The sequence below is a fragment of the Perissodus microlepis genome, chromosome 23 (genome assembly GCF_051167445.1).
Source record: "Perissodus microlepis isolate ML-2025 ecotype Zambia chromosome 23, ASM5116744v1, whole genome shotgun sequence".
Classification (NCBI taxonomy): domain Eukaryota; kingdom Metazoa; phylum Chordata; class Actinopteri; order Cichliformes; family Cichlidae; genus Perissodus; species Perissodus microlepis.
Window position 1 is genome coordinate 36,182,725 of NC_140482.1, and position 118,374 is coordinate 36,301,098.

The following is a 118,374-nucleotide window of genomic DNA, read 5'->3' on the forward strand; positions in this document are numbered from 1 at the left end:
TTTGAGTTGTTAAAGTCCAACGTCCAATGTCAGACGTGACTGTTTCAAAATGACCCGGTTCAGCTTTCCACCATGAAACGCATGACCCTAAATTTCAGAAACAGCCAGACAAAGTGAAGCAGCATCAATTCCCTCTTCAAATTATGTGCCACAAGCTGAATTCTACAGTGGCAACTGAAAGTTTTTCCAAGCAGTCATTTATGTCGATACCAGTTTCAACTGAAAATTCAGCAACAAACGTCAAGCAGCATCAAGCTTTGTTATATGTTGGACCAGCTGAGAGGTAAGTAAAGGATTTTAAGGAAGCAGGGACATTTCGTGCTGATGAAACAGGATATTCAAATACCGCAGTGACACTGCTTAAATATTTATTTTTTCTTACTTACTTTGCTACTTCTAATGAAACACTGTCAAACAGCACTGATATGCTTGTGTATGTTTTCATGCATTATTAAATCAACCTTTAACTGTTAAAAAAATGTCAGGGTACCGCAAGTCCTCAGCGTTCAACCTGCCAATTGTTGTGTTTTAGTCTGTGTCTCCATTCTCTCATTTTCCCTGTTTGTGTGCATTTATGTGCACGCGCGCGTGTGTGCGTGCGTGTACTGGCCTTTTTGCATTGTGGGGACCAAGTTTCAGACACACACCTGGTGGCAGTAACACACCTGCTCTGATGATCTCGTTTGGGCAGCTTCGTAAGGAAGGAGCAGTGGATCAGTCTTTGCTGGATTGTTGCCTTGAAAGCGGTAAATGAAGCGTTGCTCCTGCTCCTATTTTTTGGGTTAATTGTGAAGATACGTTAACTGGTCTGTCCCTGTGCACAGCATTTAAAAATTGTGAGATATCGAGTGGTGAGCTGACTCTGGTGTGACAAAGTTACTTAGTCTGCATCTAAAAGGAAGCCTTGTGGAGACTGGACCTTCCAACTGCTAAGATATTTTTTGAACGGTGTTTTTTCTGTTGACTGTGAATAAATGCACTGTATTCAGCCGTGGGCGTGAGTCCTGCCTCTAAACATGACACAAATCTTTGAGCCCTAAAAATAATAAATACTTTAAAAGAAGAAAGAAAATCATGGACTCTTAAGCTTGACACTCTAAGCAAAAGCCACAAGTAGCCATAAAGTAACTGTAGAAAACATGTAGACTTATGGAAATGATTTATTAGAAATTTTATTGGAAAATTTCATTACTGGCTACTGGAACGACCACAGATTGTTGGCTGAGTTATTTGCCAGAAAATAAAATTAAAAAACAAAATTTTAAGAAAGCTGCAGAAACACTTCTGTTCAGATTCTAGTGCAGAGTTAAACAAATCCAGAATGTATATTTTAAAAACTCATGTCTTTCATTGTTAAAAACAGTCTAATGCAGCCTCTTCGTTAACATTAGTACTATTATACTATTAGAAGGTCTACTGTGGTCCTCGTGCCACTGTGGTCATTAGAAGTCGAACCATTCATTCTCACTATGTGAGGATGGCCTGGCTGACTTCAGCCAAGTAAACTGATTAAACTTTCATTGCCTGTGCACAAAGTTAAAACTGATCAGTTCTGGATTTTCAATTTCATCATATTTTAAGCCTGTATAGCAAAGCAGTGGGATCCTGAAGGAAAGCTGGAAGGTTGTTCCTTTTAACATAGACAGTGAAGGACAAAGCAGAAGCCGACAGAAGCAGAGGCCACTTATATGATCTCCTGGGTTTGGGGTCATCGCATTGCCTGGTCTGCATAGGTTGAGTCACTCTCTCCCACTGAGTGAGGATGGCCTGGCGGGCTCCAGCCCACTTTCCTGGCCCCCTGAGACGATACTGGTACGGCGTGCAGGGACCAAAGAGCACATTCATTCCCAGCCTGGGGTCAGTCAGCAGCATCCTTGGGATGTTGGGTTGAACTCCCACTAGCTCTGCCATTTCATCCATGTAGCTGACATAGTCCACCTGGATGGTGTGTCTCTGACTGGTGACATACCTAAAAAAGTTTGAGTTGAACATATGAAGATGCAGATCTTAAACATAGGTTTCTATAAAGCTGAGTAAATCCACTTCATTACCTTTGAGCCATGGCCTCCTGCTTACACTGAATATCTTTTAGCATGGCAGCTGATGGAGGAAGCTTTATGCAGCCTGTTTGAAAGGGGACAAAGCTGTTTACTGTAGTAAAAAATAACAACTCTATAAAAATTCTAAAATCCTGAGTGATGAGAAAAAGCTGTGTTAAAGAAAAAGTCATTTTTACCTTTGAAGACACGTGTAGCCCATCTGGCCTGCATCTCAGAGATGGGCATAATGGCTCCCAGGGGCTGCACTAGACCAATGATAGCCAGAGTCGGGCGTTCGAGCTCAGGAGGAAACACATATTTGTACAGAGATGCTTTGTTGTTAGACACAGAGACCACCTGTGAAGCCAGGAATGGAAAGGAAAACTGGTATCCTGTAGCAAACACCTGAAAGACAGCGGTCCATGTTAGTCAAAAGTCAATTTCACTGATCTCTATGAAGGTGAAGAAAAGTATGTAATTCCAGACCTACCACCAGGTCAACATCTTCCACTACACTGCCATCATCAAACTCCACACTGGAACCTTGAAATCTGCGGATGTTGGGTTTCACCTGAACTGTTCCAGAGAGGATGCGGTTGGGAAGGTCATCATTCACTGTGGGATGTTGGCTGAACACCCTGAAAAAAAGTCAAACAAAACAAATTCAGACATGAAACAATCCAGACACAAATTACATTGTAAAATGTAATGTATTAGTAGAATACTGTACCTGTGCCTTGGCTTTAGGTTGTACAGAGCGTGATCAAATTTTTTGTTGAGCCGGCTCTCTCTCAGACTACAGAGAACACCAAAGGGAAGATTTTTTCTTAGGAAACCTGTCACCCTGTTAGAAAACAAGTCAACGGGAATCCCATTGTCCCAGACTCTGTTCAGAATCCATGCTCCCCTTCGAGTGCTCAGGTAAAGCTTGAAAGAAGGAAAAAAAAAAAAAAAAAAAAAAAATTAGCAAGTTTTGCTGTTACGTCTTCTTTAATGTCCACATCCATGCGTCACAGGTCACTGCTTGTGTAGTATTTAAACTGTATTCAGCCTAAAACTGTGAGAATGGTGAAACTTCACGTGAAATTATTTTCATCACTAAGAATGTTAAATACTCAAACAGTTCAGACACATTCTTACTCTAATGATGCGACCAACTCATTCCAACCTGCTTGGTGACTCTACTCAGTTCCACTGCTATGTCTCCTCCAGAGTTTCCAATTCCAATCACCACGACCTTTTTATTCCTCCACTCCTCGGGAGTCTTGTAGTCTCTGCTGTGGAAATACTTCCCCGTGAAAGTGTCAATGCCTGAAGAAAATAAGACAGACTTACGGTGGGTAGACACAATGTTTCAATACTTCTGCTATAAAAAGACTGATCTATATTTGAAGGCACACAAAAGTTTCACTCATGCTTTGTTGAAGGTTGATTAGTTCTGCCCCTTGAGTGAACTATAAGATAAGAATAACGTTCCTTTTGATGGAGTATATAGTTGGATCAGGTGACCCAAAATCCTCCCTTAGTTATACTGCAATAGGTCTAGGATTCTCAGGGATTCCACCGATGCATTGTGTGTTTCTTCGTCAGTCATCTTTTTTGCTTACTATGTGTTAATACACCTCTCTGGATTTAATTATTAGTTATTATTAATCTCTGGCTCACTTCCACAGCATTTCTTTGTCCTGTTTTCATCCACTCACTCCCAAACTGGCATTGAATTGAATGTTGATAGCTTGTAGGGCAAGGGTTACCTGGAAAGTCATGAAGAGGCATATTGGGGTTGCAGTGATGTCCAATACAGATCATCACAGCTTCAAAACTGTGTTTCTCCTTCTTGCCATCCTTGTTCTCTGTTTCAACAACCCACTCGCCTGAATGAGAAAAATTTGATTTCTGCTTCACCTGCAAGACGTTGGTCTGGAAAACAGAAAGACAGACACAGGGGACAGAACAAAGTATTTTTTTTCTATGAAATTAATGTTGGAGTAATTAGGATTTAATTTAAATTATTTATTTTTTAATTATGTGATACAATTTACCATTTCAGACATAAAGCATTCTTACATTAAAGCGTATGTGCTTGGTGAGCTGGAAGTGGTCAGCATACAGCCGAAAGTAGTCCATGATGAGGGAGTTGTGCATGAAGTTTGGGAAGTGTGCAGGGATGGGAAAGTCACTGAAACACATCATCTCCTTTGAGGTGTTGATGATGACAGAGTGGTAGATGCTGGCCCTGTCTGGCTCTGGATTCTCCTAAAGGGGGGAAAATTTTAAAAAAGATAATTGAGCTGAAGCACCATTACTCTTTCAATGCTCGTCATAGGCTTGAGCACAGTTTTATTACATTTGTAGTTCATTTATATCTATGTTATTACACATCTACTGCAAATATTGTACTTTGTTTTTCACGCCATTTATTTTAGAGTATAAATCTATCTATCTATATAGTCTGCTGTATTATTGATAAAACTACTTTATAGTGCATAAGGTGACATATACTTCATATAACACTTGCTGTTGGAGACTTAATTACTTCAATAATATCTACAGTATTGTGCAAAAATCTTGAGCCATCCATTTATATTTTGCTTGAAAGGAACCAGACATAATTTTATAAAGTGGTCTTTGCTGCTTCTCCAGGCTTTCTGGAGGTTTTTGAGATTTTCTTTAGACATCGGCTGTTTTTTTTCCCAGTCAGTTTTAGTTTGGCTCTTGTACCTGATGATTTTCAAAATTAAAATTGAGATGCTGAGATGTTCTGCTGTGTTTAGTGTAATTTTAAAAATTTATGGCAGCAACACTACTCAAAAAAAAAAGTTGTAGCGCTTTTATACCTTTCCACATTGATTAGGTTTGCCAGATGGTCCCTCACATTTTTAGTCCAGAGGATAGGCACCCATTTTTTCTAAAAAGGGTTTCAATTTTAGATTTCTTTTGTACTTAGAAATCTCCAATTTAAATAAACCTGTGGCCAATTAACCCAATTAGTTTTAAAGTGCTCATCCAGATGTTTCTTTTTATTACCGCTTACATAATTAATCTAGTAAAAGGAAAGCACCAACCTTAAACCTCCACAGACCACCAATATCATCACTACTTTCGAAGCACACAGGCTCCAGCCCCTCATCCAAACAGCTCTTGATACAGGCCAGACCTGAAGCCCCTCCACCAATCACTGCCACACGACGACTCATGCTGCAGCTCTGCGAAGGAGACATCAGATTGGTTCAAAAATGTTTACTGTTAAGAAACTGCAGCCAATAAGCTGTACACAACAAGTAATTACCTTCAGAAGAAACAGAGAAAGCTGAAACAGACTTTTAACCTGATGTAGATGTTTCTTCTTGACCAGGGGTAGACAAATCCAGGCCTCGAGTGCCTGTGTCCTGCAGGTTTTTAGATTTTGTAGATATTACCCTGGCTCAGCACACCTGAATTAAATAATTAGTTCATTACCAGGCCTCTGGAGAATTTCAAGACATGCTGAGTTAGTAATTTGGCAATTTGAAACAGCTGTGTTGGATCAAGGACACATCTAAAACCTGCAGGACACCAGCACTTGAGGCCTGGAGTTGCCTAGTCCTGCCCTAGATGATATGACGACAGCGTTGATCTTTATTCTGTTATCTTGTACAAAAGCATAAGGTTCAGAAAAATTATAATGATTACAAAATGGTACATTTCAGGCTAGAATAGCAAAGGGGAACCTGTCAGTAGAGGAATGAAAAAGAAGGAACAGGGAGTATCAAAAAAAAAGGAGAGAAAAAATTAACAGCCAGTCCGAGTTGAAGAAAGAGTTTCTCATAAAGGAAAGGGAAAGATGGAGAAATAGAGTGAAAAAGAGAAAAATAAAGAACATCAGTGATCTGAAAGAAAGCGAAAAAAGGCAGAAGAGAAGGTTTTAGAAGAAAGCACAGAGAGACAAAAGGAGAGAAAGTACAGCAGGGTCTAAACACACAATCACAGAGTACTTTAGGAATCAAGTAGTAGGTAGCTACTTGCTGGTGAACTATTAAGATGTAGAACTTGACATGTGCAAAAACAGAATTGTTATGTGTCTTGTGATATTACAAAGGTTGCTAAGGTTTAATAGTTATTTTGAAAGAAATAATATCTTGTTTTCTACTAGTGTGTCAACACCGTCAGATTTGTGTCACCACCGTCAGCACCTTGTCAACTCCATAATATGGAGTTTTGGTTTATTTTTCTCTTTTGGAGAACCATATATTTTCCTCCCTCATGATCTTCCAATAAAAATACATAATTTTTTCAATAAATGTGTAATTTGCATTCTGCTTAATATGATTGTTTCTTATAGAGATTAAATACAAGCTTCTGAAAATATGTATGACTGTAACTCTAATAATAAAAAGCCAAAACAATCTTACTTTTAAATGTGGTATAATTACTTTGAAAACATATGTGCATAAACAATAGAATAGAGAAGCTGCTAATAGTCAAAATAGCTGAAACAACTTAATTTAAAATGTATATTTTTGCATTTCTTTGTGTCTGACGGTGTTGACAAAAACCTTGCACTTCTCCAGCAAAAACATAAATTATTAAAAAATGTTACACCTGGGAGATTGTACCAAAACATGGCGAGACAGCCAAAACTTTGTGTAACAATTATATGTAAATATGTTTTTGAAAAATCAAAAAATATATTTTAGAAAATTAAAACCTGTTTTGTCCCTAATCTCAGGAATCACTGATAGCCAATAGGCTACTGCCTGCAGGAGTGGTAGCCTACATATATTACAAAGTGCTGTAAACATTACTCTTGATTCTGCTACACTTATGAACTCAAATGTTATAAAAAGTTCTTACCTCTAGTACGTTGAAGAAAAAAATAATTTTTGTGTTGCCTGCAGCCTAGTAGTAGCTAGAGTGAGAGCTGTGCAAGTAGGGTGCTAATCATTGATTCCAAAGCAAGTAAACCCTTGGATGGACTGCTGACCTGTCCAAGGAGAGTTACTATGAGCAAACAGAATGAGACTGAAATGAACTCTGAACTCACCATCTCTGGTCCAACTACAATGACTGAGGCTAACTCTGTGGCTAAGTGCAAGGGGTACTTTGTCCACGCTAGTTTAGCATTTCTTTTACTTATTTACTGTTACTTATGCTTTTGTTGGTTGTTGCTTTATTTTTGCTTTTTTTTCAGCAGGTGATCAAGCAGATTTCCAGTGTCTTTTCTCTCTATCCCTCTTCTCCTCCATTTTTCTTTCCTCTCCTTCTGTTAACTCTCTTCCCAACTTTTCTTTCCTTCTTCTTTTTCTTTCCTGTCAACTAGTCCCATTATAATAACTTAAAATAGAAAAAAAGTGAACAAACCGTTAACAAAAGCCATAATGGCATTTTTCTTGGCCTTCAGACAATAATTCCGATTGCTACAGTACAGGATGGGGAAAAAAGGAATTCTTTTAATTTGCATTTGTAATGTACTGTGTTTTAAGTGGGATTTCATCTGTTTGGGTGTGCGTATTCACAACCATGCTTAAGTTCTGGCTGGTTTTTGTTTTTTTAAACACGTGACTTTTGCTACACTTGCACAGCAACAGATCTGTGCAGTGATTTGTATTGGTGTGGATTGGTTTGTCTGTAAGTGGATGATTCCTTGACCTTGCGGATCAGGCTCACAGGATCAGGCTTTTGTATGTACCACCAGGGGGCGTATTACTCAGTCTTAATTTTTCAGATTGGACACTTTTATCTGTACTAACAATATTTAATGATTATTCATTCCTATGGATAAAAGATTTTCTTATGGTTCCACAAGTAAGATGCACTAATGTTCAGTTTCTGGTGAACTTTAGTGCACCTTACTTTACTGTGAGGAAAATGTCGTGGCATGCTGTGTATAGCAGCTAATCACTGACATCTATTGAATAGCTCATGCTGTTGCACTTTGATTGTTCAGCGATATTAATATCAATCTTGAGAATTTTTTTTGAGCTTGTATGAATTGTTTTCTGGTTGTTGCATCCACAATGGTATGCTGCTGTAGCCCCTTTGCTTCAATGTGTTTTTGTATATTCAGTGATGATCTTCTGAATACCTTAGTTATAATGTGTGGTTAACATTTTTCTCTTTTTTGGACCATTCTCTAAAAACTCTGGAGGTGACTTGCGGGGAAATCCCACAGATCAGCAGTTTCTGAAATATCGGAAATGCCACAAACAACCACACGCAAGCCACATTCAGTCAGTTCAATCAACTTTTATCTCCATTCTGATGCTCAGGTTGAACTTCAACATGTTGTCTTAGCAATGTCTGAAGGCTTAAATGCATTGAGTTTTCTGTACCTAACAAACTGGCCAGTGAGTGCATAAGTTTAACTTTAGCAACTTTGTTTGAACCATACCATATAAAATTAATCATTGAAAATAATTTTCTGCTGCCAGTATTAAACAAAGACTCAAATACAAGTTTCTGTAGATAGGCATGATGCAAAAAAGCAACAGTTACCAAAAACCACACCACAAAAAACAAATAAATAAATTGTGCAGATTTAACAAATCCAGTTTTTTCATTTTTAATATTTTAATTTTAATATATATTTTTTATTTCTTATTCAGCTTGAGAAGTTATGCACTGTATTGTAAAAACAATCTCTGCCTACATCTCCTTCATTCACCCTGCAATTAACTGAAGAGATCTCTGGAATGAAGAAGCAGAGAAGTAAGAGACAAAGTGGAGCTTATTGTAGAAGATACAACACAACAGAGCAGCACCTGAGAGAAACATTATTATGCTCAGTTTAGAAGAATGTTTGATGTCTGGCTTTGGTTCTGTTACCACTCTGGTCTTAAAAGGCTGAAACACCCGGTCCCACTGAGTGAGGATAGCCTGACGGGCTCCAGCCCACTTTCCTGGTCCAGTCAGACGGTACTGGTATGGTGTGCAGGGTCCTAAAAAAACCTGCAGTGCCAGTGTTGGGTCCTTAAAAAAGAGCCATGGTATGTTTGGCCTTACCCCCACCTCTTCAGACAGAGAGTCCATGTAAGGGATGTAGTCCACTTGCAGTGGGTTGCGTTCTGAGCATGCAAACCTAACAGAGAAGCAAATAAAGAAATAACAGATGACACTGAAAAAGCATATATTAACCAGTCTAAGCTAAGAGACTTTGTAAAACATTAATCAGAATACAAAAAATAAGGATTCTGGTGGAGATGAGCAGCTTTTTAATATATCTTAAAAATAATTTCCTACTTCTGATACATGGTTGCCGTGTCCTTCTCAATTTCCTTCATCATGTTCTCCTCTGTGAGGAGGGCTGTTAAACCTGTCATGGAAAAATTCAGAACAATTTCAAACACAGAGTTATTGCATGATGATCTTACTTTTGCACTGGAGCATATGCTTTAGGTTTGCATTAATAGCTCTAGTGTTTTCTCAATTCAAAATATAAAGCATACATCGCAGAATTCCTACTGAAACCCCTTCCATGACTTTGCACAATCAAAATATTCTCCTATACCTTTTTATGTTTTACCTTTAAACACTCTTGTAGCCCAACGAGCCTGCATCTCAGCCAGAGGGTTAATAGCACCAAAGCCATGTATGAAGCCCACCACTGCCAGTGTTGGTGAGGTCAGTGCAGGAGGGAACACATGTTTGTAGAGCTGCAGCCTGTAACCACATTTAGCCTGTAGAGCTGAGGGCAGGAAAGGAAAGCTGTAGTTGTACCCTGTGGCAAACACAACCACATCCACCTGTATGACAGACAAACAACCCTGGGATTAGATGAACATGTGCATTTAAATCCCCTTTACATCATTTCAAAAATAAAACCAAATGAAAAGAGACAGTCCAAGAATTACTACTAGGATATCCTATATTTTTCACCTGAACAGAATAGTTGTTGAAGTGATAAACACCTTGTCTATGGTGCTTCCATCAACAAAGACCACACTAGACCCACAGAACTCCCTCACGTTTGGTTTCACTGCAACACGACCTGAGATGATACGAGCCGGCAAGTCATCATTCACTACAGGAATCTGTGCAAAAAAGCTGAATACAGTTTTACAGGAGCTATGTTAGTGACCAAGGCAGTTAGACACAAATACCTGGTGCAAACATACAGTAGTCATGGCAAGATATCAAGTCACATACATAAAAAACTTTGTTTAGACCATAAACATGCTGCACATTACACCATGTGTGTTTCAGATTCACGCTCTTTTAACAAATATATACTTTAGTTTTGCATTTACCTTTTGTTACAATTCCTTTGGAACATTTAACACATAATTTTTGAAGTTCTCGGTTATGATGATGTATTTTTAAATCAAACGTTTGACCATGCTTTTACCCATGTTTCGGTTTCAGGCCATATAGTTTGTGGTCCAGCGCTTGATTCAGCTTCTTCTCCAACATTGTGTTGGTCCATGAGGGGAAGAGCTTTCGTATCAGTGCGTCCATTCGAGAACTCCCGACAACATCTAGTGGAAGTCCCCCTGGCCCTACACGGCCAAGAACCCATGCTCCACTTCTGGTACTGAGATACACCTGCAGGTCATGTCAGCACAAGGAGGTTTCAGATTCACGAGTTATATTCCTTTAAGAATACAGTGCTTTCATATTCATAAACATCACTGTTCTTTTTGAATACAACATAGAAGTAAAGAAATATAGCACAGCAGCTTACCTTCTCCGCAACCCTGCTGACATCCACAGCAATATCACCACCAGAGTTCCCAATCCCAATGACCACCACCCTTTTCCCCTCCAGACCCTCAGCACTGCCGTATTCCCAACTGTGGAAATATTTGCCTCGGAAACTCTCAATACCTGGAATGATTAAAAAAAAATATACTGAATTTGTCGCTAAATATATATATTTGTCAGTCATTTCAACCACCATTGAAACATTAACACACAACACAGTGTGTGACATCTGTTGTGTTGGAGCAAGAGCAGCTGCTGCATTTCTTAAATTTACCGGGGAAGTCTCTGAGTGGCAGGTGAGGCTGGGTGAAATGTCCAGTGCAAACCATCACGGCATCAAAAACACGGGTCTCCCTCTGACCCTCTCTGCTCTCCGTCTCCACCTCCCACTGACCCGTCACTTCAAAATTTGTCGTCTGCCTCACGCTGATTACAGTAGTCTGACACAAACACAGACACTGATAAATATTCTTCACTGACATTCATCTGCAACATTTACCGGCAAGACATTATTAAGACATCATTACGCCTGTGCTATAAAGCAGACACTATAATTATTGTTTTTTCTTCTTTATGAAGATCACCGACCTGGAAGCGTATGTGTGGCAGCAGGTTGAACGTCTGAGCATACAGACGCAGATACAGCAGGACCTCAGAGTGATGCATGTTGTTAGGGAGGTCAGCAGGAGGCGGGAAGTCGCTGAAAGACATCATCTCTTTGGAGCTGTTGATGATCACTGACTTATAGATGTTGGCCCGCCCCGGCTCTGGCTTCTCCTGAAGGAGGAGAACATAAAGACAAAAAACAATGCAACTTTGCTTCTATTTAAACTCTGACTTTAAGTATATTTCAAAACTCTGTCAGGGTCTTACGGGTCTCTTAATCCCTGGATGTGTCTTCTCTATTTTCACACGTTTCTGTGGGATAGTTGCCCACTCTCTCCAACTTTGATACCATCTCTCTCCTTCACTCCAGTGAAATTTAAATTGTTTATTTTAAACTTTGAATTGATGTATGAGCAGTGAATTAGGGAATTTACATTTTACAAAGCTACTTTAGTAATGTAGCTTTTGTTAAAACCACAAAACAGCTGGGAACAGATTCTGCACTTCTCTTCAGTATCAAAATGACTGAACTGCTCTTCATTTTAACACTTGATCCATGTTACACCAGCCAGTACATTTTCTGGGATCTCTGCTTTAACGTTGCAGCCCTCCGCCTCACTCAGTCACACAAGTCATTCTCAGCAAAACTGCATCTCTGTGTGTGTCACTACAGAAAAAATAGCACTGCAGATCTTTTTTGTCACATATTCCCAACAAAGGTTGTTTGAAATACATGATTCAAGAATTTAAAGCAACTAATTTTTCAACTCTTTTCAAAAGCTCGTTTTTTACATTTTTTGTTTTTTACAATTTCTTTTCTAAATTTTGAACTTCCATTTACGTGTCTGTATTCAAAAACAGTAAACCTTGCAAGAAATGATTCAACAATTTGAATGTTAAGCTTCACTTCAATATGCTCTCACTTATATCCCCCCAAAAAACCCCATTGTTTCCCACCTTAAATCTCCAAAGACCTCCAATGTCATCACTGCTTTCAAAGCATGTGGGCTCCAGACCTTCATCCAGACAGCCTTTGATGCTCGTCAGTCCCGAGGGTCCTGCACCAATCACTGCCACTCTCTGAACCATGCTTGCACAGCTAGCTGATCTGTTACAGACGTTTGCAGTTTGAAAAATGGTTGAGTTTTATGTTTATAGCATGACTGTTTCACACCCATTGTTTCGGAGTTGCTAACTTGCATGTGAGTGTGCCTTTTTTTCATTACTTGAGTCAATCAAGGATAATTACATTAAATTCAGCAGCACGCAGAGAAGTGCTGAATGAGACTGAAATGACATCTTACTTTGAAAAGCTGCACATTTACATTTTCTTCAGTTTTCCTCCAAAAATGAATCCAATTAGTTTTACTTGTCCTTAGCAATGGTGCTGTGATTTGGTCTAATACCTAAGTGTTTGGAGTAAACAGACCTAATTTCACTTGTAAAACACAGATTAATAACATTAGTGGCAAAAAAGGGGTTCCTCCAGTGATTTTCATGCTGTAACAAGTCTGTCAACGATTTTATGTTTTGAGACTGATGGTGTTAGCTCTCAATTCAGAGGATTTTCTTTTCCCTGGAACTTTAACAAACACAATTTTAAAAAGTACATTAATGAAATACCAGCTCATTATGGTAAATGGCCTGTATTTGTATAGCACTTTACTAGTCCCTAAGGACCCCAAAGCGCTTTACACATTCAATCATCCACCCATTCACACACACATCCACACACCGGTGATGGCAAGCTACATTGTAGCCACAGCCGCCCTGTGGCGCACTGACAGAGGCGCCCCATTAAAAAGTTTCTTACAAAGTTAAGGACATTAGCAAATAAAAATAAAATCACCACAAACTAAAGATATGTCAGCCTTACCTCTTCTTCACAGGGAGAGAGGAAGAATGGATTCCTGTCCTCCTGTTTAAGTAATCAGTTATATTTTAACAGACAAAGCAGGCTGATCATTGAGCAGAACAAGAGTCAATAAACCAAGTTAATAAATAAAGACCGAAATTATACAAAAACTTATACTTTTTTCTTTTTTGTAATTAAACAAACACCCCAGATCTGCTTCTTTGTACTAATATAAACCGTATTTAAGCCCCAAATTTTCTGTATTGAAGTTTTCTGGACTTTGCAATGAGAAATGCAGCCTTTTCAATACACAGTCTACAATTAGTTTCTCAAAAAGTTCCCCAAACGAAGTAATAGTAGTACTAGTAGGAGGTACAGGAGGAATCACATGGTTATGTGACATATGTGACAAGTATGAAAATATAACATCTGACTTCAATCCAGGCCCATAGGAAATATATTATTATTAATTTATATGTCTTATTAATGCTCAAGTGGCCAAATAAAGCATTGTTATGAGCTCAAGTCAGTGTCTTTGAGTAACAGCAATAATTTAAATTCCAGTGGGAGGGCCTTTGTGCACGGGGGCATCAGATTTTAAGTAAGTGGTTTTCTTTAGCATTAACTCTGCAAACCATAATCTACTCCTCACTGGAGCTTCAACAGACACACTGGAGTTACAATATGCCAACTCAACCTTAAGCAAGATAGATGATTGTATCTCCTTACTTGCCCTTTTGGACTTAGTTCTTTTGGATTAGCTCTAATTTAGCAGTTTTTGGGAGGTCCCAGGTTAACCATGGATGTTTTTGGGAGGTCAGCAGTTTTAACTTCTTGAGACTGTAGATGAATGACAACACACACATAACACACTACAGGGCCTGGTTGCATTGTTCTCCATAAACAGAAAACGCTGGGTTTTCTGTTTAGGGCCTGTGATGGCAAGCCACACATGGTAAGCTCCACACCTCACCACTAGTTGCTTCACTTTAGTTTACTTTGCAGTCACTACACTTATTTTCAAATATACTGTTTCCTTATTAAATTAGTTTTTTTTTTCCATCACACCTTCCAATGTTAATATGGGGTGCACACATATCAACACTGTAAGGTCAAAGTTCTGTTTTGTGTTACATCTTTCTTTGTTTGAGCTACCTGGGGGTTTGGCTTCTCCTTCCTGGCTGGCAAAAGGTATGATAAAGGGCTGGGGGATCTGAAGTACTGATGACAGCCTCAGTGGACTAAACCACATGCTTCATTGCCTGGGGGGTGTTTGGAGTTTGTTTAACAGTTTTGTGTTTGCTGGTTATATGGCAGTCATCCCCCCCGTGTGTGTCATATGATTTAGCTAAGCTAGTATTTAAAATCCCTCCTGTCATTTCAGGAAGTCAGTTTGTCTTGTGTTTGTTTGATGTTTTGTTAGTTGTTATTTTGAGTTTAGTTTATTGAGTTGACCTCTTTTATTGGTCTGCCTATTTAAGTTTTTGGTTTTGTTAATTATCTTTCATATTTATATCATATTCATATTTTTCATATCCTAAAAAAAAAAAAAAGCCTGAAACAAAAGCTGCATTTTATGACATATTTTTTCAGTTTTAGGCTCAAGTCTGTCAAAAGAACCAATGCAAATGAAAATATTTTTTTCCAGGAGTGAGTGTTCATATCCTGAACCACGAAAGAACACAGTTTTATATAAATGAAAACATTTTTTTCAGTATTTTAGGCAATGTCTTTATTTGCTTTTTTCATGAGTGTTAGACAAGAAGAACTGCAGGTAGAAAATGGTGCATTTGTACATTTTCACATATTTTAAATGGCACACACTGCTATCATCATCAGTACCCAATGAGGTCAAACTAAAGGTTCATTTTTTTTAGTTAACAGAAACCTAAAGGTATAATCTAAAGTAAAACTGTCAAAGCAAACAAAGATATCTGATGGTGCATCTAAATTTAGATATGCATTTGGTGACAAATCTACACCCCGTGGACCTTGTTATGAACTGCAGGCTATTTGACATATTAAGGAGTCAATCAAAATACACATAATGCACTGTTATGTATCACTGAACATTTCATTAACAAAATCTTCTGCAGTTGGTTATCATTTTCTCTGACATGAGCCTTGCACATATAAACTTAATTTCCTCTTTTATTTCAGACTTCCGTCCATTTGTTTGAACCACATAGTTTTTAAGAATCACTTTGCATTTGCAGGCCTCAGTGTGAAGATTATGCAGACCTTTGGAACTCGAAGGTACCTTTACAACTGTATAATATTACATAATTGCAGCACATGATTTTTACACTACGACAAGAAAAGGAGACTCCCAATTTATCTCCTCTTTCCCTGCAGGCCAGCAGGAAATGAATACACAAACAGATTTTCTGTTATTCACAGACCTGTTTTCTTTCCTCTTTAATCCATGTTAAATAATTTTGTTGTTAAAATTGTTGTTATGTTAATTAAGTCTACATTACATATCAGGATTCTGTGGTAAACTGAACCACAACTCCCTCAGAAAAACTGTGCTTTTGTTCAGCATCTCAGTAGCAGCTTCCAGGGTCGTAACGATCTTGCCTTTAGAAAAAAGCACGACTATTATTACAGTTCCTGTGAATGTGAGCATCAGCGGAGAACACAAGCCAAATTTACTGGTGTTGTCTGGTATTTCTCTGGTTCTGAACGGTTGAGAAACCCGCTCCCACTGAGTGAAGATAGCTTGTCTGGCACCAGACCAATTTCCAGGCCCACTAAGACGATATTGATAAGGTGTGCAGGGACCAAAGAAGACCTTTGCCCAGAGCACAGGGTCTCTCAGAAAAAGCCTCAGGAGTTTTGGTCGAACACCTACCTGTGAATAAAAATCTGTTATGAAGGATTTGTCTATGATTAATGTTGAAAATTTTATTTATAGCTAAAGTGAACTCACTTCCCCAGCCATAAAATCCAGATATGGGATGTAATCAACCTGTAGAACAGCCTGCCGTGGACAGGGATAGCTGAGAAAGAAATATTTTCTTGTGTCATTAACAGGACTTAATGGGAATAAGTAATCGACCAGGGCCATTTAATAACTTTCAGAAATGATGTCTACCTTTGCATGTTTCTCCTCCTCTCAGACTCAATGACATCCAGCATTTTCTGTTTGGTTGGAAGACGACTCTGACCTTAAAGATATGATGTTTCAGCTACTATTTCCCCAAACCCCGTGTAAGCTTGTGTGTTTGTTTGAAGAGTTTACCTAAAAAGACCTTAACAGCCCAGCGAGCCTGCATTTCCACTGTAGGCATGATTGGACCTTTTACTTGGAAAAGTCCCATGATGGCCAGCGTGGGAGGTTGCAGCGATGGAGGAAACGCTCTCCTAAAACATGAAAGATAAAACTATGTGGCGGTACTTTAAGAATTTTAATATGATAGCACTGTAAAAGTTGCCTGCAGCACCAACCCCCCCCCCCCGAAAAAAAAAAGTATCATGTATGATTCAAACTTTAATCTCTAGACTTTACATTTGAGAGGATACCCATGCAAGTCAGTGATCCACTCTGTCCACCATGAACTTACTTGTACAGTGTCACCTCTTCATATGGTCCCTCTGACAGAGTTGATGGTAGGAATGGGAACTTTCCAATGTAACCTGTGCAAAATACCACGGCGTCAATGTTCTCCTCCACCGTGCCATCTTCAAATACAACTCTAGAGTCCTTGAACCCTTCCAGATTGTGCTTCATGACTATTGCCCCCTGAAGGATTCGGCCTGGGAGATCGTCATTGATCATAAGCTTTCTCTCCATAAGTCTGTGAAAGAAGCAAAGTAGTGAAGTCTCTGTTGCTACAGATGCTGTTGTCTAATTGTCCGCTCATGCCATGCTGGTACTGATGAAATTATGAGTAAAACTCGAGAAAGACGTATGTCAGACAAGAAACAATATAGAAATAATTCTGATTAATTTTCGTCTTTATTAGGTAGGAATTACAATTGTAAGTGTCTTTCAGGTTTGAGGGGATTGCGCTGTCTTTTTTAAAGTTTCGTGAATTTGTGACGACTATTTCAAAAGCACGTACATTACCTGTGTTTGGGTTTTAGACCATACAATATGTGGTCATATTTATTGTTCAGTGCTCTCTCTGCTGCCCAGTTGACCAAAGTCTTGGGGAGCAATTGGAAGAGGACATTGTTAATCCGTTTGATTACTGCCATGTCGAGAGGAAAGCCATTGGTGGACATCCTGCCGATCACCCAGGCCCCTTGACGTGTACTGAGAAAGGTCTGTCGATACAAAAGCGGTACAGTCGACATTTGATCATCTCTCTCAGTCCTGTACCTCCGTGACAAACCAAACGTTTGCATTTCACCTTCTCGGCCGATCTGCTAATCTCCACAGCAATATCACCTCCAGAATTGCCAATGCCGACCACCACCACCCTTTTTCCTGTGAAGGCATCTGCATCTTTATATTCCCAGCTGTGAAGACACCTGCCAGAAAAGGTTTCATACCCTGGAGGAATACAGATTTTGCTACAGTCACAAGGAAAACATTTTTTCCAAGAATGTCATGATTTAAATACTATTACTCTATGATGTCCATTTATTTACCTTGAAAGTCAGACATTGGTAATGTTGGATGGGTGTAGTGACCTGAGCACACCAGAATGGCATCAAAGATGTGCCTCTCTTCCTGTCCGTTCTTGTTTATGGTCACTACTTCCCATTGGCCGGATAGAGAGAAATCCGGCCTTTGCAAAACACTCCTCACTGTGGTCTGAGGTGTGCATGCCCACATTCACAGAAAAATATACATTAATATCAACAACACTGCTTTCATAGAATACTTGAGCTGATGAGATGCCATCTACCTGAAAGTTAATGTATCTAAGCAGGTCAAAGTGTTCAGCATAGAGCCTGAAGTACTGCAGAAGCTGTGAGTTATGCATGAAGTTGGGATAGTCAGACGGCATTGGAAAATCACTGAAGCACATCATTTCTTTGGAGGTATTGACCACCAAGGACCGGTAGATGCTGGTTCGATCTGGCTCAGGTGTCTCCTGTTGACACACATGAAAACAAGAGCAAAGCAGGTAAAAACATCTCTCTGCAACTATTCTACACTTTAATGCAGTGTTTATAATGATTGTTGTGGACAAGCGAAACCCTTTCTCCATATACAGTAATAACAGGATTCAACAACAGCAAGAACAATCATCAAACTTTGTAATGTGGTTGTGCCCCCACTTACTCTAAAATTCCACATGCCGCCAATGTCATCACTGCTTTCAAAGCAGACAGGCTCGAGCCCCTCATCCACACAGATCTTGATACAGGCCAAACCAGAACAGCCTGCTCCAACTACTGCCACACGTCGAACCATTACTGAACACTTGGGTATGGAAAGACACTGTGAGTCAGACATGTTTCATGCACAAACATGAGACTGCATGCACATTTTTATGTTTCTTCTTCTGTCTTCCATAATCAACTACCTCAAAAGTAGTAACATTGTAAGCTGTACACTATGTGCACAAAAATAGGCCATTGTTACAAGTTTGAAAGACATGTCAGTTGCTCTCACCTTCTTCAGTTATATGCTTGTCGGTCCTGTTTAGCCGGTGTTGGGCGTTAAACGGTGTGTAAGCTCCCATGACCTGAACTCTTGTTGTGCAATCAGTTAAACAATATGCCAGAGGAGGGACTTTAACCCTTCTCTTGAAATATTCTATAAATGAGTGCTGGAATGAGTAAAAGAGGTGCTTCTTATTAGAACCCACATGATGGGAAGACTCAGTTTCTCAAATCTGTACATTTTTGCATTGTTGCATCTGGGTCATATGTGACGTAGCGTGTGTCCTTTATTGCGGTTTTTATCCAAATCTTTTGTAAGAGTGTGACATCGTTCAATTTGAGGATCTTTGAAGATCCTTCTGCAGGCTTCCCTCTGTATCAATGGCTCTGTTCTGAATGGCTTAATTCTTGGGCTTTCCTATCAATGTGTTTGCTGCTGATTGGCTCCTCCATGACATCCTGCTGTTTAAAAGTTCGGGTTTCTATATTACTCTCCTGACAGCAACTTGGCCCAAACCTCCAAACCCTGCTATACTCTTTCTGTTATAGAGGAGAAGTCTCTTTAGGCCCAGTGTTTGTTAGTGTGGTTTGTATTAAGTGTTCTATCATGTAAATACATAAATTTGTTATCATATAACTCAGGGGCTCAGGGGGTTGGGAAGCGCATCTGTAACCGGAAGGTCGCCGGTTCGATCCCCGGGGTCTCTGTCCTGGTCATTGTGTTCTTGGGCAAGACACTTCGCCTACTGGTGTTGGCCAGAGGGGCCGATGGCGCGATATGGCAGCCCCGCTTCTGTCAGTTTGCCCCAGGGCAGCTGTGGCTACAACTGTAGCTTGCCTGCACCAGTGTGTGAATGCGAGAGTGAATGAATAGTGGCATTGTAAAGCGCTTTGGATGCCTTGAAAAGTGTTATATAAATCCAATCCATTATTATCATATATAAAGGCTGAACTGCTTCTTTCCTTCTTCTTCTTCTTTTTTTTAAACACTGTTTTCTCTTGATTTACATATTATAGGAAGTAAGATTCAGGAGTCTAGTTTGTTGTACTTAGCAATCAGGTATCACTGGGGTTTGTACCACAAAGAAGGTTTGTACTTTAGTCACTAAGACTGAAGTGGAGATGCTATCTTAATAAAGTCTAGTCTAATATCAGACCAAAAAGCAAACTGTATAAGTTACCGGACTTATTCAGTATTCAGTAATTCATGGGAGAATCAGATAATAATTGGATAATAATTGTTGTGTTAGTCATTCTTAGTAATTGTTTAGATTTGTGTATGGCCCCCTTTCAAAATAAGCTTCAACCACAGCATGACTGGATGAAGAGTGAGTGGAAAGCAGACAATGATGATTAACTAATTCCAGTATACAGTATATTACAGAAGTCCACTCTAGACATAACAAAAGAATGCATATTCATTTCCATAATCATTGCCAGATGTGCTTCTTTTTTTAAAGATTTTAATCTTGAGATTCACCTGAGCTAGGACAAACTGCTCTTGACCACAGTGCTGATTTGCTTTTCACATTTTAAATTTGTGTGAAAGATTACACCAAGATTTTTAACCTGTGCTTTAATAAAACGAGTTAAAGTGCAGGTAATCTTTTAACTCTCATTTAATAGTGGAGGACCAAACAATATGGCCTGTGTTTTGGAAAACAACAAGGACATAAAATGACAAGTAAGAATTTATTTATATTTGTTACTGATCCTGTAAAGACAGGGAAAGACAAAGACTCTAGATCTTCTTGCTATCTTGCTAATGGTATTGTTATTTCCTGGAGAATTAATGGGGCACTCAGTGATTCGGAAGAAGGACAGAGAAGTTCACAGCATGCCTTGGGTGTTTCTCTGAACTAATGTTAGTTTGGCTGAATTCCCTGTAATTTATTTCTTATTTCATTAAAACATTGTTGATGATGTTGCCACCCTCTTGCCCCTAAACATTCCTTTTAAGGACACCAAAAACATCAGCCTGTTGAATTATCTGATGATATAATCCAAAGGCAGTGTTGGGAAGGTTACTTTTAAAATGTATTCCACTACAGATTACAGAATACATGCCCCAAAATGTATTTTGTAACATATTCCGTTACGTTACTCAATGAGAGTAACGATTCTGAATACTTTGGATTACTTAATATATTATCATGCTTTTTACAACTGCATGAATGTACTGTTGCTGTGTGATTTATTACTATTACTGAAGGTCCGCGGCTCCGAACCGTAGTAAAGAGACCTCTGGCTAATACGTCGGTTCCGTGTCGGGCTCGTAGCTGAAAAATAGAGATAGAGAGAGGCGTTGAAAGGCTGCTCCAACGGAACTTATTGTTTTGGAGGAAAACACGAACACAGTGTACAGTCGAGTCTTAATAGCTTATTATAACTGGGCTCGTCAGGCACTCTTCTTGGCTGCAGTGGTTATTATTGTTTCTGCTCGGTGACAGCTTGTACTTTTCCACTCACATTTTTCTCCCTCCTCGCACGTACATTACCTGTGTTTGGGTTTTAGACCAAAGGTATGCAATAAATTTCATTTATTGCACACCTTTCTAATAAAACTCTGTGTCACAACCATAGTGTGTCAACACCAAAGTCGATGTAATCCAAGATTTAATTTTTTTTTTTTTTTGTAAAAGGAGCTTAATTTAGGTAGATTGTAGAAGCCATAAGTAAATGATGAAAAACAAGATGGCTTCTGTCAGATAAACATGTGTTAGGGTATTTTCTCAACACCATCAGGATTTTTGTCTGACGGTGTTGACCCTTTTCCTAATGGTGTTGACAAATGTCACAAAAGTGTGCTATTCACCATTTATATTAAGTTATTTTTTAATAATATTTCAGATATATTACCTCCTGTGTATTTTACTGATATTTCTGCTTTACAGATGTGTCAAATATTAGCAAATTTGTCTTATCTTGAATCTCATTGTTTATGTATACATTATTAATCCTGTAGGAAAATGCTTAGTCCTCTGCATTTAACCCATTCACTCAGTGATGCAGTGGGCAGCTACAAATCCAGGATAGGCGCTGTTCGTTTGATTTGAACGCCCAACCTTCCGATCATGTGGCATCTACTGAGCTAGCTGTGCCCCGAGAGTTGGTCTTTAAGTGATGATGTATGAATCCTGCTTCCGGGCCTAAACTACTCTGTGTTTATTAAGCCTGTTGTGCTGTTAAAATGTTTTAATGCTTTTTATCTTGTTCTATTACATCTGAACAAGCCCCTAAAAACAGCCAGTGATCACTTTTATCAAGTGGTAAAAAGTTAACAAGTTGCTAACATAGCTGTGTCGCTAGCAATCATGTAGCATGTCACTATATACCAGCTAGCCCAACTTCAGTAACCTGACAATAGTCACTGCTGTTTAATTTTCTGTCTCTATTTATGTTGGAAGTGGTAGCAGAGCTGGTATATCATGTTCAGGTGGAAACAAGCAATCTAACTTCTAACTCTGTTAAATTTCATATATTCTGTTTTCATGGATGCCTGGATGTTACACCTGGTAGAGCAGCCACACTGATCATTTTATTAAAGATGAAAGAATTTAGACAGTTTGTAACTCTCAGTGATGCCGCAGAGTTCCTTTGACTTTGGGATCTGCAGCGGAGTTTGGACCTGGAAACGGCTAATGACATCAGACTTAAAGACCGGATAGCATCTCTATTGCTTAATGCATAATTGTGTTGTGAATATTCATCCTTAATCTGTAAAAAAGCACAAGGTTCAGAAAAATTATAGTAATTACAAAATGGTACATTTCAGGCTAGAATAGCAAAGGGGAACCTGTCAGTAGAGGAACGAAAGAGAAGGAACAGGGAGTATCAAAAAAGAAGGAGAGAAAAAATTAACAGCCAGCCCGAGTTGAAGAAAGAGTTTCTCATAAAGGAAAGGGAAAGATGGAGAAATAGAGTGAAAAAGAGAAAAATAAAGAGCATCAGTGATCTGAAAGAAAGAGAAAAAAGGCAGAAGAGAAGGTTTTAGAAGAAAGCACAGAGAGACAAAAGGAGAGAAAGTACAGCAGGGTCTAAACACACAACCAAAGGTGTAAACAGCTGAAACAATTACAAAAACCATAATCACTTACAGAGTTATTAACAAAATCATCATCCTTGTAAAACTATACCCAGATTACAGTTTGATATTGCACCTGCAGATGTTTGTGTTTGTCCCTGCAACAGTCATGGATGCGCTGTAGAACAACGCCCCCCAGTGGGCAGAATGTAAAAGACATGTCTTCATATCAATGAAGACATGTCTTTCTGATTCTGACAGTGTAATAAATCAATTTATCATTGATGTTTTATTTTTTTTAACTACTTTCTCTAGCAGAAAACAACATTCATGGACAGGGACTTCTAAAATATTTTCCAAACTATATCTTTTAGATAACTAACAGAAAATGTAATAAAGGTCATCAATATTAGTTAAATATTAGTTAAAAGTATTTTTGCCTTCTCTCAGTCAAACAGCTCTGAGGTAGTTTAATGACAAAATTACAATGATTTGACCACATCTTTTATATGGTAAATGGTAAGTATTTGTATAGCGCTTTACTAGTCCCTAGGGACCCCAAAGCGCTTTACACATCCAGTCATCCACCCATTCACACACTGGTGATGGTAAGCTACATTGTAGCCACAGCCACCCTGGGGCGCACTGACAGAGGCGAGGCTGCTGGACACTGGCGCCACCAGGCCCTCTGACCACCACCAGTAGGCAACGGGTGAAGTGTCTTGCCCAAGGACACAGCGACTGTCCAAGCCGGGGCTAGAACCGGCAACCTCCCAATTACAAGGCGAACTCCCAACTCTTGAGCCACGATCGCCCATCGCGATATTTGTATAGCGCCTTACTAGTCCCTATTGACCCCAAAGCGCTTTACACATCCAGTCATCCACCCATTCACACACACATTCACACACTGGTGATGGCAAGCTACATTGTAGCCACAGCCACCCTGGGACGCACTGACAGAAGTTTATCTTATTTCATTGTCTCACATACACCAAGTATGTCGATGACCCCTTGACCTTGTATTTGATAAGAAGTTAAGTGAACAGATTCACAGAGACTGATATTGTTAAGCCTCATACAACAGGCCAAGAGACATCAAAAACAGAACGTATAAATTAATAAATAAAACAAACAATTCGGAGCACATACTGAATATTTATAAATTATTCAGTACAGCTTTTAAAGTCTTTAATAATGTAATATACTGCTGACAGAAAACATGATAATCTGCTGTAATATCTTACAGTGTATAACCTCTTAGCATATCAAAGAAATAAGTAATCATAGGATCCTAATTATATGTTACCCTAGAAATGGTTACAGTACTTAAATGAGTCAGTATATGACATTAACAGATCTTCTTAAGATGGTATTTTATGCAACATGTCAAAATCCAAGTCAAGCCTCTGTCATTGTTTTCAGTGTGGTGTTACTAACTATGGGAATTAGTGACTGGTATTGTCTCTTAATAGCTTCACTGTTATTTCTCAAATTATTTTGAAACCCTAAGTATCAAAGGAGGTGCAAGATGAAATACTGGTGCTGGGTTTCTCATTCAATCACACTGATTGTGGACGCAGCTTGGACACGAGGGTGGAGATGGTGGTTGGGTTGCGGTGGATGTAGTAGATTGCAGCTCCTCCAGCCATGAATGTCAAGCTAAGCTTGATCAGGAAACCTGTCGTTGAACTCTGTTGTGCATTCAGCTGGAGGAGACATATGAAAAGATTATAAGAATGCATCTTTGATTGGCTGACCGGTGCATACAGCAAAACTCAGAGTATGCAAAATAAACATTTTTTTCAGACCTGTCTAGTTTTTAGAGGTTGGTACATGCGGTCATACTGAGTGAAGATTGCCTTGCGGGCCCCCTTCCATTTCCCTGGTCCCATCAACCGGTACTGGTAGGCTGTAACAGGCCCCCACAGAACTTTCTTAAATAGAGGGAAGTCTGTGAGGAAGAGCCAGAGGAGATTTGGTTGCACTCCAATGTCCTTTGCTAAGTCGTCCATGTGCTCAACAAAGTCCACCTGCAAAGGTGTTAACTTTGACACAACGTAGCTGTAAAGAGGATAAGTCAAAAAACAAATAAGTTAACCAATAGAATATTAGACCCACACACCTAGTTTTAAACAAGGAAGGGTTGAAAGATTTAAATGATTTCTTCACTTTTTTGGTAAATGATTTGCAAAAAATATTCTTTTTATTATAAAATTAAAGAGGGGAAAATTTGTTTTTAAATACTTTTTTGCAATCTTCTTGGTGTCATTCTCAACAGCTTTGATCATGGCCTGGTTTGAGGGCAGTTTCTTATGTCCTGAAGAGCAAAAGAGAGAAAGCAAGAGTAAAGATAGTGACTGTGTTGATATGTAGATGTTGATGTAATGATAAGGTTTACCAGCAGGGGGCACTGTATTTAAGAAAGCTCATCAATGCCTCCAGGGGGAGCACATAAAAGAAGACTAGTCTGTGGCGTGGCATAAGGATGTTAATAAAATGTTTTGGAGCATAAGTGGATGCTGTGTTATTTTTAACAAGCCCTACGAAGACAACACATGGTACCAGGAGTAAAAGTGAAAGTGTGGAAGCGATAGCAGTTCAAAGTTCTGTTTGAGATGGAAAGTTTGAAGCCACCGGAAGCATTGTCATTTTGGTGTAAAGGAAATAACATTTTTGGGAGACAAATTCTCTGCTGGAGGTCTTGAGCCAGATGAAAGAAAAATAAAAGCCATTGCAACCATACCACACCCAACAGATAAGAGAGGTGTGCTCAGAGTGATGGGAATGATCAACTTTGTTGGAAAATTCATACCTAACTTGTCAGTGAGAACATCAGCACTAAGGGAGTTACTTTGTGATTCCATGGAATTTAAATGGACAGCGAGGCATGAACAAGAATGGAATGATTTAAAGACCACACTGACAACGCGCCCAGTGCTTGCATATTATGATCCAACTAAGAGTCTGAAAATCTCAACAGATGCCTCAAAGGATGGGCTTGGAGCTGTTTTACCTCAAGCTGAAGAGGTGAGCTGGAAACCAATTGCTTATGCTTCTAGATCCATGACTAAGGCTGAAACCAAATATGCTCAGATTGAGAAAGAATGTCTTGGGCTGGCATATGGACTTGATATTTTTCACTTTTATGTTTATGGTCTTCCTACTTTTACAGTTGAGACAGATCATCGTCCTCTTGTGTCAATCATTGAGAAAAATCTGAATGAGATGTCGCCGAGGATTCAGCATCTCATGATGAAACTGCAGAGGTATAGTTTTGACTTGATATACACACCAGGCAAGTATTTAGCTTTAGCAGATGCACTGTCACGAGCATCACAGGTGTGTCACGCAAGCTCCACTGAGAAAGAAGTAGATGATCATGTTAATATGATAGTAGAGTCTCTGCCAGTGTCTGACGCAAAGATAAAACAAGTATGTGAGGAGACAGCTGCAGACAGGGAGCTGCAAACAGTGATGGAAAATATCCAAGGAGACTGGCCCAAAGGGTCCTGTTCAAAGTATTATCATGTTAGATCAGAGCTTAGCGTGGTAAATGGACTGCTGTTGAGAGGCAATAGGATCGTGATACCACATAGTCTGAGACAGGTGATGCTTCAAAGAATACATGAGGGACACCTGGGAATAGGAAAGTGTAAAAGGAGGGCTAGAGATACTGTGTACTGGCCTGGTATTAATAAAGACATTGAGAACATGATCGGAAAGTGTGAAACATGTAAGAAGTTTCAGAGCAGACAGGCAAGAGAACCCATGATGATTCCTGAACTTCCTACAGCACCGTGGAGGAAAGTAGGAACAGATTTATTTCATTTTAATGGGAAAGACTATCTGTTGGTTATAGATTATTACTTTAACTTTCCTGAGATTGCTCTACTTACAAGTACAACTGCTAATAATGTGATCACACATGTGAAGTCCATCTTTGCCAGGCATGGAATACCAGAAACTGTCATTAGTGACAATGGTCCTTGCTATAATTGCAAAGAATGGCAGAATTTCGCAAGAGAATATGGCTTTAAACATGTCACATCAAGTCCTCAACATCCACAGGCTGAAAAAGGAGTGCATATCATCAAGCAGCTTCTGAAGAAGGCTACAGACAGTCAATCAGATCCTTATTTAGCTCTGCTGAGCTACAGGGCTGCTCCTCTTGACTGTGGTTTATCCCCTGCAGAACTGCTGATGAGTCGTAAGCTACACACAACTTTGCCCTGCTATGCAGAGAGCAAGCAGAGTGAAGAAATTATAAAAAGCAAAAGCATCTGAAATGGAAACAAAAACAGCAATACGACAAGGGAACAAGAGCACTTGGATTGCTTGCAAAGGATGATGTAGTGAGAATCCAAGATCAGAATGCATGGAACAGGAAAGCCATTGTTCTTCAGGAAGCAGGTCCAAGATTATATGACGTAAGAACTGAAGAAGGTCATGTGCTCAGAAGGAACCGTCGCAACTTACTGAAGACTAAAGAGACATTTCAGGAGGAACAATGTGGTGAGGAAGATGAAAATGCTGATGTGTCACATGCAGAGACGGTGTCTGATTTGAAACTACTAGATGGACATGAGGCTGTGGAGAAAAGTGAAGTTGTTTCAGAACCTGTATTGAGGAGGTCATGAATGCCTCCAGGGAGAGCGCATAAAAGAAGACTGGTCTGTGGTGTGGTATAAGGATGTTAATAAAATGTTTGGAGCGGTAGCTCGCAAAGCATAAGTGGATGCTGTGTTATTTTTAACAAGCGCTACGAAGACAACACAGTGACCAGCGACAATCATTAGTAAAATGCAATGTATTTGATATTGTACCGTAAAAGATTTTATTTCACCTCAGTTTTTAAATTTTCTTTTATTGGAAATTCCTCACCTTTGAAGACACGAGTGACAAAACGGGCCTGCATTTCAGCTTGAGGCATGATGGCTCCGTCAGAATGGATAAAACCCACAATAGCTAGGGTAGGCTGCTCTAGGATTGGAGGAAAAACATGTTTGTACAGTCCAATACGGTGCCCAGACTTGTATATGGCATTTTTTGGCAAGTAGGGGAAATCGTAGTTATATCCTGTGGCAAACACAATCAGGTCCACCTGTAATAAAGAGGACAAGAAAGAAGAGCTGAAATTGTTTTTAATGATATTAAGAACTGGAATATTTGAAGTACATCAGATAATTTGGTTCTCTGACATTTTCTGCAGTACTGCCATCATCAAACACCACAGTGGAACCACGGATCTCTTTTATGTTTGGTTTGACGATGACCGACCCAGACAAAATCCGGAAGGGCAGATCGTCATTGATCACTGGGATCTGGCTGAAGAGCCTGATGAGGTGAGGGCAGCAGAGGAAAGACAGACATGTACAATTCATATATAATAATATATTCTGATAACTACTAATAGACAAGTTATGATTTAAATAGTGTTCACTTCATAGCAGCTACACAGTTTATGGACAATTTTGGTATAGTGAACAGTTTAGCAAACAAGATGAGACAATCAGCTTATATGTGATAGATTGCATTCAGCGAAACCGTGGCGTTAGGGAAGAAGTTACATATCCCACCTGTGTTTGGGTTTGAGGCCATACATGGCGTGATCATACATGGAGTTGAGCTTTTTCTCACCAAGCCAGTTGAGAAATCTCATTGGCAACAGCCTGAACATGATATGGACAAAGCGTGTGTTGAACCTGTCCACTGGAAGACCATTGTCAGAAACCTGACGAATGACCCAAGCACCACTACGAGTGCTCAGATACACCTGTAAGACAAGACACAGAAAGAAAGAAGTAACGCTAACGTGAAATTGTCTTATCTCACGGGATGAAGGGCATCCTTGTGCTCTTTATTTTAGGAGGTAAAGCTTGAGGAATGAGGATGCAAAAGGCGCATCAAACCAGATTGGCACACTATCAGACAAAAAAAGGGACACTAAAATGTTAGGAAAAAAGCTGAGCACTTAGAGAGCACTACCAACCTGCTCTGCAACTCTGCTGCCCTCCACCGCGATGTCACCCCCTGAGTTGCCGATGCCGATGACCACAACTCTCTTCCCATGCATGTCTTCAGGCCCCTTGTAGTCCCAGCTATGGGAGTATTTTCCTTCAAATGTCTCAATTCCTTTCAGGCAAGAGAGTGGAATTTTTATACAGTCATGTTTTAACATTTATCATGTGGTGGTACAGATATTCACTCACCTGGGAAGTCTTTGAGTGGCAGGTTAGGATAGTTGAAGTGGCCCGTGCAGCAGATAATGGCATCAAAAATGTGGTTCTCCTCGTATCCATCTCTAGTCTCAGTCACCACATCCCACTGACCAGTGCGAGAAAAGTCCGGTCTCTGTTTCACACTCTTCACTTTGGTCTAAGATACAATAAATATAATAGCAGGTCAGTTTATGCATATAAATATTAATATAGGGTATAATAAAATTGATCACTCTTCTTTCTATCATGCTACCTGGAAGCGAATGTATTGCAGTAGTTTAAAGTGGTCTGCATACATCCTGAAGTAGTTCAAGATTTTAGAGTGGTGCATGTAGTTGGGGTAGTCTGCAGGGATTGGGTAGTCACTGTAGCACATCATCTCCTTCCACACATTGATAGTAAGGGAACGATAGATACTAGCTCTGTTTGGTTCCGACACTTCCTGCAGAGAAGACGTTCCAGACAACAGATGTTAAGAAATAATAGTTTAAAATTGCACATTAAATTTTATATGAAAGACATACAAATGTCAAAATAGTCACAGTCAGTAGTGAATCTTTCTCTAGACTAAAGTCTTGCCTTGAATTTCCACAGTCCACCCATGTCATCACTGCTTTCAAAGCAGGTTGGCTCCATGCCCTCATCCAGACAAGCCTTTACGCTGGTCAGACCACAGGGTCCTGCCCCGATCACTGCTACTTTGTGAACCATGATGGATCTGCAACAGGAAAAAATTATTTATCAAAGGAGAAAAAAGGGAAAATTAAAGTTAAACAAGACACCGTATAGTACGATATCGTACAGGAAGAGACAAAGTTGCAGTGAAACTCAATACCGAAAGCTTTTGTAAAGAAAAAGGGAAACCTTATTGGTTGTTTCCATTGCAACATGTATTGCATTGCTTATACAGTTGCACACTTACTTGCCGTAATATTCATGTAACTCTACACATTTAAAATTTTACAAAAGACAGATAACTCCTGTTACAGATAGATTACACAGATAATGAAGCCGTTCGTCTTAGAGCATATCTTACAGTCTGTAACCGATTGCATTTAAAAGTCATATTACCATAAACACGAGCATCTGTGTCAGCCTTACCTCTTCTGTATAGAGAGAGATGAAATGAGTGATCCTGTCCTCCCGTTTAAATACTCAGTCAGATTTTAACAAACACGCAAACATGAAAGGCTGATGATTGATCAGCTCAAAAGTCCCAAAACAAGTCAATAAGTTAAGAAATACTCTTAAGAAGATCTTTTCTGCATTGCTTTTATGACGCTATTTAGAACCATTAAGAATGTAAAGAAGAATGCAAAACTGTGTGCCGTGTAAATGGAATACCTTGATTAAAATATAACTTAAAATATAGGTCCTGAAAACGAGGGGGATAAATGTCAGGAAAGATATTACGAGAGAGTTCTTCTTGATCAATAAGTTCAATAAGTGTCTTTAAAAAATAGTTTGAAAAGCAAAAACAGTAGTTTGACCTTACCTGCTCTTTGTACACTTAAAATATATCTTACATGAAAATAACACTTACGTAAAAGTTCAGGCAAGAATCAATCTGAATATTGATCTAATTTGCACAGGCAGTCTATAAACCACATAAAATGTCTTTTCATCATGTTTGTTTTCATGTTAAAGATAGGGGAAAATCTAAACATATGAAGAGTGAGACACAGGCACTCCAAACACTTGTGCACATATTCATAAAGTATTTGCTTCGTTTTTTTTTTTCAGCTTTGAAACACAAATGTCAGCATTTCCTTATCAGACCAATCGATTTTTGTGTTTGGAGGCATTGATAGGTTTGACACAGTATCTATGCTTTGGCTTCTCTCTTTCTTTTGTAAGTAAACATGCTGCAGATTCGAACCCTTGAGAAGCAGATTACCAACCTTATGTTCTTTTTTATCTTTAGCTCTCTGAAATTTGGCAAACAGACTTAGCAGTATTCAAATGTCCCCAATGTTTCAGTCCTTGTTTGAGGTGTTTGAGGTTTGGGTGTTTTTTCCCTAGTATCTGTAGTTTTGATTCTTTTTTTACTGGAAATCTGGATTCCTGTTTTGATTCATCTAGTTTTTCCAGTAGTTTTGTGTTATTTATTTTGATATAATTGAATCTGTTTCTGTTTTCCTCGATGGATATTTAAGTGATGAGTCTGATTTTAAGATTGTGTGTTCTGGTTTATGTCTTGATTTTTATTGTTTGCAGTGATTTCAGCTCCCTCTTGTCTTTCTGTTAATGCCTGATTACCTGCCTCTATGTCCAGTGAAAGTCTAGTCTCCGTGTTTTGGTTAGTTCCTGAGTATTTAAAATTGGTTTTCCTGCCTGTCTTGCATTACTTTACTTGCTCCTTTGGAATTATTTGGATTATTTTCACTTGTGTCTCATTCATGTATAAATCATCTACCCCTGCAAATGATACAACCATCTCAGCCTCCACCATTGGCCACATGACTAGTCTCCACAAGGAATTTATCTATGTTGCCAAACTCCTGTCTGGCTTGGCACTCTCCACAGGTCCCATTTGTCTTACCCTATTCTAAATCCTTGGGACCTGCCCGCTTGAGATCTCTGTTTTCTGTGTTCCCACACTCGCACACAGTTTCCAGATATAATTAGTTTTCTTCTTTTTTTCTTCCTTTTTCCTCCCAAACTAAATCCAGCTTCTGCTTGTTTTGTCAATTAGCTTCCAGTTCAAATCATTTTAATTTTATTTCATTTATATAGAGCCAGCTAACAACAGTTGCCTCATTTCTGGCGAGAACTCACTTCTTTCTGTATTCTTTGCCAAGAAAGGCAGAAGGCTTCTTTCAGATTCCAACCCCCATGACACTCTTGACCCACCCTCTGTGGAATCTGAGAGTAAAAAGCTTGGGTCTCATGTTACACCCCTGAAGGGGCGAAATGATCCCAAATGTGACAAGCGGGTGTTTCCTCACTGAAAACTTTTACTCAAATGATATATCTCAAATATATAAACAATTTAGAATTAACTAGATTAATGGGTTTACATTCATACATTACAGCTCTATCACAGGCTGTATTTAACCCATTGCTGGGAGTTTGCTCACACATTGCAAAACTTTCTAACTAATATACATATTCTTTTCATACTTGGAATAGTATTAACATGCACCTTTTTTTCCCTCCATAACTCATTTTAGTAACACTCAACACTGTAAGCATACCTGCAGGGGAGAAATAACCACAAAAGTGACAAGCTGGTGCTTCCTCACTGAGAACTTTTACTCGAATGAGGATAATACCTCGATTTCCCCAGCTAAATGGGTAGAGACAAAAGCAATCAATCTCAAGTGACCCGATTCAGACCACTTCGTAGATCACAGATAACACTTATTAACTTAATATTTAACAGTAAGGGAGGAAATAAACAAAGTTTACTTTAAAAAAAATTCTCAAACGTATCTTATAAAACATGTCCTATACCTGTGTAACCTCCTTAGATAAATCACAGAATATTAATACTGTTTTTATTAAAAAATGTGTTAAAATTTGTTGTTATTTTATCTTCTTGCACGCTCCCCAACAAAATAGATGCTGTCTCGACATTAAACAATTGCAAAATCTTCTCACAAATGTTTCTACTTTCTCTCGCTCTCTTTTTTTTTACTAGTCTCTCATGAAATTGACACTGAAGCTCTTGTTCTGCCAGCTTGCACACGAACAAAGGTCAGGGGTCACAGTTTAAAGACACAGACCACAATCCATAATTGGTAACAGAGGACCACATAAACAGTCTATGGGTATTCTTTGGAAAGTCCACGAGTTATTAAGAGCAATTAACTATGCAGACAGCATTTTCAGTGCCCATGGCAATGGTCTTTGTGAACAGTCTATGAATTATCCATGGCAACAGTCTGCACGCAGACTTGTATGAGTCCATACATGAAGGAGGGCTGAAAGTATGGCTGCAGGGGTAGCAGCCATGGGACGAGAAATGGAGCGTGACACACAGGTAACAACACGGATACTGGCTGGACACTGTAAAAGGAAGGAATGCTGCCCTTATCATAGGTCATGCATCTTGCTGGGTGCCTCTCTCGCTCTCTGTGGCAGGTGCCTTTTCAGGTTCAGCCACTGCATTTGAGGATAGGGATGCATGCGGTAGGTTCCCATCAGGCAAGTTTTAAGCATGTAAGTTTATGTCCGGATTTTCACTAGGCTCACTGAACTCGAAAACTACAAAAACTGGCTTTTCAAATTTTCCTCCTGCTGGTGTGCAGTTATGTACAATTATAACAGAAGTCTGAAGTGTAAAGGCTGAACAGGAAAGGTGAGAGAACCGTGCCCTGTGGTGCCCCCGTGCTGCAGATTACCACCTCGGACACACAGTCATGGAGCCTCACATACTGTGGTCTGTTGGTAAGGTAGTCGATGGTCCATGCAGTCAGCTGTTTGCCTACTCCAGCTCCCTCCAGCTTCCCTCTCAGTACTGCGGGTTGGATGGTGTTGAAAGCACTGGAGAAGTCAAAAAACATGATCGTCACAGTGCTCCCCGCCTGCTCTAAGTGAGAGAGGGATCGGTGTACCAGGTAGATGACAGCGTCATCCACCCCAATTCCAGAACGGTAGGCGAACTGCAGGGGGTCCAACAATGAGCCCACCAGTGGCCGAAGGTGGTGCAGGATGAGCCTTTCCATGGTCTTCATCAGATGAAAAGTCAAGGCAACAGGCCTGAACTGGTTGGGCTCCCTGGGGTGTGTGATTTTTGGCACCGGAACCACACAGGAAGTCTTCCACAGTTCAGGAACCCTCTCCAGGCTCAGGCTCAGGTTGAAGATGTACAGGGCCACCTGACAGAGCTGGTCTGCACAGTCCCTGAGCAGTCTGGAGCAGATTCCATCCGGACCTGCTGCCTTCCTTGCCTTCGTCCTCTTGAGCTGATTTCTCACCTGATCAGCTGTGTCTAAATCTAAGTTGTTATTATTATTATGATTATTATTATTAATAATAATTTTATTATTATGGGATTCTGGCAAACTGTCAGGTGGCTCAGGAAGGGGATTATATGTAGCCTAGAATGCTGCTGACTTCAATAGAGAATAAAATTGCGCAATGTAAAGAATACTTATTCTGTTTTAGTTGACATGCATGTTCAACATTGTGCAGACATCCGGAACACAGACTGGGGTCATGGTTGCCATTTTTAAGAAGACACCCAAGGGTATACTTCAATTATAGGGGGATCACATCACCCTGGGAAGGTCTATGATAGGTTAATAGAGAAGAGCCATTAATCCAACCTCAAATTTGGAAAGGAACTGCAGTTTTTATGTTGGTGATGGAATGCTTGGGCAGCTCTTCATCCTCTCAAGGATATTGTAGGGTTTGGTGAGAGTTTGTCCACAAAGTCTAAATGTGTTTTTGTGTTGATTTACTGGTTGATCCAGAATCTTCATTACTTCCTACCCTCAGAAGTGGGAAGTAATGAAGTACAAATACTTTGTTACTGTGCTTAAGTACAATTTTCAGGTATCTGTTCTTTACTTTTGTTAGGTTTTGTATTGTTGATTGTCATTTATGCTTAGAAATATCTACTTATATATGCTTAGAGTTTTATAATTAGTTGTAGATTGGTAGAGGTTTGATCCTTGATAGTCTGCAAACTTTGTGTGCATTAGAGAGCACTCTGGGAGCATGGGAGAGGTCGTACCTTCTCTTATTGTTTTATGGTAGGATAAACGTGGCTATATCTGTTTTAGTCTAAGTGCCTTTTGTTTAGATGAACTGCTGGACTTCCAGACCAGCAGGTTTAGGGAAGTCATTTATGGGGTCACACTCTGACCCCACACACACACACACACACACACACAGGCAAGGTACTCTTTGTGTGTATGTACACGTCGTATGTTAATGAACCTATGCATATTCATGTAACCTCAATAAAAGAGCAGTGTTACGGGGGAGCGGACGAGAGCAACTGGGGTCAACCGAAGGAACGCCGTTTGTCCGGTTCTCTCCGTGCACGAGAAACATGAAGAACTTTGCCTACTTCGTGTCTTGCTTGCTGTGTAATTATATTGTCTTCAACGTTCCAGCAAATAGGTTCAAGCTACAAACCTATCAACTTTTTTACTTATTTTTTTCGTTAAACGTTTTTCCTTATACTTTTAATATTTTAAACACATAGCTGTACTTTCTACTCCTTACATTTTCAAAATAGGCTTGTTACTTTAGCTTTAACACATCGCAGGTAAATGTTAGATAAACAGGTTACTTTCATGTACTGTGATAGATTCAAAGTAAAGAACAGTGTGTTGGACTGGTGCAATATGCTAAGCTATCAAAACTGATTTTAGGTTTCCCCACAGGCTGAATCTCCCTTCCTTTTTTTCTCTGCTCATGATCTACTTACCAGATTCAAATTGAATACATTTATTAGAATTAATATTTGGACTGAAATAAAAAATTGCATTCCCCTACTGATAATACTTTATTATTACATGAATATAGCACAAGGTTCAGTTAGCTTTGAACAAAAATATCTGGTGGAACTTCCTCCAAAGAGCTACTTTTTACTTTCTTACTCTGAGTACATTTCATAACCTGTCCTTTTTCACTTGAGTAAAGAATTTGAATTTGTTTTTCAACTTTTACTAGAGTACTTTACAACACTAGTATCTGCGCTTCTGCTTAAGCATAGAATGTCTGTACTTTTTTCACCCTCACTTAGGGCTATGAGCTCTGGGTAATGACCAAAAGAGGAGACCAGGAAATGCTGGAGAAATTTTATATCCCAGCTGGCCGGGGAATATCTCAGTATCCCTGTGGGGAAACTGGAGGAAGTGGCTTCTCTACTTAGACTCCTGCCCCTGCAACCCTAATCTCTATAAGCAGCAGAAAATAAATGGGTAGATGGCCTGGGGAAAAAAAAGCCTCCTGTGAAAGTTAGGGTAGCCTAACACATCTAAAAATATCTCAGTCCACCTGAGACACCATCGACTTAAATAATAGCTTACCTGCAAAACCTACAAGCCAATTGAGCCACAGAAACATTTAACTAGATAGTCTTTGATCTAAATTTCCTCAGCTTTTCCATCCATGTTTTTGGCTACACCATCAGGTTAGGAAGCGCATATATATATATATATATATATATATATATATATATATATATATATATATATATATATATATATATATATATATATATATATATATATATATATATATATATATATATATATATATATATATATATATAAAAATCTAAATAACAATAGTCATTTCTCCATCAGCTAATATTAGTTCATTCTACATATACAGTAAAATTATCTGCTGAAAGAATCACACTTTTTCAGACTGATATATCTAACATGCAGCAACTCACTACTGCAATGTTTTGCCAAAAAGACAAGAAGAAGTGAATCCCCCTTGATTGTTTCCATGCTTTAAGAAGTGCACAGTGTTAGCTGTTTACATTTGTCACATGCTACACTATGACATGTAAATATGGTGGTCATGAGACACTGCTATATAATGTTTTATTTAGAAATACAATAGTTTTGCCACTAGTTAAGTGTGAGCATACTGTTATTGAGTGGAAAATGGGGGTTAGCTCCAAGTGGAATACAAATAAATCATTATTTAGTTTAAAAAAAAAACAAAAAAACTTCATGTGTCATTTAGGTGCTTTTCAGTACAAATAGCAGAACAAACTGTTCCCAGCTGGATTCCCAGGATACTCCACAGCACAGCAACCCTTAGTCCCCACTTCTGTCATAAAACTTTGTCAGTTCCTAGAACTTGAATGAAGGCCAAAGGTGATTTTGCTGTAATAGCACTGAAACTTTGGAATGACCCTTTGGATGTAGTTTGCTCAGCTAATTTGCTCTGCAGTCATATTTTTGCAGCCTGTTGATACTTTGCTTTTACAAGCTTGCTTTGAATGTCAAACCTATTCTGTACTTTTCACTTTCATCTCTGCAGTTATGCATTTTACAGATTATTTCTTTATCGCAACCGTGCACAGCACAGCAATGCAAGAATGAAAATGCAAATATTCTTTTTTGGGTAGTCATTTTGTATAATTTTTCAGCCTCGACTGTCATGCAATTATTTTTTATGTGCACATGTGGGAATCAGCCCCTGAAAATGCAGAAAATTCAGGGATTAGAAATGATAAATTTACTTGTGCTATCCCAAAAAATGTGTGTGCATGTGTGTCAGAGTGTGTAGGGAAACAAAACTGAAGGACGCCAGGTTTCTTTCTTACCTTGATCCTGGTATGTTTGTTGGCTCTGTGTCTGGAAAGAGGAAAGACAATCATCAGAGCACCGACTTTTATAGCCCTACTGAGACAGCGACCAATGACAGGCTTCCCCCTCCCCAACATAGGGATGAAAAGACCAAATGTTCTTCTAAGATCGATTAGAAAGGACGTGGTATGCGTCATGTATATAGATGCATTTTATTTGAATATTGAAGAAAAAAAAATAATTTAAGTTGTTTTTTCTTTCAAAGAAACATACAGAAAAAATAGTAATAATATATTCCTGTAGCATGTACTGTAAATGAGGGCGGTCTTAGCTCAGATGATTTAATAAAGCAGTTCTCACCTCATGGGTGTAATTGGCAGCCAACCCAGAGTCCTTTGTAGCTGTGGACAGGCATAAGCTCATTAGGGAAGTAAAGCTAATCGGACTGTTAATTTAGCATGTTGTTAGATGACTTTTATAAAAAGGTAACAAAAACTGGATCTAGTTGTAAAACAAATATTCTTTGCTTTACAGTAGGTGGTGTGTTTGAGCAGAGGCTAATAAACAACTGTAAGGGATGCTCTTTGTAGTGCGTGAACGTGTGCGCATGCCGCAAAATAGGTAAATGATTGATAGCCAGCTGCCTCCCTGACTGTGTGCCCAGCCTGGACATAGATCACAGATGGCTTGCAAACTCATTGTGTAATTATGAATGGCTACTAGAAGCCATAAATCAGTTAAAATTGGGGTCAAGAGGTTCATGGGTTCAAAAAATGCCCCCAGTGCCCACTTTGTTGCTTCTCTGAGTTGGGTGTAAAAAAAAAAACAAAAACCAACAACCAAAAAAATGTACATTTGAGTTGCAGAATAGTGACCAAAAAAAAAAAAAAAGAATAAGCCACATATCAGAAAATCAAAGAGAGCATATAAGGTAGTGGAGAGATAATACAGAGGGAAAAAGGCCAGAAAAGTAACACTGACAGAGAGAGACAGACTTTGCCCAGCCTGATGGAAATTTCCACTCTGGCAGTGAAATGAAATCTAATGTTCAGATTAAGTTAAGCATAATGCAAAACAACAAAACAAGGTTCACTCGTTAGATTGTAGTTGTTAACGGAGACATTCCACCAATATTATACGTATAAATAAATGAAAGAATAATTAATCTTAAGCAATAAAAGCTTTGAATTCTGAGACAGTCTGGAACACACTTCTGTGTTCTTCATGTTAAAATTTTTTCTTTATGGTTTTCAGGTTTAGTCAGGGGGGTAATAACAAACTGAAATGCAAAGCAAACCTGCTTTTATTATTGTTTTTTGGCTAAAAAATATTTCAATAGATACAGTGTGCTTTTTTCTGTATGTACGAACATGCTGGGGAGTGTGAATAATTGGCTTGATTTTCATCTGTGCAGTTTTCTTTGGCTAAAAAGGTTCAGTGTGTTCAGTGTTTTGAAATGCATGGAAAGGTATCAAATGACGCCAAAAGGGGTTGAACGGGTTTATAACCCCCCTTTTTTTTTTTAAAGAAACATTTTCCTTTACAGGATCAGTCACTGTCTGGTCTAACTGGTATTTTGGCCTGCAGTAGGGGAGAGTGGGGTAAGTTGTCACACGGGTAAGTTGTCACACTGTTCATAACTCCAACACTAGAGGCTCTATCTCAAAAATGAAATAGCCACTTTGTGTGACTTCTTCTTCTATAGTCAACCTCCTGTTCACATGTGGTCAAGACTGCTCTAATCTGAGGTGAGCACATCTTTTTTATTTTTTTGACCTAAAAGGAAAAATAAATCACTTTAAATTTTTAACGTGTCTTTTGATACTTCAGCTGATGTGCTATGTTGAGCTAACCCTGACATTTAGCCAAAATTAGCATAAATGTCAGTTTGGGGCAAGTTGTCTCATTAACTTTGGGGCAAGTCGTCACATGTGACAACTTGCCCCAGTACAAATAAATGCTCCAAAAAATTGTGATATTGTAATTCATTTGTATTTGTAATAAGGTTTTTGAAGAAAGGAAGGAGAGGCAGGAATTAAGGAAGGAAGGAAGAAAGTAAGATGGTTCAAAATTATCAACGAAAGACAGAGCGTGGCAGAACACCACCTGACATTATGTTAAAGGCAGTCAGGCAGGTAAAGATGCAGAACAAATCAATCAGAAGTACAGCAAAGGATTTTGACATAAATTACCGTACTCTAACTCGGTATTGTCAAAAGATTACCAGAGAAGAAATTGAAAGTCAGACAGCCATGCCAACAACAATGGTTTGGAAGATTTTTTCCCCTGATTTGGAAAAGCAGCTTGTTGAGTATATTACTAGGTCAGCTGACATTTATTTTGGTCTGTCACCAAGTGAGGTCAGAAAGCTTGCCTACCAGTTTGCTGTGGCACACGAACTGAAGTTTGTGCCTTTGTGGGCAGAAAAAGAAAAGGCCAGCAAAGAGTGGTTTACAGGCTTTTTAAAGCGGCATACAACATTGTCACTGAGAAAGCCAGAAGCAACTAGCCTTGCCAGGGCAAGTAGCTTCAACAGAGAGAATGTCAATGCTTTCTTTGACAACTTAGAGAAAGTGTTATGCAAATATGAGTTTGGACCAGGAGACATTTGGAATGTTGATGAAACTGGGGTCACCACTGTACATAAACCAGACAAAGTGTTGGCCAGACGTGGATTCAAACAAGTAGGGTCATTGACCTCTGCTGAAAGGGGAACCCTTGTCACACTGGCCTGTGCTGTCTCAGCCATAGGGAATAGTTTACCTCCATACTTTATTTTCCCGCGTGTCCACTTCCGTGACCATTTCCTGATCAACGGGCCACCCGGTAGCAAAGGAGGGGCAAATTCCTCTGGATGGATGAAAGACACACACTTTGTTGACTTCCTGCAACATTTCAATGAACATACAAAGTGTTCAAAGGAGAAGCCCTGTTTACTCCTTTTGGACAACCACGAGTCTCATCTCTCCATTGATGGACTCAATTATGCCAAAGAAAATGGCATAATCATGCTGTCATTCCCACCCCACTGCTCACATCGGCTCCAACCATTAGACAGGTCTGTCTACGGGCCACTAAAGAGGCACATCAACAGCACGTGTGATGCCTGGATGAGGAACAACCCTGGGAAGACAATGTCTATTTATGACATTCCTGGGATTGTGGCAATTGCATATCCTCTGGCTGCAACCCCATTGAACATTCAGGCTGGTTTTAGGGTGGCTGGGATTCAACCTTACAACAGAAATGTATTTCTGGAAGCCGAGTTTGCACCATCCTACGTCACAGATCGCCCTATTCCGGACCCTGCCCTGCCAGGCCCCAGCACCAACTCTGCACTGCCAGGCCCCAGCACTACCTCTGCACTGCCAGGCCCCAGCACCAACTCTGACCTGCCAGGCCCCAGCACTACCTCTGCACTGCCAGGCCCCAGCGCTACCTCTGCACTGCCAGGCCCCAGCACCAACTCTGCACTGCCAGGCCCCAGCACCAACTCTGCACTGCCAGGCCCCAGCGCTACCTCTGCACTGCCAGGCCCCAGCGCTACCTCTGCACTGCCAGGCCCCAGCACTACCTCTGCACTGCCAGGCCCCAGCACCAACTCTGCACTGCCAGGCCCCAGCACCAACTCTGCACTGCCAGGCCCCAGCACTACCTCTGCACTGCCAGGCCCCAGCACCAACTCTGCACTGCTAGGCCCCAGCACCAACTCTGCACTGCCAAGCTCCAGCACCATCTCTATCACGAGCTCACCCTTACCCAGCACTGCAATTACTGACAGCGGACTACCAACTCCAGAGGACATCCGGCCATATCCAAAAGCTGGCCGCCGAAAACCATCCAGCAAAGGAAGAAAACGACGCAAATCAGCAATTCTAACCGACACGCCAGTGAAGCAGCAACTAGAAAAAGAAAAGAATAAGGCTGAATCTAGCAAAAAGCTGTTTCAAAAGAGAGGGACGCGAGGGGGGAAAACATCTGGACCTATGAAGAACAACGCAGCTAAAAGAAGAAAAATAATTCAAGAGTCATCATCAGATGATGAAGAGTGCTTCTGCCTTGTCTGTGTGGAGCCATTTTCAAACAGTCGTCCAAAAGAGACCTGGGTAAAATGCGTAAAATGCAACAAATGGGCCCATGATGCTTGCACCTCAGGCCAGGCAATTTATGTGTGCCAGAATTGTGACTCTGAAGTTGAGTCTGATTAATCAGAAATAGGGCATCTGTTTTGTTCAGAGGATAAACATGTTAAGTAAAGCAAGTTATTTGCAGCATTCCATTCAGTTATGATGGATTTATGTGCAAGCCAGAGAACATTTGAGTTTAAAGTTCAAACTAAAGTTTTCTTTCTACTTAATGTTTTGATTAAAATGTGTATTGGATTGAAATAATTGTTTTTTTTCCAAATTCTCTTGGCATAATTGTTCAAATTTCCAGTTTTGGTTTGAATTTAACAATTAAAATCAATAATCACAATTAAGTATTTGTGTTCTTATTTTAAGATAATCTAGTGTGACAACTTACCTGCCGATGGGGCAAATTGTCACAAGTGCAAATTCTCCATTCAACAGTCTACAACTCCGTAATGAGATAAGATATGAAAATGTAATGAATACATCATATGTGCCCGAGACTTCCTTCTTTCATTTGGTGAAACATTTATTACGTTGTGATGTATGGTGCTCAGTAAAAGTTAGTCAGTGTGAAAAGTGTGACAACTTACCCCGCTCTCCCCTAGTTCCCAAGTTAAAAACCAGAGGTGTTTTTTTTCTTTGACACCATGTTTTTACTATAGGGCAGGGGTGTCAAACTCCAGGACTCGAGGGCCAGTGTCCTGCAGGTTTTAGATATCACTCTGGGTCAACACACCTGAATCAAATGATTAGTTCATTACCAGGCCTCTGGAGAACTTCAAGATATGTTGAGGAGGTGATTTAGCCATTTGAATCAGCTGTGTTGGATCAAGGACACATCTAAAACCTGCAGGACACCCGCCCTCGGGGCCTGGAGTTTGACACCTGTGCTATAGGGAGCTCACTCAGAGGTGGAAATATATACATTAATAAATGACTTAGTCATACTAGCTGTACTGTATACAGCTGTAATTTCCAGAAGTTCTTAAATCAGCAGATATGCCTTTTCATATTTTGAATAGTTATTTTCATTATTTCATTATTATCACAACAAAAGTGTTTGGCTGACACCAGCCACCAGTCATTTTGCAACATTAGGAACTTGGGAATCAGGAAATGATTTTGCATTTTCTTCTCAGAAGATACCCTTTTTTGTTTGAGTAGAGCTGCACACAAGATACCATTCAGATCATACACTACTTTATCCACACAGGACTCACACTCTACAGTTATAACTTAAAATGTGATGTGAATAAGACCTTTTTCTAACTGTTTTCCTGGTTGAGATTCAACAATCCAGAAAATCTGTCAATAAAAGAAAGAATAAAGAATAATAATATAATTTTAAAAAAATCTGTCATCTGCATTGGTATGAATGTATTCATTTCTATCCACTGTCAGCCTAAGTTCCTGTACTGCAAGGAATGCACTTTAAATGTGTTATAACTAAATGTTTCTGGGTTTTTTAAAGAAAAAAAATGTTGCTTTAAATCTATGCATTAAAATAACCACACATATGAAAAATAGAATTATACACAAATCAGCAGACACCTTTTTAATCACTCAATAATTCAGAGTATAGTGAACTAAATATTTTAAAGAGCTACAGAAATAGTAGAATTTGTGTTTTTCTTTATTTCATTTAATGTGTTTCAGAGTGCTCTGCTCATTGTTGGACCCTGAAGCTTGATCAGACTCTTTGTGGACGCATGTTGGACAGCAGTGTGGGGATGACATCTGGGTTGCGAGTATGAAAGTAGTAGATAGCAGCTCCTCCAACCATGACAGTCAAGCTCATTTTAACCAGTCGACGAACAGTGGATGGCTGTTCTGGTTCCAGCTACGGGGGGGTGGGGGGGTGATGATTTTTACTTCATGTTAAAATCATGCACAACAGTAACAAAGAAGACTGCAGAAGAAAAAGTGTAACATCAAACCTTTCTGGTTTTTAGAGGCTGGAACATGCGATCAAACTGGGTAAAGATTACCCTGCGGGCTCCCTCCCATTTCCCTGGTCCCATCAGCCGGTACTGGTAGGCGGTAACGGGCCCCCAGAGAACCCTCTTGAACAAGGGGTAGTCTGTGAAGAAGAGCCAGAGGAGGCTTGGCCTTACACCAATCTCTCCAGCTATTTCATCCATGTAGGAAACAAAGTCCACCTGCAGTGGGGTCAGCTTTGAAACAATGTAACTGTGGAGAGAATAATATAAAGAATAGTATTATTCTAAAGTGGCACTAACATGGTATAGAAGTATAAGATATAAGAGTATAGCGCAGAATAGATATGCTAGAATAAAGCATTCCTTGTTTATACTTAGGTTTGATATTATGATTGCTTCCAGAGTCTAAAAATTCCAATGCTAAGTGTTCTTGATCACTGCAATATTAAAAGTCTAAAATTAAATATCTTTTAATGGCTATAAAATGTGTAAGATTAAAATGTGGTATGACGCAGCTGCAACCTTTACAGTCTGAACTTTAAAAGGAAAAAAGGAAAACAAATCACATGCTAGAATTGTCAGCGTATGCAAGCAGCTGGCTTCAAATTCAGATTTCTAACTGGATTTTTTAAAAATGGTGCTGTTATGTATGTGTACAGTTTGCGTACAAAGAAAAAAGAATGTGAGTATTAATTTATTTTCATGTTCAGACTAATGAGCATTTGTATGTTTAGGTATTATGATAATACACCTGTCTAACCTCTCTATGCACCTTGCTAACCAATCTCACTATAGCTAGAGCATCTTCTGACATATAACAGGAGAAAGGACAATGGTAAAAGACAGGTTGAAGTATTTAATAAGACAAATAGTTACCTTTTTTCAATATTTTTTGTATCTTTTTCAACAGCCTTGATCATGGACTGGCTTGATGGCAGTTTTTTATGTCCTAGACGGCAAAAAAGGTAATTTGTAAATATAAATGAACTAATTTGTGCTTAGGCATGCTAACTGTTAGTAATAAGAGACTACCTTACCTTTGAAGACACGAGTGACCCAACGGGCCTGCATTTCAGCCTGAGGCATGATGGCTCCAAGGGCATGAATGAAACCCACGACAGCCAGAGTAGGATGCTCTAGGGTTGGGGGAAAAACATGCTTGTACAGACCCGCACGGTGCCCAGACTTGTACATGGCATTTTTTGGCAAGTAGGGGAAATCATAGTTGTACCCTGTGGCAAATACAATAGTGTCCACCTGTGACAACAAAGAAATATGGTATTAAACTAAGCCTTCACTGAACAAAGATCTTGGAGAAAGTTGAAGAAAACTCTTCTCTGACCTTTTCCACAGTACTTCCATCTTCAAACACCACAGTGCACCCACAGATTTCCTTCACATTTGGTTTGATGATGACTGCTCCGGACAGAATCTTCATTGGTAAGTCATCATTGATTACTGGGATCTGACTGAAGAGCCTAGAGTAGAGTATTTTAATGAGAAGCAGAGTCCCTCATCTGACAACACAGCGTTATACACCAATCTGGCATAACATTACGACAACTGACAGGTGAAGTCAGTAACACCAGTTATCTCTTTATAAGGGAGCAAGTGAACATTTTGTCCTCAGATTCAATGTGTTAAAAACAGAGAATTGGCCAAGCATAGGGGATTGAGAGAGTTTGTGATGACCAGATGACTGGAGCAGAGCACCTCCAAAATTACAGCTCATGTGGGGTGTTCCCAGTCTGCAGGGATTAGTATTGTTAATGTTTTCTTTTACATCACGTTGCTGGCTGGCTAAGTGTGCATCGCTTACCTTGAGGAACATCTGTAAACAGGATGGCGCTATAGGAACAAGGAAAGCTGCCGGAGGCAGCGTGATGCTGTAGGTACTGTTCTGAAGGGAAACCTTGGGTCCTGCCATCCATGGAGAAGTTACTTTGACATGTACCACCAACCTAAGCATTGTTGCAGTTTCCATTGTTTTCATGGAAACTGTGTTCCCTGATGCCTATTTCAGCAGGATAATGTGCCTTGCCACAAAGCAAAAATGGTCCAGGAATGATATGAGAAGCACAATGAGCTTGAGGTGTTGACTTGGCCTCCAAGTTCCCCAGATCTCAATCCTGTGGGATGTGTGGGACAAACAAATCTGATCTACAGAGATCCCACCTTGTAGTTTACAGGACTCAAATGATTTGTTGCTAACATCTTCGTGCTAGATAGCACTGCACACCTTCAGGGGTCTAGTGGAGTCAGCGCCTCAAAAGGTAAGGGCTGTTTTGGGAACAAAAGGGGGACCAACACAGTATTGGGCAGGTGGTCACAATGTCATGCCTGATTGGTGTATATTATAGGGAACTAACGCACTGTGATTGATCTCATTACCTTGGCCTGAGTCAAAATCTATGTGGGCGTGACACCACCTACCTGTGTTTGGGTTTTAGGGCGTACATGGTGTGGTCATACATGGCATTGAGTTTCTTCTCACCAAACCAATTGAAGAAGTTGATTGGGAATAGCTGAAACAGGATATGAACAAAGCGTGTGTTGTACTTCATGTCAACTGGCACACCATTGTCGGAAACTTGACGGATGATCCAAGCACCACGACGAGTGCTCATGTACACCTGGAGAATGGGAAAGACAGAATTCACCAAAACTCATGAAGGAGTTTTTTTTTTCTATCTCTAATCAAAAGAAGATAAGAAGAACGAAAAAGCTTTCTTCAACCTGCTCTGCAACTCTGCTGGTCTCCACAGCAATGTCACCTCCAGAGTTTCCAATTCCGATTACCACCACTCTTTTTCCGTACATGTCTTCAGGTCCTTTGTAGTCCCAGCTGTGGAGATATTTTCCTTCAAATGTCTCAATTCCTGCAACATAACAGAGGTGTCATATGAAAAGACTAACACAAAAAGAGGTATAAAAACAAGACAGTTATTTTTTTAAGGGTTGCATTTTAAAAATCAGCCATATTTTAATCAAAGCCTTTTCAGGATAAATGCAAAACATGTTACCTGGGAAATCTTTGAGTGGGAGGTTAGGGTAGGTGTAGTGACCAGAGCAGCAGATCACTGCATCAAAGACATGCCTCTCCTCATGTCCATCTCTCTCTTCAGTCAACACCTCCCACCTGCCAGTGTGAGAATAGTCCGGTGCTTTTCTCACACTTTTCACTAAGGTCTAAAAAATAACAATGTAGGCCGATTCAGGTTTTCAGATATCTGCCAAATGTCACCAAAACAGTTTTGAACAATGTGCTTTTCTCTCATTCTACTCTTCTTTGTTTTTATTACCTGGAAGCGAATGTATTTTAGGAGTTTAAAGTGGTCTGCATACATTCGGAAGTAGTTCAGGATTTTAGAGTGATGCATGTAGTTGGGATAATCAGAGGGGATGGGGAAGTCACTGTAGCACATCATCTCCTTTGAGATATTGATTGTAAGTGACCGGTAGATACTAGCCCTGTTGGGCTCCGAAACTTCCTGCAGAGAAATAGATTTAAAAGACAACAAAGAATTTTACTCTGTTTCACACGAACAGTTTGCTTGTCAACATGTTTGTCTTCTTAAATGTAGACTTGCCTTGAATTTCCACAGTCCGCCCATGTCGTCACTACTTTCAAAGCACGTTGGCTCCATGCCTTCTTCCAGACAAGCCTTTATGCTGGTCAGACCAGAGGGGCCTGCCCCGATCACTGCTACTCTGTGCACCATGATGGACCTGCAACCAGTTGTTGGAAAATGTACCTGTAATTTTGAACATTTGTGAAATTAAGTATGAAAATGTAAATTTGTAACCAAGGAAACCGTCAATTGCACTATATTCAGGTGACAAGATCTTAATGTTAAAAAAGAAATACAAAAGAAAACATGCATAGAAAACTGTATTAATACTGAACAGTTTTCCTGTTTAAGAATGAAGCTTAAATTAGTTTCCAGCTCGTTTAAAATGCTCGAGAGATTTTTACCAGAGCGAGATAAAACGGTCACGTGGCAATCCCTTTCCAATAATCCTCAGTTAGTTTACTTGATTTAAAGTAGTGACTGCAACAATTTAGAGCAATTGATGGTTTAACCATGTTTTACATGACTGAACTCTACTAATTCCTAATCCTGGCATCTGTCATAAAACATTCTTCTCAGAAACAGAAGAGCAAAGGTGACATCAAAGTTCTTTGAAAGACCTCAAGCATGCCAAATGTCCTTGGGCAAGATACTAACCCCATGTTTGCCTACTGGTGGTGGTCAGAGGGCCCGGTGGCGCCAGTGTCTGGCAGCCTCGCCTCTGTCAGTGCGCCCCAGGGCAGCTGTGGCTACAACATAGCTTGCCATTGCCAGTGTGTGAAGTCCTTAGGGACTGAGTCCTTAGGGACTAAGTAAAGCGCTATACAAATGCAGGCCATTTACCATTTTGTCATTATATCATTGGAGCATGGTTATCATAACAATATCATAACAATGCAAAATTATGTTAATAAATGAAAAGAAATACGCCATCTTGCATTCAAGTAATCACAAGCTATTTTAAACCCTTTGTACCCCATGACACACTTAGAAATATTGCTGATTTAAAAATCCCGACACACATATGGAAGCTTTATATTGCAGAAAGTGTCTATTTTTGCTTACCTTGATCTTCCTGTGGTGATTTGGTGTGCCTCTCAAGTGGGGCAAGCATCACCTGAGCACTGACTTTTATACAGAGAGGGTAACTATACACATTCTTTTTTTCTTTCTCTCAGTCCTGTCCAAAAAAGGAAGCTACCAAGCTGAACCATGTTTACCAAAATCAAAATGGGTTTGACTTTGACTAAAGTTCAATTTGTTTTATTTTAAGTAGGAAGAGGAGTGCAAATGAGTGACAATAGTGAGCAATGGGAAAAAGGAGCAATAATGATACGCACAGCACTCTCTTAATGTATCCATCTATTACACATGACGCAAAATAGTTTTAGATTGGTTCCCCATTTAATTACAAATTCTTACAATCAAATTACGGGATAATTTTCAACAGCAAATTCAAATCCACGGACTATAATACAGCATAACCACACACACAGACGTATACATAAATGTACATTATAAGATCTATACAAGTGATGTACAGTGAAGTTCATAGTATTTAGCAGGCAATGAGTGCAGTAAAATGTATAGAAGCTGGCTTCATGTTTGAAGAATGTATAGAATAAGAAATACATTTTGTTCATAAAGTTTCTCAACTGTTACAGTACAGGTTATGAGAAATGTGCAAAATCTTTCAGTACACAACATACACAACTAATTTTTTAAACATTTTTAGTCTTAAAAAAAGAAAAGAATCAATCATAAAAATTATTTGGTCACAAAAATTACCATCCAGCATATTTAGATTTACAACCAAAGTGTAATGAAGTGAAAATCTTCAAAGCTGAAACCTTTCTCACTGGCACTGGGAAGATCATTGGTTAGTTATTGCAGAGACAGCACAGATTGCACAAGGTCAATAAAATATCTGAGTGGGAACAGTCTGCTGAGTTCATACAGGTATCTGGATCTGGCTTAGACCAACTAGCACAAACCGGTGGAAAAAAAAAAAGACCCCAGAGACGGACACGAAACTTTCTTTTTGTCAAATACACGTAATACAGGACAAAAAAACTGATGTAACTTCTGGTCTCTGGCAGTACTGAGGTGTGTGTTTGAAGTGAGCAAGCTGTTGTGCAACTGACTCAAGTATTTGCTCCCTCCTGACAGAGTGGTTTAGCCATACACTTCAAACACGGCATTAAAACTCATGCAGAGATTCAAAAACATATTCATAATGTTTCTTTGCTTTTCTTTGTAGTACTAGCACAACTATTTTTTTCTTTCTTGAATTATAAACCAATCAAAAAGGATTTAAAATTCCCATTCAACTTACTAAGCTTAGTTTTATAATGATGGACTGATGGTGATTAGCTGATACTGCTATTTGAAGTATTGATTCGACTGGCAGCTAATGTTCATATCCCTTCATTTTCTCTGTTGTACTGGGAAAGAAAAAAATATTTATCATTAAAGAAAACTATTTGAAAATGTACTTTCACCTTCTAATCACACATCTTTGAACAGTAAGTGAGTGCAAAATGAATGCACCGATTACAGATTAAATATTAGCCACTGCCATCAGCTATGGAGCCAATGTGCATCCCTAGTAGAAGCAAAAATTTCCTAAATAACACTGCAATTTTACCAGGAAGAAGAAGAAATAAACATTCACTCAGATTTGGCACACAAGTGGAGCAGCTTCAAGGACACAAAAAACGGTTAACTACGTCTCTTCTCACACCCTCCACGTTCTAATGGGAAGGGTCAATAGCCTCTGTGACAATGCCAACGTCAAACACACATTTCAGTTACAACATCTTAACTACTTGCGTCATTTAAAATTTTAATGTTAATGTTGGACCTCACTTGGGCATTTAATCAACTACTGAGTGTGGCATTGCACCAAAATGGATTAAACATCAAAATAAATCTGGGAAATACAGCAATATGTGCACTGAAAAACTTCGCGTACAGGTTCAGTCATTGGGTCGGTGTGGATAATTATTAACCCAGTGATACCTAACCCAGTGAAACATGACTGTTTCTTGTGTTTTGACTAAAAATTGAAATTCACGTCGGGTTCAGTAGGTCAAAGAGCCAGGTCATCAAATATATAATCTACGAACATTGTATCACTCATTATTGTAGTTGAAAAAGAGACATTATTCAGTCCTTTTGGCGATGGCGATTTCCACAAATGCACATTCCACATTTATCCATGCATCTTAGTACATGTACAATGCAGAAACAAAACCATATACCTAATGTCCATTCATCCATGAACCCCTTGCAGCACACACCATATCATAACATAATAAATGAAATAGTAAACCTAAACATGGCATCACTTAAATGTGATACCAACAAAATAACTGCTTGCTGCTTTGGCACAAGTGGCAAATTAAATTGTGTCATTTAAAAGAAATCAGCTTATTAGTTTTTTATTTACTTATCTAGATTATTGCCCTTTTTAAACATTGGTGGAGCATTAAAAAGAAGTAAAAAAGTAAAACTCTAGTATTGTTAGGAATTATTTCACAGTGTAGGAATTAGGACAAATTTTCAATAAGAAAATTTTAGGCGATATTTTCTTGGACTGAAATTTTTAATTTTCAGACAGAGCAATCAGGTATGGACTTGAGGAAATTATTACATTCCAGGTGTTTACCCATGCATTCCATGCATTTGGGGGGTGGGGTGGGTGTCAAGATCTCTGTCTAAATAAATAAATAAATCTGGGTAAATTCCCAGATGATTAAACATCCAACTATTTTGTAGATAATAACTGAAATGAGTAAAGAAAATAAACAGTCTATTTATGCAAGATAATTCATAAATTTATTGGGTGGGTTATATTGATTGGGTCTGATTATTGGGGGGGGGTCATAACCCCCCTGGAAATTACGCCCCTGCAGCTAGCTTCTAATTTGCTTCCAAACTTATCACAAAAGTCAGGAAATTTGTGTTTGCTCAGTTATTTCTTTGTTGTAACACTATATATTTCATACCGTTGGAAATCCTGTTTATTTCCCCTTAAATGCTGCCATATTTGTAAGAAAAATGCTTTTGTGGTTTGAGCAGAAGTATTGAGTACGTGGTTTGCCCCCATGAAAACCTTGCCAAATCTCCTCTGGCAATGCGAAACAACTTGGTCTGCTCTTTACTCTTGTTTGTGTCGTTTATTGGGTTGAATTATTGAGGTTTGAAGACACAAGACATGTTGGCAATTTAGCAGTTTGTAAATTAACAATCGGGCTTCAGTTGCATGCGGACGAACCATACGCAGCCACAATAACCTGGCATCTCCTACTCATGCTGGTTACCAGGTTGGTCACATACTGGTATGGGATCGCATCCCATTCTTCAACCAGTATTTGTCACAAGTCAGCCAGTCTGGTTGTGCTGGTAACTCTTGCACAAACAGCATGCACAAGTTGATCCCATATGTGTTCATTGGAAATCAACGAACACCATCTTCTCAACTTCCAAACTCTGGAAGGACCCTGTTCAATGTTCAAAAGTAGGGAGTCCATACTTTAAGAGGCGATCTGACTGCTGTAGACAGAATCTGGACGCATTACTGAATGTTCCTCCACACTTTCAGGTTCCAGTGCACATGTTACTCACACCAACAATGCAAATGGGCCTTACTGTGAAGGGCAGTCATGGTAGGCCTCCTGGCGGCCTCATAAGACTGGCTGTGTGGAGTCTGTTCTGGATTGTCTCACCATATTGTCCAGCATTTTGTCCTCTGTAGAAGACAGCCTGCAGTTTCGAGGTTCTGACAGGGTGAGGAAATGGTTTTCATGTGGTGTTGTCTTCTTGTGACATGCACTTCATGGCCTACTTCTGACTTGATCCGTTATATGGAACTTGATCTTTAATTTGGAGAAGGTATTAGAGCTCACTCCAAATAATGCTGCAATTTTATTTTGGGCAACATCCCCTTGAAGTTGCTCTTGAAGTTGGCAAGAGCCCTATCCAGATCAGTCAAACGTAGCATGTTTGGAGCACTAACTGGCAGGGTCACTGGTGCTGCTAGTCAGAAGCTCAAAAACAAAGAATCAATAGCAGAATAAGCTGTTTGGCATTGGCAGAGAAGATTTGGCAAGTTTCTCATAGGTGCAACGCAAATACTCAACTCTGCTGCACAACCCACAAATGCATTTCCCTTACAAATGTGGCACCACTTAGGGGGAAACAACAGGCTTTCCAGCAGTATAAGATTTATCACCCAGAAGCATTGCTACAACAAAGAAATAATCAACCAAACTTTTACTTTTTGTGCAAAGTTCTAATGCAGCAAAGGGCTTAAAAGAAAACCAGAAAACAAGACTGAAAAATTGGTTAATGAAACTACAGATCATTATTTTTTCCCCTTCATATACGATTATGTATTTAATGTCCAAGAGCATTTAAATGTGAATGAAAAAACCTAACCATGCAATATATTTACAATATTTTATATATATTTAAAACAGCACACCTGTGAGTCATTCAATTTCAAGTGAATCAAGTTACTTTTTTTCATTAGTTTTTCAGTAAATTTCACAATGAAAACGTCTATATACAGTATATACTCCTGTAGTACTTAAGACCCAAGTGTGTGCATTATACTGCATTCCTGCCTAATAAAGACAAATGTGCAGTGTCTTATTCCATTTAAGTGAAGACAACTCTTAAGCCAACTGACTTTTGGGTGAATTGTCCCTTTAAGCAAATACACTGTACAATTCTGATATGCCAACTATACTGTGTTTGCAAATTTCTGCAAGTGATATATGTAGACGACCTGATAACATTACGGTTAAGTGTATGTAATCCTTCAGAGCGGATAAGTTATCAGTTACATGTACAGTTTTGGTTGACTATTAATGAAAGAGAGATAGTGTTAAAGTGAAACAGACAAATATATGGGGTGCAATTAATCTTTATGAGGGTTTGGATGTGCCTCCTTAAAAGAATGTTATGTCTTCTTATCTGATCAGTAGTCACGCAAAGAAGAAAAAAGGCCCTCTGTGCTCTGTGAACAAAGCTTTGAGGACATGTTAGGGCTTATATCATGATTAGCTCCTAGAAAGTCTAGAGGGGGGCAGGTGAAGACAGGTAAGCAAGTTCGCTATATGTGCAGTTTTCATTTGATGTCAGCAAGTAAATGTGAATTGTGAAAAAAAAAAAACTATTCACAGAGTAGTTATACAATCTTCCATTAAAAAACAAAAAACAAAAACCCCATGTCTGATTCATAAATTATAAAACAAGTTACATTCTGGATATTTTTAATTCAGTTTTTCCCATTATGTTTAATAAATACTACTATTTAATACATTTTTGCCATGGTTTCCAGATTGAACAACTTATTTCACTGAAAGCTTTCAGACAGTGTTTAAAGCTGTGCAGCAACTCTAAAGTACACTTCTTTTGATGCATGCGAATAAGCTGCCACTGGTGGAATGTTGTGGTAGCATAACATTGTGTTCAACACATCTGTTTCACTTTTAAAAACTTTTTGCTAGATTTTGTAAAGACTGAACTGAGCTTGCTTATAAAGTTTGTGGATGTGTAAAGTAAGTAAGAGCCCATTAAACTGTGTTGTGAATGTAAAATTGAGACAGATCATTGATCTGGCAATTGTAGTGAGTTATTTTACTTTACTTCTGAAATCACAGGTGGCTCTCATTCAAATTGAAAGCTCATAGACTGCACTTTAAATAATGTTCTCTATTCAAACAATCACTTAAATCAGGAAACTGTAGACTTTATATTGTATCCTTGAATCAAGCTACAGAAGTGTCATAGGTGAGTTAGAGAACTTCAGAAGGTAAATGGTCAAACCTGTTCTCCTGTAATCTGTTGGGATTAACCTGCTACTTGTTATAGACGAGCTAGCAGCTACCTCAGAAAGAGGGCTAGTAGTGGACTTAGTTGTCACACAACATGAAAAACTCTTCGTGTTTTTTTTTTTTTTTTTTGATAAAGATCTACTCTCTAGTGTCAGCATAATCTCCAATACAACACTTATGGGATGTAAAGTATTCTTAATATTTATTTGAATGTATAAAAACATTTATTTTATAACAAAACAATTTTTGTTTTAACACAACTTTATGCTGCACAACATTATTCATATTTCTCTTCAGCAAATATCGTTTTGTTACAAAGTAAATGTATTTTTAAAATGATCCCAACCTTAGAAATAGTGCTGCTTTCAATTCAGTGAGAATATATTACTAAATAAAAAGGTGTGTAAGTGCTCCTTTACTCAAATATAAACTACCATTTCCTTAAGTCCTTAAGCTGACTGTCCCAGCAGTCCTTGCAGTGTTTGAGGGGACAGCCACAGCATTTCCACAAGGTTGTACTGGCAATAGCCCATCCAGAACCCAAACATCACATCAGTCACATTGTGCCTGCCCAGCATCACTCGACTCAACCCTACCAGGCCCACCCACAGCAGAACGAGGACTCTCAACGGGGCAGCCAGCACGAGGTGAGCCAGCAGGAAGCGGCCACACATGGCGGCACGCGTGGCATGTCCGGAGGGGAAGGAGTAGCGGTCCACAGAAAAGGTGGCGAACATGTCCATACGATTATGTGCTGGCCGACGCCGACGCACCACCGCCTTAACAATGCCAACCAAGATCAGGTCCAGCAGCAGGCCTGCAGGGGAAGAAGATGGAGATATGCTACAATGCATGAAACAACAACAACACAACCACATTAAAACAAACAAACAAACACACAAAAAAAGCACGATATGGGTAAAGAAATAATTAAATGTACTAAGAACAACTGGGATCAACCTCATTTTGATCACCACTATAAAATACTATAGTACTTACATCGGAGGGGGAAAAAAAGCTGAATTTGCCAATAAAACAGCAATTTCGGTATAGAAAACTACAAGAGAAACTACTCTGATTATAACATTCTTTGTAAAATTCTTCAATGTGGCACTATCTGGTGGGAGCATTATGAATCACTACCAATACATGCCTGTACTCTCTTTCTTAAAGAGGTTTAGGTGCTTTATTTAAGTCAATTCCTGGATCCTAGTATGGAACTTTTTCCCACAAATGACTGACATCATTGAACGCACAGGTGTTGAATAACATTAACCGTAGTGCTACTATACTGACGTATCCGAGTGTGAAATGAGTCATGTTACAGTGGGAGTGTGAATGTTAGAAAGAATGCACTTCGACGTAGAAGAAAGTGCTCGTATGAATGTGTGTGAACAGGTGAATGAAGCATGTTGTATGAAGTGTTTACAGTGATCAAGTAGAGTAGAAAAGCACCAGGTAAGAACCAGACCATTGACTATTTAGTCCATTTCAGTGCCAGCAAATCCTCCAGGATCTTGAAGATTAAGCAGATGAATTAAACTTTGTGTTAACCTTTATTTTTTCCTATAAAAAGTGAAAAGTTAACTTGACTTGCAGATTTTTAGACTTGCAGAAGGCCTACAATAATCTGCAATCTGGTAAAGATTGTTGTTGTTTGAACCAGGGTTTTCTTATTGAAAAAAAAAAAATAAATTAACAAAACCCAAAACCTAACTGTTATTTGCACCACAATGATATCACAAAGAATTTCACAGTATGATGAAAGGGAAAGATACAACAGCAGCATTGATTACAGGAATGACTGCAGTTTTTAAGTCGTGTTTCTGCATTGAGAGAATGAAAAGCTTTTGCTCTCCTGGGCTGCAGCACTGAAAAATTAATGCAACACTCAGGTGGCATGAAGCCAATTCGCTTCTACGAATCTAATGAAAGGGCTTCAGCAAAATGAAAACAGAAATGCACATTGCATCCATCATTACTGACAACTACTATGTGGTTACATTATTATCTGCTGCTTTTAAGACCTGAGGTTAATAACCATAGAGAGAAAAGGGTTTAGACGGTTTGCATTATCACACAGCAGTTTGCTGCTTCCCTTTTAAGCTGTTCTTTTGAAGTAAGTGCACAACTTAGCCCCCACATCAGAGTGCTGTGTAAGAGGGAGTCTTGTTCCAGACATGTTTTGATGAAGAGCTGGGATTTTACCAAAACCGATGCTTACTTGCTCTAAACTACTTAAGGTAATACTTCTTAAAGCCTTGTGTTTATTTAATGCTGATATGAACCACAGTAGTTGGTGCTTACTCACTAACATTATGCATTTGGGAGGGTTGGCAAGTAAATATTAAATGATTACTGAAAGACTATGGGGACATACTGAACTCTTTATTTAATACCCTTGGGGCACATCTCTCTATTGTGGTAGATGAGGTTTAACTAGGGAAGCCCTTATTCAATAGTCTGTTATTTAATGCCCCTTAACATGAAGTTTCTGCCTGATCCAGCTTAAACGGCAGCTTAATTCAGTTTCTGACTTCTCCTTAATATCTGAAAGTGGAAAGCAGGTCATAAAATAGAGAAAATGTCCATCACACTTTGTCATAGGTCAATTTCATATGAAACTGTTACTCATATTTTTAGCTTAGAAGCCCATTAAACATATTTGTTTTCCTATGATATTACCGAGGTAATACTGCCACCGTACAGCAATAAATGTATAATGTAAAACCACAATAAATAAGTACATGCAATCACAAATGACACTGTGGGCTTTACTGATACCAACTGCTTAATCCAACTATGACTCTGAACACAACCTCGGTAATTAAAGAACTGTTTATAACTCGGTCTAGAATCCAAATATAGGTCTTTGGCATTTCTGGTTTCACTGCAGAATACTCCGGTCTTGACCCTGCTCTTCTGAAAACATCACTATCACATGTATTTCCTTGCTGTGGCTTCACACAGCATCACATGGACTCTCCCTGGAGGCAAAGAAGCCCCAGACCACTTTGGCACTTCAGTCATTCAACATTTTACATAGCTATCCAGTTTTACAGATTAAGACCCATTTCACATAATCTTATGCTTTTACCAGTTTTCCAAGCTGTGAAGGAACATCACAAAAGGTGTAATCGGTGACATCTACAGGTGAGAGCCAGCCAATACCAATTACACAAAGATAACCCTGTATACTCATTATCTGACGCGTTATGAGAGGTGGGATCAGCTCTTCTGTTGCTTAAGTGAAGAAATTATGAAAGAAGAACTGTGCAGGACAAATCAGGACCGGGAAGGAGCAAGGAGCTGTGACACCAAACCCAGCTCAGTGGCACACTGATATGTATTGAGAGGAGTTTGTCTGTGATTACATACGATGCTGGAAGAAGAAGCAACATGAAAGAACACAAAAAGCAGAGTTTTACCCATGAAAAGGTTGAGCATGACTTCTTGTCCTGCAGCACTGTCGCTCTTGTACAGACAGTAGGCGGTACCAGCCAGCCACGGGATACCATGTCCCGATATCTCTAAGAGCTTCATTAAGGGGCGCACACTGCCCCAGGACGAGTCCTCACAGGCACACACTCCCAGCTGCTTGGACAGCCACAGGTCGATGGCCAGCAGGGAGCTGAGCGCTACGCGAATGAGGGAGGGGTTGAGCCGGATACCATCCTCTTCAGGTGGCCCCTGACCGCTCGCGGAGCCCGTGGAGGAGCCGGAGCCCCGGCGCCGAGTGGGGCTTTCAGAGGCTCGAAGGCGGGCCGTGGTCGGGTCGGAGCCCTGGCGCTGGAGCAGGTGTGGCGGTGAAGACCGGTTTAGCGGCTTTGTCAGAGACATGAACTCGTAGCGGCCGTTGGAGCTCCCGAGCACCGGGCTTCCTCCGCTGCGACCGGGGTTTTTCGCTTTAGGAGAGGGCATGGTGTCCGTTGACTCACCGGCGTAGACAGGTATGTGTAGCGTAGATGCACAGCAGCGGTAAATTTTCTGCAGTGCTGTCCCGGTTGTCGCTTCTTTAGCTCATCTGTTGTACGTTTCACAATTCTTATCACGTCCAGGAAAAGATGAGCCGAGACGCCATATTTGTTGTTCTTCTCGCAAAGTATCCTGGGAAGCTGTGTTTTCGAAACAATTTTATTCCCTTAGCGAAGTTATCGCGACTAAAATTGTGTAGAAATTGTGTATTTTCAAAATAAATAAACAAATAAATGAATAAATACATGTATAAAATTGAGTAGTTTTAAGTTTGCATGTATTTGATTTCTATAAAACTGAGTTAGTACGGTTTAATATTTGCAATCTTTTTTATCTTTTGTTTTTAAGTCTATTTATTTTTAGAGAACGTTCGTTTAATTCATTTTCTATAAAAATGTTTTTTTTATAGAATTATTTGAATTTAGAGTGGACCTCAGTTTTTCTTATTTAAAAAAAATGTAGCATCGGATTGTCATTATTATTGAGATTGTCATCACTCATTACGGTGGACAAATTAAATTTTAGCAAACTGACAAGGCCTAAAATTTATGACGAGTTCTCCATATTTTAATGAATTAAGTTATTAATTTTGGTCTTCGTTTTTAAATTAACAATATATCTTTCTTACACTTTGCACATTATGTTTTGAAAAGTTTTTAATTATTTTTTTTCTAATACGTTTGCGTCGTTATTCTCTGTTTGTTTCGATAGTTAATGTCGAAAGATGTCGGAAAAAACCCCACGTGTTTTTAGGACTCTCCTCTGGTTGGTCGGTGAGCTACGCTGGACCGAATGGATCCGCCTCTATCCGGATCCATTGAAATATTGCGCAGTGGATCAGCATTTTTGCTCCTGTCCGTTATCTCTGGTGTTTTAGCTGAACAGGAGAGTCGAGCATGCCTGGACTTCTGTTGGGAGACGAAATCCCAAATTTCGAGGCCGACACCAGCATCGGCAGGATCAAGTTTCACGACTTCCTGGGCAACTCGTGAGTGTCATCTTGCAGTGTACAGACGTCGCACTGTAACTTGTTTTAAGTGGGTTTTGGTAGTAATGCTGCAACAGTGCAGCTTGTTGCGTGGTCAGTCAGTTACCATCCCTTCGCGATTCCTCTCGATTAAAAGCTTTAGCAGTTTTTTCCCAGATCTTACTCGCCAGTTATGTCGGCTGACATAGACGGCGTTACACAAGCGTGACCTATTGGTTTAGAGACACTTGTAGTTTGTTAACTACACAAACAAAAAACTTAGTTAACAGTCTTAACTACACGCTGTTAACAGGTAAACTGTTAGACAATAAAAACGACTAAAAGAAGCAGTTCATTAGATACAGGAGATGTAAACTGTGTGAAACGGTTGTGTGCGTGGCTGTTTGTTTTCCCTCTAGTCTGTTCTCCACTGATGTTTAATTGCACTCCTTGTTGTGTGCCTATTGTTGAACTTGGCAGTGCACACATTCTTCAAACATCCAACAATAATAGGCTCGATTGGTTAAGAGAGCAGAGAAAAAAAGCACTGTGTGCATGTATAATATTTAACACACCCACCCACACACAGCTCGAGGTGAAATGTGGAAATGCACATTTTGCTGTGAGGTGTCCCAATAACATGATGCAACTTCCTTTGGGTATTATTTCCCCCACTCTTCTCTCCTCCCCATAAAAAACGATGTGCTTTAAACAGGAACACTTTTCAACACTACTTAAATATCTGGGGTGTTTTTTTTCCTTTGGAAAAACTGAAACATGTAGTTGTTAGCTGATTTGTAAATACCCAAGAAAATAATTTGCAATGATTTATGGCAAACCATTCAAAATTCAGGCTTCTCCTATATGCAGTTTTATATCCCTACAAATCGAATGCCTTGCAGTTTTTGCCAGAGAAAGCAGAATATTTGGGGAAAAAAGAATGAAAACAGTCATTCTGCTATCCTAAAGTTTTGGCACACATTGCGTTATCAAAAGTGTAACTGGATCAGATAATTCCAGCTTTCATCAACATGAGAACACCACCCAGTTTTGGTGACTGCATAATAACTTCCTTATTTTTCCCTCCTTGGAAATGTTGGACTGTGTGAGGCAGCCATCTGTTCAAACGGTTTCAAGCTTTTCCTTGTGACTTTCCCCCCTCATTTGGATTTTTTTCCCCTACCAGTTCAAATTCTAATCCCAAGAGGTGAACAAACTTTGTTCAGCCTCATTTGAAGCCTGGTAGTCGTAGGATATTTAGCCAAAAACATCAAAGAAGCAAACAAAAAACCCAAACTGGTTTAGTCACCCAATAATCAGCTGATCATAATGCTTCTAAACCATGTGATGAGGGGTCACAACAGACTGAAGGGCAAATCCATCCAAGTCATGGCAGACCCCAAACTCACATGATTCCAAAGCTACTTTAAACAGGTAACTCCTTAGTGGATTTAAAGTCTTGCACAGATACTTGTTGCTTTAGCCTGTGTTTGGAAATTACTCTCCTTCTTTTGTTCCCCTTTCTCTGCTATTTCATCCTCTTTTTTTTTTTTGGCTCCTACTCTTTAATTATCTTTTTCTTTCAGAATATTTCTCAGTATCAGTTTGTAAAGCATGTTGGAAACACAGGGTGGTGAAAGCATGAAAACTTGCTTATTGTTTTACAAGTCTCTTCAGCTTGTGGTTACCTTGAACTTGTGACTTGATTTTTGTAACACACCTTGTCTATAAAAATTTGAATTGCACACGATGACTGTTATAAAGATGATCGAACACATCGAAACTTTTTATTTTAACATTTTATTTTTAATTTTAATTGATGCTCCAAACAAAGGCCTTGTTGAGTTGGAACAATGTCTCTTTTCCCCTGCAGATGGGGTATCCTGTTCTCCCACCCGAGGGACTTCACTCCTGTATGCACCACTGAGCTTGCCCGTGCTGCCAAGATCAGCAATGAGTTCAAGAAACGAGGCGTAAAGATGATTGCCTTGTCCATTGACAGTGTTGCTGATCACAACAGCTGGAGCAAGGTTAGGAATGCACAAGCACAAACTGTATAAGAACTTTTTTTTTTTCTTTAACTTCTTCAGGACACCCTTGCTGAAAAGTACATATTATTGAGATATTGACCATTATCTTCAAACTCAACCTGGTATTATCAGGTTATATAATCTATCCTAAGCTTAATTTCTTCACATTTCCAGAGAAAATAATTGTCTAATGTCCGTGGACTGGGAAGATCTGGTTCTGTCTGCTCCGTTGGGAGAAAAAAACCTGTTTATCTTAACTTTAGTGCTCCTACATGTCTGGTCTAAGAGTAATTAAGTAATTTAGCCTTCAAGTCCCAACTCGAGTTAAGTTTCCAGTAAGAAGCACATACAGTAGGTTAAGTGCTGCAAATAGTATATAGAAACATGCACCTCATCAGAAGCACTAAATGGTAGTTATTTTCAAAACCAGCAAGGAGTGTAATGAAATAGTTTTGCATTGCAAGAAAGAACGAATATGAAAGTAAATTTACAACCTTCAACTGGAACTAAAGTATGAAAATGATATTAAGTGTAAAATACACTGAGGAAGAAATAATGTTTATTATAATGATTACTTACTTAATTATTGTCTCTTTCTTGTTTTTCTTGTTTCTGTTGTAGTGTATAATAATAATAATATTATTATTATTATTATTATTATTATTATTATTATTATTATTATTATTAGGGCTGCCACAAACGATTATTTTGATAGTCGACTAGTCACCGATTATTTTTGCAATTAGTTGACTAATCAGATCATGCATCCATTGGACGTAAAATGTACAGGTTATTGCACCAGCATCTGCTGCTCTTATATAACTATCATTAGCTTACAGCTTTAAGTGTTTAAGGTATGTGCTAACTAAAAATAAAGACAAGATGATAGTTTATTAAATTTTAATGAAATGTGCAGATTGTTTCGGTGGAGTTTAATAAACTCAGCCGTCTGCTCCTTGCTATCTAAAATATAACAGGACATCGGAGTATATTCTCGAGCATCTCACACTTCTGATAATCAGTTGTCTGCTTGACGTTTATTCAGCTGTGTAAAAACGATAACTTTAATCTCAGCCAAACCGATTTACTCAGGAACAGATGAAATACTAAAAAAAGCCAAACAATATAATTTTTAAGTTATCTAAGTCACTCATATATCATGTTTAACCTGAGTAGCGAAAGACTGTGGTGGGTTTGAAAACGATTTGCCGGGAGTCCGGTGTTCTCACCGGCTCTAGTGAGCCTTGAACCCCGGTTAGCTATCGAGCTGGTGGGTAACAGACGTCTCCGAAAACGTCGGAGCGCTTTTGAAAATATGTGGTGTCTTGATAAACTGAGCAGATATTTGAGGTTTACACAGTTACATTCTCGCCTGAAAATATGTTAAACGTTTATTTTGTGACCCAGAAAGAATAATAAGAGTAATATTAATACTAACTAGCTGCCGCCATTGTTGTAAACTGAGCAGGGCCGCGCTATGAATTATGGGACACAGCTTCTTCTTCGTCGGGGTTTAACGGCAGCTGGCATCCTTGTACATGCAGTGCTGCCATCTTCTGTTTCAGTCCGTTATTACACTCTTAAATCCTACTACTTATTCCTGCGTCTTATGGAATCTTACAAAGCTTCAAACGACGCGTCGACTATTAAATCAGTCGTCGACGATTTTGATAGTCGACGTAATCGTGACTAGTCGACTAATGGTGGCAGCCCTAATTGTTATCACACTTTTTTAATGTGGACTTTACTACAGCTGTTATTTGTACATTACTTTGAGTGTAAGGAATCATAGCTGATCCCGGTCAAGCAAAAAGCACCAAACTTTTATAATAGTCTGCAAAATGTTTCTCTGAGTGGATCAGAGCTGTGTGCTTTTTTTTTTTTTTTTTTTTCTTTAAATTTGTGAAATCTTCCAACTTAAAATAATCAGCAGTATTAAGTATTTATAATAGAGTATAATACACTAGAGCACTTTGGTCACCAGCCGTGGTTTTACCTTTTACTTTATAAAAATACAGATTTAATTTTGACTTAAATATATAATTCTGCATATCATTTAAACTTTTTTACCAATGTAAACTATTTTTAATGTATTTTGTTTGTCAAAGAAAGTTAAACTATTATGGATTCTTCTTCTTCTACTTCTACTTCTTCTTCTACGTTTGTTCTTCAAATTAACAATGATAGTACTACAGGCGAATATACTTATGGCCTTTATAAAACATGCTGCTGTTCCTTATCCAGTAGTTAAAGATTACATGCCGAGGATCTGTGATCACTCATCAAACCTGTGCTGCAATAGTGGAGAGATGGCTGCCAGGAGGGACACAATTATTAACAGAGGATGAAATGTGAACTAACAACCATTTAAAAGCTGACTGTATCTCTTGTCTCTGAACAGGATGTGATGGCTGTTAGCAAAAATGCTGATACTGACCTGCCTTTCCCCATCATCGCTGATGACAAGAGGGAGCTGTCAGTCCTGATGGGTATGCTGGACCCAGATGAGAAGGACAAAGATGGCATGCCCCTCACTGCTCGCTGTGTGAGAAACCCATTCACTTTTTATTTTCTTCATTAAATAAAAGTAAAACAAAAAATAGCACTATAATTGTGAAAGAACAGACAACAATTAGATGCATATTTTTATTTTGCAATAAGATCTGCACTGACTTGCATGCTTGTGAAATGTTTTGGCTTTATACTTGCTGTTTTAATTACCCACCATACCTGGTAGTTAATACTTGAAAAAAGTATTGATTTTTACAGTTAAACAGAAATGTACACTTGCTGGCCACTCTGTTAGCCACACCTTGCTAGTCCCAGGCAATGATCATATTCAATAAGGTGCTGGAAACATTCCTCAGAGGTTTTTGGTCCGTGTTGACACGATCGCATTACACAGTTGCTGTAGATTTGTAAGCTGCACATTTATGACGCGACACTCCCATTCCACCACATCCCGAAGGTGCTTCATTGGTTTGAGATCTGGTGACTGAGAGGGCCATTGGTGGATAGCAATGAGTCATTGGTGGATAGTGAACTCATTTTCATGTTCAAGAAACCAGTTTGAGATTATTTGAGCTTTGTGACATGACACAAATGTCAAAGTTGACCATACTATCCAAATCTCACTGCCGAAATTTAGATTTATCAGATCCAGTATTGTCTTTCCTTTTTGTTGTCCTGTTTTGGTGTGTGAACTGTAGCCTCAGTTAGGGCTGTGCGATATGACCAAAATCTCATATCCCGATATAAGAATTCTATCGTCCGATAACGATATAAATCACAAAAATGTAACATTTTCTGTAAATTCTGTGAATCTCGGGCAGCTCGTCTTGCGGGAAGTGTTTCCAGCTGCGCGTCATGTAGCTGGAGTCGAGTGTTTTAATTAACCGATGCATGAAACTATACATTTTTAGACATAAGTTGTAAAGGCCGCCGTTTTCTTTGTGAGTATTTATTACACAGCGTGCTGCGGGGAAAAGCCTGTTCTAACGTTTGAGTCTAAGGTTTATTTTTTAGCACCTGGCGGCTCTTTTTTTACTTGTCATCCGTAAATAATCTGCTCTTTCACGTGATTCAGTTTATTTTGAAAAGTCTCAACAGGATCTTGAGCTTTATTGTGAAAGGTTTATGTGGAACATAAACAAGCGGACACGCGATGCTGTTACCGTCGTTGTTGCTAACCACAACGCATAAAAACAGGCGCTTGTCCGTCCGTAGTGTGGTTATATAAAATATAAGAGAAAGAGAGAACTTTAAGAAATTAATATAGCCACTACAGTGACCATCAAAACGATGAAAAAATATTGCCGTAAACAGTTTATTTTGCGACACCACGAAACAAATGATAGCGTAAAATGAAACGATAGACGTTTTTATATCGTCATCTGATATATATTGTTATATCGAACAGCCCTAGCCTCAGTGTCCTGTTCTAACCTGACTGGTGTGTCATTGTTGATGACCTGTGGCATCAACAAGGCACTTTTCACACAGAGAACTACTGCTCACAGTTTTTAAAAATGTTTTTTTTTTTCTTTTTTAAACATTCTCAACATTTTCTGAAATGCTCAGAGAGCCCACATGGCAAAAACAACAATGTTCACTTAAATCACCTTTTCTTCTTCATTGAACTTCAGACATACCTAACAAGGTGGCCAGTTATTTAATTATTTTAATTCAGTTAGCAAGGAAACCCTTTTTACTGTTTTAGCATTTTTGGACATATTGAAAAATTTTAAATCTAAAACACAGAGTATATCCAGAGTGTTGTGGTTAAGGAGTGTTATCTCGTTCCACTTTAGGTGTTTGTGATCGGCCCTGACAAGAAGCTGAAGTTGTCCATCCTATACCCTGCGACTACAGGAAGAAACTTTGATGAGCTGCTCAGAGTTATTGACTCTCTGCAGCTGACTGCACAGAAGAAGGTTGCCACACCGGTTGACTGGAAGGTACGTAGTTAAGGCATCAGTCAGCAAGCGAGGTCATCAACAGAGAACAAGAACTGATGTAACACCACCTGCGGAGCTACTGAGCAGCAGCTCTTAATAAGTTATCCATGCCAAGTGTGCATAATTGAACTAGACTGCAAATGGCAAATAATGTTATTATTACAAATGTAAAAACTCACATTCAGTATCTGGTAAACATCGTCCTGGGACCCAGCCTGTTCATTTTATTATTATTTTTTTTCCATTGAAATTTTTTTCCAACCAAGACTATAGCAGTCTGTCATATTATAAAACATTAGTGTTTTATAGAAATGATTTAAATAGTTGGGAAATATTCACTTTTTGCTAATAAAGACTCATAAAGTGCTTTTAAGTTCTATTAAATATGGGTCTGCAGTGAGTAGACAATTGGCCTAGCACTAAGGCTGAATGCAGAATGGTTCTTTCCAAGCTAGCTGACTCAAAATCCACCAATAGCATGTTACGTCTTGTCTTTTGGGGGGTCAGTTTTAAATTTGTGTTAAACTTTTCTTGGTCTGAAGCACCAACCATTTTTAAGGTAGGCTAACTGCCTCCTAAATTTCATTTAACATTTTAGGTTTATTCCTAAAAAGTGGTTTATTGGGGGAATGTCGTATGATGAAATAGTAAAGGCGTATACCCTGTGTCTAAAATACCCTTACATGTTTTTCAGCCCGGTGACAAAGTCATGGTCATTCCCTCGCTCTCAGATGCTGAAGCTGCGTCTCTGTTTCCTAATGGTGTGACAACTGAAGAAGTGCCTTCTGGAAAGAAATACCTGCGCTACACCCACATCTGAAAGCACATTACTCTTTGACCTGGAAATCTTTGGTTAATAATTCACATAAATCAGTGCACGTACCCAGTTAGGTGACTTGTATTTTCAGTCATGCAACATTTCTAACACTGAAGCAGAAATGCCTTAACCCCAAATAAACACATTTTTCACATTTGTTTTGTGCTTTCTGAGCCTTTCCCTTTGTGTACAATTTTTCAACAGTTTTAAACAAGGTCCTCATGTGTAATTTGCCACTAGGTGTCCTCCTACAACCTGGCATGGAAATATTACCATGCTACCTTTGCTGCAGTAGTGCTTTCTGTCAGTAGGTGGCAGTATGTGTTAAATGGAATCCTCGCTGAGCTATTGGCAAAAGAACCAACTTGTTCTCAACAACTGCAGTGATAGGGAGTGGTACCACATGTAATGAAATGACTACTTGTATTTTCACACATTAAAAAGATGATAGAGGACACATTGGTAGTAAAGGTGAGCTCTACTTTCAGTAATGTATTTCTCATAATATGCAGACTTTCAAAACCTCATGCTTTTCTGTTTTCGTTGTGCTGCCTCAGCTTGCAGATTATGCATAATTATGTCTTTAATGTACCAATGAGCATTGTGCTACTGGAATATGTTTTTAATTAAGCTAAATCTTTTACTATTTATCTGATTGTACTTTAGTTCATAAAACCACATTTAGAATTATGAAGCAGAAACCTTGCTAGATAATGGATTTGTGATTTCCAGCCACAAAGAGTAACATTAAAAGATGTGTGATTGAGGCACTTCACTTTTCAGAGTTTCAGGTTTTTAGCAGTACTTCCAAAGAGATACCCGCCCCTCCCTACACTCCCTGATCATTTCATTTCAATAACTGAGGCATGTAGAGGTGTGGTGACGGCGTAATTAGCACTGTTGCCTCACAGCAAGGTCCTGAGTTGGACTTCACCATCTGGCTGGAGCATTTCTGTGTAGAGTTTGCATGGGTTGTCCCCATGCACTCTGGCTTCCTCCAATACTCCAAAGACACGGAATTAAATGGGTTAGGTTAACTGGTGACTCTAAATTGCCCATAGATCTGAATGCAAGTGTGAATTGCTGTCTCTCTCTCTCTCTCTGTTAGCCCTGCAACATATGGGTGACCTGTGCAGGATGCACCCTATGTAGTGAAAAGCCAGAGAAAGGAAATGAATAATTCCAGTTTTGTATAGCTGAACCCCCCCACCCCCCACTTCATTATTCATTTCACAGCTTTCAGATTTCACAGTAATCTTGTCCTTATATCAGTTATATGGGAGGTCTTTTACTGTGAAAGGACATTTGGGTTTAATTTTACAAACAACAGGGCCTGCCATAGAGATTTAATTATATCAACCCCTTTTGGGGATCAATGATGTATTTAAGTTGAATTACCTTAAAAGACACATAGTCATGTGTTCGTAAGTCTATAAAGCATCACAAATCTTCCAGAGACAGATGAAAGACTCGAACTTTCAGCTGCAGAAAAATCATCTCAGCAGGACGACCTTAACTGTAGATGAGACATTAAACCCAGCACTAAGGTGTAGGTTTTCTCTTTGGGTTATTCAACCATCAAAACTGCATGGCTGAGGATCGAATTAATTACTTTAAGTAGTCTGAAGGTGAGCACTTGTCTCTCACACACATACACACACGCTCTGACCTTGCATTCACTCTCAGTCTGAGGAATGCTGAGGTCAAAGAGAAAAGATGGGATTCCCTTTGAGTGCAGAGGTGCAAAATAGTGCAGGGGCAGATAAAATATCTCAGAGTGCTCCTCCTTTCCACCCTTGTCATCCACACAATGTGAACTGGAATGTTGTTCTTTTTTCTTTTACATCGCCTGGACAACATTTTTTTTTCTCAAAGATTGCATATAGTTTGCAGTTTTCCAAACATGTAGTGCTGCATTCTTGCTGATGAAAATGTTGAGTCTTAGGCCGTGGCCTAAGCTTTCAAATGTGTGTTGAAGGTTCGTGTATTCATCAGGTAAGCCTTGCACTGTGCCTCTCTTTTCCTTGTCTGATGGCTGTTTTGTCCTCAGGAGCCATCCAAAATAACACCCACACAGACACACCGTGCTGATCAAATGGATTTCTCAAATTCCAGACTACAATAGCCAGTGCCAGAGCATGAGAACGGCTTTGGGTGTCTGGGCATAATTGGCTAGTATCCACCCCCTCACCACTCACCCTGCATCACCATGTTCATCTATCACCCCTCACTTCTTGGCTATCGAACCAACTCACCCCACCTCGCCTCAGCAACACCAGTACATGTAATACAACACCAGCCCCAACCAGGTCTCACGGGGTAACACACACAATACCAGCTGCTGGCCTCTTTCTTTCTGTAGAATGAGCACACACACACACACACACACACACACACACAATACCCATGATCAAAGAAATACAGGCTGCTCTAAAAGGAGTGGCCTTCAGTCCATCTCAGAAAATAAGATGTTTTCCTCTCAGATGCTTCAGATGAGGGTTTTCTGGAGAAGTGATTTAAATAGAATGGAGATAAGCTTTATGCATGCACCTGGTATGCCAAAATCATACTGTAAGTCAAAATATATTGCAGGTTACATATGAATCTACAGCCAGTTGGTTGCTGTGTATGTTGCTATTTAGCCACAAGAGGGGAATCGGTTGACAAGTAAGCACGATTCCCTAAATGTGAAAACAGCACTTCGATGTAAAGAGCATTAAAAACACCATGAACACATGTATGTATGTATGTATTCTTATTCACGAACATGTGCTTTTTCTGGAAGAGCTCATTATTCTCATCTTGTGTGCCAGGCATTGACTTCATCACCTGAAGCTGCCCGTGACCTGCAGGTTAACAAGCCAGAGACCAGAGGGGCTCCACAACGCACCACATATGCACGTGTACTCACACATATGCAAAGCTGAGGTTTGATACTTTCCAGACGCGCCCCCGCTCTCTCTCCCCCCTACATCGCCTGGCACTCTCACCCGCTCCGCTCTCCACATCTCCCACACAGGTTAAACCAGTCTAACACACACTCACACACTCACACACAACACACCTCCCCCATTTCACTCAACCCGGCTTATCAAAGTTTTCGCTTCTTCAGCTTCCCTTTCCCATGCACAGACATAACACTGTACAGCCAAAGCCCTCACTTTGTTTCTTCTTCCATCACAGTGCTCTTCAATCCTCTTTATGATTCACAGTGTTTACATTCTGAAAACTGCTGCAAAGCCCGAAGGCATTTCTGTGTACCGACCGCCCAAGTATGACTTAGATAGACCTACTGATAGGACATAAGCTACGTGAACAGATTGAAGGTCAGACGCATGAGTGATGACCTCAGGATTTGGCTGAACTTTAAGAAGTATTAACCGCATCACAGTCAACAGTCACCCCTGAGCTTTCCTCACTCCTGCTGAAGCATGGGTCATGACACACACACACACACACACACACACACACACACACACACACACACACACACACACACACACACACCTGCATACACAGAGGTGAAGACATAATGATGAAAGTGATGAAAGTGTATGATCTGGGTGCCGAGATAAATGCAATTGTTTTGATGACACCTCGTAAATACAGCATCCAGACAGGCTATTACCGCAGCACAGGTCAGGGCCGGCTATTGCTCTGAATGAAGAAGGTGATAAATGTGAAGGTAAAAGTGCAATCCCTCTATGTGCTTATCTTTGCCTCTCTCTATCAATATTGCTGCCTTTCTCTCGCTTTTTGCCCTCCCTCATCCTCTCTATTAGAGCCACATTGATCACGGGCTGCTGGCATATCACCTGAGTAATGGCTAAGGGTGTCTGGGCTTTAAAACAGCTTCAGCAGAGCGCCAAGAGCTTTATCATGGCGACACGGTAAATGGCTCATATAATAGAGTGTGCAATGTGTATGTGTGCACGATCATAATGCAGGGCACATTAAGATGAGAAATCAAACACAACCCAATAAGAATCACAGACCACCAGCCCTGCCATACAACGCAGATGTGCTAGACCTCTTTGAGTCATTAAAATGCTTTGCAACAGAGACATCTGCACTGTAATTATTGAAAGTGCAGTTTCTCCTACTTCTCTCTGAAATGAGTAGTTTGGACTTTTCTGAAACATACTCATTTGTTGGTTAGAGTTAGATGAAGAAACTGATGTCAAATCTGTTGGCAAAAGCACACAGTTTGTTTGCTCAGCTCCTTTTTGGCTTAATGCAAAATCGGGTAAGGCTGCCAGGTGGCAACTGGGCCTGAAAAATAAAGCAAACATGGAAGGGTGAACATGGTATTTCCTCCAATAGTCATTTTAAGGCTAACTAAAAAGGGGAGTTAACCCCTATGGACTCCCGTGGTAAAATGCCTAACTTTAGAGCAGCAAATAAACATATTTCCAGCCTTGTAGAAGAAATGGATTTGGTTTGGTTGACATTTTTCCCCATTCATTACAACTGAAGAGGTTTAAATTCTGTTGCAGCTTAATTTTGTATAATTAGGGCCTATACTCAGTTAAATGGAGTCCCCAAACTGGTTCTCTCAACCATGTGTGTGGTGTCAGTGTTAGTTTTGGTGAGTGAAATCATAGTATTTATCTGTATGTAACTTGGCACTGATTAGCAGGCACATCTTTGTGATGCACCAAATCCAAAGACAAGTTTCTTCTGATAACTAAAAAACAACTTTAGCAAGATGGTGACAGTCATCTTTCTAAAGTTTAGTGTGGTGACTTGGTGGGAACATCCATCCTTCTTATGGAGTCTATGAATTTCACCATTATCAATATTAAAATATAGAAAGACCTAAAACTATAAAATCTGTTACATTTCTATTTGGGGGTTAGAGTCTGAGAACCACTGTGAATCCACTGTAATAAAATCACCGTGACCTAGTTAAAAACTGACCACTAACCAGGCTCTGACAGAGCAAGTCCTCCTTTTGTTGTCGCCCTTTCGCAGAAACCTGAATTGAACATCACAGGGAATGAAAGTGAGGAGCCCAAAATGCTCCAGCAATAAGAATATTTGATGAAAATAAAACAGACAGAAAAATAGAGATCTACAATTCCCAAACCTGCTGTGTTTTTTTCCACCAGTTTATTTATGTTTAAGCAGAGGGCAGTCAATCTGAGAGGGCAGAGAGAAGGTGGCTGTGAAACTTTATCGCTGGGGGAAAAGAGAATGAATGCCACGTTCCTCTATGTGTGTGTGTATTTGCATGCACGTGAGCTTGCGTGCATGGCAGTTTGCACATTTGTGTGTGTGTGTGTGTGTGTTTGCACGCACGTGAGCTTGCGTGTGTGGCAGCTTGCACGTTTGTGTGTGTGTGTGTGTGTGTTTGCATGCACGTGAGCTTGCATGCATGGCAGTTTGTACGTTTGTGTGTGTGTGTGTGTGTGTGTGTGTGTGTGTGTTTGCATGCACGTGAGCTTGCGTGCATGGCAGTTTGCACGTTTGTGTGTGTGTGTGTCATCTGGTGGACAGAGAGGGGGAGGAAAGTGGAGGCAGAGGTGAGGAACAAGAAGAGAGTGAGGAAAGTTGAAGTTGAGATGGTAATGCCATAGAAACTTTTTAAAGGTTTGGACGATTCTCCCTGAACTGTAATGGGCTAGTTTGGAGCATAATGAAACCAGTCTGGCTTTCCTGGCTCTCACACCCCAGGTCATGTGCATGCACACACACACAGAGCTGAGAGAGGGTAACACGTGTTTTTCTTTAGCACTTGTTTATGTTCATCCAACAGTGGGAGTGCAGAGCCATAGTTAACTATCAATTAAAGCGATGATCATAAAACAAGCACTTGTAAATAAACAGTGCCAAGCTGGAGAGATTCAGAGAAAAGCTAAAAAACAAAATATATTTGTAGAGCAACACATATATACCTGCCTGCTCTTGAAGAAAATGTTATCTTAAACTCTAGAGAGAGAGAGAGAGAAAAACGCTAAGATATAAGACACCGGATCTTTGCTACACTCAGTTTAATATCCTTGAAAGTTACTGTTATTTTGTCACTTGTGGGCTTCACCTCGCCAGCAAACAGTAAGGTTTTTGGGTTACTGCTTTCAGTAAGTGCGCTTATAAAACTTGTGTGTTAATGGGGCTTTAAGCCAGCATATGTTACACATGGAGAGTAACAAGTCTCTGTGTGTGTGTTAAAAAAGTTTGGAGGTGTGCATCAGAATGTGTGTGTGTGCGTGTGCACTTTGACTTAGTATAATGAGCTCCCCTGGGTCTCCCTCACCTTCCACCCCTCCTTCCATGCCTCCATCGCTCCCCCCGTTCTTCTTCTTCTCCCTAAACTTGGCCTTATTAACCCCTCACTTCCCCCCATATGTTTATTTAAGTAGGAGATGGTGGGGAGTAGAGGTGAGTCGACCGCCTGTACACACGTTTATTTACATAGGTCGGCCCGGGGATTTGAGAAGGTGGAAACAGGGAAGGGAGAATGAGCTGGTGTGACTTCGATTTCTTGTTTGGGTTTCTGTACTGGAAGCAAAAAGACAAAGGAGTAACAGCTTAGATGTCGGGTCATTGGCTTCACACCTTGGACTGACCCAGTGGCCATGATTCTGAGGTCAGCCTTAGCTCTAAACATGCTAAACAGGTCAACTAAGTCAGCTACTCATCCCCTCTAGCTTACCCCAAACCTTTATAGGGGTCACAGGTCAGGAGCTGCCCTTTACTGATGTCCATATGAGTGTGGGTATAGTTCACCTGAGGGTGCCGCTGAATACAAACTTGTCACCTGACCAAGTGAACTTTGCAAACTAATATACACATGTGTGTTATAGCCAACACTTGATTAAGGTTTACATTATTACCTGCTGACATGAGGAACTAGACCTACAACAAATTTAGATCCGCGAGAGATTTTAAGCAAAACACTTCATTTTCAGCAGTCTGGGCAAAATTAATAATATATTTTCTTTATTCTTGCGACTTTGTTTATTCTGGTTGTTTGCGATTCATCCAGCTAAGATATCTGGAAGAGCATGGTTTTTGGCCAAGAGACTCCAAAAAGTGGCAAATTGTTGTTTTTGTAGAAATAAAATTGTTTAGAATTTGTCAATTAATGAACTTTAGAGATGCTCAAGGTGTGACAGAGGAGGGAACTAAGGACAACCCCTAAAGGGAACAGCCGGAGGAGGAGGAGGAGGAGGAAGAAGAAGAAGAAGAAGAAGAAGAAGAAGAAGAAGAAGAAGAAGAAGAAACGTACATGACTGGATTCCTCTACTACTGTGCTGGGATAGCTGCTCCCATCTAACTCTTGGCAGGAAAGTAAATAAGCAGTCAAACCATAATTACTTTAAATATTAACACTTAAAAGAGCTAAGCTTTTGACAAACCTACATGCCATTAGCAGTAAAATGACTCTTCTCTTTGGTCACCTTTGATCATCTCTTTGCTCAGGTCTTTGCTCACCTTCTGGGTAGTAAAGCCGAGAGTCCCCACCTGTTGTAGGATCTGAGCTTATCTGATGCTGAACAAAAACTGAAAGTCAAATATTTGCTGTTTGTTCTTGGATTACAGAAAATAAAATGTGACTTGTTTGAATAACCAGTGGGTATTTATGGCTCTCTCTCAAAGGTCTTAGACTTATTCTTGATACGGTGTAGTATTTGCATTAGCGTGTTTAGGACAGGAGCACTGCAGTAACCAGCAGGGATCAAGGGATTACACCCAAAGCTCAGTCCAAGACATTCTTTGGCTTTCCGTTTAACTCCTGAATGACAAAACAAAAATATCTGAAAAATTGGAAATCTTGTTAAATGTTGCAGATAACTTTTGGGGTTACACATGTTTTTCCACAAAACGGCAATGTGATTAAAACTCCTGTAGCTATGGCAATGAAAGACAGACTAGTGTACTACCTTGTCTCAGGTAGGGCTTTGGCTCTTTGACAGTTTTTTTTGGTGGGGATTTTTTTGTAAACAGCTTAAGTTCAAGGTAACGGCAGCAGGACGGGGAAGAGCGGGTGGGAGGGTGGGGAATTCAGATCTCCAAATAGAAAGGGATTTCCCCGCAGCCTTACTTTCTCCGTCTGCTCAGTTGTCACCTGGACTGGATTTTAGGCCACTTACAGTGGGATTAGTGCCATGTTTCAAGCTCAGTTAGCCTGATCTTGGTCTAAAAATCTCACGGTGATGACATCACAGTCTTGTTGTCAAGGGATTATGTATAAAACACTTATAAAAACAGGGCAGGATAATCACTCTGACTCTTTTTTGAAAAAACAATGCTGCTGATGGAGTAATGGACAAAAGGGCAAGCTATTTCGAAACTAATCACATGTCGTGGCTGCTGGATAAATAACCAATCACACTTACACAGAGAGACGGAGACAAATAAAAAAGAAAGAGACAGGAAAGGAAAGAGAAAGTTGACGGACGGAAAGAGAAAGACGGGATGAGTCATTCAACCTGCTAAATGGATCCACCTGAAGAGAACCGGAGAGAACCGATTGACAGGGACAGACAGAAAAGCTGACGCCAGTAAGAAAGCAGAGCAAAGAGCGTGGAGGTGAAAGGCAGACAGAAAATCACTTTTTAAGTGTTGCCCAGCATTGGTTAACTCTCAGAGCTGCTGCCAGGGAGAGGTTTTCTGTGCCACTCCAGCACAGTGAGTCTTTGTAACTCAGGTTCTCAGAGGAGCTCAACGCTGCTCCAGCTGGCCTGTACCCAGCCAGGCTTTCTCATGTCAGGACACAGACAATCAGGCACAGTGGGGTATACTGGATGCTGGGGAATTTTGAGCATGTTTCTTATCTTAACTTAACAAAATAGCAGCTAAAACCCACTTGATACCATTTACAGTATATACTGGGCAAAGCCTCCAGATCTGTTCTCTAGGATTTAACAGCAAACAGAGACCTTTTTAAAGAGAGGTCTTTGTTTTATTGCATTCACTGTTGTTACTACTCTGCTGGGAACTAAGCAGAAACAATACTTATACTGTACCAGAGTGAATGGTTTTATATACCAATGCTACCATACTGTACTGAGAGACTCAAGTTTGCCAACTCAAACTACTTAACATTTAAACACTTATGGAAGTTAACTGATCACAAGTACCCTCATACTGAGGTTAAGTAGTTTTTTATGCACTTGTGCTTTTTGGATGTCTTAATATAAGTTGCTCTACTTGACAACGTTAATGCAGCAATGATAATTTTCCAATAGCAAGTCAATTTCAGGTATAATCAAGTACGTATAATAAATGAAATCAATATTCATTCACTGACTGTCAATGAATGAAGGAGACTTTTAAAAGAATTTGGAGGATGTTGATGAGTTCACAGATTTTTAGACATTTTTAACCTTTTTTAAATTTTCCTGCTTGCAGTGTAACTGCATTCATTTATTCATTCAGTTCTGCTCTGACACATTGCTTGTAATGGTTCCCTTTATTAATAGTGTATGTTGTTGATCCTGCATGAGGAGACATGCAAGGCTGCAAGTCCACCATGCTGACAAGGGCTATAAAACATTTTCTGAGTTAGAGACAAAGCAGCAAGACAAAGCAACCAGTGGCTCCTTTCACCACAAAACAGGAATAAACTCCCCATTATTTGCCCAGAAGGCTGCGCTAGCGGTACCACGATAAAGGCTACGTGGATTAGCATTCTTTGACACTGACTTATTAGTAAACACATATTCTAAATACATATTTTATAATTTTAAATTATAATTTCAATGGTAGACAAGGGGCTAACTTATTTGATCCTTCAACTATATAGACGCCTGTGAAAAAAATGTCCCTGCCGCTCACTTTTATAGCTTCTGTGACTGTCTTGCTAATGAGATTATCTTCAGATTTTGTAGATTCATGTCTTATTTAATTCAACATAACGCTTCTTAAATTTCATGTAGCATGAAATAAAAATGAAAGCCGGGTATTCTTAGAGCCTGGCTACCTTGTAGCATCCACACATTCCTATTGTATTAGCATTCAGCATCCCTCAGTTTCTCATTTAGACTCACCAGGATCTATGAAGTTTCTATAAAAATCAGGAATGCCAAAAGTTGATGCTTTATTGCCCTTTTACATACACTGTGGTTGGATGTTGTTACATTTTTCCTTATAAATGCCAAGATATGGAAAAGAGCAACATCAAGGGTCTTATGAAGACCGTTCCTCAATAGTACTGGCATAAGGGAACATTGGCTTCATTGTGAAAGATTTTGTATTGTTATGAATAGCTGTTATATAAGGAATGTGGTTTAACATATTTCTTCAAAACATCTTATATGTAGTCACCTAGTTTGGGAGCTGCTGACAATGATGGTCATATATATAATGTCCACATTTTTTTATGCTCATTCAGCCCCTCTGTAAGGAAACATTCATATGTATAATATTTTTGACTTTGCTTTTCCATCTTTAATTTTGTGCCTTGTTAATTGAAGTCGTCTCAAAGACTGAGAGGACACCAGTTTCGCCATCATGTTGTTCTCTCAGTGATAAAAGGTGAATATATCTCACAGCTCAAAAGCAGGGTAGGGATGGGGGGATGGGGGAGGAGGGTTAACTACACCCTTGCAGCTCCTCCTCCTCTCCTCCTTCTGCACTGATGCACAGATAAGAGCAGACAATACATTTCTTTGAATGCATGCAGGGAAGAGAGGAGTTTGACTGATCAGCGCACTTACAGGCACGCACACACACATAGTAGCATATTTGTCAAGAGGTCTGTGACAGGCACACGTTCACGAGTGTGCTATCATCTGTCTTTATGAGTCTTTGACAGGAAATAAGGCTGCACTCTAAATTACATGTCTCTCTGTCCCCAGTCCAAAACAGACACGTCTGAACTGTCTGCGAAACAAGGCCTTTTACAGTGGGTGGTAAACAGAACAAGTTATTGCAGGTACGCTTGCACGCGCACACACATAAACCAAAGCTTGTCCTCGGCAATGTTTGTGATGGAGGAGTCGGTATAAAACAAGCAGACAGCTGAAAGGGCACTTTGCCACTTGGCACACAGCCATTTTCCATTTAACGTCCCCTCCTTTCTCCTCCATTTAAACCCAAGTGCATCAGCTCGGGAGTCGTTTCAACTTTGTCTCTCTCTTTCTTCGGAAAACCCACTTTTAGATTATGTTAGTGTGTGGCCAGGTTTCCTATAGCACCAAGAAAGCTCCTTTGTTTTGGTGATCGGATCCTCATCAGAGGAGAGGAGAGGAGGAATGAGGACAGATGTGGAGGGGGGGGGGGAGCTGTGGGAAAGATTACCAGGACAGCTGCAGGCGGAGCAGTTACTCTTACAATACTTTGGCAGCAGTTCAGATTTCAGCTTTGTACCACCCTTCTTTTCAGTTCCCCTCCACTATCCTTTTCTCTGCCTCCACATAGCTGCATGAATAATGTCAAATCAAATCTTTTTAACGATCTTTTCTCCTCCAATTTAATTGTTGCGTTCCTATCACCATCTCCCTCCTACATTGCCTCTTTTTGCCATTTGCCAAAACGGCAACACAAGCGGGCCTGCAGTTAGTTTCTGAAGGTCAGGTTTGATGTGAGAGCAAGGAGGCGAGGGGAGGGTGGAGGAGAGGGGGAACTGCTTTCTGGCCGTGATCCATGAGTCCTCCACAACACAATGTCACGATGAAAGAGAGAGAGAGAGAGAGAGGAGTGAAGCAGTGTGGTTAGTTGAGACTCTATCATCGTGATGTAAACATGAATACAGCACCCACAGATGTGGTTACCTGAACACAGAGATAAACGATCAGTCTTCTGAATCACCTCCCCAGCCAACATGTGCGTCAGTGTGAGTTTCACTTTGATCTCAAGCGCATCTTTGCTGCCAGGTTGGTGGATGGAAATCTGATGATCAATTCTGACCGATATCTTCACGAAGGATCTAAAGTTTATCTTAGACTGTACCGTGTACAGTGGAGGATTGGCCTTTCACCTCTGACACAATGTTTCAGCTTTCTCATTCAGATCAATGTGAAATTATTTGTTTACATAGTGTGTTTGAATATAATGCAAAATTATTTTAGCACAAATTTGAATAAAATTTCCATACAGGTGGAAACATTAGTGAATATTGCCATACAGAATGAATAGTTAGTTCTAGAGATAAACAGTTTGTGCCATAAATTGTATTAATTCAATAAAACCCACAGACTGTGTATCCACAGTAAGAATCAAATGATGGAATCCATGAAGATAAAGTTGTTTCATGGTTTCATATGTTGCAAGCTTTTTGTCTCTTCAGAGAAATTTAAAGGATGCTTTACTCACATGTTTCATGTCACATTTATTTCAACAGTTATTTTCCACTGCACATTGGAAGACAGAACTTTATTTGTTGTTTTTTCGGCTGTCAGCAAGATTACTTAAAAATTACTGAGCTGGAAATCTTATAACTCGATGAGGAGGAGCATATAGCTAAATGAAAAGACCATAAAACGTTGGTGCAGATCCAGATAACGTTCTTGATAATAAAATGAGCGAGATGGGTTGTTTGCTTTGGCAAAGTATGCAGTCTTTCATTACCGTTTTAGTTTGATACCAGATGTATCAAACTGAGAACAACAAGAAGCTATGTTAAACATCTACAGTAAAAGTAGATTTTTGAGTGCAAAAGCTTAACCCGTTCTCTCTGCTTGTGTGTGGAGCATCTGTTGGTCTGCACAGGAGTCTCTCAGCAGACGAGAAACCGCCAGTCAGCCACACACACAAACACACGCACTCACTAATTCTCCTCAGTAGAAACCTGATCCCCCTCATATGTCAAGTTCAAACGCTGAAAGAAATGCCTGAGAAATGCAATTTGGTGGAAAGGCTTGGCAAGTCAAACAACAACGGCAGCAGAACCTAATGAACTTTGTGGGAAAAGATGAAACGCAATTAGTTTCGTGGCAGATATAATGCATGTGTGTGAGTCTGATTGAGGGCAGGTTCCCATACCATGGTTTTTCTTAGAATTAATTGAGCTTCTTTAACTGTTTAACAAAGAAGAAAACCATGTAACAATGTAACAGTAAAAAATTGTTTCTGTGCACAGATAAGCATGTGCAGATCTAAAGAAAAATGCAGTAATCACACTGTTTTTAGTATCAAGCATAATTGTTTGTTAAGCATTTATCGCTGATTGCAATGGCCAAGTAATGGGATACATGTGACGGAAAACAAGTGGAGGGTAAAATATTTTCTTTGCTGGTTGGTGAAACTTAAATTGTGATCCAATCCTACTTCACAGAGACACTTTCAGAGAGGTCTTCAGTGCACACACAGCTATTGTAGCACACCCATCAGGTTAGAGAACGGGGGGACTGAAATTAGCACTGTTTGTTTTCATGTCAAATGGACACATTTCACTGGGAGCCTTTAATAGGCATAAAGGGCCTGAAGGGATGGATGATGGATAGAGCAGGGGACAAAGTAATGTAACAAAGAAAAGCAAAGACAAAAGGGTAAGGACATGTGAGCAGCCACCAAAAGTATTTCCTAATTATCGTCACTAATCTTTTTTCAAGACCAAGAATCTCGGTGCTTTTTAATATTCCAAATGTAGAATAAAGTTCAGCACATTATTCACGTTTATTCCTCTCCATCAGCTGAATGGTCGTGTACTGGCAGGTAGGCAGGCACTTTCTCATTGGAGCGGTGTGAGCCTGCCAGGTTATAAAAGCAGCCATAAAAATCACCTCCAAAACCAGCTCAGATGCTGGCCATATGGCTGTGAGTTTAACAAGGACAAACTGCACCTCCTCACAGCTGCTTGCTCTCTTGAGTTGAATCCTTTCTCTGAAACCCTTCCTTGATCACTTTTTCTGACTAACTAGCCCAAACTATTAACTCACTTAGCTCCCTGACACTGACGGCTATGTCGCTTGTTTCACTTGCTGTGACACCCTAAAGCGCAAAATGTACTTCTTTTAAGTAGACTGGACATTTGAGGCCGACCTTGAGCAGCAGTTTCCAAAACAACATGCATAAATTTAACTTGACTCTACTGAAAACTTCAAATTCAAAATAAGTATACCTCTTTGTTCACCAGACTTCACCATTCTTCAACAAAGAGGATTTTTCAGTCTACAGGTAAACTCGTGCCAGTAACTCTCCATCCCCTGGGCCTCTGTTCTTTACAGCCAGGCTTCAATTGCCGCCCTGTTATTACCTCAGAGCTTTAATTAACGGACACACCTGTCACCATGCTGTGCAGAGACCCAGCAGGTCATACTGAGGGCGCTGGGGAATTCCTGCTAAACTGTACTGCACATCAGATTATGAAGTAGTTGCTGATCTGCTCTAAAGAAAGCAGCACTGTTGAGAATCTTTCCAGGTGTTGGAGTTCAGGTAGGCCTCATAATGCATACACGCTTTTATTTATACATGAAGGGCATTGACCTGGATTGATAGGAATTCTAATGGAGACATCTGTGGAACTGGAAGCGGGTGAACAGAAAGCCATCAGCAGCGAGTTTGCTGGTTGTCTGCCATGCTAACAAGCAGAGTTAAAAGCCCAGAGTGACAGCCCTATTAGGGACTAATGGATGCAAAGACAGCTGAGACCCTGATGTACACACACACACACACAATAAAAGATCACCACCACACCCCAGAACGGCCAAGAACCTCCCCCCCACCCTCAAGCTTCTCCGGCTGTTTTTACCTCTATCCCTCCTGTCCTCCATCCCTGTAGTTAAAGATCTTTATGGGTGAGGGAGTGGCATAGAGATGGGGCGATGGGATGGGCTCTCATGCTATCAGCAATCCCTGGAGGTAACAAAAGGTCAAGGACTCTCATTTTTCATCCTAGCCAATTACCCTTCCATTCCAACCTGGCTTTCCTCTGTCTTTGCATCTCACCCTCTTACCCTGCTGCGCTCCATCCAGTCCACTAATCAGATCTATTTTGCTTCACATGACCACACACATGCCTGTTACTCTTCACACACATGTGCCTGTAGCCCTACAGTGTCCTTCATATGAACAGCTGGAATAAATTGATATACGATAATTGTTAAAAGAATTAAGAATTATTTTAAAAAAAAGAAGAAAATTCCACTCCAACTAATGTTACATTTTCCAGTATCATTCCGAAGTGTCCTGGGATGTAACCATAAAAGGAACATAAAAGATGAATGTAACCACCTTGACATTACCCACCCATAATAGCATTATTTGGGAGTATTTTCTTGGAGCCAGAAGTGACCGTGATTGGATGAGATGGTGGAGTGATGTTATCAGCTAATGGTAGCAAGCTGCATCCATAAACTGCAGTGTGCATACACAGTTACTGCAAATTATTTCTAAGTGCCTACTGATAAGTAACAGACTAATGGAATATTAGAAAATTCTCTCAGTAAAACTGAAATGTGAGCATTTTGGATGGCTGCTGTAATAGTCACAGCTATTACACATATATTTGACAGCTACAACAGCAGCTCGGATTTCTGTCCTCTGCAGTGTCTCCTCGTATCCTGGCCTGCAGGCAAACAGTTCCCCTTTCTGTAGACAGATAGATGTTCTTTTGATCTGATATGATTTTTTAGATAATTCCAGTAAAAATGCTCCCCACATGACAAACACAGTTGTGAGACCCACTTCAGTGTTGTTATCAATGAGTAAACTATCTACAGAGGCCAAAACTTTCAGCTATATCAGACTAGAAGATGGTCCCTGATGTATCCAGACAAAACAGGGGCTCCATGTCTGAAACTGTGGTGGGGTTGTGTATTTGGATCCCTTGGGTAGAGTCCAGACAAAGTCCTTAGGGGAGAGGCCTTGGCAAGGCTTGACCTTCTAGCTCTCTTTGGTATGCTAAATATGTAGCAGGAAACAAGAAGAACATCTATCTGTCCACAGAAAGGGGAACTGTTTGCCTGCAGGCTAGGATACGAGGAGACACTGCAGAGGACAGAAAGCCGAGCTGCTGTTGTAGCTGTCAAATATATGTGTGTGTCTGCTTGGAGGCAGTGGGAGGGTATCAAGTGTGGGAGATGTTGGCGATTGCTTCTAAGAAGAACGACAATTAACCCTTGAATTCTCAGTGACCCTCTCATTCCCATACTTAACCCCTCCCAGAGGTCAGAGGTCAACAGGCTCTAAGTGGCCTGTGGGTCTCTAAAAGGGGATTTCACAAATGAATCAGTCACAGTGAGACAAAAACAGAAGTCTGCAAAAGAGAATGATAATCAGTGCATTGATAAAGTAGTTACCAATCATAATTATGAATTTTCTGCATTAGTAGTATTATTATTATTGGTCTGGTTGTAGCTCAGTAGAGGTAGAGCACATCATCTAGGAGGTTTCAGGTTCAATCCCTGGCTGCTCCAGTGTGCATGCCAAAGTATTCTTGGGCAAAATACTGAACCCCAAGTTGTGCTCATTATGCATAACACGTCAGTGTGCCAGTTATTACAGTGTATTAGTATTAGTGTATTAGGGCTTGCTTGACAGCCACATGACCTGGTTGTCTCGCAGTCACTGAGTCAACTATGAACTCTCTGCATGCTACACTATTCAAGAATCAAATGTGAGACCTGTCTGACCTGTCAAAGTGATGCAATGGCCCAGTCAAAGTCCAGACTTCAAGAGACTTCAAGAGAGTTCTGCATAAACAAATGTCAACAAACCCCCATGAACTGATGCATCATTGAAAGAGAGACTGATACAGAGCCAATCATACAGAAAATCATTTTGAGTTATGGCTACTAAAGGTAGTCGAACATGGTGGAGGTGAATTCCTAAAGCCATAACGTCAGCAAGAATAAAAGAACTGGCAATGCCAGTTGAAGTGTGATCGAGTATCCTAAGACTGTTAAGATGTCCTTTGTTTAGTTTATGAAATGCTACACAAACTGTACATAAAAACCTTCTTTTTTTAAAAAAAAAGTCTCAGACCTACTGTAGTCTCCATCTTTATATACAGAAGAAGGCAGATACGACAAAGATAGCACGGAAGGAACTCTTTGTGCTAATCTTTACTGTAAAAGGTTGGGGATTGTCCACAGTGATCAAGTGTTAAAGGATTTCATGCAGGCAGATTTTAATTGAAATGCATGAAAATGAGAGACTGCTGGTTTTGTGACCTTTTGTTGCATTAGCAATGTAAGAAATGCAATCTTTTTTTTTTTTTTTTTTACATAACTTCAATTCCCTTCTGAGTTTAGACAAGGTTCTTTTTTTACTGAAGGTCACATTTAGGAAAAGATTTAAGAGAGGCAGAGAGAGTGCGTGTGGATAATGAGTGAAAACGTTGGGAGAGAGACATTTTCCACAATAACTTCCCTGAATAAATTTCCACCAAACAATGCAGAATGTCAGCCAAGATACAGGATTTACTGTGACTCATTAACCGTGTTTGTACCGTGTTTACGACCACACATGACCTTCTTCTTCCAGTGATTCCAGGACGATTAGTGTACCTGTGCCCCCAGGAGGGAATCACAGTTTGGGTATGTGCAGACCCCCTGGGTCATAGTGAGGAACACTGGAGCCAGGCTGCCTGCAGTAGCTCCCCAGAGAGACTGTAGGGGATGTGTGTGGAGCTTAAAGTTAAGGGTGTGGGGGGGTGTGTGAAGAGGATGATTTTTCCAGCAGATATGCAGTTGTCGACCATAGGTTTAAATCACGGGTGGACATCTGCTTAATATACTCAATTAGTCACACAATTGATTATTTCATACAACACACACACGTTACTATCTGGAGCATAGAATGAAGTGCTGCTGGACTCTTTATAGCATTTGAAGGCTTAAATATAGTCTACACATGCATTGTGTGGACATAAAGACTTTGACAGTTCAACTCAGAGTGAACAATAGTGAAAGAGTCTAAAGAAAAAGCAATCTTCAAAATGTTTGAAAGACCCTGTCAACAGTTGTTCTGATATGAAGAGAAAGACAGAAACTTAGGGAAAGACAACAAAAACACAGCTGGTGGTATGAGATGAGACCAAAAAGTCTCAGATTCACGTTGTGAAAACACACTTTCGGTCTAGATAGAAAACCGTATTCTGAGGGGAACTACAGTCAGCCATCTCTTTAATTGGCTCTCAAGTTTAAGATAATGTAACAACAAAGATTAGGTTAAGCAAGATTTAATTGTCATTTTCTGTTCAACTTAACTTTATTTTGACTCATATTAATGTTCACTGTTAATCTTATTGGGAATACAGTAACCATATCCCTTTTTAGTTCGGTAAGTAAGAGCCTATTTCAAGCAGATGCCACATGTGATTCATAAGAACCAGATAGTAGCGCCTGGTCCAGAAAAAAAACAGGAGGCATAACTGCCCAGTGGGTATTTTGAACACTCATCTGTACTACTAATGTTTTAAGGAGAAACAGTCTTTTTTTTAAACTCCACCTTTGCATAATTCTCTATTGCCCATGATTCGTTTTCTCCCTTTTTCAACTGTCGTTTTTCCAAAGCGGGACAAAAATATCTCCCTAGAAAAACATTTTTACTGATTTCCTCTGCCAGTAGACACTGTAGACTTTGGTCAGTTTGAGCAAGCTTGGTTTCCTGGATTGTTACTTTATGGGTTTGATCCTCACTGTTGCTGAAGGCCTGCTGACAGAGACAAATGTACTGTAGAGTGGACACTCACATATGTTAGAGGAGGATTTTAACTACCCACCTGAAATCTGTAAAACTCTGCACTTTCCCAAAATGATTCTTCTAGCCTTCTGAATGTAGCCAGGATGAAGTTGGGGCCAGTTGAATCCCACATTATATGTATATTAAGATGTTTAGATACGTGACAATTTTATATATTTAACCGAAGCGTCACAGATCTACAGACTAACTATTCTTGTTATAAGGGTATTAATACAAGATTTAAAGAAAGCAGGAGCCTGGTAGAGAACAGGAATCTTTGCTCTCTTCTTCTGTCCAAACGTGACAACTGTGATTACAGAGAAGATACCCAGCTTGGCAGGATATCAGTGAGCCCACAGTAGATTATTGTTTGAATTACATGAACATAAGAACAGTCTTTATCTGTGTAGGTCTGTCATTTGCGTGGCGTGCAGTTTTGCTGGTGGGTCATTATGTCGTTCTCAACCACATGCACGTGCTTGGATGTGCACGTGCAGGGTACAGCCACACACGCGAATGTGTCTGTCTTTATCTCTAAATTTAAGGTCATCCGCTTCACATTACCTCTTGACTTGTCAACTTAAAGTCAAACTGACATTTGAATGCAGCTAAACTGTCCCGCATTCAAATGGAAGACAGTTTAGCTGCATTAGAGTCACAGTTAGCATAAAGCATATAACTGCGATTATCGCCTGGCTTTCTTTTTCTGTGTTTAGCAGATTTACTAATCAGATTGCCAAAATTGCAGTATGTACCAAACAGTATATTAAAAGGACAAAAAGACTTTTTCAGTGTTTTTATTGACTGACCCACTGGCCTACCACATGCACAGATGTTAAAAACATGCTCCCCACACAGTAACCTGTATATCCTGAAATCAGGACTGAAGAAAAGTAATTTAACAGAGCCATCATGGCTCACTTAAGCACCCCCCTCTCTCTCCAGCTGTCTCTCTTTCATCCCTTTCTTGAAGTGCTGTGGCTAAGGTCCAGTTTCATGGGCTTAAATTGAATCAGGAAAATCAACTTCGTCTTCATCCTCATCTTTAATGAGAAAGGTGGTGGGATTTCCAAGGTGCTGCTCAGCTCTGTTTTCTTTAAAAAGGTCTCACTGTTCTGGGAAGGAAGCCTAGAGAAATGGATTAGCTAAAACCCAGAGGAAGGAAGAAATAGATATGCTAGACCACATCACAGTATGCACACAAACTCATATATTGTAGGAAAAAACCTAAAGGCCAAGATAGCAAGGTGTTATAGGAGCTCTTAGGAGGTTATCCCCTTGCAGCTCAGAATCAAACAAGAGCAGAGAGGAGAGGGAAGGAGGAAAATCTAAAACACATTTTTACCCTTTGCCTCGACATGTGGAACCTGTACTGGGACTGTTTTCTTTTCATCTGGCTGTGATGGGGCTAAGGGATTTCTACAGTGTCCCCTCTGCCCTCCCCTCCCAGGAGGGCTGTGCTGACCTAATTATCGACCAGGACAGCCACTTGCTGAGAACAACAGCGCCTTCGCAGCTTTATGCTAAGTCCCCATATCCTCTGCTAGCTAAAGTTCAGCACTATATCACCTTTATGCTAAATGGTCTTGCATCCTCTTTTGCTGTGAGTTGAACCCATGACCAGTCATACAAAGCTGGGACTTCCAGTAAGATTAAGGTCCTCACAAAATAGTGAAACTGCACTTTTAATTAACAGAAATATGTTGGCAAGAAAACTGGCTTCAGTATTGGCAGTGCTAGTGGGAGTGGTTCATTTCCTTATTGCTGCATCTGCAAATGTTGCTGGATGGCAACTGGTAATCAGCATATATGAAAAACAAACAAGCAGCAGCAGCAGAAAAAAAAAAAGAAGTAACCCTGTAATTTTAACATACTTCATCTTAAACCACATGATAAATGGCATCTATCACTTGAAGGATCATGTTTGATGGATGGAGATGTAATGCCTCTCTGAAACTTAATCCGTTTCTAAGTGTGGTTCAGAACAAAGTGTGTGAAATGTAGTGAGGCAGATTAAGAATGAGTGGAAGTTGGCAAAATCAAGTAAAGCAGCTTCAGGTTTGAAAAAGAGGATGCGTGGGTGTGATAAAGACCACCGTCTTCTCAACCTCAACTCTGTCTGTCAACCGTCAGTGCTCACTCATGCACACAGACACATGAAATTTGTGCAATGAGGGCTTTCCTTTTCCCTCACAAGTTTCCCCCACAGCTGAGACACTGACGAGCAGCACTCTGCCCACACACAGCGTGGGGTCCATGTCAGCGCTCTGCTTACATTTGTGATCTTCTGCTGGGTTTGTGTCTTCTTGGGATCCCCTGTGCACCACAAAGTGACATTTAAATAAAATGCGGTATCGTAAAAGGTTGACGGATTATGGTAAATTTTTCTCTCTTCGAAAACTCATCTGTCAGCAGCAGGTCAATTCTGAAAAAAAGAAGAAATGAGTCCTCTGATTTACTGTTACACCCAGTTACAGAGCATTTAAAGTACAATTCTGGTTCACTGCAATTTGGTGAGATCTGGGACAACAGCCATATAGTTTAAACATGAAATTGTCCATTATTTAACTCACGCTTTTGGTAAATTCCTGCAAAACAAAAAACAGACTCTTTGTGTTTAGTGCTCATGGGTAAATACAAGTCTGCTAACATGCTACCTTAGATGGCAAAACCAGCTTTACAGTTGGTATTAAAAAATATAAATAATTTCCTAACCACTTGTTGTCAGACTCACTAATTGCTAAAGCCTTGTTCACGCAGGCCTGGTGTTTAGTGATCCCCCAGAAACCATTCATTAATTGGGAAAATATGTATTCTGTGACCAGTTGGCAAATGGTTGCTGGAATTTGCTGGAAACTGGTCACAAAAAACCTCCTTGGGATTGCTTTGGTTGCCACGCTTGCCTATAGTTTGCATAGAAGTTACTGATTTGTCTGTAAACACCAAGTGAAAATGTGTGATGCAAACCAGAAACAGAGAACATTTGTCTTGAAAGAAAAAGTGACAGCTTTTCAAAGGTGTTAGTTGCAGCTGTGAGGGGCAAAATTTACTTTGAAGACAAACTTTCTCAGTTTACAGTTTTCATCTTCCATGCAAATTATGGGCAACTGCAGCAATCTGCTAGAGACCAAAGCAAACATGAGGAAGTTTTTGTTGCATTACCCACTTTACGATTTTCCCTAGCGATCACAGGTTGCCATGATGTATAAAGTTAATATCATTTTTCACCATAGATATGTAATATTTACGCAATGTCAAGCTTTAGGAAAACTAAATATCTCATAGTTGCAAAAACAATCCAACCTGTCACTTAACTTAGTTTCATTTTTGCATAACTGAGAGTTTAAGTGCAGATTTTGTATTTGTTGTATTTGTGTCCTTGTGCGGTTATGAGTAGACGAGATGGGGGTCTCCTTATGGATTCCATAAAGATCAGGTAACCACAGCATTTCTCCACCTCTACATTTAACTGACTCACAAACAGTGACACGCTCACCACAGTGTAGGCAAGAAAAACCACAAAGGAGGTGGGAGGTGAGAGCGATGCAGGGGGGTTTAAAACTAACCATAAACTAGCTGGGAATCCCTCTCAGGCTGCTCAGAAGAGGTGTGGTGAGTTAAAGGATACAAATGTACGCATAAATTAAACCTCAGTAGTTGAAGTTGCGCTGTAGAGATTCAGTGCTCCGCAGATGGTGCAGAGGTGGACAGAAAGGTCAAAGGTTTCTTCACATGTTTACATTTTTCTCATTTGTAAATTACACCAAAAAATCCCAGCTGAGAAACAGCTAGGTGTCGTGGAAACTTTCCCTTAATTTCAAGTAAACCAGCAGTCACAAATGTCCTGAGAAGCCTTAACTTGATGACTGTCTATATCAGTGTGTTGATACATTCCTGATATTTAAAAATGCAAAAAGTGAAATTATGTGATGCAACTTCATAAACATCAAGAGAGATCAATTTCACCTGGAAAAGGATAAAAACAAACACTGCGTAAACAAAGTGAGCTCAGTTTGCAGTTTCACAAGAAGGAGTCATACTGAAAATACAAACTTTTACTTCCAGTAAAAGTTAGTTCAGCTGACAAGCTTGGTGGCCCTGTGTTAAATCACCGGCCATTTTGACTGTTTGTCTTCTGGGAAAACAGCAGTCCTCCGTTACTGTATGTGTGGGCACAAACTTGTGACATTTACTTGAATAGAGCAGAAGCAAGTAGTCTAATTTGGAAATAACACACGCAGATGCGGTTGGCGTGTGGTAACTCAAAACACGTTGATGCTGGAGAAATACGGATGCTGGTTTAAGAATATTTCAGTTATCTTCATATTACACATATTCCTGTGTGTTTTATGTAGACATGCATCCTATGTAGTAGGTGTTGGGTGGCTTTTGCACATGGTTGGTGGCCCAATTACAAAAACACTGAATTCTGAAATTACTCTGCATGGCAGTTGCATGGCAGCTTTCATGCCCATGTTGTGTGAATGACAAAGATCCTCTAAGGTTAAAAGGTGTTACCACATATTTTAATATATTGCACTATACTTTTCAGCATTTAATGCTTATGGTCAGCTCACAAATTCAGAGTTGGGTGGAGGTGTTATATCATGTCTTACATCATGTTGAGTGGTAACAGTCAGTTTAGTGGTTTTGTATGTCTGATGTGGTGGTACCTCTGAAGTGCTAAAATGGGGTAAAATAAGTTAAAGACTGCGGGATTAATGTCATATTTCATAGGTCAGAGGCCTTGTTGCAGCAGTAGTGTGAGTGTTAATGTGTTTTGTTGGAAAGAGATGCAGACACGGGACTGGGTTGTCATTTGAAACCTAGCTTCTGAAAACAGAGCACTCTGGTGACATGTGAAACCTGAAGTGCTGATTGAATTTGGTCACATTCACGAAAGCATGCACTGACAAGAAAAGAAAGAAAGAAAGAGTTCGCACACAAGCACACATCTTCTTCTCTCAAAAGCAGTCTGTGTTATTGCACAGCATGTGCATTTGAAGCAAACTTCCTCCAGATAAAGCTTGCACAGACGTCTGGGTTCCAATGGAAAATCCTGAAACCAGTACCACAGGCGTTCTTTCTTTGCAGCTCAAAAGCTCCTCCCATCTGCGCCCCACCTGATAGGTTTTCCTCTTCCTCTGCGTCCAGACGGACCACGCCAAAACCCAGACTGGAGTACAAACACAGGCAGGAGAGTAAAGGTTTGGCAGGTGTATAGAGAGACAGCAGGGTGAAAGGAAAGTTGGGCTGACTTGAATTGTACTTTCAGAGTTGGAGAGGGTGAGACAGGTAGGGTGAAAGGGAAAAGAAGGTGAGCGAGCGAAAGAGTGTAGTGACGAGAATGAAGTGGCTTGCTGTTATGGGTGTGATGGAAAGGAGAGAGAGGGAAACCCAGACACAAACATAAACACTGGCAAACACTTCAATGATTCCTCTTTCTAAACCTCACCCTTCACCTCTCTCGTCAGTTTCCAAGCATAAATAAATATGACATGGAAAAGCATCAGACAGCCTCCATACATCGCAAAGAAACACCAGCCTGTAAGTGAACAAGTAAAAGCAAAAAGCGTCATGGTAAATTTTGTTGTTTCCATTCAATAAAATGACCAATTGGATTAGACTGTCTGACTGTCACTGCTTCACTGCCATCCCATTAGATATCTGCTTGTTCTTCTTCATAGTCACAAACCTGAAATAGATGAGAAAAAACAGCAAGAAAGTCTTGCGTTTCTTTACTAAGAGTAACACACAAATGCTCTCACACTTAAGAAATATATACCCCAAAACAATATCTGAGGGTCACCGTTTCATGATCGGACAGAGGAGACCATAAAGGCGTGTGACTGATCCAAAGAAAGCTGAAAAAAAAAACCCTATTCCATCACCATACAAATGTGCATAGTCACACACTATTGAGTAGTAATGTTAAAACACAAGTTGCTTGGCTTTTTCCTTGAAAGGCACCATGTCACAGATTACTGCAGCTCCCTGGCCTGACTGGCAATGACATCATGCCTAGGCCTACTCCCAAAGATCCCTATGGCTGGCAAACGGCCAGTCCTACATCTGCGAGGAGCCCTACACATATTAACACACATGGACACGGATACCCACGGAGCAGCATAAATACCCCAATGTTAAGAATCAGCCAATCCATTGTTTCTCTGGGCAAGAGTATAGTAAAGATGCTCTGCTGGTTCCAGTCCCAGAAAACAACTGTATGCTCATTCAATAGTGAGACTCAACAGAGCAAAATGATTTGGGTCAATTATGTCGACTTTGTTTTAGTGTTCATTTTTAATCAACATTTTCAAAGTCAGACAATAAAATTCAATCAGAACCCCATTAAATGACCAAATTGTGCAAATTCCAAAATGGAAAATATATATATATATATATACATATACATATACATATATATATATAATATATATATATATATATATATATATATATATATATATATATATATATATATATATATATATAGATAGATAGATAGATAGATAGATAGATAGATAGATAGATAGATAGATAGATAGATAGATGTATATATTGTGTGATCTATACAATGCACATTTTGGTGCACATCAGCATCATATATCATCAAAAGTTTCCACTATAAAGCCATGTGCATGCATGCAAAGGTTGACATTTGCGAACAGCTTCTTGTATAGAGATATGAATCATATGTTTACTACTCTAATAGCTGCATGCTCATTTTTGACTTTTTCAAAAATCACTCAATTTGTAGCAGAAAGAGTGGAGCTAAAGACTCTTAATGAATTAATTAATGTGCACGGGTGGGGGTTGCTACACAGTGAAAGACAGTTTAACGTCTTGTTCAGCCACTTGACCTAGGATGTGAAAGTCTAGCAGTCCAGTCTTCTCCACGAGCTTCTTAAATAGCTTCTAAAAACACATTATTGGGATTTTAAAATGACAGGATGATGCAAGTATGTTTAATTATATATTTCTAGCTTCTTTTAAGTAGACTGTTCTACCCAGTAATTTAGTGTCCATGTGTTCTTCATTTTCATAAAAGAGGAGTGAAAGTTTATCAGATGCATAGAGCCTGATTCACACAACACAACGTGGCACAGACATAATAAACTGCTTGTGTGTGTGTGCATGTGTGTTTTATGCAGACAACTCTGTGTATGCTTTCTTGTTTACTGAGTGTATGTGTGTGTGTGCGAGTGTGTGTGTGTTGGTGCTGGATCATACCGCTGGGGTCAATCTGGGCCAGCTGCTTGGAGCTGACGGAGTGAGCCACACACATGCTCAGCTGTGACCTTAAGGGAAACAAGAGGAAAGATGAGAACTGAGAGAAGGAAGAAGGAACAAGGGAAAAGAGGGGAAAGGGGAAGGCAAAACACCTTAAACACTGAGACACATCAAACTATGAGTGAATATGAAGAAAAAAAATCATTTTAAAAATCTAGATTTTGATATTGTGATATATGTTTCTTGTCGTAGTCTTTCAATGAATTTAAGGGCATTACCTACCTTTCTGTATGCAGCCTTCTTTGTTGGAGGCAGTCTGTCGTCACAGAACATAACCAACTCACAGGAAATTATGGTTGTAGTGTACGAAATGCAGTGTTTGTCTATACAAAGGTTGCTGGAAGTTACTGTGAAACCAACTCCTACAGACCCCTTTACGTAGGTTGCGATTCCTTAGGACAACAGCAGGATGCTGTGGTTGCCCATAGCTCAAAAACTACTAGGAGCAATACTGAAACTGTGAACATTGGGACAAAAACTGGAAACTATTTGCCTTCATAGTAAAAATTCCACATTTGGAAGTGTGTTGGTGTCAGTGGTAAGGCACATGTTTTCCTTTGAAGGCAAATATACTGAATTTCTGGGATGCTTTGCACTTTTTCAAGATTTGGTGGTTAGCTAATGAGTACTCGCAAGTAAATTCACACCATGGGCGACCTTAGCATTCTGCTAGTCACCAACAATGTCTCAAGGATTTTGGTGCAGCAACCTCTCTGTGACCATTTTCATTCAGCAACAACCAGAAACTCCAGGCAACCACACCCCAACTGGTTGGGAAGGTTGTCAGGAGGTCACTGACCAATCATTAGGCCTATGTGACTGAGGCTTTAGGCTATAAATACTCTGATGGGGGACACAGTTCATGACACACATCACTAAACTGTTCAAAAACCCAATGGGCAACGAACTTCCAGCCTTTGTATTATATTTTTGTGTTAATCTTTGTAACCTTATCTGAGGAATGTGATTACTGTTAAATGTTTTACCGTCCTGCAGTAATAATATTCGCAATTATATCCTCATGTCCATTTTCATGCAAACATTACATTTAAGAAGAACAGTTCTCCTTAACGATAATTGAGCCTGAATATTTTTGGCTGTCTATACAGAGCAAGTAGAAAGTAAAACTACGTAAAAGTCTATTTTTACACCAAGAGGACTGTGGTGTTCCAGCTTGTGAAGCCAGTAAAGGCCTCACACAGAGATAGACACCATTTCTCCACACACATACTGCTTCACCACCCACTGCATGGTGTTTGTTTAATATAGCATTTCAGTGTGAGAACACTATATCCCACTCCCATCTTTCCTGTATAAGGGCACAGCTAATACATTTGTAATTAGTCTGACACTACACATGCACACACACATGCACACTTAGTCCCTGCTGCCTCATGGCACAGTCCAGAGTTTATCCTAACTGAGAAATAGCATCTGCTTCATCTCTCTTTTCAGCCAACCATGCTGCTCACAGAAAATCACTAACACTCTCTTGTACACAAACTCATCCGTGCTGACACTCGCAAACTCATGCACGTGCACACGGTCGTTAAACAGGCATGTGATGTCTTGCTGTGATGCCGAGAAGTGCTGAAAGAACAGATTTAGACTTTTGTGTTCTTGGTGTAAGTAGGCCAACTCCTCGAAAGACAGATTCCTGCTTACCGTTGGCCTGGAGTTGTCACTGTGGTCGTAATAAATACTGGAAAAACAAAGTATCATTTGCTTAAAATCCTTGTATAGCCAAGTCAGCTGGGTATCTTGTTGCCAGAGAACGCAACGGGTCATTTTTCAAATAATACTGAGCCGTTGCTAAATTCAACTCATAAATAAATTGTGTCAAACATCAATGCGTCTGATATTCTTAACGGACATTAAGACGTGACCGCTGGCAGCAGATGTGTGCTATATTCAGCTGACTCTGGCATTTAACAGCAGCGAGACAAAAGTTTGTCTTAGCTTTACAACCACGCTGCTGTAGGCTGTTAAATAAAAAAGAAATGATTGTCTTAATTTTTGTCCTGCTAGCTGCATGCTAACTTTTGCCTCACAAGACTGAAACATTAAAGTTATTTAAGGTCATAAATCACTCTTGTGATGTTTTTTGGGACCAGAATCAGCTTTAAGTTGAATTTAGCCAATAGTTTTGTCTTTAAACAATTACATGCAAAGCTAATGCCATTAGAACCATAGCTTTAGTTATACCTTGTGAGCACCACTAAGTAGTAGCATAGCTGTAGGGCCTAATTTCAGGCTGTGTGAAGCACAAAGGTCACTTAAAATCATGACAGGAAAAGTAAGCAAGCACTTTGTTGTGTATAGAAAAAAAAAGCTTGCTAAAAATTAAATCGTTTTCTAATAAATTACTGGTTTATTCCATTACTTACTTAGACTTAGGTCCTCCCGCGCCGATCGGCGCATTGGGCGACAAGAGAACGCCATCGAACTCAGTCCATCGCGGCGGTTACTGCTTCATCCCATGACAAATCTTTGAGGAACGTACTCCTCCACGTTATTTTGGTTCTTCCTCGCTGTCTCTTTCCATTTCTCAGGTTCCACAGGACCGCGACGCGGGTGGGTCTCGGGTCCGGTAGCCGAAGGATGTGACCGGCGAATCTGAACCGACACTTGGTGACTTGGACGTGGAGTGGCTCTACTCCAGCACGGTTTAATTATATTCAGAGGTTATGTTGTTAGTGGGGGGATATTGAAGTAGTGTTGAGTGTACTTTCTGGTTTCTCGTTAAGCTAAGCCTGAAGTTTAGTTAAGAAAACTGAAAAAAAATGTAACACAATCAAGGTAAATGTGGCAACTGTGATAATCCAGTTAAAAATTTAAAAAACCCAGTGAAACTGTTTTCATGACTGATGCTTTTGCAACCACCCCTAATCATTATTTCAACAGTAAAATCTGTCTAGACTTTACTATGAAGCACAGCGGAATGAGAAAACATTTGGAACTACTTGTATAAAAATATTGGCTCAGAATTGTATTTTTAGTTTTGTTTTCACGTGTCTAAGCTCTTGCTTTTGGTCATCATCGTCTTGCATCCTACTCACGGAAAAAAAAACAAGCAACACAGTCGGACACAAAGACCAACTGGACATCTATGTTTAGGGGAATAGAGAGCGAGCGGAAGAAAAACCTCACCAAAAAGCTGAAAGCAAATATCCTCTGAAGCATACAAAAGAAGAAGAATGATTTTGCATATAGAAGTGAGAAAACAGTCCATCTCAGAACACAGAGGAACAGGAAATATATGTCAGGCTGGAGCCACTGCTCTTCCTTCCTTTTACAGAGCTTACCGTCTTTAGGAGATAAAATAGTTGGAGGGGGGGTGAGCCCTGTTCAATACAGAGAAACCTTTTGGAAAGGGGAGATAACCCCGAGAGTTCTTGAGTTTCTACAGAAGACCACCGTCACGCTTGATAGAGTTTTCTCATACAAAGGACTCATCTGAAAACACCTGGGGAAAAGTGTGTCCTGGAAATTGCAACTATGAAAAATGCACAGCGTACCACCGATTTCTGCTGAACCTCAGAACTGAAACTGATTTCTGAGTGAAACACACCTCCAGCTGAGGCTTGCTAGTCTAACAAATCTTTAAAAACTCCTCATTGTGTATGTGCAACATCCAAAAGCTATAGAACCAAAACTGAAAGGGCATTCCAGAAGCCTCACAATTACCAAGCTGTGCTTATGTTCTCTGACAAATCAGAAACAATCTAGGCTTACAGCTGACGAATCTAGACTATTGTGCTCTAATGTCTCACCAATCCTGGGAAGACGATTAACGTTCTGTAAGGGCTTGCTGGGACCCCCCCCCCAGTCTCACAATGATAGACGTCACAAGCCCAAGCAGAGCTAAGCTGCATGGCATTTCTAGGATATAAGTCCAAGTCCAAGTTAACACAAATTCCTGCTGGCAAGATGTTTAGTAAATCTATTTTTACAAGCACAGAAAGGCTGATCATTGTTTATATCACAGTGTTTAATCCCCGTTGCTTGAGGAGGCTTTCTTGTGGTTACAGCTCTCTAGCCAAAAGCATTGTCATTAAAATCCCATTTATACAGAACGTGTTGGAAACACTGCTGCAGATCTCTCTAATTTAAGCCACATCAATCAAAGAACATTTATTTTACAAGGTAGCTTGTTTTGTATGTAATCCAACATTGTTTAATTCCCTGGGGTGCAATTTGTTTCATTTTTAAATGATGCATACAACCCCAATATCATATAAAAAACCTTTGCATGCTTCTGCTAGCTTTGCAGAAAATTGAAGTTCATTCTACGCTACACAGGATAAAATAAAAAGTACCTTTTTAAAATGGGGGACCTAGATGCCAAACAGTGTGGGAAATTTTGTGTATGCTTTACTAAAATTCTGACACTGAGAAACATTGGCTTAAATAGCTTTGTTCAACTCAGTTTCTTTAAGACCTTCAGTTTTAGGGGACCGCTACAATCAACATCACGATATGGATCATGTTCTGTGTTCTCTGATTTACTCCTAAAGCCTCCATTTGTTTATAATAATCCACCCATGTGATGTATTGAAGGCTGCTAAACCATTCAGTTCTGTGTCTTTTGGGCTAAATTGGGTAATTTGTTTTGTTTTAATAAAGAAGGTGTTTTTCTTGGGTCAGATTGTCAAGAAGCAAATTGCTTTGTAATCACATCACACATGGAAAGTTCAGATAATGGCGAACAGAGCATGGCGCTGCTTCTCGGCTGTATGCAAGTATTAGCACAGCTATGTTTTCATTGCAAAGGAAAACATGTCACTTCATTTGCCCCAGTTTAGCCAATAATCACAGCTGGAAGGAAGCAGGCGCCTTGAAGCGATCTGCAAGATGATCAGTAAGCAGTCTACTATCACGATTTTTTTTTAAAAAAATTATTTTGAGTCACGTATCAACTGGTTTGCATCCAACACACACACACAGATAGAAGCAGGCTTTTGTTTATTGGGTTGTTCAAAGTAAAATTCCACTCAATTGTGCCACGCCATAGAGTAAAAGGGTGCCAAAATAAAGACAGAATAACATAAAAAGGGAACAAGTTGTGCCCATTATGTTGAACAATGCTCTATGAACTTGCACTCACAGAGCAGCACAAACTGCAAAAGCAGTCCCCAGGAAAGAGGCAGGCAGCAAAAGGGGGCCTGTGTGACCATTCAAACAGGCAGCGTGTGGCTGAGGGCCTAGAACAGCCAGCAGTACATTTCCATAACAGGAAAGGTCAGTGTTGTGGCTCCAGGGGCTTTAGAGACGCTAACAAAATCCATTCTGGGAGCTTGCTGCTCTCCTGCTCTACAGTACCAGTTTACTGGACTCCGTTTACTGCTACAGTCTAATATTAAACACTGTAAAGTATATCACCATATATCATCAGTTACCTCTGGACTCAGATTTTCTATATTATATTTAGCACAAATTACTCTGTGGGGATTTTATCTTTTAACAATTGCATTCTAAAGTTGTTTTATCTTGAAAGTAAGAAATGCCGTCTAGGAAAACTCAGATATCCAATTTATATCCGACATCGCATCCAGTAATATTTCCTAAAATGGAAACAAGAAACCATATTAAACAAATGTTCATATCGTTATATATCTGATTTTATGATAGTGCCTTACAGTTTTACTGTAGTTTTTACAGCAGTAGCTATGAAGATTTTAAATGCAAAACACATGATTGTTATATTTTAAAGGAATCGTCTTTATGTATTTAGCAACATGTCTGAATAAAATAATAAAGTACAATTCTGGATATGTATTACTTGTGTGCAGTGTGTGTGTAGTTTACAGTGCTTTTTTTTAAATTTATTTTTAAAGATATTAACTTTGTGTAACTGGCAACCAATCTTAACATTTCTTCCACTACTGAAAAAAAATAACACATGGTATATAACTGAGCTGAGCTGAAAAGAAGTACAGATTCACATACTCTACTTAAAAAAAAGTATATTTAACAATTTAAGAAGCTCAAAATAGATTTTTATTGAAAGCTCAGCAGCATAACATCAGCAAACACTTGCTTGATTATTTTACCTGCCAAAATCATATCAGTTCGCTCCTTCATTGAAACGTCACTGCAAATTTTTCACTTTAGAAAATCGGAACCATACAAAAAGCTCAGTTTTAAGCTGTCTTTTTACAGAAGGGGAAAAGAAAAAAAAATGTTGTTCAAGGCTAAAATAATGCGTAGTCATGTCTTTATTTTAGAAACCCCACGTAAAAAACAGCTTTAATTTTGTGGGCAGTTTGTGTAATAAAAACATGCTGTATTCATGTGTTCTGTGTGCAGCTACGTGCTTTGACGTACAGTGTTTGAAGTGGTGTTCCATGCAAAAAAACAGTGGAGGAAGTTGAAACAGCTTCTGGTCTTTCTCTTGGAACAGGCCTTGGGGCCTCAGGGGGCCCATAGGAATAAAACACTCCTCAGCACAGCCTCATATACCTCAACACCTGCAGCACACAAAAGCCCTCTGTGAGCGAAACAGTCACTCAAAAGTCAGAAATGCTTGTCTACGACAAGAAACAAGGTATGTTGAGCATAATAAGTTAAAAGGTAGACTTGACTTTCTATTAAGCCAACAGGTTGACATAAAATGTATTAATATCATAGCTTTAGTGGAGTAAACTGAATTGATTAATAGCAACTATTTTCACATTTTTTCAGTTTTTTTATTCTAAGTGATTTTTTAAAAAACGAAATTATAATTTGGCTTTGTCTTGTTTGATCATACGTGTCATTACATGCCTCAAAAATTGCTGCACGCATACAAAATATTTAACTTATTATTATTTGAGCTTTACTCCAGAAATTAAACAAAATGCACAGAACCCATTCATTTTTTAGGTCCTGACAAGCCCCTTCTACAACCACCTCACAGTATTTTCCCATGAGGCTCCCGAACACTCAAGACTTAAATTGAAAAAATATTGACATTGGAGTGGCTAAAAAGACACGGAGTACCTAATAGATATAATTATCCAACATAATTATCTCCAATAATAACAACAGATAATACCGCTCTGTCTGAGTGCATGTTTGTTGTTGTGTCTGAAAGGATCCTCCCTGGAAAGATGGGCAGTGCCGCCTCTGCACCAGCTGAACTCAGCCAGGTGTGGGTGTGGGAGAGTGAGACTGCAGCCTGTCAGGATCAGGCATAAGGCTGAGGTTTGAGGTCACCCACTGTGTGGGTGAATTCCCCCTTTTGGCATCAACAATTTTTGGTCCTTGGAAACTGGAGCATTCACCTTGTAGGAGGTTAAGAAAGAAAAGCAATAAAGCAGTGGGTTTGTATGCATAATCCACTGCACAGCAAGATTTTAATAACATTGAGTTGAAGCTCATTAATTTAAGAAATCGTTATGACAGATCTGGAGTCCAAAGAGTGATTTCTCTGTCTGGTCCCACAGACCTAGGCCCATTTACCTAATTAAAAAAACAAACCAGCCGTCTCTGCGGCTCTTGTGTTTACTGCTCTGTGATGGAGGGCATAAAATACAAGCAGCAGTAGAAATGCAAATAGAAGGCATGGTGACATAGAGCCAGATGAAAAGAGGCAAAGGACAAAGAAAGGAGAAATGAACTGATGAAAGAGGAGTCGGCTTTAAGTAAGGCTTTGAGGGGAAAAAACAACAAGTTTTTGATTTATTTATTGGCTTTTGGTGCAGTGGGAATAGTTTGACATTTGTGTCTAATTATTTCTAACTGAAATGTGATCCCTGCTTGGTAAATATGAAGGCATTGCCAGCAGCTGGTTCAATTAGGATTGTATAATGACTGGAAATATAGGGAAATAGTTTATCTGGATATGCCAAAATGTAAAATAATCTCTAAAGTTCACCAGTTAACATGTAAGCCATGTTTGTTTAATATGTCCAAGAAAATATAAAAATGACTCATTAAATTACAAACACTGGTCTTTTCTGATTTTAGTGTTTGTGCTGTTCTAACTGTGAATATGGTTACACCTGTATTTCTTCTTTTTTGTTGGATTCTTTATTGTGCAACAGCTAATTTTCCAAAAGTTAATTTGTCAGAATTTTATTCTTTCTGAATTGTAATTTTTATGTGTTAGCGTACCTTGATTTGAGGTTAGAAAGAAGACAAAAGGTACTGCGATGAGGCTGGAGAAGAAGAAGAGAAACAGAACAACCCACGGATTGTGGGGACTGAAAGAAGATGAGAGTGAAGGACAATGAAGTCATAACAGTGTAGCGGGTGGAGGATGAAGGAGGAATGTGAGATGTGCTGTGTGATGAGGTGGAGGCAGAGGGAGGAAGGACGGGGAGATGATGCAGCAGTACGTACAGCAACTAAATGCTGCAGAGGAGATCATCTGAACATATCTTAGTTCCAGTAAGAGGCCCACAGCATCGCCTGATGACTCACCTGCGGTAACACTGCATCACCCAGAGTATGAGATCATCAGTTTAATCTCACCCAGATACAGATCAGCACAAAGCAGAAACAGCTAAAGATTAAAAACATTATTGTTTTATCATCCTTATCTGTTTGGAGAGTATCAGCACTAAAATGTAACATTATCTTTGCTTAACACAACCTGCATTATACTTTATTCTTGATCAATAACTGATGTTGGCATCATCTTCATCTTAATTTACATTACAATATTGCACAGGTCAAAGCCATCCACAATCCTAGTGCTGGTTCCAAGCCAGGATAAATGAGTATAGTTGTGTCACAAAGTGCATTTGGCATAAAGTCTTTGCCAAATAAAACATGCAGATCATCAAGAAGTAGATTTTCATATTGAATTGGCCTGGGATAACACCACCGATGATGTCAACAAGGAGGGTGCTGGTGGAAACTGTGCTACTGCTGGGTGATGACAGAGGTGTGTTCTGAGGCAGCAAAAAGAAGGAAAGGATGGATTGTAAGGCCACAGAAGTTTATGGATGTAGTGAGTGTGAATGTTTGGATTGTTGGTGTGACAGGATAAAAAAGATGCAAGATGAGGAAGGGATGGTGGCGGATGACTCGCAGTAGCGTCTCTTGACAGGAACAGCCAAAAGAAAAAGGAGGAAGAAGAAGAGGAAGAGATGCTGCATAGATCAGATAGAAGTTTGGATGATCTAAATATCTGAGCATTTACTGCCGTTTCTTTCAGTTTTTGAAAAACTTCAAACTAATTACCAATAAATGATTAATGTCTTTCATGGTCCTGGATCTCTGACCCAGCGTTTCTGGCTTTGGTTATTCATCTGTTTCTACCTAGTTCCTGTATGAAGCACACGTCTTAGCCTGCATCTCATTGTGTGTGTTACTTCCTGTTTTATTTTGATAGTCTTCTGTTTACTGTGTATTATGTTCAGTTCTGCTTCCCCTGTCTCTTCAGTCAGATTAGTGTCAGCTGTGCTCCACCTGTGGCCTGTTCGCTCGTTATCCTCTTTGTGTACATATTGTCTGCATTTCTCTCATGGGACAGTCCTCCCTAGCAGTCTGTGGGCACTGGTGTGGCAAAGGTGTGAGTTTCGTAGTTTCGTTATTCATGTTGTTTTGTGTTTCATTTTACTTTAATTAAACCAGCTTTTACTTTAATCCTTGTGTTTCTCAGTCCAGCGTTTGGGTCCCGCCTCTGCCCGTCACACAGCCTTGTGTATAAATGTTGTTCAGCCTCCAAGTAAGCATACTTCTGAGGAGATCACCCTTAAAAGGAAGAAAGAGAGCAAAAGATTGATACTTTGCAGTTCCACTTGCTTTGATCTGCTCCATCTTGTTGGTCAAGACAGGATACACGAGTGACAACAGTGAAATAAACAGAATCAGAAGTCTAATAGTTTTTAATACCGTCTTATACTACAAACTGCATTTAAGGCAATCATGTGAATTATTCATCTGTCTAATCTGGGTTTCTGCTGATCTGTAAGGGTTAGAGCACAGCACAAAGCACACAGAGTACTTAAGCTGCTGCCCAAACGACACTTCAGTGCTGTGGGACGAGCATTGGGTTACATAGGAGAGCAAAACCTCACTCGCTTCAATTATGCTACAGAGGAAGAGAGAGGGAGAGAGATGAATCAAGGTGGAGGCAGTGGCAAGGGAAAGTAAATGCAAAACAGAAAAACTCTCTAGTTATCTGTCTGATTATTTATTGCCACAACAGAGCTGTTTATTATTATTATTATTGCCGTGATGATGGCCTACGTTAGATCATAACAGAACTGTGTTTCTTAGTGATGCTCTGAAACAGGCGTGGGCGCTGTGAAACCAGATTGGTTACGTGTATTTCAGTAAAGTTGTAAGAATATTTATCTCTCCTACATTTACCTGGAACCGCTGATTATTTTTTTCACAATTCTCCTTCCTTTACAGACATCTGATGGAGATGAGAGACACCAGCTACAGCACTTCCTTTTAAAAACAAAGAAATTCAGCCTCGTCCTGTTTCTGGCGCTACTGGCACGCAAACCGACCAGCAAACCACCCGGAACTAAAGCAAACAGATTCCCATCAGGGATGTATAAACTAGTGCCAGGGCATCCTCCGGGGTACATAAACCAGTATGTGCGCATGGAAAGTATTTAACGTCTTTTCATGGCGAGCGCGTTTTTCAGTGCCTGCACGCAGTGAGACGGGCCATAAAGTCCATCAACGAACTATGTGGCTATGGTTGAAATGTGTTTATTTAGTTACCCAGAATGCACAGAGCTTTAAATGCTGATCAACTGTGGTGTAAATTAGGTATGAGCAACACTTGGGGCAGAATATGTTACATGTTACTTTCCAAAAAGCAGAAGTTATCTTCTAAACCTCTTTCAGACCCCTATTACTAATGACTTCTCAGCACTGTCCTTCATATGAAGTGTGGCATGATAAGGCAACTGCATTTTAAGTTATCCATCAAATCTATATTTCAAAAAACCTTTTACTACTTTTCACTCAAAGCATTTATGTCAGGACACTTGATATTTTTTTATAGAAGCTGAAATCGAGACTTCTTTGAGATAAAGTGTTGAAAGAAAAAAAACATTATAAGGGTTTATTTTGAAACTTTTAATGCTACTTGCTTCATTCCCCATTAATTAAAATTTCTCATGGCTTGCATTACATCTGCTCATCTCTAATGAATATGGAACTCCAATAAGCATTATATTGATTAAGAAACTTATAGATCTAAAACAGCTCTGTAAATTCAGTTCAATAGTGATTTTCTAATTTAAATATAAAACTGAAAAACATGAGTGAGAAGGGAAAAACAATCTTCAACCACAAAACATTTTACAAATGAAAGAAACTGGATTGATCAAACAATCTTGATCACACCCACATATAGCCACTAACTGGTTAGTCATTCACCACCGTGGCCTCAGCTTACGGACCGACATGTGGTATCTTATTATCAAGAACATATTTAGGTTTGGCAGTGAACTTCCACTCAGAGAGTGTATAATTAAGATTTAGAGTACTGTTATTCTGAGAAAGGCAACTGATCAAATCCCCCTGACTTTCTAAACGATAAGCATGCTGAACTGTAAATGCCATTCTGGCTGTTTTGTTGTGTAAAATTGTGCACTTGAGTGTGACTGAGTGGGTGTGAGCCAGCTGGCCCAAAAGTCCAGCAGCAGCAGAAGAAATAAAAAGAGAATTACCCCAGTTTAGACTGTGATCCGTCACACTCCACTCTTCCAGCACCACTGAAACTGTCAGCACTTAAGCAATGATAGACATCTGTGGGCCATCATCTTCTTTTTTTCTACTGCCATGGTTGATTGAAGAATACACTTTTTTTTATTCTGATGTTATATATTTAAATATTTTTGTATTTAAAAAAATGATCATGATCATCATGATCATTTATAGCACTGCTGTTATAAACTGTAGTCTGTGTTAACAACTTGTTTTGACTTCTGGGAATTGCTCTCAAGCAGCAGGCTGCATTTCCAGTCAGTCAGGTGACCAGCTCTCGTCAGGGATCTCCCCACGGTCACCTGACATGTGCCCATTCATTTGCTCACGAGCTTTCTCCTCTCTCTCACCTCCCTTTCTTCTTTCACTTTTGACTGCAGCTGCCCCCCTGGTTTAACAGTGGCACCCCCATCTACCCTCTTCCTCCCATCAAATTTCCCTTCCACATTTCTAATGGGCTAAAATCCCCCCTGTCCTCCTGCTGTTTCATCGCTTTGCCTTTTCCTCTACAGGGACTTAATTCGCCCTCTGTTCGTGCCCGCTCTTTGAATTATTCAGTGAGCTGCTGCTGCTCGCCACAAAGAGCCATCTCTAACACACTGACACAGAAGTGGGGTAAAAGCAGGTACAGTGACAGTATGATGGCAGAGTGTGAGGGAAGTGGTGGGAGGGTGATAGACTGATGGCAGCAGGTGGTCTGGCTGGGAGCTTCCCAGGAAACCCCACACTTATCTTCCTTATCCTCCACCACCTCCTCAGCTCGGGCAGCCCAAATCACATAACCCTGGTTTATAACTAGCTGTCATGGTAGGCGAACTAGAAATAGATGGCATACTTGACGGCAAGCCTAATCTGATACAGAAAGCAGCAGGGTGCGTGCTGCGGGGGGGATCGTGTGTCCTGGGCGGCCATCATGACAAAGCAAATCTGCCCACAGCCTCGTGCAGAACTGAACGTCAGCCTGAAGTGGAAACGCCACTCATTTCTTTTCAGTTGTTAGCATGTGGGCCAGGACAAGCCTATTAAGCAGAGGAAAACAGAATCCAGCCATTCACATCATGACCTTCTGATAACTGCTATCAATGTTTTTGGACTTCTCACTGTAGTTTGTTGAATATTTAATTTAATAACTTTAATTGTGTGGCTTAATCTTTGTTTTAATATAAATATTTAAACTTTTGTAATATCTTGCTGAGACTTTGATAAGAATATTCATAACTTCCTGATAGCTGAAAATATCAAAAAGGTTAATATGAAGCATGTTATTACTTATTAGCAATTGTAGGTTAGCAATAAGATAAAAAAAACTGGGATAAACAGACACTCCTGCTCTTTCCAATCTTAGCATTATGCAAACTTACATATACTGGTTTAAACTCCCTAAGACAAACAGGAAAAGAAAGCAAATCATGCTTTTATTCTTTTAAATTCAAAGCCTGTGGCCATGTGCCGATGATGCCATCTGCCCTCTTGTTAGCACCATCAAATAGCAGCTAAACACAGCAGCCAATATTGCTGCTGACATGACACAACCTTATGAAAAACTCTTTAATGCTTGAGTACCTCTGTTACTCGAAACCACTGAATCATCTGAATGTCACTGATGAAGACGCTTTACCCCTTTATTGGAGGCATGAAATGACTTACTTCAGTACATCAAAAGGAGCAAAAGTGACACAAGATAATCAAGTTAATAAAATATATAAATCTAGACAGATCTGTATGTGTGAGGCTTAGCTGGTTCACAGACCATATAGGAAACTTGTATTTTTTATTCTTCTTCTTTTTTTTTTTATTTTAGCTCATAGCTCATCTCAAACTGAGTTGAGGGCACTTTAAAATATTCGCTGCATTGTCAGTTATAGGGATTGAGGCTGACATTATTGCACACAGCAGCAACCAACTGAAAATAAGCTGTTTTCAGTTGGGCAGCTTCCTGTAAACTGTTTTCTGCTGAAGGTTTGATTCCTAAACCAGAAAATATGCTCTTAGAAAATTCATCTAGGTGTTTCCGCGAAAGGCGTCAGTGTCCATGAGGACTCTCAGTTATGTCATACCTTTTAGCAATTTAAACTTGTTTGTCCAGTTTCTGGCTTTGCGAGCGAGCTCTAATTTTCAAACACAGCACAGCGTACATACAATTATTCACACAACATACAGTAATATACATACTATTCCCTTGTGTCTCACTTTATGTGGTATTCTCTGTTTGAGGGAAAACCCTGGTTGTAAGTCCCATGCAAATACTGAGGGGAAAGGGTGGAAGAAAGCCCCCCCGGTACGTGAGGCACATGCTTCACTGAACACTGAGGCACACCAAAGCACACTGGTGCTGCTGTGGGAGGTGTTGCAATGTCAGGAACTAGAGGCTGAGGAACTCCTGACCTTTCCTATCATCTGTACTTTCTGTCAATCTGACATCTATGCATCACTGAGTGTCATTGTGAAATGTGGGAGGGCTGGGAGAATGAAAACCGATTTTTAAAAAAACAACAGAAAACAGAGTATGAACAACGCTTTCAGGAAGCACAGCATACACAACAGATTAGTTTTGCATGTTAATGTATGTGTTTCTGACTGAAAGTGAAAGAGAAATGAAAACAGAAGAAAAGGCAAACAAAAAAGAAAGTAATAGGTGAGATCAGGCAGAGGAAAAAGAGTGTAGGGTGAAAAATGTGAAATGAATATGACCAAGTGGCAAACATATGAGCAAGATTTACTTTTTTTAATATAAATGACTCCAGGTGGCACAGACATACAGTCCTACAGAGTGATATTATAGGATGAGGTGATGTTTGGGGGAGATAGCGTGTATGGTAATACCCCTGACGGGACTATTTCTGGACTGTCTGTAAGCCTGTGTGTGAATTCATGTGTGTATATGAGTGTCTCTGTATGTGAATACGACTGATTCAGTGTGTGTGTATGTGTGATGTAGACCATGCAGAGTCAGTCAGTCTGTCGTGGGGCTGTGGGGGATTCCTGTTTAGTCCTCCAGTGAATTTCTGGAGGCTCACTGCAGGGAACAGGCGGGGCTGCTCGAGGGTGGGGGGGGACTATCAGTTACTCTTGATGATGTGTCCAGTTTCTGTTGTTTATAGTTCCTGTCTCCTTGCTTCACTTCTTTTCTCTGCTCACATCTCTTTTTCAACCACTCGAGTTAAGGAACAACACAGAAACCACACAGCGCCCTCAGCAAACGAATATATTCTTCATATTCTGCTTTTGATCATTTTTAACCACTTTGCCTCGTCACAAACAGCGTCACTGAGTGCGCAAAAAACAAAACTCAGCTAGTATCTAAAGTGATGCATCTTCTCTAAATACAGTATTTTTATTTTGACACTTTCATATGGCTGAATGGATGTCCTAGTTTGTTTATGCCAACTTGTCTTAAAAGGAAAACTCACTTTCAGTCAATGCCTCTTACACAACTAGATCTGTATCAAGATAAATTGTCCACTGAATGCTAGTGAGTTTTTATGATACCCATGAGAACAGCAGTAAAAAGAAGCAACAGGAATGTTGTGGAAGGATTGAAGTTTGAATCACCCTGAACACAAGATATAGTTTTGGATTTACGGCTAAGTTGTAGCTTTCACTTGGTGGCCAGTGCTCCACTGGTAGTGTGGGTATCCACTAACAACAGGACTTTTGGTTTAATCCCATCGCCTTGCATGGTGGACTTTGCATCCTAATGGGGGAATGAGGGAGAATGTGTGAGCAAATTATTATATATCACAATAACACATTGTACACTTGTTATGACGGGACACCAAAATTGGTTTTGTACGAGGCAGTGAACATGTTTTGAAGGTTGTTAAGTCGGACATTTTAACATGGAAGTCACTTTTGGAGTTGTTCTTAACAACCCAAGTTATGGGTCAGCCAGTGCATAAGAATTTAATCATTTTTATTGATTGAAAGTCTTTCTTACAGTATGTACTCAGCCTGAGAAAGGACAAAATACTCTAACAGACTCTTCTGCATTACAAATCATGTGGTAAACAGGTTCCTATCATACCACTTTTAACTTCTGCTTTTTTTCAGCAACATCCTTAACTCTATAAGTTTTTTCCTGTATGCAAACAGCTTTTTTATTTTTTATTTTTTTGATCTCTGTGCTTTATCTCCTCTGCAGATGGTTTGACCTCCAGTCACACCCTAACCCTTGCTTCATCGATCTCTGGTCTTCCTCTTTCAGAATTCTGAAATCTCAGATGTACGTGTTACGCGTCTGCAGTCTTCACAACCTCGAAGGACCGCGGTGAGGTCAGAGGTGAAGCGTCCCTTTCTGCTCTTCAAAACGTGACACTCAAGAGAAGCGGCAACTTAGATCCGGATGAGTGACTGTGCATGTGTGTGCATGTGTGTTCATCTGTGTAATATGATACTGAGTAAACAAAGTGCAGCGTGTTCTGGGGAGAAATTGTTTATTTAAATTAGAGGCCAACTGGTATGTGAACATGCGTGTGAACTACAGGCTTGTGTACATGAGTGTAGTTACATATGTGCGATATTGTGAAGAAAATGAGTAGATAAATACACCGCTGAATAGCTGACAATTTGATGAAAGGGTGTCATTTCTCTGTGGAAAACCCAACTTCCTTACATTTGCCTTCCTGCGATGTGTGGCGTGTTTCTTCCAGCCTGTCAGTTTGATACACACATACGCGTGGAGTAACATAAGTGGGACACATAGACACACACGCACACAAAGAAGCCCAGCTGTCAATCAGCATTCAGTAAGAGGCATGAAACAGACAGGCTATTCTGTCCCTTGGCACAGGTCCCTAAACTGTGGCCTAGCTGCTGTAGAGAGAGCACTGTGTGTCACACGCTACAGATACAGCCTAGCCTCTGTCATGCACAAATAACCTCTCCCTCATTCTTTCTGTCTCTCACTCTTGCTCTTTCTTCCTGACACAAACCCAGCATTCATCTGCATACATACATCTGTGTACATGTATGTATAAAGAACATTTTTCATAGCGAAACAAAAAAAAGAAGAAGAAATCTGTCAGAGAGCTGGCTCAGAAAATCCCCTTCATTGAACATGTTCACCCCAAACAGACAGCATGTGTGTCTGTGTGTGCAGACACAATACACGTGCAACAATTGCGACTGTTGGCACAGAACCCCCACACACCTGATTCTCAAACCTTCTGTTTGCAAGAGGCAACCAATCAAAAGAAAGCGTGGTAGGTGGGCTAAAATGGCTTGTTTCGCACAGAAAATGAGATCTGTAGCTACACCAAGTGTAATTATGATCATTTTCAACTGTGTCTCATGCATAGCTACTCTAGTATAGTCATAGACTAAACAAATGCAGCTGGGATTGAGCATAAGAGGTGCACTTACATTACTATTGTGGAGTATTAACAGTTTTTATCAAAGCTTGGTGACAGGGTGGTGCAGTGGTTAGCATCAGAGGCTTCAAAGCTGCTGGCAGACTGAGGCCTTTCATTTTTATTGGTCCTCTCTGGGTACTCTGGCTTCTTTTCACAGTGCAAAGACCTGCATTGTTAGACTGGTTGGTGATTTTAAATTGGAAATAATTGTGGATGTGATTGGGAATCATTACTTTTTGTCTCTTAGGCCTAGAATGGATTCTCAAACTGTCCAGCATGTACCCCATCTCTCACTCACTGCTAAGCTACAGCCGCTCCCATCTTCAAGCGAAGATAGAGGTGGTTGTAGCTCAGGAGGTGGAGCAAACCATGGGTGAATGAGGCAAGCTGTATAACGAGCTTTGAGTGCTCAGGTAAAGTAGAGAAATGCTTTATAAGAACCAGTGCATTTACCATTTACCAGTTCCCCCACGACCATAAACTAGATAAAATTTCAAGAAAATGTCAAATACTATCTTGGCAGTAAATGATACGATACAGTCTACAGCCTAGCTTTCAATATTACTAAAATAGAAGCTATGCACCAAAATTGAACAAAAATATGTGCACAAGACATGTGGTGACATACTTCTGGCAACATACAGAAGCTTCAGGCTTCCCCTCCACACATGTACTGTTTAACTTACTATGCTCCAGTTCCTTGATTCACTTGGTGTATGAAATTTGCATCAGTTGATGTCATACTTGTTGTATTTCTGGAGCAGTGGCACTCTGGCAGCAGGCACAGTGGCTCCTTTAGACATTACCTCACATTCAAAATCACACATATATCCTTACTAACTGACAAACAGACACGTGTGTTGTATGGGCGCAGAAGCAAACTATAGAAAACAGTAGAAAGAAACAAGTTGAGTCTTAACCTAAGGTGATGTGAGAGCCCATCTCCTTATTCTGGAGAAAACTGAAGTTTGTCCGACGAGCAGGGCGAGGACAGGGATTAAAAGAAGTCGAAAAGGAGCGCACATGAAGACTCAGGAAAACTCCAGATTAATTAATATATTAAAAACTGCACAAACCATCACAATGATCACATTTTATTAGCAGGTGTATCCGTTTGAAATGATTACATTTGCCCGTCCACCACCTCCCAATGAAAAGAACTCCCAGTGCTTAATAATCTAACAGTCATTTTTTCATTTCTCACATGGAGGAAAACTACAGCGGCCTGGCTGGCACTGACCTTCAAGTAAAGTCTTCCAACTCACACAGAAGCCATAATGAGGCTTTTCCTTCCAGAGGCTTTTCTGCACTCGCTCCCCAAACGACCGCAGGAAATGGAATCTTCTGAAAGGATCAAAACAAGTCAAGAGTTGCGAATAGTTTGAGTTTCCGATAAAGACAATGTGCCAGATTCCAGCGCCTTCAGGGACATAGACATATCACAATGAATCCTCTGTGTTTCTAAAATGGAACACACCCACTTGCGCGCCCCCACACACACACACACACACACACAGAATATATATATAGTCTTAGGAACCACTCAAATACACACACAAAACACACATAGTGTTTATTAATAACTGGGAGATCCTGGGAAACAGTGAAGTATTGCAGTGAGGGGTTTTTTTGTGGAGTCTTTTTCATACCTGTTAGTCAGGGCTTAGTGTGGTGCATGTCTCTGCATATCCTGAACTCTAGGTTTAAGTGTGTGTGTGTGTGTGTGTGTGTAGTCCTCTAGGCTTCTAATTTTAACAGTGCTCTGCCTTTGTTTGGGGCAAGAAGGTAATTGAGAAATTCTGTTTCTGCCTGTATGTAGGTGTGGTTAGTGTGTGCCCAGGGTCAGGCAGGCCATTAGCAAGACCTCCTCTCCTCTGATTGCCTCCTTTCAGCAGCCAGTTTGACAGCTCTGTAATCTACAGTTACTCAGTGGATTCATCATTGTAGGTCTGTTTGTGCATGGGTGTACATGAGTGTGTGCATGTGCATATGCGCAGAGTATGTGTGTGATGGCTGGTTGCTTGGACAAGTCACAGATTAACCACTATTTTTCCTTCTGCTTATCCTTGTTGGTCATAAATATGTGTGAAAACTCACACTGAGATAAAAAAAAAAAGAAAAAAGAAAGATAATTTCATGATGCACAATTCATGACAGTTAAATGCACGTTGTGTTAAACTGTGACATAATGTGTCTTAAAGACTGTGGGAATCAGAAATTTAGCAAATAGAAATGACTTACCTGTAGAAGTTACTGGCAAAAGCCACTATAGGAGCAAAAATGGAAAACATGATGATATCCAGCTGTAAATATCCAAAGCTGTCGCCAAGTCAAATTGAAAATGTCTTACTTCATGCGGTTAAGTACACAGGTTTTCATCATATATGACAGTTTATGTATTTAATCTCCAAAACGGCACAAATATGGAAAGATCTTTTAATTGGTGTTGATTTGCCACCCATTAAAAAAGTAGAGAACATCTGACATGTATGATACTGCAAAGAACTCCCTAGCTGCTATAGGTGAAGTGAGTAATGCTCACCAATTCAGAAAATGCATTTGCTTTTAAAACATCAGGTTAAGAAGCTGCACGTATTATGGAACTCGCCACCATTCTTTTGTGCATTTAGGCTTCCTCAGTATTCTCAATAACTTGATGACGCTGCAGCGTATGTTTATGGTCATTGTGCTTTATGCAACTATTTTATTTTATTGTATTGTATACTTCATTAATTTAAAAGCCTCACTGAAAATAAAAATATAATTTTCGAGAATGACCTGGCCAAGAGGGGAAGAGAAATAACAGTTATAATACAAACAAACATAATGTACTGATTATATGTACCTAAAGATTAAGATCACAGAGTTTGTCCCATCCAGTCACCTGAAAAGTTTGGTCTGGAAACAGGAATTACACTGCAGAATGAATTAGTATTCTGGGACCATTTAAATGTCTCCCTGATTGTATTGCTTGATGGGTAATAATAACATCCAAGCACTGTGCATGGTGACTGCAAATGCATGCATTATCTTAAATTTACTTACATTAACATGTATCTAAATTTAAAGATGCAAAATCATGACTTATCTCCATGTTCTCAAGGCTTACAGGTCACTCACATAGTGTTGCTCTTTCACACACATTCACACACGCTACACTTAGAGTGGGGGGTAGTGGTTAGCAAAAAGAGAAGTCAGCTTTAAAGAGAATGCTTTCATCTTTCCCACAAGCAGGCTGAGAGTCATCTTATCTCTGAGGCTTGGCCGGACTATCTAGAGTAAACCGCAGAGTCTGCAGAAAAAAAAAGGTAAAATTGATGGTGCAGTCCAGTTTCTCCCTGTTAAACATTAGTCCCAGGAATTCCCCTTGGTTTTGTGTACTTGTGTATGTGCGAGTGTGTGTGTGGGTGTGCAAGCATGCGCGTGTGTGTGTTTGGACCAGGTTGTTTCAGTGTTGTGGGGACACACTTCTGTTTACATATTCACTATTTGGCTGCATTTGTTTCTTATGACGACAAAAAAAAGCAAGTCCCCGTAGCTAAGGTCAGTATATTTTAAGGGTTTAAGCTTTTTTTAAAGTTATTGTAAAGGCAATGGTTAAGCAAGGAGTAGTTATGGTTACGGTTAGACTCTCCAGGAAATGAATGTAAGTCAGTGCAATGTCCTGGGTTATGTGCACACAGTGTGTGTGTGTGTGTGTGTGTGTGTTTGTAAGAGAGAAAGAGAAACACAGTACTTACACCATCAGATTTCTCAGAAGATAGCACCTGTTCTGAAGAACAGGGAAATAGCATTCCTGCAGACTTTGTGTTTGAGGAAGGTTAGGACAAAAACAAAAAACAAACATCTAAAAGGAATACCATGCATGCAATGCATCTCATCCCTGGAAGTCACATACCAGTGTTTTGTAAAATGCTGCCTCTGTCTTACGATTATCAAACTTTGGGGGTAACAGCCTCAAATCACTGATGTAATGCATAATGAAACACCACCAGAGAACATCTTGTGTATAAATCTGCATTTCATGCCCCAGGAATGAGATCCATACCCTGGTGTGTAGCTGCTGTCACTAACTGAAGACTTCTGTGTGAAGGAGTGGACTAGGTTTAAATAAGTGGCTTCTTACTCTGCCCATACATATCCCCTCACTGGGGATAAACACCTCTCTTGTGTTGTATACCTCCTCCTGTTGCAGACTTTGGAGCAAGGTGTAAAAAATGAAAATAACAGGAAAAGAAAGATAAATATAGAGGTGGATGATAGAAAACCTGTGAAAGAATGACACAGAACAATGAACCTCTGCCATCCTGCATCTCACACACTGCTCTACCATGCTCTCCATGAAGAAGACAGCAGGCCTTTACCTGATCCACCAAAACAGAGGAATCTGTTAAACACAACACACTCAAATACTCTCCCAGATTCTTAAGTGTGACTGTGAAATATAAACAGCAACAAAATGCAAAAGCAAGCAGGTTTTTTTTCACTTGATACAGACAGAAAGGCACATCCACAATTCCAAAAAGTTGGGACATTGTGTAAAATACAAATAAAAACAGAATGCAAGAAAGGAAAATGTTTGTTTGATGTTGAAACGCATCTCAGAAAAGAGGGGCACATTCGTGCACATGGAATTAGCACGTTGCACATTGGAAAGGCTCCGTCAATACTCAAAGATGTATAAGATGCTCATGTTGCCATCCAGGCAACATAGTTACTGCATGTTTCAGTAACACAATGCTAAACCATGTACCTCAGCTATCACAACAGTATAGCTTTGCAGTAAAAAAGTCCAGGTGAAGAACTAGCCTGCCTGCAGTTCAGACTTTACAACTACACAAAAGCAGATCCAGGACTGTTGAGCACCTAGAATCCCCTATCGGACAAAAACAGGACAACATTCCTCTCCCAAAAATCTGGCAACGGGTCTCCTCAGTTCCCAGATGTTTACGGAATGTTGCTAAAAGAAGAGGGGATTCCAACCAGTCATAAACATGACCATTCCAAACTTCTTTGACACGTGTTGCTGCCATCAAATTTTCCTTTAAATGGAATATTTACTCAATTTAAACAACAAATTTGTTTACAATGTTCTGTTGTGAATAAAATACAGGTTTATGAAATCTCCAATCATTGCACTCTTTTCATTTACGTCCCAATTTTTGTTGTACGGGGGTTGTACGCGACATCTGACACAACAACTTTTATAAAAGTCTACAGGCTCAACCCGTTCATTTTCCCAGGACTCTTTTAAAACATTGTTTTCTCCTCTTGACAGTTAGTAGCGTATGTGAAACAAACCGCCTGTTTCAGCTGGAGACTGTAGCGTCAGAGTCTGTTTTATTTTGCTATATCCTAGCAACAGAGCTGTTTCTGCTTACTTCTCTCTCCACCCTCTGGCCCAAAATCCTCTAGGCTGCTCTTCCACGTGTGTGAATGTGTGTGTGTGTTTGTGTGTGTCACACATCTGCTTTGCATTGTGCAGGATCTCAGTGCTGACTGCTCTCTAAGCCCATGATCCTGTTATAGCAAGCCAGCGAGACAGCGAGGCAGCGAAATGGTGGAGATTGTGGTGAAGTGGGTGTGAGGGGTGAAGATGGAGAAAGAGAAATCAAAGAAAGGGAAAGAGATAGAGAGGAAAATGAGATGGCAGTAAGAGTGCTACAATAAAGGCAGGAAAGCTGGGGCACGTGAACAAAGAATGTGACTGCTTCATAAGAGAAGTGGAAAAAAGAGTTGAGGGGAGAGGTTTAATATGGAGCTATAAAAGTTTTCCAGCGCTTGCTTCATGTGAGCAGCAGAGGTTTCATGCTTTGCCTCCTGCAGGGCTGGATGAGCTGTTGGGCGGGGCTGGCTCACGCTGTTCTTCTGGTCTGGACCAGTGTTTGGTATACAAGGTGAGGCTCAACGGATGATCAAGGCCAGACTAGGATGGAGATGTCTTGCTGCTGCCAAAATAGAAGAACAACAGAAATGGAAAGCACTTGGATGAAAAGAGAGGTCACTGGGTTCGTTTGGTTGTTCCTGTGTGCCTCCATCACCTCTTAATCTTTGTCTCCTCTCAGTCTACCCTGTTATTCTCCACTCCCTCCCTCAGTATCACCTCACTCCTATGGGCATTTCCTCATTTTGATAGCCCTCTCACACCAATGCCAACTAATTATTGAGCATCACTTTGTGATTATTTATTGCGCGCATAGGGAGTGTTGAGCCAGAGCAGTGGAGAAAAGGTGAGAGAAGAGTGCAGCTTACATGAGGAATGGCTGGAGTCAGTTCCCTGTTGCAGTGAAACATTTGGCAAGGGCACTGAACAATCAAAGCTTAAGGGCTGCGTACGAGTGTGTATGTGTGTGTGAGAGAGAGTAGTGAGTCAGTTTGGCATTAACCCAGAATATCAACTATAGGGTGCTTGAACTTTGATGAAGCAAGATGCTGCCAAGAGAGCATTTGGCACTCGTAAAAATATTATACAACAGCTGCGGTGTGCGTTTGCATCTGTGTTTTGTTTTTATCACTTGCATGTTCTGTGTGTATGTAATGTATGTTTTTCAGCTAAACCAGAGGTTTTTCAATCAAACTAAAAAGAAGAAGGGAATGCCAAGAGAGCACTTTAGCCTTCAGATGAAGAGTGATGAGAACAGACCCACAATTACTAGAGAATTCTTTCATTCTGCAACCTCTGTTGGAAAAACAGTGATTGTGCGTGCACACGTGTGTCATTCATCTAGCTACCAAACTCTGAGTCACATCTCAAAATCTATGTACGCACTCTATAAATGTCACATCACATGTCATCAGTGTGTTGCTGCTTTCATTTACACGCTGACACATGCTGATACAGACCACAGTGCCTCAAAACTTGAAACTTGATCAGTTGTAGATACAAGCGAGGCGAGAGTCTACTTTTTGTTCATTGTGCATACTCACACACACAAATTTTTTTGTGCTGTCTTTTATGTATTAAACTTTACGCCTTAAAGATGATCACGCACTGCAGCTAAAACAGGAAAGTGCTATAAATCTTTGTAGTAGTCTTTACTACAAGTAAGCCTTTAGCAACCGCAGCTGACTTGCAACCATTTAACACCTAGCATCCCAGTAACCACATAGCATGTGAAGCAAAACGTTAGGTAGCACTTCAAGAAATATTTCCCTGAGGCAGTTTATTCAACAAGCTATTTTTTTCTGTCTTTAATATACTGTATCTTCCCCTTTACACCCCCATACTGGTTCTACTTTATGATATCACAGCTGGGTCAACAAAAACATTACTGGAGAGATTGTCTGCTCTCCCCCTGACTTAACAGGTCCAGAAAACAAGCTGTCCAAATGCATGTATGTATCCAGCTGTTACTGCCTGTCTGTATAAAGCTCTAACTACAACCTAATGGCAAAAAATGATCTGGTATCCACTAATGTGGAGTTATTTGGTCTCATGTGCACACACACACACAGACACATGGATCCTGTTAGTTTCCAGGTGGAGGGGGAGTTTACAAGGTCTAGTTCAAGACCAAAATCAGCAAAATCTGGTCCTTGTCCCTTCTTGACCTGAAAACACACACACACACACACACACACACACGCACACACGCACGCACACACACACACACGCACACACTCACACACATACACATTCATCACAGGCAGGCTAAAGGCCTGTGGGCAGTAATATCAGAGACAGTTGGTGTTTTTGCAGCACTTAGTGGTGCAGTATTCCCTTACCACGACAACATCCAATCACCTGCCAGCTCCTGACCCGTGACCTATGATACAGAGCTGGGGATAGAGAGGAATAGAGTGCATACCACTGTGGGACAGGGTGGTCCACAATCCACGGAGTTGCTCTGGTTTGCCTCCAAGCAGGGAGACCTCAACAAAGCCTGTAACCTCTCAGCTAACACAAATGATTAGAGCGAGCAAGAGAGAGAGCAGCTATTAGCTGTTCATCAATACACTACATCAGGCTGGTACACGAATCACTATCTTTTCATTACATATGTGGACTGATAAGCCTCCCTGAGGGACTTCCCCTACTTTCATTCCATGACCTCTGCATCTCACATACTCCTCATCATCCTATCTCACTCCTCCGCCTCCCCTAAACTGAAACCCACCAAACATCTTCTATCAGTGCATCTTCTCACTTTCCTTTCTCTATGCCTTCTTTCAATATGGTTTTTTTCAGCCAACTGTCATTGACATTTTTCTCAAAACATATTTGACACAAACAAGAAATCCCAGCAGTAGTTTTTGTACTTTGTCCCACCCTGGACACCAAAAAGGGAAAGAAAATAATACAAATAGGATTTCAGGTAATTACTTTGGTAGCTCGCCTGTTATGCAAGTCTCTAAATTCAACCCAGCTTGACCTTCTATACTTCCATTCCATTTTCTTGGTATATAACAACCCAGCACTTTTCCTTCAACTCCAGAGTTTTATTTACAGTTTTACATCTAATCTCTAGATTTCATCCTTCCACTCTTTTCCGCTATTTCCATTTAAAACAATAAACAAAATGGAAGCCAGGCACCTTATGGGATGGGTCTTGTACTGTAAGCAATTACTATAAAATCAGCCCTTTTATCTAATTATTCATATACCCAGGGGTATGCACTAACCCAATTTGGCCCTGTGTTTTATAAGAGACTAGAGAAGCACATCGCTTGGTGGGCACAAAAATTCATTAGCCACTAAACACCAATGGACAATAGTGTGTTTTGATAGGAAAAAGACACCATACGTGTGTATGTGCATGTATATGCGTGTGTGTGCCTGAAGGGAATCAAGCTATGAAAGCAGAGGGAAAGTGATGATTGAATTCTAGGCCATACTCATGACTCAGTACTTTATGGGGAGCAAAGCTCCTTCTCAGAACCACTAAGTGGAAGAAGTAAATGTGCTTTACCATGTGTGTGTGTGTGTGTGTGTGTGTGTGTGTGTGTGTGTGTGTGTGTGTGTGTGTGTGTGTGTGTGTGTGTGTGTGTGTGTGTGTGCGCGCGCGTGCGTGCGTGTTCTGTATCCTCATATGCAGTCTTGTTTACTAGCAGACTCTTTTTTTCAGCCATAAATAAACATCTACCATCCTGGGTACTTTTCTTCCAGTAAGCTTTCATATTAAACCTCTCACTATTTCCTGTCATATGGAGGCAGATGTTGCCAGCAAAAGTGTGAGAAGGAAAGTCATCACTTATTTCTTATCATTCATTTCCAGTCACATAGAAGTGAAAAGCTTCCCTATAAAGGCCAAGTGCTACTGCTGCTGCATTCCCATTTTCTATGAATTGTATTGAGCTGTTCCAGCTAATAGAACTGTCTACTGTCTAGCCTGAATGTCTGTTTGTAGTCAAATATGACAAATAAAGATGAATTCAGTGAGAAATATAAAACTAACAAATCCGACACCCCCAACTGGTACATCTTTAGGTGTCTGGTCTGCTGGATTTCCTCCCCTTTTATTAAAATATTCATGTTCTACATGTGCAGTCCCTTTGTTCATGTTTTTATACTGAATACACTTTATATGTCTTTGCAGAGGAAAG

At 40.0% G+C, this 118,374-nt stretch overlaps 7 protein-coding genes and 1 long non-coding RNA gene across 15 annotated transcripts; 1 reads left to right on the top strand and 7 right to left on the bottom strand.

Moving 5' to 3' along the window:
- Positions 1–1,148: 1,148 nt before the first annotated feature.
- Positions 1,149–6,954, bottom strand: LOC146361993 (flavin-containing monooxygenase 5-like). 3 transcript variants are annotated; one of them, XM_084922482.1, is made up of 10 exons: positions 6,873–6,954; positions 5,105–5,245; positions 4,107–4,295; positions 3,794–3,959; positions 3,208–3,350; positions 2,770–2,966; positions 2,530–2,677; positions 2,237–2,444; positions 2,052–2,124; positions 1,149–1,969 (listed from the first exon to the last, which is right to left on the bottom strand). In XM_084922482.1, the coding sequence occupies exons 2-10, from the start codon at positions 5,234–5,236 to the stop codon at positions 1,570–1,572; spliced, it is 1,656 nt and encodes a 551-aa protein (XP_084778608.1). In that variant the 5' UTR covers positions 5,237–5,245; positions 6,873–6,954; the 3' UTR covers positions 1,149–1,569. The 3 variants fall into 3 exon arrangements, with proteins under 3 accessions (XP_084778608.1, XP_084778607.1, XP_084778609.1); XM_084922481.1 differs by lacking the exon at positions 6,873–6,954 and adding an exon at positions 5,329–5,481; XM_084922483.1 differs by lacking the exon at positions 6,873–6,954 and adding an exon at positions 5,368–5,480.
- A 1,701-nt stretch (positions 6,955–8,655) lies between these two features.
- LOC146361994 (flavin-containing monooxygenase 5-like) lies at positions 8,656–12,440 on the bottom strand. Its single transcript, XM_084921704.1, has 9 exons — positions 12,282–12,440; positions 11,307–11,495; positions 10,993–11,158; positions 10,699–10,841; positions 10,363–10,559; positions 9,926–10,061; positions 9,541–9,760; positions 9,258–9,330; positions 8,656–9,096 (listed from the first exon to the last, which is right to left on the bottom strand). Exons 1-9 carry the CDS (start codon positions 12,411–12,413, stop codon positions 8,679–8,681), a joined length of 1,674 nt encoding a protein of 557 aa, XP_084777830.1. The 5' UTR covers positions 12,414–12,440; the 3' UTR covers positions 8,656–8,678.
- A 2,476-nt stretch (positions 12,441–14,916) lies between these two features.
- On the bottom strand, positions 14,917–18,918 carry LOC146361995 (flavin-containing monooxygenase 5-like). Its single transcript, XM_084922527.1, has 11 exons — positions 18,752–18,918; positions 18,419–18,559; positions 18,039–18,227; positions 17,779–17,944; positions 17,538–17,680; positions 17,252–17,451; positions 16,746–16,979; positions 16,424–16,545; positions 16,277–16,349; positions 16,112–16,181; positions 14,917–16,033 (listed from the first exon to the last, which is right to left on the bottom strand). Exons 2-11 carry the CDS (start codon positions 18,548–18,550, stop codon positions 15,656–15,658), a joined length of 1,707 nt encoding a protein of 568 aa, XP_084778653.1. The 5' UTR covers positions 18,551–18,559; positions 18,752–18,918; the 3' UTR covers positions 14,917–15,655.
- Positions 18,919–22,128: 3,210 nt separating this feature from the next.
- Positions 22,129–38,952, bottom strand: LOC146361996 (flavin-containing monooxygenase 5-like). 2 transcript variants are annotated; one of them, XM_084920608.1, is made up of 12 exons: positions 37,575–38,952; positions 37,232–37,262; positions 29,566–29,704; positions 29,240–29,428; positions 28,978–29,143; positions 28,758–28,900; positions 28,345–28,541; positions 27,967–28,102; positions 27,650–27,869; positions 25,013–25,085; positions 24,577–24,829; positions 22,129–24,474 (listed from the first exon to the last, which is right to left on the bottom strand). In XM_084920608.1, exons 3-12 carry the CDS (start codon positions 29,695–29,697, stop codon positions 24,328–24,330), a joined length of 1,656 nt encoding a protein of 551 aa, XP_084776734.1. In that variant the 5' UTR covers positions 29,698–29,704; positions 37,232–37,262; positions 37,575–38,952; the 3' UTR covers positions 22,129–24,327. The 2 variants fall into 2 exon arrangements, with proteins under 2 accessions (XP_084776734.1, XP_084776735.1); XM_084920609.1 differs by lacking the exons at positions 37,232–37,262; positions 37,575–38,952 and adding an exon at positions 32,184–36,053.
- A 3,913-nt stretch (positions 38,953–42,865) lies between these two features.
- Positions 42,866–48,050, bottom strand: LOC146361997 (flavin-containing monooxygenase 5-like). Of its 5 annotated transcripts, XM_084920604.1 has the most exons (12): positions 47,925–47,940; positions 47,517–47,679; positions 46,878–47,016; positions 46,590–46,778; positions 46,311–46,476; positions 46,024–46,166; positions 45,721–45,920; positions 44,630–44,765; positions 44,325–44,544; positions 44,164–44,236; positions 43,285–43,537; positions 42,866–43,187 (listed from the first exon to the last, which is right to left on the bottom strand). In XM_084920604.1, exons 2-12 carry the CDS (start codon positions 47,519–47,521, stop codon positions 43,038–43,040), a joined length of 1,674 nt encoding a protein of 557 aa, XP_084776730.1. In that variant the 5' UTR covers positions 47,522–47,679; positions 47,925–47,940; the 3' UTR covers positions 42,866–43,037. The 5 variants fall into 5 exon arrangements, with proteins under 5 accessions (XP_084776730.1, XP_084776733.1, XP_084776732.1 ...); XM_084920607.1 differs by lacking the exon at positions 47,517–47,679 and having other exon boundaries at positions 47,925–48,050; XM_084920606.1 differs by lacking the exon at positions 47,517–47,679 and having other exon boundaries at positions 46,878–47,042; positions 47,925–48,000.
- Positions 48,051–48,241: 191 nt separating this feature from the next.
- plpp6 (phospholipid phosphatase 6) lies at positions 48,242–57,625 on the bottom strand. Its single transcript, XM_084920610.1, has 2 exons — positions 57,133–57,625; positions 48,242–54,521 (listed from the first exon to the last, which is right to left on the bottom strand). The coding sequence occupies exons 1-2, from the start codon at positions 57,623–57,625 to the stop codon at positions 54,154–54,156; spliced, it is 861 nt and encodes a 286-aa protein (XP_084776736.1). The 3' UTR covers positions 48,242–54,153.
- prdx6 (peroxiredoxin 6) lies at positions 57,556–66,104 on the top strand. The gene is made up of 6 exons (XM_084920611.1): positions 57,556–57,654; positions 58,391–58,667; positions 60,520–60,676; positions 63,078–63,221; positions 64,987–65,133; positions 65,828–66,104. The coding sequence occupies exons 2-6, from the start codon at positions 58,576–58,578 to the stop codon at positions 65,951–65,953; spliced, it is 666 nt and encodes a 221-aa protein (XP_084776737.1). The 5' UTR covers positions 57,556–57,654; positions 58,391–58,575; the 3' UTR covers positions 65,954–66,104.
- Positions 66,105–95,039: 28,935 nt separating this feature from the next.
- On the bottom strand, positions 95,040–110,259 carry LOC146362000 (uncharacterized). Its single transcript, XR_014799490.1, has 3 exons — positions 110,072–110,259; positions 101,388–101,500; positions 95,040–99,081 (listed from the first exon to the last, which is right to left on the bottom strand). It is a non-coding gene; the product is annotated as an uncharacterized LOC146362000 (long non-coding RNA).
- Between the last annotated feature and the right edge of the window lie 8,115 nt (positions 110,260–118,374).

Bases quoted from the DNA above. Each gene is read 5' to 3' on its own strand.
- LOC146361993 (XM_084922482.1), bottom strand. From the start codon at position 5,236: ATGAGTCGTCGTGTGGCAGTGATTGGTGGAGGGGCTTCAGGTCTGGCC. The intron at 4,296-5,104 runs GTTGGTGCTTTC...TCCCCCCTTTAG, and splicing joins GTGGTCTGTGGAGGTTTAAG to GAGAATCCAGAGCCAGACAG. The intron at 2,967-3,207 runs GTTGGAATGAGT...CCTTCTTTCAAG, and splicing joins TGAGTAGAGTCACCAAGCAG to CTTTACCTGAGCACTCGAAG.
- LOC146361994 (XM_084921704.1), bottom strand. From the start codon at position 12,413: ATGGTTCAGAGAGTGGCAGTGATTGGTGCAGGACCCTCGGGACTGACG. The intron at 11,496-12,281 runs GTGGGAAACAAT...CTCCTCCTTCAG, and splicing joins GAGGTCTTTGGAGATTTAAG to GAGAAGCCAGAGCCGGGGCG. The intron at 11,159-11,306 runs GTCGGTGATCTT...TGTTTGTGTCAG, and splicing joins TGCCACACATACGCTTCCAG to ACTACTGTAATCAGCGTGAG.
- LOC146361995 (XM_084922527.1), bottom strand. From the start codon at position 18,550: ATGGTTCGACGTGTGGCAGTAGTTGGAGCAGGCTGTTCTGGTTTGGCC. The intron at 17,681-17,778 runs GTAAATAAATGG...GTATTCCTCCAG, and splicing joins ACCAATGTCTGACTTTCAAG to GGTATGAAACCTTTTCTGGC. The intron at 16,980-17,251 runs GTAATGTACGTG...CTTCTTTCACAG, and splicing joins GGTCTAAAACCCAAACACAG to ACTTATGGAGAGAAAGCTTA.
- LOC146361996 (XM_084920608.1), bottom strand. From the start codon at position 29,697: ATGGTTCACAAAGTAGCAGTGATCGGGGCAGGACCCTGTGGTCTGACC. The intron at 28,103-28,344 runs GTGGGATATGTA...TCACCTCATCAG, and splicing joins GGCCTCAAACCCAAACACAG to GCTCTTCAGCCAGATCCCAG. The intron at 25,086-27,649 runs GTGAGGAATTTC...TTTGCTCTTCAG, and splicing joins TGTCACTCGTGTCTTCAAAG to GACATAAGAAACTGCCCTCA.
- LOC146361997 (XM_084920604.1), bottom strand. The intron at 44,237-44,324 runs GTAAGGTAGTCT...TTTGCCGTCTAG, and splicing joins GGTCACTCGTGTCTTCAAAG to GACATAAAAAACTGCCATCA. The intron at 43,538-44,163 runs GTAACTATTTGT...TTCTCTCCACAG, and splicing joins ACAAAAAATATTGAAAAAAG to TTACATTGTTTCAAAGCTGA.
- plpp6 (XM_084920610.1), bottom strand. From the start codon at position 57,625: ATGCCCTCTCCTAAAGCGAAAAACCCCGGTCGCAGCGGAGGAAGCCCG. The intron at 54,522-57,132 runs GTAAAACTCTGC...CTTCCCCTGCAG, and splicing joins CATGCTCAACCTTTTCATGG to GCCTGCTGCTGGACCTGATC.
- prdx6 (XM_084920611.1), top strand. From the start codon at position 58,576: ATGCCTGGACTTCTGTTGGGAGACGAAATCCCAAATTTCGAGGCCGAC. The intron at 58,668-60,519 runs GTGAGTGTCATC...TTTCCCCTGCAG, and splicing joins CACGACTTCCTGGGCAACTC to ATGGGGTATCCTGTTCTCCC. The intron at 60,677-63,077 runs GTTAGGAATGCA...GTCTCTGAACAG, and splicing joins ATCACAACAGCTGGAGCAAG to GATGTGATGGCTGTTAGCAA.